Source organism: Typopeltis vanoorti, chromosome 7 (assembly GCF_054136105.1).
Source record: "Typopeltis vanoorti isolate ZY-2024b chromosome 7, IOZ_Tvanoo_1.0, whole genome shotgun sequence".
NCBI lineage: Eukaryota > Metazoa > Arthropoda > Arachnida > Uropygi > Thelyphonidae > Typopeltis > Typopeltis vanoorti.
Window position 1 is genome coordinate 58,136,887 of NC_143555.1, and position 144,179 is coordinate 58,281,065.

A 144,179-nucleotide genomic window follows, 5' to 3' on the forward strand; every position below is an offset into this window, starting at 1 on the left:
GGCAAAAAGAAATAAAATACCTGGGAATCAAACTAGATAACCGACTCAACTTCAACTCCCACATCTCTCATGCCTGCAACAAAGCTAACTCAGCAATAGCTCAACTCTACCCTCTACTCAACCGAAAAAGCAAAGTCAGTCCAGAAAACAAACTAAGAATATATAAAGCAATCATCAGACCCACACTAACTTACGGTTCACCAGCGTGGAGCCACACCTCCCCTAGCAACATCAAAAGATTACAAGTAATCCAAACCAAATGCCTCTGAATGATCTTCGATGCCTCATGGTTTGTAAAGAACACTATCCTCCATTAAGACGGAAACCTGCCAGACATACCTACGTTTCTTCTCCAGATAGCAGCCAAGTACTTTGCTCAGGCATCACTCCATCCCAACCAACTCATTCGGGAATCATCAGATTACGATGAAAGAGACAGATGGAAACATAAACGCCCAAAGGCAGCTCTGATCACAGATTGAAATAATTCTACACAGCCCTAATTAGAGCGAGCCAGGTGCTCAGAACTTTCTTTCACTAAATAATTAAAACGTACCGTTTACGGGAAAAAAAATTCCAAGGGATTGATGTCCATCTAACCATAGAAGTTAACAGTTAACACAGCATCCACTGCCTACATCCCATACATAAACAGTAACAACAACATAAATCGTGAAGGCTAATCCCACTCTCTTCATAAAAGCTAACTCAAGCTTCGAAGTAGGTGGGATTAATCCGCCTCACTCATTTACACGTATTCCTTGTAATCAAAGAATGCAGATTATGTAATAAAACAGTCAGTGAAAAAATTGTGTATATGTAAATAGGCTGTATAATAATAAGCTATGATATTGATATTGAAAAAAAAAGTATGTATATTTATATTTAAAAAAATCACTGTACTCTACATTTGTACTGAACATAAAATGTAATAGTATACTTTATTGTATATATGTAAATACCCTGTATGATGACAAATAAATGTTATTACAGTTAAAAAAACATTATGTACGTGCAAGTATCTGTTATGCACAATTGTGTTCATGTAATGTATGTAATTTATCTGAGAAATAATAAAATGTTTAAAAAAAAATTATTATTATATTGTATATTATTTACATAATATATTACAATATAATAATAATAATATTGTATATTATTATTATACACAATAATAATAATATACAATACCTATCACACTTCTCCTTAAATTCAGTAACAGACGAAGCATTCGCAACCAACTCTGGCAACGCATTCCGCACATTCACCACCCTCCAAGCCAAAAATCGAATCCTAACACCCTTGTTAACCACACTCTTGCACATTTGTGCCTGTGCAGCTCAATGGAAGTGGCGTGTGTCGGCCATGGTACTAAATCAACCGAAGAAAGAGCGTAGTAAGTTCAATCCTAGTCGCCGACTAGAAGAACTTTTTTATATGGGCTTTTTCAATTGAAGGTCAGTTAGCCGATCTCATACGGAGGTATCACGGTTTTTTTCTCTCGGAAACTCCCGCGTACAGACAAATCGGCCTTCAGAACGCACGCAATTTACAGAAAAAACTGTTGTTGGTGATGATGGGTGGTACCACTACCATCAAAGCATGGTAGTAGTGTCGTAGTAGGAGAATTCTATTAGCTAGTTTTTGGAGTCCACAGACGAAAACTTTTTCCGCATAGGAAACATTCCACAGACTTGCAACAATCTTAGTAACTCGCATCTGGATTCTCTCAACCGTTTCTTCATCACCAAGAAATCCTAGCAACTGACCAGATCTGTAAGCAGTAGTCCAGGTATGGTCTTATTAATGCCTTATAAAGTGTAACAATCATTTCCCTATCCCTGCTTATCAGTATGATCTTCAACAACCATGTAAGTCGAGGTGATGTTTGGGAAACATTTGCAATATGCCCTCTAAACTTAAGTTTTCTGTCTACAGAACCCCCCCCCCCAAGTCCCTTGTCTCGTCAACTTCTTGCAATTCAGTTCCATTAATATATTACATAGCGTCTGCGCGGTTAGCCTAGTGGCTATGCACTTTGCAACCATATGCCTAGGAAAGGAGTGTCCTAGGTTCGATTCCCGTCGACGACGTGAGGAGGTTATGGGTCTTTCTCAGCCATAACCTCCTCACGTCGCTTAGACGTGGATAGCAGGGTTTTTCATCCCGCAAGCAGGTAAACCGGCCCCGTGTGCACACACAGGCTACAGTCATAGGATACAGTACTTAATCCCTCATTAGGTGGCCTCAACCAAGGGGGCAGTCGAGGAACGGGGGAACCCCACACGAATAAAATTAAAAGTAAAAAGCATGTGATCTCATCCTTCCGAAGTGCATCACCGCCAGCCTATTTAAGTCACCCTGCAAAATATCTACATCATTTTCATGCACTATCGCTCTTCCAAATTTTGCATCATCAGCAAACAAGTGGATGTTTCCTTTCAAATTATTTTCAATATCATTAATGTACAAATTAAACAACAGAGGACCAACTACCGTGCCCTAAGGTACACCACTAGTCACCTGCCTTCTAATAAACTCAGCTCCTCCATAAATTACTCGTTATCATCAGCCACGCTTTAAATGATCAGAATTAACTTACAGTTTATGGTACAGGAGTCTAAAACTTTGTTTGGTCCAAAACTATGCTAAAAAGGTATTAAAATACCCTTAATTTATAACCAAAATAAATGGTACAATATTTTAATGCTCCAGAACAGCCAAGTGAAAAGTACCTGTCTAGCCCGTTATTTATTTATTTATTATTTTATTTATTTTTATTTATGTATTTATTATTTTATTTATTTTTATTTATGTATTTATTATTTTATTTTATTTACATTTATATTTATATTTTTTCCCATATTGTTACATAGTCACTTGATGAGCCTACGTAGCTCAGTCAGTATCGACAATACCCTTTGATTGGCAAGGACCTGAGTTCGAATCTTGTCCGGGAGATGCGAAGAATGGAAGGATTTTTCATTTTTCAGAACACAAAACGGCCAGAACACACGCAATTTAAGACTTAGTAGAGATCGCAGATATGATTAACCTCCCTATAATAAGCAGTAATTAAGTTTCAAATAAGCCAAGTTACTTGACTGTGCAGGCTTTCGATTCTAACACGAAAATGATAGAATGGACTGGTAATAATAAGTTATTAATATTGTTAATAATAATAAGCTATTATTGTATTGTTAGGGAAGAACAAGAAACTCTATAAGTCACAAGTGCGGGGTTTCAAATTAAGTGGACTAAGGACTTTGATGTGACAGGAGATTATAAGATCTATATAAAATGCTTTTTATGTTGAATAAAACGTTTTTAATAGTATCTTGTCTCAATGCCACGTAGTTAAATTTTATTCAGGTAAAAAATAAAGTCAATCTTAAGATTTATTGAAATAAAAAAAAAACCATAAGGGAAGACTCATACAAAATATGCGTAGTTACTACTTGTTATTCGTTTTTCAGAATTTCAACATACTGTTAAATATAAAAAATGCTGGAATATTAAGAATCGGTTTTTTTTTCTTTTTTTTTGGGGGGGGGGGTAAAAATAGTTGATTCTAATAACTGAATCATTACAAATAGGGTGTGTAGACTTCATTTTAATTCCCATTTTTTTAAATGCAAATGAACGGAAATGTTAAATTTTGATACGCTTTTTAATTATATAAATTGATTTATTATAACCACATACAGAATATGCTACAAGGTATATTATTGTAACATTTATTGCAACATTTACTGTAACATGACAATCATTTAAAAATAAAAATAATAAATAATAAGACTTTATTAATTAAGAACACGGTCCCACAAAATCCTCAAAAAGCTGACGAAGGCACGATGCGCAGCAGTGAACAAATTTCCACGTATATTTATATTTCAACTTTTCAATTATCAGAGTGGTAACGACAAAAGATATATGAAATTGGCCGTAATTTAGGAGCGGTACATCCCCGGAAATTCTCTGTGTGCTTGTTTCTCATGGTTGGCTACGAACATTTTCTCAAGTGAGTTATTTGTCAATGCGATATCACATATGGTCAGTACAATACATTCAGAGTTAGTTGTTATTGTGGGGATGTTTAATGGCGTGTGACATCACTTCCGTCAGTATACAGCTCAATGGTTTGTTTCCAACGCTTCATTTTCCACAGCACAGCCCAACCATATCTGTAACCCTTTGTACTCCTCAGAACAACTCGGTTATTTGATGTGGTGTGACGACCTGCCATCTAGCGGTTCGATGAGAAAATGTGGTCACCTTCGCTCCTTTCTCTCTCATTATCCCACTCTCTATTCACCTCCAACTACATGTGTATGTTGTCACGTGAATACAAGTTACCAGTTTTGTTCATGCGGTGACGTAGTTTCAACTCACCTGTTTGTGGTTACACCTACCGCCATTTTCCTTAAACGATAGAGGGAACCAAGCAAAGCATAATTTGTTCTGATCAGCACTGCTGACCATGGTGTCAGTATCATCTGATCGACGTCGTCAGAAATGGTACAGAAGACGACCGCTGCTTCGAAATGCATTCCTAACAGACTTACAGAACGGCAGCTATGTTGCATCAATCTATTCCCTGGTGAGTAATAGAGTCTAGGTACTGCTATATGATATCTAGGCCAACTTTCCGTAGCGGTATAAAATGCGCAAAATGTGTGTGTTGTACACTAAACTGTTGCCTAGGCGACTGGGAAAGAAAACAACAACTCGGGCAGTGGCCAAAATCATTCCGCATTTAGTAGTCTTTGAGGCCAAATATGCAAACTGCTCTGCAGAAAATCTAAATGACTAACTAATACTTCGAAATAATTCAATGTTGTCATAATGTCTACATGTATTATTTAATTATTAATTTATTATGATCAGTACTCCTTTATGCGTTTTAATATAAACAACATCCTCATTAGCTGACGCTGACGTCAAAAATAGTTTATCTTATAGTCCGAACTTAAAACTGAGAGATGAGAGTTACCCGTAGAAAAATAATAACAAACTTCATTATTATTATTATTATTATTATTATTATTATTATTATTATTATTATTATTATTATTATTATTATTATTTAAAGTGATTGAGAATGGAAATGAAACTGGGGAGTTTCGTTGAACACTCATGCTTACTCAACTGCGACCCATAACACAGTTTTAGTTTTATTTGTGTTTAAATCCCAATAATCTTTTGCGGTTTACATTTCTTGACTGTACCTTTCATAGCGGTCGCGTGAACCAAACGGTTAGTGACCTTGCCCCAACATCGTGCATAAATCCGGTTTTAATCTTAAGACAGCAGGTGAAGACGAAAGACGAGTATCCTGTTGCCCTAAGTTTTATTAGCCTTCTGCTAAACAATTAATAATCAAAATCTGCAATCTCGCACTAGTATGTAGTGCGAGATTGCAGATATTTTTAATGGCAGCTAGTGACGGAATTCCAGGTATAAATAAAATGATATCTTTATACAGTTTCCTCGGTTTTTCCTCTGTTATAATTTCCAGATTCACACACACACACACACACACACACACACACACACACACACACACACACACACATATATATATATATATATATATTCATGTATATATATACTGTATATATATATATATATATATATGTATATACATGATATATATATATATATATATATATACATGAATATTTTTTTCACAAATATTATTTTTAATACTGCAACAATCATAATATTCAAAAATTACTTTTGATACGTAAAATATAATATGTATTTAAGTACACAATTCTCTAATGCATACTGGAGTAAAACAGAACAGAACTATAATACTGGGTGCGTCCGTGCTAGCTTTTATAATAATAGCAGTTCTGTGGAGAATATACTTTCAACAAGACTTTTATTATATAGAATCTACATTGTAGATAGATACGAATGAACGAACAATCTGTTGCGTTACTCCAGCTTCAAAGCAGTCGTTTAACTAGTGGATATGGTCGTCTTATGCTGGATTAATTCGCAGCTCCAAAGCATCCAAATGTTCAATGTGAGGTTCACAGACCTCGTCATTGCTCTCATATCACTCTGTTGTGGGCCGAACAAAAACACCAGGAACCGTTTCGCTCAGTTATATAACACCACTCTTCGCTCTAAATTGTTCTCTGCTTCCAATCTTTAGAACGTCGCCATAGTATAACTATCTTGTGATCCATTTTTCTGAAAGTCACAGATTCAATAAATCTTCCTGTTCAATCGACTGTCTTTATTGGAAGTGCAAGAATGAACCAGCACGATGTTGTCAGTATGAGTCAATAAGCAACAGACTCTACTTGTCAGTAATATGGACCATGTTTTGTGTGTGAAGGCCCACATTATTCTCTGTTATCTTCTGAGTTACAATTACTACATAATATTTCCAGAAACTAATTATGAGTTTCAGATCTCATTGTAGTCTGCTAACAGGCATACCCGTAAAGTGGCATCCATAATAAATACAACGAATGTATCCAAATCTTATATAAGATTGCCTTCTTTCAATGCTCTGATCCTATATCTCAGGCCACTTTAATATGCTTCGTTCCTTATGTTCCACTTCATATCGCATGACCTCTAGTTTGCTTCATTACCGCGAGGATGGTGCCATCATATCACGCATATAGAAGGAACACATCCAAACAATGCTCTGGGTTGGAAAGATCCGGGTTCGAATCCCTTTTAGGAGAAAGCTTTGTAAATAACGGTAAGCAATCTGATTATTGGATGAGTGGAAATGGAAAGAACAGAGATGATATTCAAGAAATAAATAAATTAATACCAGTCATTATTAATTTGAAATTACTTGCCAAAGATATTGGCAGCAGTCAGCATGGTCCAAAGTAAGGACCGTACGCGATTCGAATCGAAGGCCATAATCAGTAATTTATCGTTATATAAATTCAAAGTGTACCTAGACACACTCTGAACTTTCCAAAGTTAACATCAGCCAATGGAAGCCCGCAAAGAAGGGGGGGGAGATAGAAATGATCGGGTAAGTGAAGGAAATTGACAGGGGTCACGAACCTAACACGGATTTTCATACTGTCGGGGCTTCAGATACAACATAGCTTTTAAGTGTGTCTGTTCATATGGGACTTCGTCTTCTATGTAGGAGTCGGCATTCCCCTCCCTACATGTCACCTGCAGGTACCCCATATGAAGCTCGAAAACACCGACAACATCGAAAAGGTGCTTTGTTCATTTCTGAACTCTGTAACCGAAACCAGGGAGCCCGTTCATTCATTGATTTTATGAAAGCAACGAGTCTTGTTGAGTTTTCGTTCTGAAGAATGAAAGGGGAAATTCTAAGTCTCTGTATTCTAATACTTCTATCAGTGATTCTAGCTCACTGCAGAAAAATACTTGCATCCGATAGAACTAGGCCTTTAAAACAGTTGTCGCAAAGTACGGTTACCTAGTTGCAAATGGAAGTTAAAACATTTCCTGGCAATTGACTTCAGTCTATCCATTATGCTAATCCTGTGTATTATGGAACACTGAGATCAAAGAAATCAGCTGGCGACTAACATTCTCAAACTGCTTCTTCCCCTACTTTTCAGCAAGTGATTGAAAAAAAAAAAAATAGTATGGAAGCGGCCTAGCTCATTGGAATGCCAAATTGGATTATGTACAGCTTTCCTTCAGTAGAAAATTAAACTATGTAACTATTTACGTAGTATCCAACTATTAACCTGAACCAATGTAGACGCTTTGAACTACAGATAATCGTTTCTGATTCTGCACAAGATAGCAAAGATTTCCATACCACCCTTCAGAGCATCATTTGGCACCTTGCATCTTGAGTGTTTCTGTGAGTTCCTTAGATGACATGGAACCTTACCATTTCAATCGACTTTTAATGCTGTCAAAGGTTGATTTTCAGTGCAACATCTTTTATAAATATCACAAACGGAGAGATCACTGATGTGGTACTTATGATAACACCTTTTTCTAAGTTCGTAAGTTCTTTATAACTTTGACAGTATACAGATATACAATCGCCTCTAGGATTATATCTGTTTGTCTTATATACATCTTAATTCACAGTCCATGTATAGCAGCCCACGTATGACAACAGGAAAAACTCATGATTTTCCTTCTAAAACAGGAAATGTTATGGTACTCATTCAGAACAGTATATATGAAATATATATTATACTGTATTATATTATATTATATTATATTATATTATATTATATTATATTATATTATATTATATTATATTATATTATATTATATTATATATATTATAATTATTATGGAAATATGGTCCTTTGGGAAAGAAATGGAAAAAGACTTGTGCCTCTGGGATGTAGTTCTAATAAGTTTTTCTTAACATGCTCTTAGAGAAGAATTGACTAATGTGATATCATAACAGGAAAACCAGAGAAGAAGACGATGAGGCTGACCAAGTAGGAAGGACACAGAACACCTGGATAGACAAACGTAACATCCAGACGCACAAGATAAGAATAAGTAGGAAACCACGACCACCACCTTCCGGGTCGCAGAGTGCATTTAAGAGGTTTTTATAATAATTTATTCCTGGATGAATTTTTGCAAAATCCTTTTGCAAAGTGTATTAAAATATTCCAGAAATGTTTATATCACCAAATTGTTATTGGTATTAGCCGCAGAAACTATAGCACTGAGGCCGTTGTTGTAATATATTTTCCGATTCATACGAAAAATAAAGAAAAGAAAGGATCTCGTTTAAGTATCTAATATTTTTTCAATCAAGGCTTGTGTGAAGATGGAGAAAGAATGTCAGATTCTAATGAGAATTTTTACACCTCTATTTACATTTAATGTGCAATGAAGATACTAACCCACCTGTGGTTTGCTTCGTTACAACAGTTAGGAAGCGTTTTCATTACTCAGCAGTAAAGATAACGACTAAGATTGTGAATGAGCTATGCCTTAGTGAAACACAGCAAGAACTGATTTGTAAGAATACTGAACGTCTTATTCAATGAAAAATATTTTTCAATGAAAGCCGGATTTCATCCATTAAATAACATTCTCTTCATCGCTAATTTTCGGTTAGCAGCAATGAAGGCACATTTATTTTTGGAAAGAAATCTCTACTATAAATACCAGATCAGTTCATCTGTTTCTTATATAGGCCTTCTTTAATTAATATAAAGGTTTTATGTGCTATTCTATTTATCTTTTGAGTACGTACAGATTTCATAGCTCCGATACTAAAACAATTAATATGATTAAATTAGTGATGGTTCTTGTTTGGATCTATTTGCTCTCAGAGAATAGAAAACAAGCAGAACATATCGTTATATACTACTTATTCAGTATATTACTTATTACTAAAATACTTCGATAGAGTTCTATCAACATTAAATATATTCGGTTCATTTCTGATAGGACTGATTTATTCCATAAAAATGATAAAATTGTTATTGGAAAGCTCTATTTCTTACATGTGTTTCATTACACATGTCGCCATATTTGTTTCTGAGAAAGTATTTCAAAATAAGGGTTATATCTATTTCAAAACTTGGATCAGATTTTCGTCCAGAATTTATTTTTCCAACAATGCAGAAACAAATAATGTAGCTTATACTTTATATATATATATATAGCAATCATATGCAGTGTTCATAGTTAATTCTTTGACTTCTCTCTACTTTTTTTATTATATATAGATTTTTTATTAGACGTCAACATGGTTGATTGGTTTCATCTCGTTTCATATGCATGAAAAAAATGTGTCAAACTTGTTTGTGCGACTGAAGAAACTTATTTCATTAAGATTTGGTTGCACGTCGGTGATATTCAACATCCTGAGCTATGAATATCTGAGGATTAATATCTTTATTAATGAGCTTTTAAACATTGAAGGGAAGAATTGAAACCATGTCCCTGTTTTAACCCGATATTTCTTTAAATTCATAATATAATATTTTCCTATATATATATGTTTCATTTGCTAATTTTAACTAATTATTATGTGATACGTGTTTTTCCATAGGTTGAAAGCATCTTCATGATGATATTGGTAATATTTGATATCTACTGTCTAGCGGAAGCACAACCTGCAACTACCCACTATCGTTATTATGGCATTAGCTTCCTGTTTGTGTATAGTGGAAACAAACACGGTAAGATATGTGTCCTGAAATTTTTAGAATGCTAAAAAGTATCCATTTAATTTTAGAAGACTTTCTTCATAACGCGCGCGCGTGTGTGTGTGTGTGTGTGTGTGTGTGTGTGTGTGTGTGTGTGTGTGTGTGTGTGTGTGTGTGTGTGTGTGTGTGTGTGTGTGTGTGTGTGTGTGTGTGTGTGTGTGTTACACGTACGTCGTTGGGTTCAAGATCAAAACACTTGAGACAAGGAGCTCTAGCAGGGAGAAGGATGCAGAGAAGGACTACAAAAAAATTAAGTACATAGCACTTACAATAGGAAATTCAGTTATTGGTTTCTGATTGGAAAAACTTATTTAAAAACTTAGTAATTAAATTAAAACTTTAATTAAAAATATCAGCTAATATTAAGAAGCCCTAAATGGACAGATGCAGACGAAGGTGAGCTCAAGAAAAATAGATGTTTGGGTTGCCTACATTATAAGATTTTGTTATAGGCAAATACGGGGATAAATTTCCACGGGGGGGGGGGGGAATTAGGAACGAGAACAATTGAAACACAAGTGCCTAAACCATAAAGATCTATTATAAACATCGTTATGATGAGTGTGTGTGTGGGGGGGGGGAATAGGTCACGCACCAGAATTCCTGCATGAAAAAGATATATTGTTGGGGAGAGAGAGAGAGAGAGAGAGAGAAAAGAAGTTCTTCAAATGAAAGGGGTAAGTGAAAACAATTAAGCCAATTGTGAGTAGAGGGAATTTTATTACTGACAAATGTGAGCGGATAAAGGGGAAAGAATATCCTAGAAAAATTCTGTTATGAATATAGGCAACTGTTTTGGGGCCGGTGGAATTAAATCCTTGAAGGCAATGATTTTTTCTGTTATATCATCAGGTCATATATCGCTTGGTTATTAACTGGTATGTAAGCAGCCTTCCGAATTGATGAAATATAGATATTAATGAAACTTTTCATTACGCACATTGCTCCAGCTTTTCATATATTTATATATGTGTTTCATTTAGTCACGTGAACTTAACAGAAATGAGTTTTGAACATGAGAATCTTAACTGAAACCAATTCTATCACTTCGAGCAAATTTTCCTAATAGTTTCTGAAAGAAATTTTTCATTTGGATTGAACAGAAAGTCAATATTTTCTGAGAACTTGTGAGCATGAAACACTCCTGTTTTTTCTCATTTCGTTAACCTAATCCGTTCAGAACAAGTATTTCAGGTCATTTGAAATAGATCAGACCTGAAATTTGAGCATCTGTTCAAATTTCTACGCTATGCAATTTCTACCAAAATCTAAAACTATCACAATCACAGAATATCCATATGAAACTCGTTGTCTGGTTGGTGTATATGTCACTAAAAGTGGTCTGGATTTGATTTTTTTTTTACAGACAAAGACATCAAACCTAAATGTATTCAAACCGGTTATGTTGGTATTTATTTTGAGAGTTTTAAGGAAAACGACTTTAATAACCTCGGTTGACATAATTGAAGAAACACATTTCCATTTAAATGGCGCGTTCAAAAAAAAACCTGGATTAAGAAAAACCGAAGGGCGGCACCACGAAATGATTCCATGCATCTCCATTATCTTTTTATGTTATTTGGCCTTGTTCTTAGAAACCTGTTAAACGTTTCAGTGACTTCGCAGCACTAACGCGTGCTGCAGCTAGTTTTTTATGATGGATGAAGAGCGTATTTACCGTGGACCTTATAATATTGCGTACTTCCAATACAAGATCTCCTAACAATCACCTTAAAAAATCTCCTTTTGGTACTTTTAAATTTTTGATAAACTGCTTTTGTAATAATATTTTAAAGGACAATGCAATATACTTTTGTCATTAAAATTTTTTTTAAAAAATGTTATTTCTGTTATTTTTTAATTTTTATGCTCAGAATGGGAAAAAGAAAGGAAGATTAATTTAATAAAGTTAATTATTTCAGATTCAGAAGAAGTAGTAGTCCTTTAGCTGTTTTTTTAGTCTTAACTCTCTTTTAAAAAGAGCTTATGTGATTATTGGTAAAGAAAGGGTATTTGCGAGGATTAGACATTTTTCTTTATGCTATTGATTAGACAGCTTTATTCAGTTGATAATATAAATATATGTGAAAAGTGGCAAGTAAAAAAAAATACCTTTTTTTCCTCTTCGGTACAAAACGTTCATTGGGCGTTAGAATAAGAATATGGATATTTATCCTTCTAGGTTAAAATATTAGTCTTTTTAGATAAATTTCGACTGCCTTCTACAAAAAAGTAGCTTGCACTTACTTTTGTATTGCATTTTATGTTTTATTGTAAATGATCGAATTACAAGCGATTTATTCTAATTTTTCCGAGGGAATCGACAAATTTTCAAATAAGCAAGCAAAGGAACTACTTATACGTCTACGATAACCAAAGTATTGATCCCTTTAAAGGATTCATACAAAGAAAACCACTATAAAAAACTACTATTTACGAGGGGTGGTCTAAAAAGTTCTCGGCCTAACAATGAAAACACGAATTTATAGTTTCAAAATTATTTTTATTTTTCAACATATTCTCCCTTAAGACTAATTCATTTATTCCAGCGCCATTATCCCGTCCCTGTAGTGGTTCTCAGTAAGATCTGCAAAATACCCCCTCTACAGCTGTAATCACCTCTTGATTCGAAGAAAAACGCTGACCAGCGAGGAAGAGTTTTAGTTTGGGGAAGAGATAGAAGTCAGAGGGAGCTATATCTTGGGAATAGGGTGGATGTTCGAACAATTCATATTGGACATCCCTTAAATTTCTCATTGCCAAAACACCTTTGTGGGCATGTGCATTGTCCTGATGAAAGATGACTTTTTTTCTTCTGCAAACCGGGTCTTTTCTCACGAATTTTTTTCATCTAGTCTGGTTAAAAGATCGAAATAATGTTCCCCGGTTATTTTTTACCCTTTTCAAGATAATTAATAAACAAAATGCCTTTAGCATCCCAAAACACCGATGTCATGACCTTTCCTACTGATGGAACCAACTTTGCCTTCTTTGGCGCTGACCAACCAGCTTCTGTCCACTGTTTTGACTGCTGTTTTGATTCTGGTATGTAATAATGAATCCAAGTCTCATCCATAGTAATAAATCGACGCAGAAAATCAGTTTATTCTTGTTAAAACGCGCCAAGCACTGTTCAGAGATTTTCATATGAGAGTGCGTTTTTGATCTGCTGTGAGCAAGCGCGGCACTCATCTCGCGCAAAGCTTTTTCATTTGCAATTCTTCATGCAAAATATATCCTACACGTTCTTTTGAAATGCCTATAGTCTCAGAAATTTCACGCACTTTGACTCGTCGGTCATCCAATACCATATCGTGCACTTGATCAATGATTTCTGGCGTTGTACACTTTTTGGACGTCCTTCACGTGGATTATCTTCAAGGCTAGTACGGCCACGTTTAAACTCGGCAGCCGATTTCTTAATTGTCGAAAACGAAGGAGAAGAGAGCCCGTAAACCTTTTATGAACTTTGAATGAATTTAGTTTGGCGTTAAACCTTCTTTTACAAATAATTTTATAACTACACGATACTCAATTTTATCCATTTCAACGGATACGGACAATAGTTTTGCTTCAGACAACTGTATATAACAAACTACTTGATAGAATCACCTGGAATTTCACATGGATGCTTATGACAGATGTACCAACTTAGAAAAAAAAATATTGCCGATAGTGTTGAAATCTATGGTCTAAGCCTAGAACCTTTCAGACCACCCTCGTATAAGAATCTTCACGAGATTTAGATAAACGTGTAATTAGTGATAATCAGAGATGGAATTTTAATTATTAGAGAAATATTCATCGAAACAGGTGGATTATATTTATACAGACGTAGTGACAGCTTCGTTTTACAGGAGGGAATAAATCGAGATCAAATAACGTGCTGGGGTGTAACTACCTGTGAAATCGAGGAAGTGACTGTGCAGTTGGAAGAGTGCCAGCAGGTTCGTGAACTGTAAAATGCTGGGTGACAGTTTTTGACCTTTACATGATACAACGATAAAAAAACTACCGTTCACTGATGCAGCAATACTGTAAACTGGAAACAAACTGCCAATTACAGTTCTAATAATTCAAAAAACTTGAACGCTCTTGTTAAATACGAGTATTTCCAGCTTACTAACTGTTCGAGAATTTTTTTCTGAACCATCTGATTAACCATCTTATTTAATCATAATATAATAACTACCCAGATAACGAACATTGCATTGATAAGATTACGGACACTAAAATAAGCTACAGTTGTACTCTCTCTCTCTCTCGCTGTATTTCACTCACTCTGTTTTGGTTCAACATTGGACTCTAACGGTAACATTTTCTTTCTCATGCAATTGGGATTTGCATAAACCCCCCTTAACACTACGTCAGTTTAAATGTTGGTACATTGGTCCTGGTTATTGTGTAAGCGTGAACGCCTGTCACGGTTATAGAAGAGGTAACGCACCTGCGCCATCAGCAATATTTAGCACCGTTCAGTTTCTAGTTTAACTTTCGTATCTAGGGACATTGCAGTGTTGAAAGTTTTAGCATCCATAGTTGTTATAAATAACTGTAGAAAATATCGAAGCGACGGTAAACATATTAATCGACAGAGTGTGCCAACGACCTCACCCCCCTCCAAAAAGCATGTTTATGGATGATGGATAAGTTGGATTCGAAAGCCGAACGTTTGGAAGGATACATCACTACTAAAAGCAAAACCTGCTGTTTTCATAAAAACATTAGGTGACGACTCGTCTTCTCAAACGAAACTATTAGAAACACAATTGAGAATAATTACACTGCTGGCTGATGTTTACAGATACACTGCATTCTTCGGATGTTTATTCCATACGTTAAGACCACACTGGAAAAGATAGCGTGTGGGCTCACTAGATCCGAGTTTCCGGATTATGTTATCCATTAGACCAGCGCTTCACAAACTGTGGGCCGCGGTCCCCTTGGGGGCCGTAGGTTTTGTTGAGGGGGGAGGAATGAAATAATGAAAACAAATTTAAAATGTTTTAACACTAAGTAGATTTTTTTATCTTAAAAGAAACGTATTTAATTTGTATTATTTATTATTTCTTTTTTATTATTTTTTATATTTTACTGGAAAAAAATCACACATTGGTGCGGGTTCACAAATTTTGCTTCCTGCGTATTTCGGCGCTTAACGAATATTAGTAAATATATGTTTATTTATATAAGTTTCATTTCAAAGCAGAAATCTAAAAATTGCAGTTTCAAATATTTCACCTGATATTGACTTTTTGTGCAGCAGTATTGAAACACATCCATCACGTTAAATTGTTATTAAACTTCTTTTATGTTTTTAATTCTTTCTTTATTACTTTTACGTTTTACGTTTCATGTGCTTGTACTGCAAATGTACAATAACAATATATCTATCTACATAAAAATATGAGATAATGTGCATGTCAAATGTGTATGTAAGATGCTAAAAATATAATATTTGCATTTGATTTTTGCAATATTCTCTGTGTATGTTTTGAATTTAATATAAATACAATAAATATTATAATAATATATGTCTATATTACGATTTTTTTTCGAGGGGGGGGAGCGTGAAATATTTTAATTTTTCCAAAGGGGGCCACTGATATCCTGAAGTTTGTGAAGCACAAACTTCGTGTGCTTGCATTAGAAGACCCACGGTACTAATACGAGATCTATAGGAGAGCTATAGGTTTACACTTTTAATGGGAAGAACTGTCACAGGAAGGGAAGACTCACATGTAGAAGCTGACAATTTTAGCACAGCGATTAGTATGAGGAGAGGAAGATAAGTGGAAACTTTCCGACGTCCGTGTTTCCGACTTCTCTCATAATATTACCGCTATATTATGATTATGTTAGAAACTGCACTGCAGCATAAGAGCTATTAACGATTTATTTCACTAGTTCAAATCGTTATAGGAAACATAGTGAATGAATAATATTTACTATATCTTATCACAATTAACAACACAACTTAAATATCTAAGTTTTATTTGCTTTCCAAGCTATGCTGTTCCTCATTACAAATAACCACAAAGCAGGTGAACTATTAGAAAATAATCTGACAATGATTTGAATTATATGTTGAAAGTGAATTATAACAAACAAAAATATGGTATAATAAACTATAACACTTTTTATGAATGTTAGTCAAGTGAGTTTTAATTTTACGTCCTACTAGTTTCACCGATTTTTGCTATCGGCATTTTCAGGGATAGATACAATTGGTAAGCGATATGAAGGTAACAGACTAGGTTTTAACTGACAGTTCTAATTCACACAAAATTAGTACAGTGCGAGCCAATACGCGTGTCTCGGGAACATGATTTATTTGTTACGAGACATAATGTAATTGGCGTGAAAGTTCATTTCTTTGATGTTTAGTGATCTAATTAAAGTTTTCCAAATTACCGGTAGGAAATTTGGAAAACTTTAATTAGATCACTAATCATTTAATTAGATCATCTTGATCATTTAATCATTTAGTCATTTAATTAGATCACCTTGATAATTTAATCATTTAGTCATTTAATTAGATCACCTTGATTCTTATTTAGGTTTCCTGTTGAACGGGCGACCATAGCAGTCTCCTTGAAAGTTCTGGAATGGTAGTTCTCCTCTATATAGGGCATATGACTCTTATCCCACTCAATAAGATGGTTGGTAGAGGCAAAGTGGGAAGAAAGGCCTGAAATATCTTGTCTTTTGTTTCTAACATAGCCTATGTGCTCCTTCTGTTTCGTTTCGAAGCTTTTAGAGGTCTGACCAACGTAACTAACACCACAGGAGCAAGGTATATTATATACTCCAGAGTACTTGTAGAAAGGATGAGGGTCTTTCGGTGATCTTAAAAATTTCCGAATAGTATTGACTGGCTTGAATGCTACCCTAATATTGTGTGGTTTTAGGAGGATAGCCATTTTTTTGGAAATGCTGCTGACAAATGGAATAATTATAGTACTGATGTATTTGGTGTCATCACGTTGTCTTTGTGGTATATCCGAAAAGAGAACCTTGTTGCAGAGTCTTTTAGGATCACCATTTAAGGATAGCTCTCTCTGGATATTGTAGTTAATTCTTTTTTGTAAGTTATCCTGGTCTGTGGTGTATTGTATAGCTCTTTTCTTAAGCATATGGATAATGTCTAGGATATATGATGTGACGAGTTGAAATGGAGGTAACGTCTAGCATTCGTATGTTTTCTATACACAGACAGGTTGATACTGTTATTGGTTTGTTTCTTTATTAGGATATCTAGGAATGGAAGTTTTTCATCTTTTTTAATTTCTAATGTGAATTTGATGGTATGGTGGAAACTATTGATTTGGTTGAGATAATCCATTAGTTCTTCTTTCGTATGATTCCAAATGATAAAGATGTCATCTACATATCTGTACCAAGTTGTAGGTTGTGGGATAATTTGAGATAAGATTTTATCCTCTAGGTCTTCCATGAATAAGTCAGCACAAGAAGGAGAGAGGGGACTACCCATGGCTAATCCAGTAAGTTGTTTGTAGACTGTTTTTTGCCAAACGAAATAGTCCGAAGTTAAACAATGATTGAACAAAGTAGTGATGTTTCTTGGGAACAAGTTGTCTAAGATGTTGATGACTTCCACAACTGAAATGTTTGTAAACAGAGATGTGACGTCAAGGCTTGCTAGTATATCATCTTCAGAGATAGGGATGTTTTTTTAATTTTTCAATAAAATGTTGTGAGTTTTTGATATAAGTATCCGAGTTGTGAATGTGTTGTTGTAAAATCTTGGCTAGATAGTTAGACAGTTGGTAAGTTGGAGAATAGATTCCATCAACTATTGGACGTAATGGTATACCCTCTTTATGTATTTTAGGAACGCCATACAATCTTGGCGTCAACGGGGGCATGGATTTTAGCTTTCTTATTAAGTCTATAGGCCAGTTAGTCATTCCACGTAATAGTTCATTGGTGTCGTTATGGTTTTTTTGCGTAGGATCTGTACTGAGAACGTCATAGACAGACGTGTCTGATAATAGATTTTTAATTTTCTCTTCATAATCTTTTGTATTTAAGATAACAGTATTATTGCCTTTGTCAGCTTTAAGTATGATGATGTCTTTATTATTCTTTAATTTGAGTTGTGCTCTTCTTTCCATTTGGTTAGAGTTGGTGTTAGGAGATCTTGACGGAGCGGAGAGGATTATGCTGCTTTTTAATCGTAACTCATTAGCTATTGGGTGTGATAGCAATGAGATGGCTTTTTCTAAGTTGCAGATGAACTCTATTTTAGGAATAGCAGTAGGTTTTAAGGCAAAATTGAATCCTTTTTTTGAGAATTGAAATTTCAGGTTTTGTTAAAATGTGTTTAGATAGGTTTATTATCACTTGGTTATCTGGTAGAGACGGTTTAGGATTAATGTAATTATCATATACCAAGTCGAATTTATCAATTTGCGTCTTTTTGCTGTAACTGAAGGTTTTGGCATAACTGTTGCTAATCATATTATCTAAAAGTTGCCAGGTATCTACGTCAAGGTTATTAGAGATGTCTGTGAACAAATCATAGCATTGAGAGTCTATTTGGCTGAGCAAGGCTGTCGTATGGCTAATTCTTTCTCTGAGAAGGGCAAATGAAGTTTGGTGGTAAAGAATATTAGCTTTTTTTTGTTTTAAAATGTTGTTTGAGACGAAGAAATTTTGGGATAACGTTATTGTCTCGACACCTTTTTAAAAATGTCAAATGAGTTTAAAAATATGGTATATTCAGTTTTCGTTCTTTCGAATTTGATACTTAAGACAAGTGCACATGTTAATAGTATGAGACAAAGTATGAGTTTTAATCTCTATTTATGATTTTTTTTATTCGTATTAAGTACTATATCCTATGACTGTAGTCTGTATGTTCACGGAGCCGGTTTGCCTACTCGCGGGATGAAAAATCCCAGATAAACTGGGGAAAAAACCCTGTTGTCCATGCCGAAGACCGGCTAACTTGGATGTGGCAGATCCTTAAGCTCCTCACGTCGTCGACGGGAATCAAGCCTAGGACACTCCTACCCAGGCATATGGTTGCGAAGCGCATAGCAACTAGGCTAAACGCGCGGACTGTATTTATGATGAAAACATATCAACAGAAATATATATACCACAAGGAAAGAATTTGTCAAAACAATTAACAGCTATGAGACGTTCGCTTCATGATTATAATTGCCTCCTGGTTCACTCTAAGTAATGCAGCCAACTCTGCTTTATGCCTTTACTGGGAAGTTATATATACTGGGTGATTATAAAATAACGTCAAGTGTTCAGAGCCCTCTAACTTCCCAATATTTTCTATACTCCTAATCCCCGGAACACTATTAAAATATGGTGTATGTTGTGCAATCGTTTGTGTGCGACACACACACACACACACACACACACACACACACACACACACACACACACACACACACACACACACACACACACACACACACACACACACACACACAGAGAGAGAGAGAGAGAGAGAGAGAGAGAGAATATTTTTGAAAGAATGAAAGATGTAGCTTCGCAACCTTATACATGTATCATGTTATCACGTCATACATGTATATTATACATGTATTTGTGCAGATAATTGTTCCATTTCATTTCCTTCTTTTCATTTCCACTATCAACATACATTTAAATATTACCACTATTAATCATTCATTTATTACTCTGCCACACCCAGTATTAGACGACTGAATCTATTATTTGTGCTAAAATAAAAACGCTTACCATTAATTTAATAACAACTCGCTCACGAACTCATTAAAGTAATGGTTATCGACTTATGATTCTTTTAAATCCAAATTAAAATTTAAAACATGTATAAGGCATGTTCAGGACAACACAGTGAGAAGCAAAAATCGGTAGGCCAAAGCAGCGAAGCGTTTAATTTCATAGTAATAAATGGGTCAGTTAATTTTTGTTTTTTTTCTAAAGTGATGAATTTTTAGAAGTCTTCAAGAAAAGTAGGCTGACTGAAGAAGTGACAAGTTTCAACATTCTAAAGAGGCACGCATAGTTTATTCAAGTATTCTTTCTGCTTGAACGCAGTGTCGCAATCTGTGGAGCGTGAAGCTGTGAGATAATAGTTGGAATAAACAAGCATTTTCTCCCCAACGCTTTTCATAAGTAGTTTCTTCTGCTCTCTCTCTCTCTCTCTCTCTCTCTCTCTCTCTCTCTCTCACACACACACACACACACACACACACACACACACACACACACACACACACACACACACACACACACACACACACACACACACACACACACACACACACACACACACACACACACACACACACACACACAATACTTTTTCTGAACTTTTCTATGTTCAAGTTGCTCCTATTTCCGTATGCGATCTACAAGTATAGGATATGTGATTAGTGGGAAAGCATTTATATACGTGATGAGGAGGATATGTGAAAGTATAGTCCTTACGCAATAGTGAGGAAATCAGAACAGAAGAAACCATTATCGCGACAAATGATGAACGAATAGAGAGAAAAACGGGAAACAAAATTACAAAAAGTGGAAGCAGACCATAAAATGGTACTTTGGTAAGAGCGGTTACAAGAATTTCTGTAAAACATGTCTATAGCTTGTATCCCAAGGTAAGTGATGTTTTCTGCAAGAAGCACTGTAAATTGAAAGTGGCAGAATCCAGTGGTCACTGATTAACTGTTCGTCCAGCAGATAATGAGAAGTTGACTGCTGATTACTTCCATTGTTTTTGAGAGAAATGAAGGGACAGAAATGAGGAAATAGTTTGAGGACCGAATTTTATAATCCGTGTTTGGGATAAAAGTGATGCAAGGTTTATAGTTTTATTTATCTCTGGGCCATGTCACGGTGGTGGCAAATGGATATGCAGAAAGAGAGCCCAATGGCCTTAGCGAGGTACTAAAGAGCTCAATTGACATTTGAATTGGAAGCAAGTGTTCTGCACTTTGGCCTTTTAACTTTTTAAAATTTATTTGGATCTGCTGATAGTTTTCTTGCAGCTTTTGTGAGTTGCAGTATAGAATCAGTTTCAAGTTCCAGTTTCTGTTGGAATCACTTTTGGTAAATATGCTGAATAATGTGCTTGGAATGCTTTATCACACGTCTTGGAACACGGCTTGCGTACGCAGGAGTCTGAGTGTTAGAATATATCACCGAACGCATTTTCGACATCACTTTAGTAAAGGATACGAGGGGGGAGGGGGAGGGAGAGAGAGAGAGAGAGATCCACTGTATACTTAAAGAAGAACATGTTAGGAAAAGGTCGAATGTTGGGAAGATTGTCTGGTAATCTGGTGAGCAGAATACCTGATAATCATTCTAGCAAATTCTTCAACTTTCCATTCAACCTAGTACGTAAAAATGGAAAAAGGCATTAGCTGGTTTAAGTTGTGTACACTAAACTCCTGAAGGAAGACCTCTTTGGACTGCATGAAAAAAAAAAAAACTTCACAGATAAATATTGAAAAAGGTCTTGGTGATTACTATAATAGAATTTGGAGAATGATAAAATAGCAATGAAATCTGAGAATTTTGAGCTAGAGAAGATCAAAAAGAGATCTAAGCTGAAGAATGCACAAGTACCACTCTTTTGATGGAAGGAATAATGCAGTGCGTATTATCCACCAGTTGAATCTGTTAGAGCTAGCAAGTTATTGTGCAGGTGGTGCACACAGTTTACATCTGTGCTAAGGTTACGAATGTTGCTAAAGTGGATATGAAAGCAATTTTTTCTATGGAACCAGATATTTTTTAATGATCTTTGCGAGTATGTACTCTTTTTTATTGTTTTTTCCTATAAGTTTTTTTTTTTTTTTAATTTTGAGTAGTACTTTAATCACTACGGATTCGTTTTATGGTTGGCGATGAACTGAGAATAGTTCATTGAAAAGTAGGAACATATTATACGACATGCATGTAGTGTAGTTGATCGACTCGCGAGCATGTATCCCACACAGACAACATTCTTGGCCTTACCTTTCTTCCACACACCACTATAATCAGACTTCTGTTGACACAATCTGGCTTAGTAATAGGCAAATAACTGAATTTGATGGTGATCAGAGTTCTGTGTACCATCTTAGCGCCGGCCTGAGGGACTTCTTTTCTATTATACTTTCAAATGGTGGAAGGATCTGCATTCCTACAGTGTGCTTGGAATGGAGGATTAAAGTGGACTGTATTCATACATAAGGTATGAAGGCACGTACCATGAGGTCTGTGCACGTCAGATGCTGAGACAACTGCTCATAAAGAGAATGTACAGTACTGGTTTTTCCTTACAGCACCTATTCAGATTCCTCGTAGAAGGCATTCACTTGATCATCACACTTGCAGCAGGTCACCACTTGATCTAAATTTAAAAGTAGGCCAGTAACGGAGAAGAGCAGTGTATCCTTCTCTCTCTCTCTCTCTCTCTCTCTCTTTCTCTTTCACCAATTCAAGGTCTCCTTACTCTGTTGATGTAACAGTTGCGTGGTACTATCACAAATTATTGTGGGGGGAAAATATTCTGCTCTGTGATAAAATGAAAAACTATTCACAGCATGAATTTTATCGCATGTGTCGTGCGCACTATCGTGCACTCCATTCTATACGATATGGTGTATTTTTATTATATTGGTATTTCTGTGGTAACAACAAACATGAACCATGTTTGTTGTTATATCAAGATGATCAACTTTTTTATTGTAGATGAGACATTCTGTACTTACGAGTCCACGACCCCCCCCCCCTCTCTCAGATGTAGGTCACTGTTTATTAACAAATATTCACTACTCATTGTGTTAGTTCCTTTTTTTTCTCCCCATCCACATTTCAACGTAGGAAAATCATGAAAAGCATCGTTAAAGTGAATAGTTTCTAAGTTATGTCCCTACTCATGCAACCCAAATGATTTATATTATTATATTATGGTTCAGTTCATATGAGGTTATATCTAGATCTGTAAGAAGACGAGGTTCCTCAGAAGTTGTGGCTTCTACTTTTAAAATAACCTCAAAAACATTAAAAAAAATTTAATTCTCTACTATTTTGGACATTTAGTGCAACAAGTACAACCATGCTATATGTGCTCATTAAAGAAAAAAAAAATCGAATATCCAAAAATTGCTTTTATTAATTAAGAAATTAGGTTTTTAAACATGCACTTGAAACAAAAATAATAATTTTAACAATTTGAGGGAAAGAAAAGTATTTTTTGAAACATAAGTTTTCAGCAGTAATTTTAATGGGTGTTTAAGAACTTGGTATTCATTATATTCCATACATTATATCGGTATTCTAGAATTGGAAAAAAAATGAAAAACAGGAAAGGCAGTTCAGTTAACAGTTCATTTCTGTAGAGAGGGATGAACTTGCCTGGTGAGCTACCGGGAATTTTCCTGCGTCGTCATCCAAATAGACTGAAATATTGACTGTCCCACCACCTTTTTTTTTTTTTTCTTAAAAAACAACAACAACAACAATATATTCAAGCGTCATTATTTACGCAGAAAATACGATCGTAAACACGCCCGACAAATTCAGCGAAATACACATAAGATAATACAATACACGTTTTGGGTAGCAGTCCTGAGAGTGACGTCATATCTCTCACTATTCAGACTTGTGCTGTGCACAGTTATGCAACTACATATCGGTTGCTCGACTATTTCAGCATTAATTAGTTTACATTATGAGTAACTAAATGTATCTGTGGCTGATAAATAAATAAATAACACGATTTTCATATACAGTGTTATAGCGTGTTGTATATTATTACTTGGGTGTTGGTAATTAGTTTACGGAATTAACAATGCATATAAAATATATTAATTGAAGATAACTTTAATAAATAACTTCTATATTTCGGCAACGTCACGCTGCTATCTTCAGGAACATAAAGATATGGTATGTGCACGCAGGCACTAACAAAAGCAAATGAGGAAGAAAGCAAGAAACTAATATTGTTCCTAAAGTCCTAATGGCCCTCTGGCGGGCTAAGTTGGTTGTCTTGGCAGTTGGGCTGAAGTTCTCAAAATGTAGGTCTCCCAAATTTGGGGTAGTTTCATGCACCCAAATTTGTTGAGGTTAGGAACGTTTTTTAGAGCTGCAGAAGATTCCTTGAATAATCTTTCGTATTTAAACTTGCTGCGGTGTATTATTTTTGTTTTCTTCCAACGAATTCTATGGTGGGTATCTAAGGCATGGTCTGCCAGCCCAGAGCGGCTGTACTGGTGAAACCGGATGTAGTCTTTGTGTTCTGAAATCCTGATATTTGTTGTTCTGCCTGTTTGGCCAAAGTAGGACAATTTGCAGCTGCAAGGGACCTGGTATACACCAGGTAGGTATAGGGGAAGTGGTTGGTCTTTGGTAGAGCGGATAAGGGATGCCAACATTTTATATGGTCTGTAACAAGAAGTAAGGTCATATTTTCTGAGGATATTGGTTATTTTCTCAGAGGTGCCCTGGATGTAGGGGATGGTGATAGATTTGGTGTAATCTTTATTGTGGAGGGGGGGGGGGTTGTGGTTTACTGGTTTTAGTATTTTTTGGATTTTTTTGGGATTATAGCCATTGGCTAAGAAAGTGTTGTGGATGTGGTTTAGTTCGGTAGTTAGGGCCTTGTCATCTGAGCAGATTAATTTTGCCCTGTTATATAGTGTTTTTATAACCCTATATTGTTGTGAGGGGGGGATGGTGGGATTGCTGGTGAATGTATCTGCCAGTATGGGTGGGTTTTCTGTAAACAGAGAAAAACCAAAGATCCATCAAGCTAGCGGGTGATTAAAGTGTCTAGGAAGGGGAGAGTGTTGTTTTCCTCTTTTTCTAAGGTGAACTGGACTCTGGGGTGTTGGTTGTTTAAGTGTGTTAGGAAGGAGTGAAGTGAGTCTGAGCCATGTGGCCAAATAGCGAACACATCATCCACGAAACGAAGCCAAATAGTGGGGTTTTGTGGGGCGGAGTTTAAGGCTTTCTCTTCAAAGGGCTCCATAAAGAAATTGGTCAAGGGTGGGGAAAGTGGTGAACCCATGGCTGTCCCCTCTATCTGTTTGTAGAACTTTCCTTGCCAAACGAAAGCGTGACGTTGCCGAAATATAGACGTTATTTATTAAAGTTATCTTTAATTAATATACTTTATATGCGTTGTTAATTCCGTAAACTAATTACCAGTTATGTATGACCAACGTATAAGCCTTGCTACTAGAATTACTTGGGTATTATTATTTAATAATATATAAATAAGTCAACAAGGAAAGTGCACGAGAGGTGTGGTCGGGAGAAGCTACAAAAAGTCAAATAACAACATGTAATAATAAATTAACAAATATATTTTCATGAACCACTTATTTCGCAATCATACAGATATATCTGTATCACGAAGTGCTGAGTTCGCATTATTAGCATGAATGATAAATAGAAATGCAGAGTATACTCCCAATGTTAATCAGGCCATTCCATCAACTTCACAATGTTTGTTATGATATTTCCATGTACAAACCGAAAGAGCTGTTCAATTTAGATTTTTTTTTTTTTTTTTTTTGCCAGTACACCAATCCCTCGATTAATGCATTCTTTAAAACAGGCGCATTAATCGAAAACGCACTAATCGAATATAATAGCCTATGGGAAAAAAGTATAATTCGTTCCTCAAATTTCTTTTTTGATCCTTAATTTTTTTACAAAAAAATTAGGGTATGTCTCAGGGCCTAGTTAAAGGAAAACCATGAAGCTGAAAGACAATAAAACATATTCAGAATATAAATTTATTATTCTACTTCTTAACAAAGAATTGAGCTAATGTAGTTTGGCGGGCATTTTGTTTCTTTTTTTCATACAACTGACGGTATGGCCCTATTGCCTCTTCTGCAAATTTTACTGGTTCTCTCTTCACCAGCGTCAGTCTCTAAGCATTGCTGCTTAAAAACTTCGATTGTACAAAAAATATTTTCAAATTGTTTCTGAAACCTCTTTGGGCTTGTCAGTGATTAAATTTTCTTCATATTCTTCAGGATCTTCCCGCTGTGTATCTAAATTTAGCAGGTCGGAATCACTCAACTTCTCAGAATGAGATTTAATTAACTTTGATTCATTTGAAAAGCCTTTAAAATCATTTGCACAATGTGGAAGAATGTGCTTCCAAATGGTTCGCATATTGCTAGCAGTAATTTCATTCGACTTTGTGACTTTATAACTTGGCTGAGATTTCTCTGATTTGGTTAGAAAAGTCTTGGAAGGCATTTTGTGAAAATGCCTTCCAAGTTACAAGGAGACAACGCTTTTGATTTAATAAGGCCAGTGTTTAGCGGGATCCGTTTTTGGTTACAATTTTTGATCCATGTAAAAAGACGTCTCTCTAATTCAATCATTATAATACTTTGATTTCGAGTGCATGTATGATGAACTTGAAGCAGCCTTACCTTTCTCTTTGTATTCAGCAGTTGATTCACCCAGTTTTGTGTTCTTGTCCTATCTTTGCTCTGGACTCGCCTTGTTAATTTTTCTTTATTATTTCAAGTTTTTCTTCCAATCAGATTACTTTTCGAATCATTTTCACACTTCTATTCTTTGCTCACTAATTCTTTTACTCATAATTAAAGGTTAGGAAAATAGGCGCACTAAGAGGAAAACAATTGCACGAGAACATAGTGGAACATATAGTGTACATGGAAATAGTGTAGTATGCCATTAAAAATTACTTTGTAAAATGTTTCAAATCGGTAACTAATTTATTTCATCCTGGTGAGTGATTTTTTAAAATAGTTAGTCATAAAAAATGTATAGATCGAAAATTTTTTAAATCTGTAACATTTATTTTTAAGATGTATATAGGCGCACTAATCGAATTTGAGTATCGGAAAAAAATGACGCATTGATCGGGGACATTAATCGAGGGATTGCTGTAATCCCAATGATAGCATTTGGCAGAGAAGCATTATGGTTAATTATTAAAAGTTATGGAATTCCCAACAAATACGTGGGAATAATCAAAAAAATATATAAGGGAAGTAAAAAGTTCTGTTATTACACAGCAAACAACATCCGATGAGATAAGATCTAGACGGCAGGGTTGTGTAATTCGGGGTTATTGTTTAATATTGATTGGATTATGGGGATAGTTACAGGCGCAAGAAAAGGAATTAAATGGAATGCTAAGTTACAGTTAGAAGATCTAGATTATGCTGATGACATAGTTTTTATATAATCAAAATACAACCATAGATATACAAACAAAATCGGAAGGCTTCTATAACATAGCTGAAATGGTTGGACTTAAAAAAGTGCTCAAACAATAGCAAATCTACAAAGAGATCAAAATCAATCAGCATGCTATAGAAGAAGTTAAGAATTTTACATACTTGGGAGCAAATGTAGATACTGAAGGTGGAACTGACAGTTCCACCTTCAGTATATAATGCAAAGACTGACAAAAGCTAATACTGCTTTCAGAAAATTAAATAATATATGGAATTCTTCAAAATACTATAATAAAACAAAAAAAAGATCTTCAATAATAATTGTTAAGCCGTATTATTATATGGATCAGAGATATGAAAGCTGACTTAGCTAACAGGACGCAAAGTTAAATAGTTTTAAAACAAAATTTCCGCGTAAAATATTAAAAATATTTTGACCCCAACGTTCGACAAATGATGACTTAAATAAGCTGATTGTGCAAAAGCATCACCGATGAAAGAGAAAAATGCAGATGGAAACAGATTGGACGCATACTGACAATGGATAGCACAGAGATTCCTAGAGTGGCTTTGATATGGATCCCAGAAGTAAAACGAAAAAGCGGAAGACCTAAATTAACCTGCTAGAGAATGACAGAAAAGAAAGAAAAGAAGACTGACTGGCTAGCTGGAGAGAAGCCGACCTGGCGGCTCAGGACAGAAGTATCAGGAAAAAACGGATTTCGGCTTTATGTGCAATGAGGCACGAAGAGGATAAGTAAGTAATCCCCGATGATTTTGTTTCTGTCGCATCGTTATCCCCATCGGATGAATGGTAGTTCTCTTCTATATAATGGTAGTTCTCTTCTTCAAGCCAGTCAATACTATACAGCCTCCTTGAAGGTTCTGGAATGGTAGTTCTCTTCTATATAGGGCATATGACTCTTATCCCACTCAATAAGATGGTTGGTGGAGGCAAAGTGGGAAGAAAAGCCTGAAATATCTTGTCGTTTGTTTCTAACATAGCCTATGTGCTCCTTCTGTCTCGTTTCGAAGCTTCTACAGGTCTGACCAATGTAATTAACACCACAGGAACAAGGTATATTATATACTCCAGAGTACTTGTAGAATGAATGAGGGTCTTTCGGTGATCTTAAAAATTTCCGAATAGTATTGACTGGCTTGAAGAAGAGAACTACCATTCCAGAACCTTCAAGGAGGCTGCTATGGTCGCCCGTTCAACAGGAAACCTAAATAAGAATCAAGGTCTAATCCTACCGGAAATTTGGAAAACTTTAATTAGATCACTAAACATCAAAGAAATGAACTTTCACGCCAATTACATTATGTCTCGTAACAAATAAATCATGTTCCCGAGACACGCACATTGTCTCGCACTGTACTAATTTTGTATGAATTAGAACTGTCAGTTAAAACCTAGTCTGTTACCTTCGTATCGCTTACCAATTGTATCCCTGAAGATGCCAATAGTAAAAATCGGTGAAACTAGTAGGATAATAAATATTACCCACTTGACTAACATTCCTAAAATGTGTTATAGTTTCTTATACAAATAGTCAAGAAAGAAAATCACACACACACACACACAAAAAAAAAAAAGTTTCTTAACAGACTAGAATTTTTTTTTTTTTTCTTTAAAGGTTTTCCTGGAAAAACTGATCCTGGTAGTATACAGCGAATATTCCAAAATCAACTTATATTTTAAATGTGTATAATGTAACAATGGATAGAGAGAGTACTTCATCGTTTTAATGAAGGATATTTAAACCACCATAATACGATAAGAATTTTCATATTTGGATCGAAATAATTCTGAAAATATTCAAAATCGTCTTCCAGAAAATGCCCTTCTAAAACTAAGTGAGTTATTAAAAATTTAGCGACGATATCACAGAACAAATATCACAAGCACGCCTGATTTTCCAAGAAAATGGAGCAAATTCAACTCTTGTGATGAAACTATTACTGATACTGAAAATTGTAAATTCTACAAAAGCTACATGCCTTGCTGTTATCATATTTTAACTAAATTTAATTTGCACAAGTTGGAATACAACTGCATTGTCTATAAAATGTATTAACCTTGTATACAATCCAGGATATCAGGAGAGGTTTTTCTCACAACTAAAAACCAAAAATACATTCTAAACAGACTGAGACTAAAGAATCTTACACAGTTAGATCTTGAATATTTATGTTAATGGCATACAAAAAAGATACTCAATAAAATAAATCACGAGGATATTCTTAATGAATTAATGTCAAATCAATTTAAAAATTATATACATGTAATTATAATATGTATTACTATTCAAAATAATGTATAAACATCCTGTATAATACATGCTAATCATGTTAATCTCTTGAAATAAATAAGTAAAATATGTAAACATCTGAATAATAAAATAAATAATAAGAATATTTTAGTGAAATATCGTCAAAATTTTTGTAAAAAAATATTATATAATAAAAAATATTGGATTCATGGGCAGTTCTCAAGTAATTTCCCGGGCCTAATTTAGTCGCCAGTTCTCCATGCAAAGTAAGAGTGAAATATGCATACTGTGTACTATTATTTTAGAATTTTCTGAGAATTTAATAATATTTCTTATTTCTTTGTATTTTTCTAGTACGAAATCTTCTTATCACATGTTCGGTCATATCATTTGCATTGGCTGTCTTACTTCTCACTGCTTCCATAATGCTAATGTCAGCACTACGAAAGGTAGGCATAGAAAAATGATGTACTAATGAAAAACAAGCCCTGAAGTAAATCTATACTAGTAAACATATGAGCTATTTTGTATAGTAAAAAAATATGAGAAATTTTGTATAATTTGAAAACTTTCTATTACAAGAGAGAGAGAGTTAAAAAATCTATTTTTTTCCGCATAAATTATTGCATTAATTTATTTTGAATAAAGTAGAATGTTTTATGTGCTATGAATGCGGTATTTGCAATTTTATGACTAATAATTACTTCAGTTTTATAATAGTGGAAGAAATAATGATGGATCAATAATATCCTCCATAACTTCATTTTTATTTTACAGGAACATGAAAAAAAATTCCGCTTGTGGCTTATTTCAATGCTTATTTTCACTCTATGGAGGTTTATAGCTATATTCTTTCGCTCCATAGCAAATGTAAGTATTTTAAGAACACAAATTTGTAGTTATTAGTAACTGCTTAATTTGTTTATTATTATTATTTTTTTTAAAAAAACACCTTCGCATTGGAACTATACAACATGTTCTTTTGACAGTGGTGTTAAGCACTTTGACATTTGGAGTTGATACTACAATTCAGGGGCGAATGCTGGTCTTGAAATTCACGCTTGATCTTGTTATCATTCAGGGAATGAGAGGTGTGATTGAAGTCTGATTAGCAGAATAATGAATTACTGACCATTTAAAACTATGTACTGTATTTAGAAATTTATGTACATTTAATCATACAAATACAACATTTATTTTACAAATGATATTCTATCTTTTTCAATTTAGCTACTTGAATGCAAATTCTACCCTACAGTTCTTCTTTATGAACTGGTCAATAACATCGTCATAAAAAGTTGGTTGTAACTTAATTTTTCCAAGCAACACGCACACTTGTAAAGGCTGGCTGAAGCTCACTGGCTAGAGCTACTTTGACTGCGTATGGCCCGTGTTTAAGCAACAGGGTGAGATGACGTGGAGGGAGCGGAAATGGCTATGCGCGCGCATGAAATCACAGTGCTGAAGCGCGGACCTGGATGCTCCCACAACCGAGCAAGCCAAGATAGCTTGACTAGAGTCGGCCTTCGATACACAACGCAAAGCTCAATTATTGCAAACGTCTTCCATCCACAAAATAAAAGCCTAAATGGAATGCTTATAAATGCATGCATTTATTAACAAATTCTCTGCTACTGTCAAATGAAAGTTAATTCAATTTTACTCGAAATGATCTACAAATCTCCTTTCATCCTTCAGGGATTTCATGTCACGTTTTTTTCCAACCTAGCGTGCCTATTTTGGCATTATACTCGTAAAGCACACACATAGAAGATGTTGCGTAAAACAAACAAAAAACATCTTTCACTGCACATAATTCGATTTATTTCTTTGCATGAAATTTGTATCTCTATTTTTGATCACAATTTCTTCAAATGTATCAGTTCTACATTTAAAAAAATAATGAATTAATGTTGATTACGAGCAACTATCCACATAAATTGAATAACTTCACTGCTCTTCTTCCTTCTTCATCTTTTCCATTCCATGTTAGGATCGACGAATTAGTTAAGCTTTCGTACTTCCGTTAATATTATTCACACGCTCTCCTGACTGACTGTAGGTGTGGAGTTTCGTTGGTCTATTTTGTTGTTTGACTCTGGATACCGAAGGGAGTCAAAAAGAACGTTCACCTCTGTATGAGGGCTTACTCACCTGGAGCTGAAAAGAACTTCGTCAAGTACTGTGGGTGGGATCCAACTCAGTTCTTTCCAACCCAAAGGCATCGTCATTCTAGGCACCCTAGTTCTGGGAGGTATTATTCAGTAACTCCCTTCTTGATATTAATATCATTATTTTGTCCATAAATGTTTATAATTTATGGGCCTATTATTTATACTTTAAAATATGGTGCGTGCAGAAATCTAGGGAAATTTATGAAATCTAGGGATATTTATGAAATATGGTGAAGGAATATACAGTATGCAGACTGTAAATAATATCTTAGATATATCGCTGCTGGTCCTACAGAGACACCATTTAGGACAAATGCATAATACCATTCATAACTTGTAATAAAAACTGAAGTAATTATAAACAAAGGAGAAAGTTTATTGGACAACGAGTTTTTCTTGAATGAATCAATAACCTCGGGAGTCCTGAATGACATATCAGTATAACTGCGTGATTATTTTTATTATATTAATAGCACTAGTTTATACCTTATCAAAAATGTCAGCCAAAATAGCCAAATGATAGAAATCCTAACTAAATATAATTGTTTCGCTACTAGTGAAAACCTGACATGAACATATATTCGTGCATGTCGTCTGCCATAAACTCGACGTAATAACAGAATGCGGTTCATAAATACTATATTTCTACATTTCGTTATTAGTCAAAGCTTATTGCACGAACGACTTTTTAAAGCGTGAAGGGCACTCAGATATCATATTTGTCATGGCAAAGCAAGAACGAGCTTGCGCCACCTTCGTAACGGTGCAATTTATTTGCGTGGCTAACCGTGACCAAAAAATAAAAAATAAAATAAAAATAAAAATAAAAATAAATAAATCGCATGTATGCATGGCAAGTGTGTTATAAAATGATGACCCAATTTAGCATTTTTCATAGATTTTCTCTTTCTGGTAGCACTACCACGAGAGCCATATTATTAAAGTAAAGGTGTACACGCAATGCTATTTATTCTCAATTTTTAATCAATTTAATTTTCTTCATATCCGCATTATGAAATAAATAATGTTATACAGTGAATTTTCCTCAAACTACTCTATAAACGAGGGGGAAAATGAATCTGATTTAATTCTAGCTGTATTTACATTTTCATATACAAATATAGAACTGAAAATTTTGAAAATGAAAACAGAATTGAACATATAAGCTATTCACGAACATAATGAGGATGCTAATTTAATGTCACTTAGTGTAAGATTTTGAACTTTGTAATCTGCAAATGGAAGATTATATGTCGAAGTATACCGGAGAAAGCGTGGGATCATGGGGATGACTGTAGATCGAAATTTGAAATTTAAGAGACATGTTGCAAACGTTGTAAAAAAACAACTCCGAGTACTGCTGCAATATTAAGAACGTTAGTTAGCAGAGATAAAATGGTAGTGTTCCATTGTACAAGACCAAGATCAGACCACACTTTGGGGAGGGTGCAGAGGTGGTTGACAAAAATAATTTCAGAACTGTGTAATGTTAACTATGAAGACAGATTGGATGTATGTAATCAGCAGAGTTTGGCAGGTAGAAGATGAAGGGGTGAATTAAGAAATAAGTTGTTGATATTTACCGGAAGGATACGAGAGAGATTTTCCTTATGGTGTAACAAAAGGAAAAAACAAACACACACACAAAAAAAAGAACTTTATCCTTAGAATTGAGGAAAAGAGTGAAGGGTTTTTTTTTTTTTGCTTTTTTTTTCTTTCTCTTTTTTAACATGGATTGTAGCGGGCGAGTGAAATGCATTGCTTGAATGTGTTATAAATGATAAGAATATGAGTTTATGGTTCAATATGATAGCTGTGCTGCAGCAATGGAGACATTCCGTGATGTCTATGAACTCTGTGGATGCTTGTAATAACTATATAATTCATAAACAATGTACAGTGTATAATTGTATAATGGTATAAATCTCTCAATCGATAAGTCTTTCGGATCAAGGACAGAGTATAATAATTCACAAACTTCACGGCTTTAGCTGCATCAACAACATTAGTTCGCTATCATCTGGTTAAGTGTGTATAACCTCCTCAGTGCCTAATGATATTAAGAGGATTTTGATAAGAATCAAGTTAGGATGACTGAAGACTTAATGTTTGTTTGTTTGTTCTATAACAATATCTAATCTGCTGAAGAGCTAATGATCACTTTTTGGACTATATTTCCTTTGGAATACCTCTCAGTTGGTTCTAAGGACCTTTTACTCATATAGAAGGGGAAATGTGCTTCAGCATCGAAATGACATCTGAGAAACAGTGATTGTCTGTTCTTTAGTGCGTCTGTTGCAAAAACGAAATGTTCTATCAAATGTTTTCTCTCTCTCTCTCTCTCTCTCTCTCTCTCTATGTGTGTGTGTGTGTGTGTGTGTGTGTGTGTGTGTGGGAACAGCATCGTGTCTAAAAAGAGTTTGATTTAAAATACACACACAAAAAGCAATTAGCCTTCTTATTTTCAGTTTCGCGGAAGAGTCAACGTTCGGTAATGAGTTACACTTGCAATTAGAACTCCTTAAATAGAAGGAGCTAGTGATATATTTTCGGTGAGAAGATATATTTAGAACGAAGTGGTGTCACAAAAAAAAAATCCACTTTCTACTAGAAATTTTTCAGTTTTCTAGATTGCAAAATTGGAACCGCAAAACATTTTAAAATCGCTAAAATAACTTTAAAAATATGCATATAAACATATCCTGTGTTTAACTGATTGATCTCATTTCAAAATACGATCGTTTGAAGATGATTAAATACGAAATGCAATTTGATCCTTTCCACAAGTGGATGAATATTTCCGTATATTTGGTGATTTATAATTTTTAGATTAAGATTTTATTTTATCTCTTATGAATGCGTTAGTTATTTTGAATATGTTAATAGAAATAGCTATTATTATTTATTTGAATAATTACTATAATTCTTACAAAGCAATAATTATTTATCTAAAGTTTAAAAGGCAGTTTCATGAAACCACCACCCTCTGTCATCTATTATCTTCCTCAGATAAGCTCTGCTAAGCTTCGAGGAAGAAAATTACTAACTTGCAAGTATCTGTTATACACACTTTTAATGCGTTATAAATATTATATACATATAATTACTACAGCAACTATGTATGCAATTCATCTGAGACATAAAAAAAAAATTTTTTAAAAATAAAAAATAAAAAATAAAAATTCTGTATAATCCTTATTGTAAATACTGTAAATATTATTATTGTATGTAACTTATACTGAGACATAATAAAAAAAAAATAAAATAAAATAAAAATTATTATTATTATTATTATTATTATTATTATTATTATTATTATTATTATTATTATTATTATTCACACAATTGATACACAGTCAAAACAAGATATCCAAACCACAATTTGACTAGTGATGATACAGAGCAATTCGGATTCTACCCAAGAATCTAAGAATAGTCTGTCAGGTAGCATCATAAAATATGGACTGTTCCAAGTAATGTCGATTTTTGTAGATCAAATGTGGTAACTTCGTTGATGTTATTATTATTATTATTATTATTTCTTCATGAGAAATATTATTACACCAAGAGTAGAACCATAAGAAACTCCAAGAATCATTCAACTATGCTGTCACAAACAACATCACACAACTCAAAAAGGTTATGTTTCCAATTAGGCCCAACACAAAGCTATTAAATATCAGGCCTGTGTAGCTCAGTGGAAGTGGTGTTTGCGTCCTCTGCGCATGGCCACTCGAAGTTAGACCTAGGTTTAAATCTAGTCGCTGACTGGGGGAACTTTTTCTAAGCCTATCTTCGACCGGTTCCCGAGTTAGTTGATCTCTGGCACGGGCAAGCAGATTTTTCCTCCCGGAAACTCAAGAAAATCGACCGTAGTACCCACATTATTTCAGAACAATAATATACCCTGTTAGGGTTAGGAGCCAAGAGATGGCAGCACTTGTTTGCTGGTCTCTTCATCAGTAGCTGCCTATAATCAGTGATAGACATGGGCCCGCTATTTCTGATTGGCTACCGGTGGAGATTGAACTACCCACTCAGTCTCCAAAAGCTAGATACTGTATAAAGGCCTCGCCTACTCCCTATTAGGGAATAAAAGGCTTTAGCTGATTTATTTATATTTTAGAAAGCTATTAACCCAAAGTCAACAACAAATCATGTATTTCTACACCCCGTCTCCCCGCAAAAAACAAAGAAACTGGAAATAAAAGATGCTTTCTCACAAGTAAAGCAGAAGACCAGTCCAGGAATTAAACAAATCAGACTAACAGACCACTTTACATATTTTGAACAACTAAATTCTTTAGATTAAATCCTATAAACTCTTCAGTGCCTAATGTATATTAAGAGAATTTTGATAAGAATAAAGTTAGGATGACTGAAGACTTAATATTTGTTTGTTTGTTCAACAACTATAACAATAAAGTCAGGAACACGAGATGACAGCAATTTTCTGGAGTGTTCTGGCTACCCAAAGTTCATTTCTCTTGACTATTTATAACTTTGGATAACCAGAACACTGGTGTGTTTTAAAAATTTTCTATCTATACATTTTTATGGCTAACTATTTTAAAAAACCACTCACCAGAATGAAATAATTTAGTTACCGATTTAAAACATTTCACAAAGTTATTTTTAATGGCATACTACACTATTTCCATGTACACTATGTTCCAAATTTTTACCGCCAAAATTGATGTCGTCTGCTATAGTACGCCCACAGATTCGAGACCCTTCGACACTTCTGCGCATGTCACAAAAAGGATAATCCATTGCTGTAATAAGGTAATCAATCCGTCTTCTGGGATGAGTTGTTTATTACTACACGTCGAAAAATTAACTTCTCTTTTATGATCATTGTAGTTTTTAAAGCGGTAACTATTTTGTTTGTATAATAGATGGGAAATTTTATCTATAAAGCACGTGATTTCGCGTGTTGGCGACCAATTCGTACGTCCTTCATTTCTTTCTCCCCTTCAATGATAACGTTCTAGTATTAATTAAATCTCATTCTGAAGAATTGAGTGAATCCGACCTGCTAAATTTAGATGCACAGCGGGAAGATCCCGAAGAAAATGAAGAAAATTTAATCACTGATAGTCAGCCAAAAGAGATTTCACAGAAATAATTTGAAAATAATTTTCGTACAATCGAAGTTTTTAAGCAGCAAAGCATAAAATGTATGAAAAAAAAAGAAACAAAATGCATGCCAGACTACGTTAGCTCAATTCTTTGTTAAGAAGTAGAATAATAAATTTATATTCTGAATATGTTTTATTGTCTTTCAGCTTCATGGTTTTCCTTTAACTAGGCCCTGAGACATACCTTAATTCTTTTATATAAAAAATTAAGGTTCTAAAAAGAAATTTGAGGAACGAATTATACTTTTTCCCATAGGTTATTATATTCGATTAGTGCGTTTTCGATTAATGCGCCTGTTTTAAAGAACGCATTAGGCGCACTAATCGAAGGATTGCTGTAGTATTATTATCAATTAGAGCCTATAATAAATTACTTATGAATAAATCGTATTTTATTTATGATAAATATTCTGAAGAAAGTTATTTATCACTAACTAACTTTCGAAAAACTTATTACTATTTTTATATTTAAAATAATAAAAGGCAAGATATAACTTCATACAGATGGACCGATTTTGACCTAGGCAAACCTTGTAAGCAGTAACACCATGTGACAAATGTAAAATATTACGCAATTTTACTTTTTTTTAAACATATAAAAATAAAATTGATATTTGAAAGATAATGTTGATAATATATATATATATATATATATATGTGTGTGTGTGTGTGTGTGTGTGTAAATAAGTGTTGCACCACCTTTAGACTTGAACTACGTTTCAGGCGCAAACTTAACTGGCTTGCTTACTTGGGATTAGGAGTAAAATAACCAGGTTTATAAAATTACTTGGTAACCCTAATATATATATATATATATATATATATATATATACTGTTGGTAATAATATATTTATTTATTTATTTATTTATTTATTTATTTTATCAAGGACATATATTTTAGCTACCATCAGGCCATGCTAGTTATCTGGATAATGATAATCACAGTTAATGTGAGTATTTAAATAATGCTGATCTATTTCGTACTTTATTTTGAAAATTTCCAATTTAGCTATTACGATTGTGTTGACTCACACAGTTTCTCAAAGTGTGGCACACACGCGACAGGTCTTTACGAGGTATAAGGAAATTTTCAAAAATTGTGATTAATTTTTTTTTTCTTTTATATTTTACTGTGACAATATGTCACCATATTGTCACAGTAAGTGCAGTTCTATTATAAAATAAATTTTATAATAGACCTGCATTTACTTAATTATATATATTTACAATATTATATTTATATAATGTATACTTATAATAGACCTGCACTTACTTAAAAGCCCTTAATAAATAACTAAAAAGATCTAAAGGAAATTTTAAATAAATGTATCACTTGGTACATATCGGTGACTTCCATTAGGGCCACGTCTGGTTAACGGAAAAATCGCTTTCCAACTGCGTTTTGAAAATGTTTCGAGGTGTTTGCATTAAAAGTTAAATTCAAATAGTTTGAACCAAGCAGTCTCTCCGCTAAATTTTATTCGACTCATTAAGCTTTTTTTTTTATTACTGAAAATTTAAATTTCATAATTTTTGTTCCTGTTATATGTATACTGGATTCATATAACTAAAATGTATTTAGTAATTTATTTTTCAAAAAAAAAAATGTTGCTCTTGTTTATAATTTATTATAACGCAAACGATAAAAAATAAATACCTTTTTAATCATTCGCGTTTGAATGAAATATGATAATAGTTCATTCAAATATTTATAAAGGGGCTACGCGGGTATCGAAAGTTTGGGAAACACTGCCATAGTAACATCATGTTCAAGGAAATTCAAACAGAAAACGTTCGTGAATAACAATCCCCCATGTGATTCTGATCAATAGAAATTTGAAATTTTTAAGGGCTAAAATGAAACCGAGTCAACATTATATAATAATCAAAAGTATCAGGTCCATTATTTACAAGACAGATAAAGATTATCTGTCTTGAAATTGCATATATTCAATGTTATCTGCTTGCTTCTACAGAAACATCATAGCGAAGTCTTCTAGATTCGTTTACCTCTTTACAATGTATACTAATTATACTATTTGTTATTTGACTCCTATTCAAAAAAGATATAAACATATATCAGTACAACAGTACTGACAGAATAATTGTTATTTTCCACGAATAATTATAGAATAATTTATTTATTTATATATATATATAAGTGGTCTCATACTAGACGATGAAATTCATCTCCTAAAGGCATTCGCAAAAACTCATGCAGATGGCATGGTTCGGATATGCAGCCTCTAATTTGGGTAGCAGGTACGCTATCCACCAGACCAATGTTTCTTAACGTGGGGAGTATCCCCACAGGGGACAATTTGAATATTTTTGGGGCAATTAGAAAATATGTTGCATTCGTCACCTCATCACTGATATACTCAACTATCAACTATCAGCGTTGAGGTGGGACATCAAAATCTTTGAGATGTTGAGGTGGGGCATGATCCAAAAAACGTTGGGAAACACTGCACTAGACCAACTAAGCCAATCAAGTGGTACCGAACGAGATATTTTTATCAGTTTAAAATTTTGTCTATTCTTTTGATGCATGTTCCAAATCTCTTTCCAACATTATTCTCAAATATAATTAATTTTAATATATCTTTTGTTTTAAAAACTTAAATGCTTTGTTTGAACTCCCTAAACAAATATTTCCAATACGGAATGAAAACATCGATATTGCAAAATATGGATACTGCAAAATATAGATATTGAGCATATTACTTGCTCACCGAGAGGAAGATGAACATATGAGAAATGAGACGTCGGATTAATCTTAAGAGTTTCAGATGTCTCTAACATATCGAAAATTTTATTTTATAATGCATATTCAAATTGTACACGTGCATACACTTTTATGCGCGTGTTATTTGCATTTACCCGTATTTCTGGCATTTCAGTGATGAGAATATGGGGCTCCACGGGTGCATACGACATTCTTATGCAGATCTCAGTAGTGACCAGGATTGTGAAGAAATGACTGATTTGAGAATCATATTCTTCAAAACGTACAGAATAATTAATAGGTGCATCATTATTATATTATTATCCACTTTCAGGAGAGGAACATTTCTACCCGGTCTCCAGAAGATGTACAATTATGAGTTTATGCAGCTGAAGTGCAATACAAAGGGTCCCTGCTTCTATTACCACGACTTAACCATCCGGATTAATCTGACCGAGAATTTCCGAAATTATCTGATGTACATTTTTTTATTTTTATTTTTAGATTGGAATATGCAAGGTTTTCAGATTAAAACCTTGCATATTCCAGGTTTTCAGGTTTTCATCTGAAAGGAAACGTTCATGAATGGGGCAGCGATTGCAGCTAACACTTCATTTTATGTCCGTGTACTATATACAGTTTGAACTGATATGAGTTAACTTCTGTCTAGGTTGAAGGCATCCATCAGTGGTCGAATAACAGAACGAGATTCAACCTTTAATTTTGAGTTTGCTAACCAAATAATCATATTAAAATCAATATTCGTTAAGAATGAGTGGGGGACAAATTTAATAAATACAACTTTCAAATAATAAATTAACTAGATAATTTCAAGCTCTACATTACCAAGTTGACAAAAGAATTTCTAACATTATATATATATATATATATATATATATATAAACGTTGCTTTTTATATGACCTCTTGGAAATGTCAAGAATTCTTTGCAAATATTTATAAAAATATATACTCAAGAAGATCGTGAGAAGGAAGGTACATGAAGGATTTTAGTGCTATGGCATGCTACAAATTCTTAACAGTTGAAATCAATTATTAGACTGAGCACTTTCTCTTTCTCTTGAAAAAAGTAACTAAAATATGCAGTACATAGTTGAGTTCAAAATTTCACCTTTCTTTTTAATTATCTTCCTCGTGGAATACGAATTGCTAATACATATATTCTGGTACAGAATTAGATTTTTTTTATTTTATTTTAACAGCTATAGAAAAGATTTTATAAATTAATTTTAATGCATAAATAATAATATTAGGTAATATTATACTCCGTCCATGAGCAGTTTTTCTGGGCCATTCCATGAGCTCCTGAAACAACTGACAATTTTTTTTTTTTTATCCTAACCACAAATTGGAAACATCGTTTAACACTTTCATTGCCAAGCTGAAAATTGAATTTCGTGTGGTGGCCAAATTTTTTTTATTTTTTTATTTAGTTAGCGACGTCCACGCGATAACGCGTGATCGGCCGTTTGGTGAGAACTCGCACCGCGCGATATCGGGTGATTAGCAATGAACGTGTTAAAAAACATTAAAATTGATTATTTGCATTGTAATGTATGTAACACCATCTTTCTGAATTTTTATGAATATGATGTATATCATCATTTATTTAGTATTTAATTTTTTTGCCATTTAATACCATGTATACGTAGGTATTTTTCTGGCTGGTGGTTCTGTCTAATTATCAAGAACTTGCAGACATCACTAGACTCGAAGATATGGTCAAGCTTAAGGTAAGTAGATCTTAGCACTTTCTTATATTCTGAATATAATAATAATTGCTTAACATTACATGCTATAAACCCAATAACGCTGTAAGAGTCTTTTAATACTATTTTAATAGCATTTCCACCTGTGAAACGTTGGTGAAAGCTTAGATTATAGTGATAAAGGGATAGCAAAATATCTGAGGTGTGAATTTACAGAAGAAATCTGTTCGTATTTGATTGAAGTAATTGTAGGATGTAATTCACAAAATTATTGACAAAGGCTAATTGTTTTGTGAGTGAGTGAGTGAGAGAGAGAGAGAGAGAGAGAGAGAGATCATAAACAGAGAAAGTAATTAATACTGCGAGCTTAAATTTGGGCAGCTAATCGATAATAGTTTTTTGCTTGTTTGTTTGCAATGTGCAGAAATATTTTATCAAAAAATTCTGTCATGTTGAGGCACACACACACACACACACACACACACACACACACACACACACACACACACACACACACACACACACACACACACACACACACACAATTATGCTAAAAAACTACTTCAATCATAATTTCAGATGAATCAGAACAGAATATTAGATAACAAGACCGCAGTCAACAAACTACAACTACACCATATATAAACAGAACAACAATCACTACGGTGATTGCTGTTCTATTGTGTGTGTGTGTGTGTGTGTGTGTGTGTGCGTGCGTGCGTGCTTTTGTGGAGTATATTAGCGGGTTTGGATGCTAGATTTTTTTTGAGGGAAGGGGGATTTACAGTTGTTTTTTAGCTTCTGTTTCTTATTTAACAAAAATTAACAGATATAGTTTTTTTTTTTTAATGCAACAGGCTATGAAAACGCATTTTTCACACGAATCCGAACAACAAACCTTTTGTACGAGAGTACAAGTCATTACCAGTTTCATTATGAAAGTTACGTAAAAATAATTTTCAATACTGCTTTTTTATTTTTTTTATTGGGGAGGGAGAGATTTGCGTGTTTTTTTTTTTTTTTAGATTTTTATTCCTTACATGACAAAAGTCAACAAAGAAATGCCGATTTTTTTCCCTTTTAGTCATAAGCCTAAAGAAAAAAAAATTAATCCCCACATATGATGCTATAAATAATAACCATTATTTAATCGCGCTTTATAGATTTAAATGGATTTTAAAGTATTTTATAATATTATAGTATTTATAATATCATATATAACAGTGTTTTATAATAGTATTTTATAATATCATATATTACATTTTGGCAGGGGAGAGAAAGAAATGGCGAAGCATCATCAGGAAGATCACGAGTCCTTAAACATGAGGACTCGTGACCCTCTCTCACTCTCGTGATTCCAGAGAGAGAGAGAGAGAGAGAGAGAGAGAGAGATTACATTTAACATTTCTGACTTAATTTTTTTGAAGGGGGGGGGGATAATGAGAATGCAATTTGTATTCTCATTATTTTTAAAAAAGTTAATTTTAGTGGTAAGGTTTTCTGTGCCCTGATTTTTTTAGCAGAAAAATAATGTTACAGAGTTGCTACACAGACCTATTTATATCTTACACATAATTTTTTTTTTTACTTTGTAGTACATTTTTTATATAAAATATTTGTTCTAATAATTTCTCTATTTGTTCTAATAATTTCTATGTATGTTCCAATAGTCACAGCCAATGTTTAGTTTTACATCCTTACAAGTAAATGTGAATTTTATTTGTTTCAGATGGGAACAGTTAGCAGCCTAAATGCCTCACACATTTCTCATTCCTCTCGGCATTCTGTGGATTCAGTGAAAAACTCTCATAACAATTCTTCTACAACTCGAGGATCGGCGTCTACATATTCAGCTTGAGCTTATTATTATTATTATTATTATTATTATTATTATTATTATTATTATTATTATTACTTTTAAATGCCATGATTTGGAGCTCCCGTCCGTGGGATTTTTTTAAATTTCCTCGCCATTATAAAAGTAAATAACTGGTGCCTTAAAAATACGTAGCTTTGTTATATATAAAAGTATTTTTGGTGGTAGAAGAAATCCTAACTGATAATAACGAACAAGTGAGTCAAGCCACAGAGATCATTACTGAAGCAAACTGGATACATGTACGGACAAAATACTGCCAATTATCCATTAACACTTCCATAACCACAAAATTTTCAAATCTTTAATTCAGCTGATAGACGCGGCTATAGCATATTTTTGCAAATATTAGCAATCTTGTGGTACAGTGGTGAATGTCTCAACCTAAAATTTGGGTTTAAATTTTTAAAGAATCCTCTCTTGGCTTTATGAAATTTCAGATCTGATAACAATTTTTCTAAATATTATTTTAGCAGATAAAAAATCTGCGATTTTTTATGATACAATCCCACTCACAGCATATTATTAGTACTATCAGTGGACTAAATCCTGAAAATATACTTTAGAGACAAAATGCAATACTTTTCCAAACCACTTCACGCCTCCAATAAGTATATCTGTGATCTCAAACTGGATTATGAAATCACCTGCCACTCATAAACATCATCCTTGCGATACGAATCCGAATCCGCAGGGAAAAGATGATGACTGGAGACACTATCTGCTTTCCTAATCAGGCCGGCCATTTTTATAATTTGCATACTTCTGTTTTCACCAACCTTGCTTACTGATTTGAAGAAATTACCGTTAAACGCGGGATTATTCCATTTTTTTTTTAAATAATTGGTATGCGATTCACAATTTGGATTCTTTCTCTTAAAATCAGAAGAGTCAGTGCTATACTGAAGAATTATCCCTAAAATTTCTGGAAAAAATACATTATTTAAAAATATAAGAATTTTAAAATTGGTCATGCAGGCATACTTAGAAAGGACTGTAATTTGCAAGAATTCTTCTCCTCATCACTAGCTCTGCTTTAGAAAAAGCCATCCTGCAAATAATGCACAAGCAATTACAGAAATGTGGATGCTAACTGAATTAAGTACAGCAATCCCTCGATTAGTGCGCCTAATGCGTTCTTTAAAACAGGCGCATTAATCGAAAACGCACTAATCGAATATAATAACCTATGGGAAAAAGTATAATTCGTTCCTCAAATTTCTTTTTTGAACGTTAATTTTTTATATAAAAGAATTAAGGTATGTCTCAGGGCCTAGTTAAAGGGAAACCATGAAGCTGAAAGACAATAACACATATTAGGAATATAAATTTATTATTCTACTTCTTAACAAAGAATTGAACTAATGTAGTTTGGCGGGCATTTTGTTTTTTTTTCATACAATTGACAGTATGGCCCTATTGCCTCTCTACTCTTCTGCAAATTTTACTGCTTCTCTCATCAGGGTCGGCCTCTAAGCATTGCTGCTTAAAAATTTCGATTGCACAAAAAATATTTTTAATTGTTTCTGCGAAATCTCTTTGGGCTTGTTAGTGATTAAATTTTCTTCATATTCTTCAGGATCTTCCCGCTGTGCATCTAAATTTAGCAGGATGGAATCACTCACTTTCTCAAAATGAGATTTAATTAACTTAGATTCATTTGAAAAGCCTCTAAAATCATCTGCACGATGTGGAAGAATGTGCTTCCAAACGGCTCACATATTGCTAGCAGTAATTTCATTCGACTTTGCCACTTTATAACAAGGCTGAGATTTCTCTGATTTGGTCAGAAAACTCTTGGAAGGCATTGGCTTCCAAAAAGGCCGGTTTCATTGACATTAAATATTTATTGGTCATATTAGCTCCCTTCTTTCACAGTTTTCTTCAAAATCTCTGGATAATTTGCGGCTACCTCCTTATCTGCACTTGCAACTTCGCCGTGTTTAGAACATTATGTACGTTATTTCTCTTTTTGAAACGCTCAAACCACCCAACACTAGCGTGGAATTCTTCTTTTCCATCATTGATAGCTCTTTCTTTCAAGGTTACAAAGAAACAATGGTTTAGATTTAATAAGGTTATGCTTAGCGGGATCTGTTTTTGGTTACAAACATGTAGAAAGTCTCTCTAATTCAATCATTATAATACTTTGATTTCGAGTGCATTGCATGATGAATTTCAAGCTGCCTTACCGTTCGCTTTGTATTCAGCAGCTTTGCTTCAAATTGCTCTTATAGTTGATTCACTCATTTTTGTGATCTTGTCCTATATTTACTCTGGACTTCCCTTGTTCATTTTTCTTTATTGTTTCAAGTTTTTCTTCCAACGAGATTACTTATCGAATCTTTTGCACATTTCCACTTTTTTTGCTCACTAATTCTTTTATTCATGATTAAATGCTGGGAAAATACTTTAAAATAAAAAAAAAGTAAGGAAAACAATTGCAAAGGAGGCACGAGAAAAGATCAGCAAAATGCTATGTAATTAGCAGACGACATAAATGTTGGCGGTAAATTTGGAACATGGTGTATATGGAAACAGTGTAGTATGCCATTAAAAATAACTTTTTAAAATGTTTTAAATCGGTAACTAATTTATTTCATCCTGGTGAATAATCTTTAAAAATAGTTAGCCAGAAAAAAAATTTATAGATCGAAACTTTAAAATCTGCAACATTTCTTTTTAAGATATATATATAGGCGCACTAATCGAGGGATAGCTGTATATGGTTGTAGATTGAATAGAAGGGAAATATAACGTGACGTAAAAGGAACTTCTCAGGAACGCATAGAGCAGATTCTCAAACACTGCATCTTTTGTGTGTGCATTGTATGTTTATATGTTCGATTTTGTTATTGTTATATCTTGAAAATCAATCAAACTGAAGATTTTATGGCACGCTGAGCTATGAATTAAAAAATTCTATGAGTCAAAAAATATTTTTACATTAAGTAATCTGAGCTTTCATAACTATATGGTCGTAAGTATAAGGCTAAGTTAGCAAAAGAAAGACTACTGAAACATTTTTATAGGTCTATTTTCCAGTCGTCTGGTGTATTTCAAGTGATTTTTGAGTAGGTCGTGGTTGAGCAAACATTCATGTTTATGCTTTCTTTGGATGAGATATTTATTAAATTTCCTGTCATTTAATAAGCAATAATAAAGAATCAGAATAAACCATCAATAATGATATAATTATTCATCAATATTTAATAAAGCATCAGAAGATCCATTTCTTCATTAAGAGAGAGAGAGAGAGAGTCAATAATTTTCTTACCAATATTTGTTTTTCATCACTTTACATGATAGGTATATATAGTTTGGCATTTTGGGCTGGTAATTCCCAAATAAAATTTATTTCATGCCAATAATATCATACTTTGCATATATAAATAAAGAAAAGAATGCAAATAAATAAAAAATCCTGTAACATATTTTCATTCCCAGGGGGAATTACATAGTACTCTTTTATCCCTACTTTTTTTAATGAAATAGAGGTCGCTAAGGTTGAGTTCATTTCCACTGCGCGATGTGATGTTTCATAATAATCCCGACTAGTTTCTTCCGTTTTTTCCACTCATCTCTTTTTTAATGCACACTTGTTCGTTCTTTGCTGAGTTACGGAATTAAAAACTCAATTTTCTTCTGAAAGGAGGGGAAACTATTAACATGTCAAGATCAAGTAACTATGGGGGGAAAAAGACCTAGAAAAGGTTCCTGTAGTCAGTGACTAGAATCGAATCAATAACAGTAATTTTCTTCAGACCTACCATCAATGAAGTTAGCCTGAATACCAAAGGATTTTTCAATTGTTAAGGAACGAATAAAGACTGCAAATATGTGTTTATATTCTACTTTCATCTGTGCACTATTTGTACAGTTAGTGTATACTCCAAGTAAAAGATATAATCAGGTGAGATTCTCGTATATTCAGAAATAATGGAGAATTTCTCCTTCATTTATCTAACGAAAATAACACTGCATTAATCTCATTTTCATTTCCGTTAAAAGTGATCAACATTCTTTAATAAATAATCAAAATAAAGAGATATTATTAGTCATATCAAAATCTTATAGAGAAAATAACTGAGTTATAATAAGTTACACTTCAAATAATGTTTAAACGATTTGTTTTTTAATCCACAAATATATTATCAGCTCCATACTGTATGTATATATGTAAGCTGATGTTGTAATCAAGATGAAATAGTTGTATAGGTTGTAGTTTATTTTTAGATTTGTTAATGTATTTTAATAGTTTATGCAACCGATGTTTTTCTGCTTTGTTGATGGTGAATTGTGATATATCGCGGTGCTATCATGCATATTTAATGTTGTAAAGTAATATTGCATGAAATTTTGATACATATGAAAAAAAAGTTTTCAGATATATAAGGTTCATGCTGCAGTTTTTGTTTCATCACTGTATAACAGCTTCATTGAATAATAAAGAGTTTTATATACAATACTCTCATTATTTATATTATGCACTGAGTATATCGATGATCCTTCCAATATGATCTATCTTCATATTTTAATTATAATTATTAGTTTAGTAACTGATGTTTAATTTAACATGTATTTAAAAATATTAATATAACATATTATTTCAAAGAATAATCGATATGTCGTATCCTATTATCCATAACAATGTCATAAATGAATTAAAAACGGTTAGTTATTTATCATCTTCATTTATTTTTCCTATAGGATAGGATGGGATTTATTTTTTGTTTTATTATTTTTCTCTCTCTCTCTTTTAATGTAAATCCTACCACGAAAGATTGTAAACAAATTAGTACCTTAGAATAAGGGCTAAATCCCGTTCCAATCTGTGATATCACAAACTACTAAATCTGTGATATCAGGAGGAAAAACTTTTTTTTTTTTTAAATAAATGATAAGTCGTCATTTAAGGGAATATCAATGAACAAAAGTTATTCCTCCTGATATCGCAGATCTCTTTTCCTTTGCTATCCATTCCGGATATTCTTTTGGAAGCACAAAATTTATTTATGGGTTCACCCATCTCGTTTCCCCCCCCCCCCCCCTTTGCCAATTTTTTATGGAATATTTTGAAAAACAAACTCTTGACTCAGTCCTTCTCAAATCTTTTATCTGGTTAAGATATGTGGATGAAGTGTTCTTTATTTGACCTCATGGCCCAGATACTCCTCTCTCACCTCAATAGTCTTTACCTTAGAATCCAGTTTACTATGGAAAAGGGAACTGATAATACTTTAGCTTTTCTAGACACCTTGGTAACACGCCTACCTAATGGCAACCGGTCCTTTTCAGTATATAGGGAACTCACTCACACATGTAGATATATTCACAAACTTTCAATCACCCCCCCCCCCTTCTCAACAATATCGTATCATTAAAACACTAACCAATAGTACCTATAACATTTGATCCAATGCGTCCTCTCTTGCAGCAGAACTTATTCATATTCACCACACCTTCTTATCTAATGGTAACAGTTCCCACAGTATCAAAAAAATAATCAATCCTTCCCCCAATCCTCGGCCATCTCTTCAGTAATTCTACAGAAAGATTTCAGTAATGTTCTCATCGTCTCCTATGGCCAAGGCACTTCAGAAAAAAATAGACAGAATCTTAAACTCTGCATAGTTTTTAAGCCCTGCTTGAAACTAGCTACCTTTATCGACTCCTATAAAGACCAAATCCATCCTCTCTCTCAGTTACTGGAGTATATAGAATTCCTGGTCCTGCAAGTTGGCATATTATGGACAGACAGGGAGATCAGCCAACATCCACATGGAAGAACATAAAAAATACATCTGCGGTCATGACTATGGTCACTTGGGCCTTGCAGACCATGCTTTGGAAACGGCTCATAAAATAAATTGGAAAAAGACCACCATTCTGCACTGTCGTAAATTTAGAAGAGAAAGGCTGTTTTTAGAATCCGCAGCTGCTCTTAGAAATCAGCCTAATTTGAATAAATATGGTTGCATTAAACTTCCCAAAATATGGGAAACAGAAATACTTTGAGATCCCAGTTTACATCCTAGGCAGTCAACAGGTGCCCACATGGGTAGCTCCACCTAGTTAAGACTAGTCTTTCGTCCCCGTGTTTCACTTAGTTTTGTGTTGCCTGTGTGCGTGTGTTACAAGTCTCAGATTTTACTCCCTAACGCAAAACAGTATTTTATTAGCAACGTAGACAAAAAAGAAGTCAAAACTTTATATGTAGATTCAATTTTTCAATATTAAAAATCTGTTTGTTTTCAAGAACGTTGAATTATATAGGATATCACTATAGCAGTTAACGGGAAAAAAATATCTTTGTCGATTAGAATATTGGTTCTCGAGCTTTTTAAGGCAGCAATCACCTTGCAGAGAAAACGATCCCACAGACTACCACGCTTTCCTTGCCTGAGCGAAAATTCATAGAAAGATATTTCAAGTGAGCTATTCCATAAGAATCAGTCAAGATGATCAATTTGCACAACGTTTTTGCTATCAACGCTTCGAACATATATAGGAAAGTGCACATAACACCACAGAATAGAAACGGCAAGGCCATGGGCATGCCCCAACTCATTGAACAACCAGTAACCGTATTCAAAATTAAGTGGATATTGAATACCACATTATTTCTTAGCCGAATAAGAAACTCAAAGATAGGAAATCTAATCTAAGAGTTTCATGCCGAATATAGAAAACTATATAAAGTTCAGCGAGACCAAGCGTAAGCCAACACCTGGTAGTGCAATGCCGGGAAACTCGTAGTAAAGGTGGAGTAAGCTTCAATCACTGTATTTAGTATTTTCCCATAATGTAATTAGATTAGATTTACTATCTTTGAGTTTCTTATTCGGCTAGGAAATAATGTGGTATTCAATATCCATTTAATTTTGAATATTTTACTTCGCCGAAGTGAAGCCTGTTGGTTCTTATTTCAGTAACCAGTAACCGTTTTGCTCAGTGACGAACTTATATGAACAAAAAAAAAAAAAAAAAAAAAGATTCAATCTCCCCTCCCTTCCTTTACAATAGTGTGCATGCTTTTAAAAATTATAATTCACTGTACTTAAAATAAAAGCGCCGGAAAAGTTTCATTTGAAATCAGAAAGTATTAAAACAGAGAATGTTTGCGTTTGGGCATTTCTTTTTGAAAATTCGTATTTTTTTTATCTTGCAAAAATGACAAGCAGATCAGAGAATACACACTTTGACATACGTAATAATATATACAGGATTAACTGCCTTATTATGAAATGTTTTAATAATTTCTGATGCCAAATGAAACGTTTCCAGCACTTTTATGTTAAGCACAGTGAATTATATATAATTTTCAAATGAGGGTACTCTCTTGTCAAGGGGAGAGAATCTTTGACTTTTCTAACAGCTTCCTCCATAAAATATTCCACTTTTGCTCTTGACTCCAGCCCATCAATACATTCTCTCGTGTGTGGGAGTGATATTAAGTAAATACGTAAAATAAACTCTCTAGTACGGAAATGTAGAACATACTATATTCCATTTTGATAAGCGTAGTCGCATTATTATTGCTGTTGTTAAATGGATATCTCCACAAATTCCAAAAACTTATCGCGGGAGACAAAAACTAGCCATTATTCACGCGACACCTATTACACTGCTCCTTAAACCGATTACCGACGAACTATTAACATCAGCTCAGGCGACTCATTTCACTCATTCAAGCCTCGTAGCAAATAAATAAATAAATAAAATAAAATAAATAAAAAAAAATCTAAATCTCACATCCTTGTTAATTACTTTTACAATTGTACTCAACTTCCATTGATGATATCCCCCCCCGTCATATACTGAAAAATTTCGCCATTTCCATTATATAAAACCCTTTTAGCAACTTGTATGTCTCTATATCTTTTCTCCTCCTCCTTCTATCTGTCAATTTTTGTAACCCACAAATCTTCAATCTCTCCTCATACAGAACATTCCACAATCCCGAAACCATCTTGGTATCTAACCGCCTCTAAATCCTCTCAACCACTTCCACGGCTCCAAGAAACCAAGGCGAGGGTTTCTTGGAGATGTGGAGTACAATAGTCTAGATATGGGCGTATCAGATCCTTATAAAGAGGAATAATAACTTTGTTGTCACAGATCAACATCTTTTTGAGCATCCAAATTTTCTGTATCATTTTACCAATTTTTGCTGTATGGTCTCTGAACTTTAGTTCTCTATCAACCATAACTCCTAAATTCCTGGTCCCATCAATTTCCAGGAGCGAATTCCATCAACACAATATACAGATTGAAACTTTTTTCAATCCAAAGTGATGACTTTACATTTTGCCACATTAAAAGAAACACCAATTGTCCCTTGCCCACAATATTAAATTCGAAGTCATCTTGCAGAATCGCTACATCGTTTTTATTTCCTGTTGCTCTTCCCAACTTAGCATCATCAGCAAACAACTGGATATCACTCTTCAAATTGTCTCTAATTTATGAATGAATGAATCGTATGTATTAAAATTATGTTCAAAAGTTTATATATCACTGTTTATGACAATGATATAACATAAATTAATGAGAGCTTAATAAAATGTGAACGATACAAATATTTATAAATGAAAATGTTCATTCGATTATTATTAACAACCGTAAGAATTAAACCAAGCAAGCATTAAGCATTTGACAATTAGTTAAAACAGCTTGACTCATATTTATTGCCTTTCTTATATGTTGACAGAAACAGCTTGTATATAATGGCTTTGAATGGCTAGCCGAAAATTATTTGAATTCCGTGCAAACAGTACTTTCCGTTGTTCAAAGTTTTTAATAGTCTGATCGACGGTTCAGGAGATTATCTCAACCTAAGAAAATACAAATACAGTACTGCAATTTGCAATTTGTAAAAAAACGAAATTGCAGTACTGCAATACTGCAACTTCGTTTAAAATCAGAAATATGCCTATAACATCATAAACAAATAGACGATCAGTTTAGCCACATCGCCACGTTGTAATAGGGTAACAATATCGTTTGTCTTAAACTTTTAAGTAAGCAAAACTGTATATAAATTCACAGTACCTGTGCTTTTCTTATAAAAACCTAAATAATTAACATATTCACAAACTAATACAGTCCGCTAAATTTTAAAATTATCTAACTGATCTTAAGAAGTAAACTTTTATCAAAACAGAAATTCCACTGCCGATGCATTTGCCCCCTGGCGGACCCATTTCTTTCATATATTATTGGAAATATTCAAAAAGAAAAATTTAAAAAAAAAATGAAAATAAAAAAATGAAATACGAAATTAAAAGCAAAACATATCTATAAATATATATTTTTAAAGACTGCAAACATGGAAAATTTAAGTAGTTGCCTATAAATTTATTGAAAATTAAACAATGTCAAATGCTATTACACTTCCTTCATAAATTGTGCACTGAGGAGTCTACGTTGGCAAATTTTATCAAAAGGATATGTGTAATAAGATAAAAAAAAAAAACTTTTGGATCCTAAAAGTTTCCTAAAACAAATACAAACTACAGCTGTTCACATGTCATTGTGCAAAGAACTGGTTTGCCTTTTGATGTTAACTAGCAGCTTTAGGGAGGAAAAAAATAAAGAAAAAACATATTTGCGAACGAGAGTTTCATGTTTTAGAAGGGCACCAAATTTCCAATGCAATAATTAATAAATAATTTCTAAATTGACAATACTAAGTTTTTTGACTTCTTAGATAATTTACGTAAAATTTAAGTAATTTACTGTTTAAACTATGCACGGTTAACTGATGAATAGAAATCTCAGGATGCAAACAATTTAGAAAAAAAGAATGTGTTTGCTACCATATGCAAGAAGGGATTGAATCATTAAGCAATAATGAACCAATCATTACTGCTTAATGATTGAATGAGGAGGAGGTGGAATTGTAATAATTACCACCCGTATTTTGATAAAAACTTAAAGGAATTTGGAACCGATTGTATTCTTCCCATTAGGCACGATTTTACAAAATAAATAAATAAATAAATAATGGAAATAAATACACTTAAATTTAGACTGTCATTCTGTTTGTATATTATAATGCTTATATTTGGATTATCTCGTGTTTTGACAAGCCTGTTTATTCAACATTTGTTTATTTAGATATCTTTTTTGCCAATTAATTTTACAACCTAAAATTGTTGTAGTTATTAAGAATATAACACTATTTGACATTCTCAATAAAAATTTGGTTTTATTGAGAACATTGGATTTTTAATTAATAATCCGATGTTCTCAAAAAAAATCAATTTCCCAAACGATTAGTTGTCATTAAGAGATTCATATATATACACCTTAAATAATGCATTATTACCAAAAAGAATGTTAATGAATATTTGTATCATGGAACTAGTCTACCTTACAAACTGCCGTGCTAGTTTCTTTTGTAAACGAGTACTTACTATGTTCGTAAAAAGAAAATGCCTTTAACAGCATTTAAATCCAATAATGACTGCATTTGAATGCGCCAAAGTGTGCCATTAATATATATAAATAGTTCTTTGAGTATTTTTGTGAAGGTTGAACAGATATTTATCATTCAGTTTGTTTTTAATAGGCAGTGAAATCTTTATCTGAGTTGACTTTGTGGTGAGAGGTACCAGATGACGGACTACCGACTGTTGAACTAGGATGGCTCTGGCACATTCCTGAAGAAACAGGAGAAGGAAATTCCACGGACCATTCAGTAAAATCACGTTCATTCATTTTGTTCATTGAAGAACACGGAGATGGTGATGATAACTGATATGGTGGTATAGCAGGATAATCAGGTTTCCCATAAGGAGATTGTTTTTGAATATGCTCGACGTTGATATGCTGGTTATCAATCAAATACTGGAGATAGGATGTTGCCTGCAATTAAAATAGCAGTTATTAATTATACATAGCCTTGTCGTGTTTTTTTTTTTTAAACAATAAAACTCTTTACTATTTTTGAAATACAGCTTCGAAGGAAAGTGAATTACATAAAAAGAGAACAATGTCCACAGAGATCCACCGGATGATTCTGAAAATAATCATTCCGAATAAATGGAGTTCCATCTATCCTGATTACAGATAATTAAATTTTACATTACCGATTCAGACAATACAGTTTCAAAAAGAAATGGGAAAGCTTTCTCGAGCAGACGATTCCTCCCCTCCCTTCCCAATAAAACCATTTATTCTTGGAGCTATAAATTCACAGAGCTCTCTCTCCCCACTTCCAATAATTTAAATTCCCCACTCCCAGAGGCCAGAGAACTAGAGAACAAAATCATTGTCGCTAACCTCTGAGGGAAAAAATTCATTGTTTTTGAGGAAGAAAAAGGCTCCGCAGTTATAAAATAACATTTCTTAACTTAAAAAAAGTTCTTAATTGTGTGCATAAGAACTGTATCCATACATAGCGTTTCGTGATATCAGAAAATGGGAAACACCATGCAGTAGGTTTTGAATGCTACCGATAAAATGGTAACTAAAACTCATATATGAATGAAAATGCATTTCTGAATATAAAAGTTTTCGAATGGTTTTGCAGTTTATCCATCAAGTGACGAGTATTCTGGACACGCTACAACTGAATCTGTGGCTAAGGTGTATGCATAGTTAAATCATAGAAGGTGTCAACGCTCCTTCACGCGTAATTCCAAAATGCAAAATATATGGCAATATTTTCACTCAAAAAATGCAGAAGGGAACTTTTCGAGATATGAAATTTGAAAACTGTTTCCAGTAGAATAAATGTTTTTATATAGAGTTTTTTTTGTTTTTATCGTTCTGTAGTCCAACGAGTTTTGCCGTTGGTTTACAGAACTTCGATCTGGGTACTCTTTTCTTGATAATATTTCTGGCAATCGTTTAGAACCATGCGACAAAATAAATCCATTTTATAGGATTTTATATGGGAGGCAATTTGGAATCCAATATATTTCATTGGATTTTCTAACAGATATTCCCATTTTAAATGTTTACCCTCAATATAGCTTAAAATAAAACGCATATATGCAACAGCAGCATTATGAATTCGACAGGACATTCTGGAGGTGAAAGGAAATCATCACCGAACCACTTACATCTATACAGGATAGTGTTAGCATATTTATATAATTAAAACGATCATAAATAATTCAAAAACCTCTGTCTCCATTCCTCATACTTATTCACAGCTTGCTCACATAACAGTGAGCACTATAACCTCTATCATGACAGATTTCTTGATATATGCATTTATTGGTTTCTATCGTTTATATAAAAAACTGTTGTAATACTACTAGAGGTATCAGAGAAACGAGAAAGTTTCATGTCCCTTTTCTAGCAGTCACGTTTATGAATCAGTGAACTCAAAAATTCTCATTTGTTATAATCCGATAGAAGTTAAGGCATGGAAAAGATATATGTTCAGTGAATTGGCTAAAACGTTTTAATAACGTTTTAGCCAATGGAAAGGAACGTAACAATGAAATAAATGGAAAGGAACGTAACCATAATTTCAAACAAACAATTAAAAGGGAAAAAAATAACTGATTATATGTAACTAAGAGATTTAATAGGGATCTAACATATTATTATTATTATTATTATTATTATTATTATTATTATTATTATTACGGGCAACTCCAAGGAGTCCTTAGACTCATCGAAGGAGGCCCTAACATCATGTCAAGAACAACTATTCAACATTCACACAGTAACTATCATACTTCGCCTTGAACTCATTCACAGTCATGGCACCCACAACAGACTCTCACAGCTTATTCAACTCATTCACCACTCTCCAAGTAAAAAAACTAGCTCTGAAACCCTTGCTAACCACACTCTTGCCCAGTTTCCATGGATGGCCCCTAGTCCTCCCACCGCCAGTCCTATTCTCAAAAATATCTTCTGTATTAATCCTATAGAAACCCTTCAGTAATTTGAATGTCTCAATCATATCATAACAAATTTCTGCAACCCACAAATCTTCAACCTGTTCTCATAAGGTTCATTCCATAGACCTGCTATCATCTTGGTCACTCGTCTCTAGATCTTTTCCACCTCCTCTCCGTCAAGAAGAACCTTGGCGCCCAAATCTGGGCATAATAATCTAGATGGGGTCTTATCAAGGCTCAATACAGAGGAACAATAACTTGCTTGTCTCAGCTCGTCAAAGTATTCTTCAGTAACCAAGTGATTTGATGAGCTGATTTAGCCACTTTTGCAATGTACTCCCTAAACTTCAACCCCTTATCCACCAACACTCCAAAATCCCAGGCCTCGTCAATCTCTGAAATACAGTTCCACCATGTGGCATACTGCTGCTAATCTTTCACCCCAAAATGCATAACCTTACATTTTGCCACATTAAATTGACATCCATTCTCCTTAGCCCAGTCCTCCAAACTATTCAAATCATCCTGCAAAATTTTGACATCTTGTGATTCATTATTGCTCTACCCAACTTTCCATCATCAGCAAACAAATGAACAGTTCCTCTCAGATCCTTTCCTATATCGTTAATGAACAAACTAAACAGTAGTGGTCCATGAACAGAACCCTGCAGCACATCACTAGTCACAGGCCGTCTTTTGGACTCTACTCCTGAATAAACTACTCTCTAATATCTCTCCATCAGCCACCCTCCTATCCATCCCCATATGCTGCAGTTTACTGATTAGAATTCGGTGTGGTATCCTGCCACAGGCCTTAGCAAGGTCCAGCGGAATCACTGTAAACCATTACTCATATCCAGTTCAGTCGTCACTGTGTTATAAAATGTGAGCAAGTTACTGAGGCATGATCTACCCTTCACAAAATATTGCTGTCCCCCATACACTATCCCATTTTCATCTATCCATTCCTGTATTTTCCTCATGACTACTTTCTCCAAAACCTTGACAACGATTCCTGATATGCTGATCGGTCGGTAATTTTTAACAGCAGTCTTTGAACCTCCTTTATGCAGTGGAACTATTTTCCCTCTCAGTTCTTTAGTTCTTTAGCCGCTTCACGTACAATTCTTTAGCCGCTTCACGTACAACACGAGCTGGTATACCATTCAATCCCACAGAAGTATTGACATCGAGGTTTTGTAATAGACTATTCACCTCCACTTCATTCACCATAATTCCTGTATAATCTATTGGTTCATTCATTCCTGCAATGTCACCACCTGAATGATATACTCTTGCAAAGTGCTCACTCAGTAATTCCACTATATCAACTGATTCGGTTACCTCCCTCCCATCAGCATTCTTTAAAATCATTCTGCCGTATAAATTTTTTCTTTTACTTGCAATATATCGAAAAAACTGTTTGGGATTCTCTCTAGCCTGCGTGGCTAATTTTCTTTCATAATCCGCTTTTGCTTTACTTACCACACTCGTTACCCTTCTGGCCTGCGTTTTATACCATTCTGCCTGCAGGTCACCTTTCTCATTAAATTCTCTCCACAGTTTTGTTTCTTTTTTTTTTTTTTTTGCAGCTCAAGCTTAATGGTGTTATTCATCCATTTAATCCCTACTTGATTTACTATCCGGACTCTAGGTATACAGTCAGCCATTGCCTCTTGCAAACACTCCTTAACCACCTCCCATGCACTATCAACATCCAGCTCTTGCAGTTTTACATGACATGGTACTGAACCAAGCAATCTCCTAAGCTTGTTATACTTACCAGCTCAGTAATTTCACATGTACCCTGTCTTAATTGAAAATTCCACACATTTAGCCACCTTCCAGGCCAAGACCCTATGATCACTCTCACCAATTGGTGGCAATGTGGTCATATTCATTTCAGCCAAATTCTCAGATGCAATTACTAGGTCAAGCACTCTCTGACCCCTAGTATTTTCTATTACATGGTGTCGCAGATAGTTATCCCTTAATAACTGCATAAAATCCAATTCCTTCCTCCCATGTGTCCTCTCCTCCTTCCAATCAATGTTACCATAGTTGAAATCCCCTATAATAATTACTCTCCTTCCACTCATTGCTTCTATTCGCTAATGCATACTATCTCCACCATCTATTCCATCACCTTTGTCTATAGCAGCACCCCACTGTATATTTTGTTCTGCTAGTCACAATCTCACACCAAATAGCCTCAAATGTGCTCTTTTCTCTATCCTGTAGTTCTACTTATATTCTCCTTGGCTGCAGTTCATCAGCTATCATCAATAACACTCCTCCTCCCATTTTATTCTCTCTGTCCCATCCTGAACACACTATACCCCTCACATTCTATCCTACTAGCTATATCATCTTCTGTCAGCCATGTTTCACTAATGCCAATAACCTGTGGCCTGGAAGAGCAAACCAAGGTAAAAAATTCTTCCTTTTTGTTTCCTAATACTCCTGGCATTTGTACACATGAGATGCAGAAGCCAGTTAGTCCCACCCATATTCTGATGCCTTATACTAACTATCCCATTCTGATTTTGCCCTTCGTACTTGCTCGGGTATATTATACACATTCATAAACTCAACTGCCTCCTTAAAGTCTGCATATCCACTCCCCCCTCCCCTTAATAAATCTAGTTTCCCTGATTCTGCACATCCACTTCCACTTCATTCAACAACACTTTTTCCAGTCTGCACACACCAAATCCATTCAGATGCAAACCATCCATCTATATAAATCCTTTCAGTCATCAAACTCACTCCACACGTCCACAAACTCCACACCACTCCTCCTGCATAACCTGCGCATAGAGTCATTTGCAATTATGGCCCTCCTTCTCAACTATTCTCTGTCATACCATGGCAACAGACTCACTACCTTAACTATCTCACTCTTTTCTTTTGCTACCTCTAGTAATTCTTTCAGGTCCTCTCTCATAGCAAATTTATCACCTTTTAAATCATTTGTTCCTGCGACTACTATCATTTCTTTCACCTTCTGCTTTCGCGCTCTGATAGACTCGCTTACATCCTTAATTTTCGCATCTTGTAAGTACGATTTTAACAAACTCTCGTCTATTACACCTCTTACTAAAGAATCACCGTACAACATGCGCTCCTTCATTTTTCTTACACTCCGATCATACTCTTGTTTTTCTTATCATATATTTGCCTTTTATTAGGTGATGCGCTCGGTAAACAATTTTCCAAACGCTCGAGCTGCCGCTTCGCAGTATGTATCACTCCACGCAAGTGAGATTACGACACCGTGTGATCTCACTCATTGAAACTCACTCTTCATTTTTTTCATCCGTTAAACCATTCTCTCGCTCTGTATTTTTACCTTCACTCTCACTTTCAACACCACTCTCAAAGCTATCTGGTACTACATCGCAAATTCCTATCATATCACTATTTTCTACATTCTGACTTTCAACATCGACATCAATCTTGCGACCTGAGACACACTTCAAATCCTCACTTTTCTTACACTTTCGGCACACATTCACCCCACTATCATGATCGAACCAAACTCCAAACGTTCTCCGCAAAGCGTACATCTCGCAGACATTACGCTGAACAAACTCCTTTAGGGTAAAATTTTTGAACAAAGATGGCGATTTGGACACCGTTGTTTTTCTTCTCATCGGTGCCATATGCACGCTATCTATCGCATCTTATCAAAATACTAATTAAATAATGCAGAAAACACACATAAATCACACAGACACACTAAGTTACCAAAAGTAAACAATACTACATAAGATTCAAGCAATATTGCCAATTTTTACTCAAAATAACACTTATCTTTTCAGGAGCTCTCTACAAACACTACACGCCATGTAGCCTCTATGTTTTAGCTGACATATTTATATATGTCAGTGAATGTTGGCTTCTTTTTCAATATCGCAGAATCAAAACAGTATGCAAACCTCTACACAGAGTATCTACTCAGGAAGGTAGATACTCTACACAGAGTATCTACCTTCCTGAGATAAGTCAAGGATCGCCAGGATCCTCTCTCTGTCAGTATGGGCAGGGCCGGATTTAGACTTGCTGAGGTCCTAAGCTATACAAAACCCAGAGGCCCCAACTGTTTTAAATTACATCAGCTGGTCTTTTTGTTTTTTTATTTGAGGCCCTGGCAGATTGCGAGGCCATAAGCTGTAGCTTTTTTGGCTTATACGTAAATCCGGCATTGAGTGTGGGACTCGTTATTTCAGAAAGATAGGACGGACTTGTCTGAAAATAGAACATAAAGGTACATTAGGAACGGACAATCAAAAACGGGCTATCACAACATGCCTTGGAGAAAGACCCCACTTCATGGTGGAAGAAAGCCAGGCTACATCACAAATCTTAGTTTAAATCAGAGAGGTTGTTCTGGAAGCGGTACAAGTTCTACAACTGTAACAGAACCGACAGTATGATCTTGCATAGATTTTGGCCCTGCCCATGATAATTAATAACAAGAATCACCGCAAAGAGCGCCACTGTCGCCCTCCGTTCACGTGATCGTCCAGGTTAACCAGGCCATTTTGTTCTGCGTCTTCGGAACGTATGAACAGTTAATGTGCTCCTCATAATGCTAGCTTGAGCTTGCGAAACGTCGGCTAGTAAATAATGTTTAGAATTTATTTATTTGTATTTCAGTGTCTAAGTAGTTTTCTGTTCCGGAAGCTTCGACTTGAACACAAGAATGTAGATTATCGGTAACACGTTTTGTGTTACTATGAAAATCTACATTCCTATGAAATTATCCTGAAATAAAATATATATATATATATTTTAAAATAAATAGTCTAGTGATACTATACAAGTTTTAATACATCAAGGTTCACATCGTATAGAAATTCTTATGTTATTAATTTTTTTTAAAAATCATGCTACTAACACTTTTTTTCCCTTAAACATGCCAAACAAGTGTTAGATTACTTAGAAGATAAATACATCTCGGTCACTGATATTGATTCACAAAGAGCATATTCTATGCCATAAATATACTACTCTGAAATATAGCTCAAGATCAACTATGTTTCATACACACCTTATCACTCTTAAAGGGATTACCATGATGATACAGCAGCATTATGGAATAGAATAGTTGAAGCGAAAATTTCGGATGCATTTCAAGATAATACTCATTGAGCTCTCATCACTCCGAAGTGATAAACAATATTGAACTGAACATCCTTTTCACTTACCTTCAATTCCAGTCAATTCAGATCAATCTGCAAGTGCTGCATGTCGATTGCATTCGTGATTATCCTGCCTATCTATGCATTACCATCATCATCAAACTGCTATATGTCAAATCCTTCTCAATGTTATTAATGTAAAGACTGAATAAGAGTGGATAGTTTTTTTGGGGGGAGGGGGCAAATTCGAGTTTCTTGGGGAAAACATTGACATATCTGTGTGAGATCGCCTAAATCATTCATCTTGAAAGCAAATATAAAGATTATTTGTGACCCGAATGAGGTTCGAATTTAGGTCATTCTAACCGAAAGGCAGATATAGTTTGATCGTCTTGGGGACTAAAATAAAACTGCAAGGGAGAAAAGTTATCGTATTCAAATTAATTGACAATAAACTATAAAAATTTGATTTGTTAACATCATAAAGTAACACTGGATTACATGCAGCTAAATATTCAAGTGATCTCTTTAATTTTTGACCTAACAGAATCGCAGTCTTGATAATTTTTCAATTGCTAGAAATACATAATAACATTTTGTTGTAATGATAACGCAAACATCCAAAATAATAACTTTACAAGTACCCAACCTTAAATGCAGCAATAATATCGTATTTCAAATAAGTGCTTGATAGTTCTTTACCAATCGCTAACATTATTTTAATTAACTCGAAATGCTACTACTCTGCAAGCTAAACCGTTACTACAATATTTACATTCCTTCTACAAAGGAATGTAAATATTTCATTTTGTATTCTTGCTTCTGAAATAATTCAATAAAAATTTTAAAAAATAATAATTCAATTTGTATTTTTGCTTCTGAAAGTACTTTGTCATTTCCTCCGTCCCCCCTCATTTTTATTTTCTTCACTAGTACCTCACTCCTTACGAACAGTCGGATGTGTTGAGGGGACGCTTGAAAACTTTGTTATGATACATTATGCAAATAGTAAAATAAAATATCCAAAGATGGAGTGTGAAACACATCATCTACCATATATAACTTAAGTGTCTATATTGAGAATCCTAAAAATAATATAATTATGAAATTTGATTAATTTATAACTAATACAAAAATAAATACAAAATCAATACATTTCTAGAAAGTATCTTTCTGTAACTGAGGGACAAGTCAATTACAGAAATGCTTGCTTTCGTTTTTGTATGGTATTTTTCACTTGTCAACAGTTGCTTGCTGTTCTGAGTTTCGATTCCCGATGATTTTCCGATCTTCACCCTAAGCCTCTTAGATCCATGGTCAATGGTTCTTCTCCATGTAGTTCTTGGTCTTCCTCTTTTCCGTCTTCTGCTGGGTGACTAATTCATAATTCTCAATGGTCATCGCTCTTATCTCATTCTCTGGACGTGCCCATACCGTTTTAAGACATGTGCCTCTATCCTCCACATCTATCCTTCACAGCTCTTCAACTTTCATCTATTCACTACTTCTGCTTATTTATTCTGTCTAATTTACAGAAATAAACTCTCTAAAATAGAACATATACAACTGTACACTATCGTTTTTGCACAAATAATTGTCAAAAAAAAAAAAAAAAACAGCTAACGCCTTTTTATTCCCGTATACGGGGAGTAGGCGAGGCCATTTAGCCCTATCTGTATATTCTAGTAATCTGTACTGCATTATCCACAATGATCCTGTGAGTGTATTATGACTGATCGGGAAAAAAATCTTAGGAAAACGACATCTCATTGCCTCAACATGACAAAGAAGAGATTGAGTTATATGAAGCCGCAGAAGTGAAAACAATTTCTTGATTTTATTTTCTAGTCAACTACTACGATAACTTGAAACCTATCTATTTGTTGAAGTTATTTAAGTTGAAAGCAGCCAAGGTTTTAAGCTATGAAAAATGTTAACATAATGCTTGGATGACATAATAATAATGTTAAACAATTCTTATGTTTTCTTATATCAATAATTCTTAAATAAACAATTCTTATATTCTAATGAACAATATCACAGTCATGAATATTTCTTGCTTATAAAGGAATGAGTCAACAGGAAATAAATTTCTGATGAACTATGTATAGATTAATTTCTTATATTGTTTATGTATTTCATCAAGTTATTTTATTTATTCGGCGAGCAAGTTCTAGGTGTCATAATTTTAAGATTATTAATCTTATTATCATCATCAGACCTCCATGGAGTCAAATGACACATCGTGGGAGGTTCCACAAATGTTGCTAAACTGTTTTCCAGTTTATATTAATTAATATTAATTCAAATTAATATTTATAAAAATTAATAATTTAATTAATAATTTATATTAATTCACATTAATATTAATAATTCATTTTACTGTATTTGTGAAATATTCTTCTCACGTCTCCATAATTTTATGTTATTTACACTTACGCCTGCAGTTTGTTATTTGTTATGTGCTATTACGATATGTGAAAACACTAGAATGCAAATATGACATCACTCTTCCTGTTTCAGTTATTATTAGCACTACCTTGGTTTAATTTATTTTGGGGGAAAAAAAATGTTATTACATTGGATAGCAGAGTCGAGAATACATTTCAAGATGAACACTCGATAGAAGTGCTTGTTTATCGTTTATATATATATATATATATATATATATATATATATATATATATATATATATATATATATATATATATATATATATATATATATATATATATATATATATATATATATATATTATCATTATTATTAAAAAAAAAAAATAAGCTAACGCCTTTTTATTCCCGTATATACGGGAGTAGGCGAGGCCATTTAGCCCTATCTAACTTTTGGAGACTGAGTGGGCAGTTCAATCTCCACTGGTACCCAATCAGAGACAGATGGCCCAAGGCTATCACTTTATTATTATTATTATTATTATTATTATTATATACAGCAGGCGCTGTGTAGGCAAACGATGCACGTACGCTGTATCGCTGCTCCTAGTTTTATAGGTTTAAAGTGTTATTTAACTCATGTTTCTAACTTGAAAGTGCTACTATTTAATTCTACTAGTCACGCTGAAGACAGGGACGTTCAAATTACAAAAATCAGATAAGTAAGATTCAAATTTTCAGTGTTGGAAGTTCATAGAGTGTACTGCAGTCACCAGTCAACGAAGAACAAAGGACGTCGCCATTTTAAAATTCGCACTATAGTCGCTAACGGGAAGAAAGGCTAAAGGTCACCAAGACAGCGAAGTTCAAGCAAAATGAGCTGTAACAAATGCAATAAGCCATTAAGCGATGAAGGGGACGGGCCGCATTCTTCCGGATGTAACAAAAACAACACTTCCATTGTTCAGGGATCTCAGAAAGCACGTGGAAAGCAAAAGGAGCCGTGAAACGGACCGAATGGCGATGTCAACAGTGCCGTGAGAAAACGAAAAACAAAGACCAGACACCAAAGAAAAGTAACGACACACATTAAGGAGCCGCTTCCAGATCCTAAAATTACAGATAACTTTGATTCATTTAAACTCATGGTGAAAGACTTATATTAAATGCACACATAGAACATATTAACAAAAATTTTAGGAGTATGAACATTACATACAGTTCAATAACGAGACCTCTGAAAAAATGTTAGGAACCGTGCGAGAAATAAAGACGTAATTAACGGTAGCGATAGAAACGCAAGAAACACTCTAATGCGAAAATCAAGAATTGCTGAAAGAAGTAAACACATTCAAGTGTCAAATGGAACACATGCTACAAAAATAAAGAAAAAAAAGAACTTTAAATTGAGGGAATAACGAAAGAAAATACTGAAGACTTAAGCAACATAATGCAACCGATCGGCAGCAAAATTGGAATTCAGATCGCAACCACAGATATCACCTATATCAACCGAGGCCCACAAAAAAATAAAGAGAGACCGCCACAAATCATCGCTCGTTTTACCAACAGAAATCTGAGAGACTCCATTCTTACAGAAAGCAAGAAAACAAGGCCAACAACAACGATACTAACTGATAAGAAACTCCCAACACCAATCTATATAATGGAACACTGCACTCCATACTTCAAAAATCTTCTATACCAAGCAAGGAAGACAAAAACAGAGAAAAACTACAAGTTCCTGTGGACAAAGAATTCCCAGATATTTTTGAGAAAGAATGAAAACACTCGAGTATATACATAATTACAAGTGAATACGACTTACACAGCCTACCAATATAAAACACTAACTTTTCACATTCTTAAGAATAAGATTAGAACTCATTTAAAAACTATATAATGGAGATCTCAAACATAGGCGAGCATATCCAGTCAGACAACATAAACTTCAAGGTCTTTGACTTTTTGAAGAAATGGTCAGACAACATTTCCACCAACACCAACTTCACTATCATACACACAAACATAAGAAGTATAAAAAAACACTGGCTTACATTGATAACACAGCTCAATTATACCATGATAAACATAGATGCGCTAATATTGACCGAAGTTGCAATAAACGACAACAGAAATTTACGCATACAACATAAATAATTATCAAACCTACAACTTATGTAGACCAACCAAAAGAGGAGGTGGCATTGTGGCATTTATCAAAGAAAAATACAATGTGACAGAAAAACAAACTCACTTCGAACATGCGGAAACACTAATTTTGGAAATCAAAAATAGCCACAATAGTATCAAATACACAATAAACAAAAAATACAGACCCCCCAGATAATAATCCACTCAGTTTTCTTCACGAGTTAGAAACATGGCTAAGCGGCATCGAACCAAGTACAACACACAGGCTCATCCTAATAGGAGACATTAACATAAATACTCTTGACAACGCTTCTTCAACCACTAACACATATCTTGATATACTAAGTCAGTACAACATAAACCCTACCATTAACTCCCGAAAAAGAGAAGAAATACTCAATAACTCACTAACGCAATCATGCATTGATCATATCAACATACAGGCTCCCATCCATACATCATCAGTAATTAACATAAAAATCGCCGATCACTACTTTGTCTTAACTTCGTTTTATTACGTTTCCTACCCCCCCCCCCTCCCACCACTACAAAAGTCGATAAAACTCGATCATACTAAAGAGCATTGTCGATAACCAAGTAAAAAATACAGACTGGAATTCCCTATTTAAAATAAACGATCCTGTAACATTATACGAGAATTTTCAACTAAAGTTCACAGAAATATACAAAAAAGCAACAAAACCTACACAAACGAGGCGACAAACAGACAACAATCCATGGATAAATGGCGACATACTAAATACAATTACTGTAAAAGAAAATCTATGGAAAAAACTTAAAAAGTCACCCAGTAATACACATTTACAAACCTTATACAAAAACACAAGAAATAAACTAACAACAAAAATTCGTAGGGCAAAAAGACGCTACTACTTCCAAAAAATTCATGAAATATAACGACAACATTAAGCAAACATGGGCTACACTCAACGAATTAGTAACCCGAAAAAAAAAAAAAAACTTCAGCACAAGATTTTATTGCAAAAAGCTTCGGTCAGGACACAAACCATGAGGAACTAGCATACTCATTCAACCATGTTTTCACAAACAACATCACACAACTCAAAAAAGACAAACTACCAACGATCAACAAAAAATTACCAACACAAAGTCAACAACAAACGGTGTATTTTCCACACATAACAAAACAGGAACTGAAAGAAGCAATCTTACAACTAAAACCAAAGACCACTTCAGGAATAGACAAAATAAGACTTACAGACCTTATAACACACTTTGAACAAATAAATGCAATACTTTTGAAACTCATGAACATAATATTCGCAGAACTACAGACCAAAAACTACACTACCAGTCATTTCAAAAATTGTACAAAAAATAACACATACCAGACTACAGAACTATTTACAGAAGTACAACATCATCTCACAAAACCAATACCGCTTTCAGAAAACAAAAAGCACCATTATTTTATTAGAAGACATCGCCGACAATAAACAAAGCTCTCGACAAAAACAAGTACGCCGTCCTTACACTGTTTGCCATAACCAAAGCATTTGACACACTTGAACATGACATACTACTCACTAAACTATACTCAGTAGGTATAAGAGGAACACTGCATACATGGTTCAAGAACTACCTCTCAAACAGAACACAAGTAACAAAAATAGGTACATATCACAGTCGGAGTTTACAAGTAAAACACGGTGTACCTCAAGATGCCATATTATCACCCACTCTATTCAACATATACATTAACGATGTTCATAACATGTCCATAAGAAGTCAAATATTTCAGTACGCAGATGACACTGCACTACTAGCAATCCACACAGACATTAACACAGCTCTCTGCAAAGCACAACAAGACCTAAACGAAATCACAACATACTTCCACCAAAACGTAATTCTAATCAACGGCACCAAAACACAGATGTTGATAATACACAACCCAAGAATCATACGTCCCGCATTACTATCGATACATTGTCACACATACCGCTGCATTAACAACAAAAATACCTGCCAATGTTCCGAAATCAAACCTGTAACACACGCAAAATACTTCGGTCTCTATATAGATTTCCAGCTTAAATGGACAAAACATATAGAATACCTATAGAATACCTACACACCAAACTCCGGATCATCGCAGCAAAACTCTTCCAAGTTAAAGACATTATTCCACCCAACATAAAAAAACTCCTATATCACGGTATCTGCGAATCCCTACTCAGATACGGAATAAAGTCTATGCAAATACATCAAACAGCCACCTAACAAAATTAGAAACACTACACGAGAAAATCGTGTCAACAGTGATCTGGACACCTTACACGCAACAACCAATATCCGACAAGCACATGGCGATACACAGAATTCTGAACATTAAAAACCTGAAACACTACATGACATTAACAAGGAATTACTTCAACATCACCTATCGAAACAACAGAGATACATATCATATAACACGACCTACAACAACTCTCTACATACCCACACCCTTCAACAACTCATACGGTTCTTTTGTGAGATTACATTAGATACCCACGCAATTCAACAACCTACTAAGAAAGTTAAAACACGTAGATAACTACAGAACATTAAAACACGAACTCTGGAAAATATACCAACAAAGTTAAGAAACCATTAACACTAATATACACATCACAAATCACTAGCATCCAATGCCTTCATCCCATACATAAACAGTAGCAACAACACATATAATGAAGGCTAAATCCCACTCTCTTCATAAAAGCTAACCCAAGCTTCGAAGTAGGTGGGATTAACTTGCCTCACTCATCTACAAGTAATCCTTATAAGCAAATACAGAAATTTGCATGTATAATCACTCTTTCTCAAACTTTAAAAAAAAAAAAATAAAATAAATAAATAAATAAAAAATCAGCTAAAGCCTTTTTATTCTCGTATACGGGAGTAAGCGAGGCCATTTAGCCCTATCTAACTTTTGGAGACTGAGTGGGCAGTTCAATCTCCACTGGTACCCAATCAGAGAGAGATGGCCCAAGGCTATCACTAATTAAGCGGTACGCAGTGAAGAGAGACGGCTCAAATGTGCCGCCATCTCGTGGTCCCTAACCCTAACACAATATATTTAATGTCTGAAATAATGTGGGTTCTACGGTCGATTTTCTTGAGTTTCCAGGACGAAAAACCCGAGTTTCAGGGAGGAAAAACCTGCTTGCCCGTGCCAGAGATCGAGTAACTCGGGAACCGGTCGAAAAAAGGTTTAGAAAAATTTCCTCTAGTCGCCGACTAAACTCGAAACCAAATCTTCCTTCGTACGGCCAAGCGCGGCGGTGTGCAAACGCCACATCCGCTGAGTTACACAGGCTCATAAAAATAAAATAAAATAAAAAATAAAAAATTATACAAAAAATTCTGTATAATCTTCATTGTTAATATTAGAAGAACATGTGTTGTAAATACATAATATAAAGGCAAAAAAGTATTATAAAAAAAATTTTAATTGAAATCCAATGTAGGAATTGCAGCACTTAGTGCTGAACTCTGTAAAATTATAAGGTGCAATGTCACACAAGATGTTCATTGTAAATATAAATATTTTAGCAATCAATAAATATTTTAGCATAAAAAAGTATTATTATTATTATTATTATTATTATTATTATTATTATTATTATTATTATTATTATTATTATTATTATTTCACAATCAAAGAAATTAATATTGTTATGTTTTGAAAATCAAGCTAGAGGTAAATGCGAGTACCATAAAAATTTCGGATGCATTTTTGTTGTGTTGGGTTAAACCTGTAATTAAAGTTTTAAAGATTTAATCGATCATTATTTGTTCAATATTCGACTTGCACTGTTATTAAGTTAAATATTGAGTATTTGCAAAATCATTATATCTACCGTAATTTTCGCGAGGCAATTCTGGAAAGCTTGCCTAGCAAGGAGCAGGGTTATCATCCAAGTTTTTTGAATGCCAAATAATGTAAACAGCAAAATGTTATGTATATAAAAGTATAAATAAAAACACGCTGTATTTACTTATATATGTATATATATATATTTAAAGTTGTTAAGAGATAACCACTCGAGACAGCATGTAATCGAAGGGACAAGAGGTTCGAGAGTATTGGATCTGGTCAATAACATCGGAACATATCAATAACCAATTTAATTACACTGTCTTCACTTGGGAAAAGCGATCATGTTGTCTTGACCTGGGAGATTGTAAGAAGTGCTGAATATTACGTTAAGAATGGGTATGTGTGGAATTAGAAGGGCTGGTGATTATGACAAACTGAGAAGTCAGCTTTCAGCAATGCTATAGCATGAGAATTTGAAGGGTAGAGATGTTGATGATGCGTGGTGGTCAAAGAGTGTTCAATGAAAGCAATATCAGGACTGTATTCTCAGAGTCAGGAGGAGAAATTAAGAAATCTTTTTGGGAAGTTTATGATTTTATTTGTCTTAGTGGTTGAAGAACCACGGTCTGGGATATTTATATTAATGTCACCTATTAGGATAAGCCTACCAATACTGTCGTGTGATTGTTGATGTCATTTAGCTATGTTTTAATTCTTGAAGGACGCCGAGTGGGTTTGTATTTGGGGTATTTAGACATGGCCAAGGGAGATAGATGATTCTTTATGATATTAAATGATTCAATAATGATTTTTTAAATTCATATTTGAAAACATATAAGCAGATTATGCTTACAGACACGTTTCCCCGTGATATACAAATAATATTCATTTGCAGCTGTGCAATTAATAGCATATTAGACTTTTTATGTGAGTCTCATCCATGAAATATTGAAAACATATTGCACATTTCGGTACCTCAGTGAGCTCAGACTTAGATAATATACAAATTCTGCTAGAAAAAGAAAAAAGAAAAAAACACCGATTTTTTCAAGCCACTTCGGTCTCTTCCAACAAACACAACACAGTTGGCGGCAAAACTGCCTACCATCTAAAGATATTCACAAATACAGTAACTATGTTGTCTACAGTGGTGATTCGAACTCAGCGCCTCTTATTGGTTAGAGAGCGGCAACATTATTCACTCAGCCAACCAGGCTGACACTGTTCAGATAATTCAATTGCATACAATGAAAAATGCTTAATCCTAAAGCAATTCTATTTCAAAATGGTTTCCTTTATTAATGTTCTTAAATTTGAACCTCAGGAAAAGCCTACTATCTTAGATTAGTTTTCATAGTTTAGGGGGGGAAATAATAAAAGCTTAAAGATTAAATAAAAATGTAATCTGTAGAAACAGAGTAATTCTTTGACATGCAAAGTACAAAGAAGCGTTTAATATTTTTTTATATAATGTTGTACAAATCTGGAGTTCCTTTCACTTTCTCTCTTTCTCTCTCTCTCGGGTCGATCCACATTGCTGGTTCCTCCATTACATCACTGCGCGCAAATTTGTAAAGAAAATAAGATAAAGCTTCGATACCATTGTCAGTCAATTACTCAATTTGTTATTTATCAGTGAACTGTGGTGAAAATGGAAATCGAAAAGACAGACATGAAAATGCCGAAGTGGCATTACGAAATACAAAACACGTATTTCGTGTAGGAAGGAAAAGGAAGTATAATTTAGGGGTGCAATATTCTTCAAGAGAATTCATGTCATATAAAAGATTACGACCTCCTTTTTGTAATTTTTGTTTTAATAATAACCCAGTCAATATACTATATAAACATGTAATATTAATTTTCAAATTATTGGTGTAATTTAAGATTTTATGTTTCTAAATATCAAATGTTAGACAATAACTTCAAGCTTTAAAAAACTTACATCCATTCTTTCTGTATGGATCTCTTTTGCTCGTCGGATGACATAAATCATCAGCGGTAACTAGAAGTCATAAAGTAAATAATAAACATTCCATAAAGAAATGAATTCCTGCACAAAAACGAAATATAATTCTTCATAATATGTTATATCCTTTTAATTTATCGGTCATACACACGTTAATCAATAATTATACTATTATTCTCCAAAAGTAGTATGTTTAATAGATAAAATGCCAGTATTCCAGAACAATTCTAAGAGAGCACAACTCATGATTTCCACACATTCTTCAAACAATCCTTTCCTCATACCTGAATAAATAAATAACAATCCTAGATACATTCACTTGTAACACACCAGTTCATCTTTTTAAATATATATATATATATATATATATATTACTGCTGATCTAGAAAATAATAACTCCTTACCTTTCTTGGATGTTATGCTTACACGATGCTCTGAAAGATTAAAAATCTCTATGTACAGAAAACCTAATGCATACCAATAGATATCTGCATAATCTTTCTCATCATTTTCCACCACAAAAACTTGGAACTATATCTACCTTAGGACACAGAGCACGTTCTCTCTTAAATGATCAAGATGAACTACAAAAAGAAATAAATCACCTCACTCTTATTTTTAAACAAAATGGATACTCTGAAAAAACAATTAAGAAATTTCTTTTGGATCCTCCTAGGCAGTGCACAACAGAGACTATTAATTTTAAAGGTAGCATCTCCATTCCATACATTAGCACAGTCTCTAGGAAAATAGCTAAAGTCCTTAAAAAATATAATATCCGGACCTTCTTCACCACACTTCCAAAAATCCGTTCTCTAATCAGCCATCCAAAACCTACTCATCACAACCTTAAATACCCTGGAGTATATAAATTGTGGTGCGATTACAATATCCCATACTTTGGTCAAACTAACAAATCTATTGAACAACGAATAGAAGAGCATAAGAGAGACATCTCTTACAAAAGATCTCATGCAACTGCGTTATCCAGTCATGTTCTCTTTTCAAATAATCCTAATGATGACCAACAAAGCCACTCTGTCTGCTGGAATAGATCAGAAAATATCTTTCGCTGTGATGATGAGTTTGAAAGGAAAATCGTAGAATCAAGGGAAATCCTACTGAACCCGGTCCACTTAAACAACAATTTAAGTTATAACATCCCAGATAGCCATGCTGCAGTTATTCAATATTGGCGTTCACGTGAACCTGCACGCACAATTGCAACAAACAATGGCACGCCAGTTGGAACAACTTGAAAAAAATACAACGTTTTTTATGTATCGATTATGTGAGGCAATTTATACCTGTAATTTCCAGTTTGTTTAGATAATTCAATGTTTATTAGTATTCCTTTATAAATACCTGAAGAAGGCTGCTATATGCCGAAACTAGTAGTATTTATCATTAAAATCTTTATATGTTATCTCGGTTTTATAGTCATTAAATCTATATTTTTTTCAAATATATATATATATATATATAAATGAAACCAAGTCAGATGGCATTATCTTAAGGTGGTGGAAGAGCTTCATTCCTGGAAACCAGAGTTTTTCTCCGTAACACACACACACACACACACACACACACACACACACACACACACACACACACACACACACACACACACACACACACACACACACACACACACACACACACACACACACACACACACACACACACACACACACACACACACACACACACACACACACACACACACACACACAAAGCACGCGTGCCAGAGAACATATGGAATTAATACACATAATTTCTGGGACATAATAGTCTCTGATTGCTTTGGCTAATTCCGACCAATACTTTACTTTTTCTAATACCATTTCTTTTGTTGCGAATAAAACAACAGTTTACGAATTAGTGATCTTTTCGACAACAACGTCTTTTTTTTTTTTTAATTCAGAAGTTAATTTATAATGCAAGATAATGCAATGTATAAATAAAATATATTTAAAATTATAAGATAAATGCGTGGCTTCATAGTAATTTCCATGACACTAGATCGACAACAGTCCGGTGTGTTCTTGGGCATGGCCAAAGCATTCGAAAAGATCTAGCACTACGGTCTTATTTACAAATTATTCCAAGTAATATTCCCAATACTCTCCTCTTACTCATCAAGTTCTATTTCAAGTACCACAAATTCAGAATAAAAGGATATCAAATCTACAGTAAGAAGAATTAAATTATTCAGATGATACAATCATTACAGCAGGATCACTTCGTCCTGAACTAGTCAACAAGAAACTCCAAATTGCAACTGACGAACTCAAAAAGTAGTTAATCAAGTGGAGAATTTACATCAATCCGGAAAAAAAGCTCTGCAGTACTCTCACCAGAAGACGAGCAAATTCGATAGAAACTGTACACATGTTTGGAAAACCTATAAATTTGCAAACCTCCGCCAAATACTTGGGAGTACAATTAAATAAAGGCCCACACTTCAGGATGCACACAGATTACATTACACAAAAGCCAATCAGACTATTGCCCAACTCTACTCCCCCCCCCCCTTGAACAGAAATAGCCTAAATATGAACAACAAGGTTCTGATTTACAAAACAGTGATACGATCTCTCCTAACCTACGCCTCACCACTGAAAGCAATAGCAAGAAGCTACAAATTATCCAAAATAAATGCCTATGGATGGCACTGAATGCTCCCTGGTTCGTCAGGGATAGCCAGCTGCATTGCGATGACAAAATACCAGACATACAATCTTCCCTAAAATCTACTGTTGAAAAGTTTTTTACATCCACCAGAACCAACTAATCCGTCAAGCTGTCAATTATAGCCATGGAGACTACGCTAAATAGAGAAAACCGAAATCCATTCTAGCAGACACCATTAGCAACCGCTAGCTCACAAGGAGTGCCCACCCAACTCACAACCGCCAATACAAATGCAGGGATTAAGAGTCAAAAACTCAGTCCATCCATCAATGAAATTAACAGCTAACAATGCTGTTAAAAATTATGGGGCGAAAGAACTGTTTTGGTATGACCGTCTTCAGAAATATAGAGTTTAGTGGTGTGTCCTATATAGGACACACCACTATATCGGTAAGCTTGTGGTGTTCTGGTTGGTTTGGGAGCTTACTGTGCATATTTACATAGTGATATTCTGAACCTATGGTTCAGAATACCAACAAGATTAGATGCCTTCTTTAAAACTGTAGAATGGGATAATACAATCTGTCATGGGATCAGATAGCATGTGATTGGGGACCATGCAAAAGAAAGAAAGAAAATCGTACCCAGCTTACTAGTATGATGAAATCTTATATGGTTGATCGAGACATCCAACTGAGCGTAGTATGAAAGACAATACAAAGAAACCAAACAATCGGTCGCTATAGGTAAACTGGAACATGGTTAAGGTGACCTCTGCTTTATCATTATTTCAGTAAGAATTGCAACAATGAGGAAATCGACGAATTTATCAAATTAATTTATCAAACGAGTTGCAGCAGTTCCCTCAATATAAAATGAGTAAGGAAATGATATCATAAATATCATAAACAAACAAGGAAATGACAGGCTGTCATAAAAAAGGTGTTTTCGTAATGTAATCCTTGTATATGATACCATTGGTTATCATATCGCTGAATGTGGAGCTTTTTTTGGCATATATGCGTAGACAATTTTGGATTGATAAAATTTTCACTCTAAATGATCCAACTGAAACATCTACGCTTATCGCTCAGAATCATTTTGCCAATAACAACTTCTAAGTATAGCGAATAATTGTAATTATAATTATAGCGCGATGAAGATTTTTTTGTTGTTGTTATGATTGTGCTTTATTGACAAAACTATATATCATTTTATATAGTTTTCTCACAAAGCACACACATTAAGAAATCTTATTAAGTGATGATAATTTTATAAATATCAGACCACTATGTAAAAAAATTTTAGCTCGTTTATGGCTTAATGGTCTCTAGGCAATTTGTTTTGTCTATGTTGCCAATTGCAACCTAAAACTGAAATCATCTTACACATTTTGATATAATCCTAATCAGCAGATTTCATTAAATTCCATCCGGCTTGTGCAGAATTATGAATATTATTTCGAATAGCTATGCAAAATTTTATTAATAAAAATGATCCTTTTGAAACCAAAATAGAACCACATAGTTATCTTGCTTACATTCTAAATACCGAAGTTAATCAAATTCCATCAGCCTAAGCGGCGTTATTGTAATATAAACACGGTTTGTTCCTTTGTATCCATGCAAATGGTCTGATTCAAACAAAAACCGAATGACTTTCGATAAATTTTTGTAAAGATTCCAAAACAGCAGATATCAGCAAAATCCGTCCTGCCAGAAGAGTCCCGAAATAATATTCGTCGTCTGTACGGACAGAAGGACGAACATATAACATATATATATAACTTGCAGACTGACACATGCACAAAAACGAGCTAACAGATGTTTGCGTATTGTAAGGAATACATGTATAAGACATGCATGCATATTAGCTATAATTTGAATACAAAATTTTATGTCTGTTGAGTTTTAAGTAGCATGCTAATTATATATCATTATTTAAATTAAGGGGATATTAAATCCCACATTGTTTTAAAACCGAATAAGAAACTCAAAGATTGGAATCAGAGTTTCATGCCGAATATAGAAAACTGTAATATCGGCGATTACTAGCGTGAGCTAATGCAAATAGTCCTAGCACGTAGTACAAACTCGAGCAACTCGCAGCAAAGGTGGTAAAGTTCTGATCACTATTCTTGATATTTTCTATAATGTAAAAACACATTTCCTAAGAAATGTATGCTGTTATTACATTATAGTGGGAGGTCACTACCCAGACCGGTTTCAGCCTTATGAATATGTAAAGCCGTCTCTAAAAATTCGGACGATCCCTAGGCCACTCAATTGTGGGCGAAAGACCGTCCATCTCAGCGTTGGCTCCACTCAGTGATGGCCTTCCACCCACCACCACCAAGCAGAACCGCTCATTCACCGGCATTCACGAGTTGCCTTACCGCGGACTACTTAGAAAACATAGGCGCCGCCTAAGCGTCTATATATTCGCTTTCTATTAGTCAATTTTGATAAGGTTTCAATGACCTGACAGCCGTTTAGAACTAGTTGGTTCTCCTCAGAGACCAGGCAAAAACTCTTGTTCAGTACTAAGGAACTTGAAATGTCGGAGAGGTGTATTTTTCGTAAGCGAACTCTCGTCGGTGCCTAAAAGTATTTACTAAATTAAAGAGCCACAAGGCTTCAGTTGGACAATAAAAAAATTATTACTTATTTTTGCATCGCCGAACTGAAGTCCCGAACTGAAGCCATTTGGCTCTTTATTTTAGCAGCTACACCTAATACCAGATTACTGATTTTTTTGTAAATTTTAAAAATCTGAGATCAAGAAGTATTTTGAAAAATATCCTTCTGTTTTGATAAAATAATGCCATTAAAACGAACAAGTAGTTTAAAACGAAGCATTTATTTTAAAGGGGAAAAAAAAGATGAAGACCATAGGAGATCCATAATGCGATACCATAATGTGGATTTTTCAAACCTCTCTTGTGTGGGGATGTATTTTATATCATCCCCACACAAAAGAGGTTTGAAAAACCCACAGTATTGGTACTGTTTATGCAGGGGTTGAAAAAAACACTGTATGGTGTTCTTTTTCAATACCTGGAGGTTATAGTACTGTACTTAGGAAAACAATTGTGAGAAGGCTATTCTTACTCAGAATAAGAATAGATTGAATGAAAGAGGTGATGGAAGAAGAGGAGGAGGAGGAGGAGAAGCAGGTTAGGTGACTTTGTAGGGACCATGAATGGATGCCGAACAGCTGCAGTTCGTGTTGTTATAGGCTTAGGAGAAATTGTGTGCTAGGTGGAATTTAGTGAACAACGTCGATGTTTGGTGAAGTATCTGCAGAAAAGATATAAGTTAGAAACAAATCATATATCACACACCGATTGAAGTAAGTCTGTGAGGCGGAAAATTGACCCACAAATGTTTGTGGGTCAATTTTCGTGTTATCTATTTGTATTAATACCATGGGTGTGTTAAGGATTAAATAATCTGGAAGGCGTTCTCTAGAAACCAAAAATGGAACTTAGAATTTTTTCAAGCCATTTCAAGCAGCTCATAAGCAGAAGCATCCACACTCCAACCAACGAGGCTTTGAATTCAAGTGCCACCGTGGGTTGGAGTGCGGATGCGTTAATAACTCAGCCAACCAGGCCTGCATTGGCGTGAACTAACATCTTCTGGAGCATCAAGGATTTTAGGGAAGCTTGGAGTGCATCATTCCAAATGATAGAACAGTATTCTAAGATATATAATCCGAGGATACTGTAGCTATTATATGTTTTGCCATGAAAGGCATAAGATAAATATCAGCCGAAGAAGAAGAGGGACTTGATCTTCATACCTAAGGATCAGGATTTATTGAAAATGACTGAAGTCAGTTTTTTTGAAAAAACAAAAAACACTGTTTGGGTGGTGGTTAGATTGTCTTCGCCCTGTTGAAGGAGTGGGTGGGGATCAATGTTTATTAGAAAGTAGTGAGAGAATATCTTGAAGCATAGAGTGTTTGAGCACTGAAAGATTTGCAAAAATATATATATCATTTTATTTCAGTGAAAGAAGGTTATTTATATATATGAGAGGAAGAGGACAGTTGAAAGTAAAGAGTGAGTCACGGTTACATGTATTGAGACTTAAGTGCTATGAAGAATTCATGTTGGAGGTTTAACAGAATGAGAAAGGATTAAAACTAATTTTAATGCTTCCAATATTTCGTTTCAGTCACAGAGACATCTTCACGGATTACAAATAACTTTTTGTAACAAAGGCGTTAAGACGTTAAGAATAACTGTTGCATACTCTTATCAGCTCTGGTGATGACGATACTTTTTTCTTTCCGTAATTTTCTGAGGGCAGAGAGTTGTCTGGAAGATAAATTACTTTTTGGAGGTGACGACTGGCAGGGGATGTTAGCTAAGTCAAGTTTGGTGTTATTGGCTGTTTCCGGAACTAAGTGACAGATTCTGCGTTCGATGTTGTACATAATATCTAGTACCGGAACTTCTTTAGTTGCGACGGTAAAATTGTGGCCGAGGCTTAGGGCACTGACGGCATCTTCGCTGAGTCTTTTTTTGAGGATAGATCGTCCTTAACGCCTCAGAATATAATTGGAAAATGGATATTATTCTCCGGGATCGCGCTACCTACATACCACTTGAACATGATCCCACAAAAACTCAAGTTAAAAAATTAAAAAACTTACTTAAAAAGTGTCCTCCTGACATTACAAAAAAACTCAAACTTTTCAGTTCTCGTCCCCCCCCACCGGATATACGGTATAACCTAAAATTTACAAACTTAATTCTCCCCTAAGACCTATAGTAGATGCCACTTAATGCACCTTGCTACAAATTGTCAAAGCTGCTAGCTAACTCTCTGTTAACTTAGCTGCTATCTCATTGTTTACCAATAATCCACTAAATGACACCTTAATACTCTTAAAAAAATGTTTTTCCTTCTGATATTTTAGAGCTCTTTTCCTTTGCCATCATTTCTGGTTGTTTTTCTTGGAAGAACAAAATCTACAAACAGATAGAAGGAATTGCCAGGGGTTCCCCCCTATCACCCCCTCTTGCCAATTTTTACATGGAAAATTGTGAAAAACGAGCCATAGACTCTTCGCCTCTAAAACCTGATATCTGGCTAAGATATGTATATGATGTATTCTCTATTTGGTCTCATGGCCCAGACACATTAGACTCCTTCCTCAGCCACCTCAATAGCCTACATCTAAGAATCCAGTTTACGAAGTTTATCCTTCCTAGACACCTTAGTAACACGCCTTCCTAATGGTAACCTTTCTTTCTCTGTATATAGAAAACCTACTCATACTGGCAGATACATTCACAAACGTTCCCACCACCACCATTCTCAACAATATGGCATTATTAAAAACTCTAACCAATACAGTCCACAATCTTTGTTCCAGTGAAACCGCCCTTTTAACTGAACTCAAACACATACACAACACCTTCCTTTCCAATGGCCACAGTGATTACAGAATTATAAAATAATCAATTCCTTCCCCATGACCATCTCTTCAGGAGAACTTCAAAAATGCCATCACCATACCTTACGTCCGTAGGACATCAAAGTCGTTAAAAAAGTACAACCTCCATACAGCTTTTAAGCCCCACCGTAAACTTACTACCCTTATCCACCAAAGTTCAGCTCCCTCCTCTCTCAGTGCCTGGAGTATATAGAGTACCTTGTTCCTGTAAGCTGGCTTACTTCGGACAGACAGGCAGAACAGCAACCATCCAGTAGAAGAGCACAAGGAATACATCTGCGATCACGATTATGGTCAGCTGGCTTTGCAGACCATGTTTTGAATACAACCTACAGGATCTCCTAGAAGAAACCCACCATGCTCCATCATAGTAAGTTCAAAAAAGAAAGACTTTTTTTTGAATCTGCATCTACACTCAGGAATCAACCTAATTTAAATAAATAGTTGCATAAAACTTCCCAAAATTTGGGAAACATTAATTATCAGAGATCCCTCTTTACATCCTAGGCCACCTGCAAACGCCCATAGAGGGTGCACCACCAAGATAGGACTTTAGTTTCAGTCACTTGTTTTACTTATCATTGTTTTGTATTTGTGTGTTGTTACAAAAAGTTATTTGTAATCCCTGAAGATGTCTTTGTGACTGATACGAAATATTGGAAGCATAAAATTAGTTTTAATCCTTTCTCAGTGCTGATAATATTCCATGAAACCTCCAACATGAGTCCTGGTTACTTATGCATTTGTAAGGAAATTTGAAGAGAGGAAGTCACCCACCATGACATGCAGTGAACAGCTAAAGAAGAAACTCACTGAAGTACAGAAGGTGGGAAGGATGCAGTGGTTTTTAGCAGCCTTTATGATATATCCTACAAATGTCCTGAAAAAGGTTGGATTTTATAGAATTCTAAATTTTCAAAGAAGAAGAAGAAAACAAAAACTTCAGAGAACTGCAGAGTAAAAATGCACTTTCACTACTTCGCTTAGTTTACTAAGCGAGGTATTGAAAGGGCATTTTTAAACTCGCTGTAAAGCTGTAAGCTTTACAAGTTGTAAAGCTGTAAAGTTGTTTTTCTCAGAAATTATGAGTAAGACGTTTCTTTCCAAGAGCTGCTAGGTTTCAAAGTTATAATAGTGTTCAAATATTGATCATGATACAAAATGATCACTTATAAAATTGTAATTTGCATGTAGATATTTCATTCCATTATAGGAGTAAATAAAGCATGATTACAATATAAACATTATTTTTTATAGCACAGTACTTTTTTTTTGGATTTTATTTATTTTTTTATTTTTTATTTCGCAGATGTACAAATAGTAAATGCAACTAAATTACTTGCAGATATTTGTAACTTTTAGATGATAGTGTGTTTCGGTATTCATTGGCATATATCTGCTGTAATATATTTAAAAATGGTTTATTTGTTTTCGTTTAAGGTTGTAAGCTTGAAAATCTGCAAAATGCATTCTAATTTTAAGATTATTAAAAAAAAAGGAAATTAATAATAATATGCAAGTATGATTTGAGATATTTAAATATTACTTGCCATAATCATCCAGAATAGCACACCACGTAAAAAAAGACCTGCTAAGAATCCATATGTAAATTTGTATTCAGAATCCTGCAAAACAAATAGTATATAGAGAGACATTAGACAAGCAAAGCATATATAGATATAGATAGATTGTTACTTACCTTAATGTTTCAATAATGAAATACTCTCAGTCGGCGTAACGAAAGAATTCTAAAAAACGGAGGAAAACTCACGTAAAAAACTTTATTAGTGTAGAATTTTCGCTTACGTACCATAGGCATCGTCAGTACCAGATCACAGAACCAGAATTAAACAATAACAGACAATTCTAAAAAGCGCCACCTGAGTAGCTAAAATAAGAAAACTGTTTTTTTTTGTTTTGTTTTTTTAAATATATATATATATATATATTTTTTTTTTTATTGATTGTTAAAATATTTATGCATACAATAAACATCTTGTGTGACATTGCACCTTATAATTTTACAGAGTTCAGCACTAAGTGCTGCAATTCCTACATTGGATTTCAATTAAAATTTTTTTTATAATACTTTTTTGCCTTTATATTATGTATTTACAACACATGTTCTTCTAATATTAACAATGAAGATTATACAGAATTTTTTGCACAATTTTTTATTTTATTTTATTTTTTTTAAGTTTGAGAAAGAGTGATTATACATGCAAATTTCTGCATTTGCTTATAAGGATTACTTGTAGATGAGTGAGGCAAGTTAATCCCACCTACTTCGAAGCTTGGGTTAGCTTTTATGAAGAGAGTGGGATTTAGCCTTCACTATTTGTGTTGTTGCTACTGTTTATGTATGGGATGTAGGCATTGGATGCTAGTGATTTGTGATGCTTATATTAGTATTAATGGTTTCTTAACTTTGTTGGTATATTTTCCAGAGTTCGTGTTTTAATGTTCTGTAGTTATCTACGTGTTTTAACTTTCTTGTTAGGTTGTTGAGTTGCGTGGGTATCTAATGTGATCTCATCAGATACCCACAAAAGAACCGTATGAGTTGTTGAAGGGTGTGGGTATGTAGAGAGTTGTTGTAGGTCGTGTTATACGTATGTGTCTCTGTTGTTTCGACAGGTGATGTTGAAGTAATTCCTTGTTAATGTCATGTAGTGTTTCAGGTTTTTAATGCTCAGAATTCTGTGTATCGCCATGTGCTTGTCAGATATTGGTTGTTGCGTGAAAGGTGTCCAGATCACTGTTGACACGATTTTCCTGTGTAGTGTTTCTAATTTTGTTAGGTGACTGTTTGATGTATTTGCATAGACTGTTATTCGCAGATACCGTGATATAGGAGTTTTTTTATGTTGGGCGGAATAATGTCTTTAACTTGGAAGAGTTTTGCTGCTGTGATCCGGAGTTTGCTGTGTAGGTATTCTATATGTTTTGTCCATTTAAGGTGGGAATCTATATAGAGACCGAGGTATTTTGCTTGTGTTACAGGTTTGATTTCGGACAATTGGCAGGTATTTTTGTTTATGCAGCGGTATGTGTGACATTGTATCGATAGTGATGCAGGGCGTATGATTCTTTGGTTGTGTATTATCAACATCTGTGTTTTGGTGCCGTTGATTAGAATTACGTTTTGGTGGAGGTATGTTGTGATTTCGTTTAGGTCTTGTTGTGCTTTGCAGAGAGCTGTGTTAATGTCTGTGTGGATTGCTAGTAGTGCAGTGTCATCTGCGTATTGAAATATTTGACTTCTTATGGACATGTTATGAGCATCGTTAAATGTATATGTTGAATAGAGTGGGTGATAATATGGCACCTTGAGGTACACCGTGTTTTACTTGCATACTCCGACTGTGACATGTACGTATTTTTATTACTTGTGTTCTGTTTGAGAGGTAGTTCTTGAACCATGTTTCCTCTTATACCTACTGAGTATAGTTTGGTGAGTAGTATGTCATGTTCAAGTGTGTCAAATGCTTTGGTTAGGTCCAGCAGTATAAGGACGGCGTACCTGTTTTTGTCGAGAGCTTTGTTTATTGTGTCGGCGATGTCTTCTAATAAAGAAATGGTGCTTTTTGTTTTCGAAGAGCCGTACTGGTTTTGTGAGATGATGTTGTACTTCTGTAAATAATTCTGTAGTCTGGTATGTGTTATTTTTTGTAGAATTTTTGAAATTACTGGTAGTGTAGTTTTTGGTCTGTAGTTCTGAGTATCGTTTCTTTTGCCGTGTTTGTATATTGGCGTAATTACTGCCGTTTTTAGTTGTTGTGGAATAATGCCTGTGTCGAATATTATGTTCACGAGTTTCAAAAGTATTGCATTTATTTGTTCAAAGTGTGTTATAAGGTCTGTGAGTATTATTTTGTCTATTTCTGGAGTGGTGTTTGGTTTATTTGTAGGATTGCTTCTTTCAGTTCCTGTTTTGTTATGGGTAGAAAATACATCGTTTGTTGTTGACTTTGTGTCGGTAATTTTTTGTTGATCGTTGGTAGTTTGTCATTTTTGAATTGTGTGATGTTGTTTGTGAAAACATGGTTGAATGAGTCTGCTAGTTCCTCTTGGTTTGTGTCCTGACCGAATCTTTTTGCAATAAAATCTTGTGCTGAAGTTTTCTTTTCTAAGTTATATATATATATATATATATATATATATATATATATATATATATATATATATATATATATATATATATATATATATATATATAACTGTAAAATATAGTAAAATATATATTTTATATAAAATATATAAAATATATTTTATATAAAATATATATTTTATATAAAATATAAAATATATATATATATAAAACACAGTAATATATATATAATATTTTACTGTGTATATATACAGTATATATATATATATATATATATATACACACAGTAAAACCCCGTTTTTACGTTTCCGCAATTTACGTTTTCCTGCCATTTACATCATTTGTCGTTCGTCTTTTCTTAAGGCATATCCTTACGATATATTGTTTTTCTGCCATTAAGAACTTGATGTGGACGTTATTTCATGTGATTTGGGTTTTTTTCTCGGGTGGTAATACTGAATTTCGAATCGATTTCTGCGGAAATCTGCGCATTTCTGTTCCCATATGGCGTTGCCGTCGGCTGTACTTTCGTTTCCGCCATCACGGTGATTCGCACGCTTGCAGTAGTAATGTAGTGATGAGCGATACCGTGATTTTTCAATCACAGTACAAATTGATATTGCAGAATTTCTGCTACGTAATTTAGCATGTGATAATTGCTTTCAAGTTGCGGTGGTGGATTATCCATGTTAGTAATATGGAGAAAAAAGACAGAAAATATGTATTTCGGTAGAAGAAAAGATGGCAATTCTGCGACGTGTAGATTGGCATGTGGGGACAGTGTGCATTTTGCAAAAGATCTTGAACTCACCGTGTCCACTTTGAACATGATAGTAAAAAACAGGTGAAGCATTGAACTCAATGCTAAGCAATCTGGCACTATAAAAAAAAACGAAAAGCAAAAACAATCAACAATTAAAGATTTTTTTAAATACATCAAAATCAACTAATGCCTTTTATTCCCTCATAGGGAGTAAGCGAGGCTTTTATAACCTATCTAGCTTTTGGAGACTGAGTGGGCAGTTCAATCTCCACTGGTAGCCAATCAGAGATTGCTGGCCCATGTCTATCACTAAATATAGCAACCACCGATGAAGCGGCTGGCAATCAAGTGCTGCCATCTCTTGGTACCTAACCCTAACAAGATATGTCACTGTCTGAAATAATGTGGGTACTACGGTCGATGTTCTTGAATTTACAGGACGATAAACCCAAGTTTCCGGGAGGAAAAACCCACTTGCCTGTGCCAGAGATTGACTAACTCGGGAACCGGTCGAAGATAGGCTTAGAAAAAGTTCCTCCAGTCAGCGACTAGACTAGAACCTAGGTCTAACTTCAAGTGGCCAAGTGCAGAGGACGCAAGTGCCACTTCCGCTGAGCTACACAGGCCCTATTTTAAATAGATAAATGTAAGTAATTGTAAATTCATTTATTTTCAGTTATTAAACTTTGTAATCTAGTATGTAGACTCACATACTAGCCGTAAGTTATCTTTTAGCCTTTTTTTAATGTTTTTTTTTTTTTTTACATTTCCTGTTATTTACACTTTTTTCCATCAGTCCCATGAAAAGTGTAAAAAAGGGGGTTTTACTGTATATAGTTAGGCAAATCATTGACCTTGTTTAGTTATCTGATATTAGCTTCTCAAATGGAGCTTTTTAGAATTGTCTGTTAATGTTTAATTGCCATTCTGTGATCTTGTACTGACGATGCCTATGATACTTGGAGAAAATTCTATAGTAATACAACTTTTCACGTGATTTTTTCGTTTTCCTTCGTTTTTAGAATTTTGATTACCCAAATTTTTTTTTTTTTAATTTTATTTCATACGCAGTTTCTTCTGCGAAGAAAATCAAGTTGGCCGTGCATTTTAAACAGCAATTAATTATATCGAAGAATATAAAGGTATTTAAAAGTTTAATTCGCCGATAAATAGATTTTTGATAGGAACTTGGAATATTAGATCATTATATCAAAGTGGCCAAATCCAGATATGGCAACAGAAACCTTGTTATGAATGTCTCTTTAACATATGCGAGAATGGCCAGAATCTGGAGAACTGACAACAGGTGAAGGGAGTCTTTCTTTACTCAGGTTTCCTGAAGAAGGACAAGAAGGGATTGGTTTCTTGGTGCTAAAGAATATTAAGAGCTGAGTGATAGACTTTAAACCTGTAAATAACTAACTTGCAGTATCAAGATTAAATAGTAAATCACTAAATATATCTATAGTACAGTTCTATGTAATCTCATATAATGATTAGGAAGTGAATTTGTTTTATTATCAAATAATCACTGATAGAGCAAGAAGACCTGGAATGCAAAAACTGGGACAGATATAGAAAAATTTTTTTTCTTCCTTTTGTTGTTGGCCTCATAATAACCTTGACAATTAGTTCTCATAAAAAGAACAAAAATAGACTTGGGTCTTCCTAGACAGAATCTGTTTGTCTTGGTTTGCTGAGTTTTGCGCTGAGGTCTCTCATTATCACTTCTATTTCTGGTGTTTTGTCACTTTCACAGTTCTTTAGCCGAACTATTAAAATACATTTATTTCAGCGTTATTGCTATTCATAAGTGAAACAAATACCGATTACTTTTAGGTTAACCGATCGAGCTTTTTTTAATGCACTCTTACTATGAATTATAATGAAAAACAAAATATGATTTCTGAGAATCGTTTTTTTTTTTAAATTTTATTTATTTATTTTCTTTACCCGCTTTGGTTGAGCAGGGTTTGTCATAATTATGGTTGAGTATGCTATTATAGGCGCTATCCGAAACTTTGTTTTCGTGATGCAGACATTTGTATTTTGTTTTCATGCCACGAAAGGTTTTTATAAACGTGTAGTATATTCGTACCATGGGTGGGTTGAGGATTTCTTCCATTTTTCTAGAGATCAAGCATGGAATTTTTTCAAGCTACTTCAGGCCTCCAATAAGTATGCTTTCGCCTGTTTTTAAAAATTCGATATATTATGGAATTAACTTAACATATAGTAAACAATAATATGTAATAAATAAGAAATCTTCATGACTTTAGATATCACTCATTTAATTTTAATATCACTCAATTCCATCTCTTTTGAAGGAATAGTTAAGTAACGATATGGAGTTGTCAAATACATATACTAAAATTAATGATTAATATGATCAAGTAACAAAGCTAACCAAATAAAAAAATTAAAACAAGGAAAAAGAAAGTTAAAATCATCACTTAAAGATCGATTTCTTCAAAGTAATTAATTAAACTTAGTATATGAATAATTTTGCTTTGCTTAACTTTACTACGATATTATTACTAAATCCAATTGTGATCCAGTTCTAAATTGAGTAAATGCACAGAAACTTAAAAGCGTACTTACTACAAACAACACTGCACAGTATACACCTGAAACTAGACCAGCACCGAACTCCAAAAAGGAGGTAATAATCCATAATAGAAATTTTCTGCTTGAATGGCGCTGTAAATAAATAAACAACAGTGATTATCTTATTAGCATAGCAACTGTTTTTATTATTTTAAATTTTATACTGAAAATACATACCGCAAGAGTATACAAAAATACATGTATAAGTAGTTATAAGTAAATTTTCTGTTTTGTTTGCTTATGGGTACCTGTTCTGAACTGTAACAGTTATTAATTGATGGAAATATTATGTTTATTGTGTAAAAATAATAGCTAATTCATTCGTGAAGGTATGTGCAAAACACTCATGTATGGCAAGTGAACGGGCTACTTTTCTTTCGTAATGTGGGTATGGGCTGCAGGATGTGGCGCCCACTGTGCTCAGTGGCTACAGTGACAGGTATGATGGAATGTGGACGGAGAGCCACACAGAGTATCATCAGCTATTATGCCTGCAGAATGTTTCGTTTGTAAATTGCTAGGTAATGCTTTATGCATGATGCATGCATAAAGTACCACTTTATGCATGCATCATGCTGTACATTGCTGACCGAATATCTTAAGCACAGAGCCGGATATTAGAAAATGGAAAAATGTCGCGATTAGTCCAGTGGAGATTTGAGATCTCGAAGACCACTACGCTTCAATGAGATCCGCGAGTTGCGCCTGTTGAGAATTTTTAACGCACTCTTATGCTTTAAGAGTCCATTATTTGTTTGGTTTAGTCATATGAGTTACTTCACTGATCATTTAAACTCCCAGAGAGTGAACTTCCACGTTCTTAAGTGGTGTAGTGATTACGTTCAGCCAATAATATAATGTTATTAGATTAAATGAACGCAAAATCAGCTACATAGTTTTTAGCATCTTCTTATATGATAAATAAAAGGTAATATCAATATTCACCTATGGATGGTCATTACGCCATAATGATCCCAGAATTATACCAAAATATCATGATAGCCAAATTACAAAATGATGTACAAGCTTAAATGTTCCGTAACAGGTGTGCATTTTAGATTTCGTAAAAAGCGTAAGTGTTATACTCCCTCCACCCCAGAAAATCATTTTATTTTCATTTAATTTTTTCGCCATCATTTATCACCCATTTTCCTACTTTCAAATCAGTAGTCTAATTTTCAAATAAGTAGTCTAACTTTCACTCATTGCTGCTATCATTGCGTTTTCGTATATTTTAAGAAAAAAATAAGTGTCTTGACCATTTGTATATGGAATCCTTGGTCAGCACGCACACACGCACGCACGCACACACACATACAAACAAGTGCGCGCGCGGTAGTGATGGATGATTGCTATATAAAAGTAATATAGTGCTATTTGTAGTATAAAATTAAGTAACACTATTTCCAGATAAATAGATTGAAGCGAATCACTTATAACCTAGTTCGTTTGCATTACCAAAACATGGTGAGGCTCTTCGAAAGATCTGAATTCTACAGGTTAATATTTAGTTGGATCATCCTTAGTCATTAAATCTGCAACCAGCGTGGAGCAGAGTCATAAATGGTCGTCTGTCATCGAGATGGATTCCTCCAGCCTGGTTGGGTGAGTGTTTAACGTATTCGTTCTCTATTAGGCTATTGGTTCGTATTCCACCATGGGCATGAATGTTTGTGAATGATTTTAAGTGGGAGAAATTAATTTCGAGGTGTGAGGTAACTACTTGCTTATTGTAAATCTCAAGTAGCTTGAAAAGTTCCATATTTGGTTTCTAGAGAAAGGTTTCTGGATTATGTAATAACATTATTATTATATTATATGATGATAATCAGGATGATCTAAAACTAGCGTACTATAACTAGTCTAAGAATCTTTCATGAGTGAATTCACAGAAAAATAAAGATACCATATGCAAATTATGCAGTCACAGTATGCTGAATTAAGAGAGTACTAGATTTTTACAAGATTGCTAGTTGTTTTTTTTTTTTTTACTATCTAGGTACTGATTGTCGAAACGTAACACGGTAAAATTTCTTCAACCAATTTATAATTCTTGAGAAAATTTAAACAAAGTCATATTTTTTTTATATAATTAATTTAACTTTTGACTTAACTATGCTATTCTTTTCTAAACAAAAAAAAAAAAAAAGGAGAACAATGAGTGATAGAGAATAAATGGGAAAAGAAAACTATTCATACCTTGTTTCCCTTCAACATGATCATTGCTGATATGAACCATATTATATCAAGTACAAGAATGGAGTACGCAGCAGCATGAATATCTTAAAGCAAAACAGAAAATATATTATTTAGTTAACAGTTGTACAAAATATTAATGAACTTTGAGTAAATAAATTTAAAATTGGGTAATTTATGCATGCATTCTAAATATTTTAACTAGAGTTGCCAAAACCTTCTTTGACTAAAAAGGGGAAAGTGGGAATCACTTTTTCTTAGGAAAGGTCATCGTGGACGATGATCAAGTAACTCACGATCGCTCCTCATGTAGTGGAGATATAAATTATCTACTATTAGCTTTATATATATATATATATATATATATCATCCTTTGCGTACATTTATTTGATAAGCACTGTAAGATTACAACAACCTTTATAGGAAATATTTTGAAAAGAAAACGAACACTCTCAGTTATGTACATATTTATCATATGGGTCAATCTTCACTTTTCACATTTTCTTTTGGCAATAATTATTTTGTATTGTATACTGTTCTATAAAATTAATAATTTAATAAAATAAAAAATATTCGGTATAAGAAATAAAAACAATGAATATCCTATAGAACGAAAAGGCGAAAAAAAACAGACACACGGAGAGAAGACAGTGATCAGAAATGAAGAAAAGATTCCATACATCAAAAAAGATTGATAACATCAAGGATCTACTTTACATTCTCATCTCAGAACTGTAAGATTGCTGTAAGAATATTTTTTAAGTTTTATCTCTTTCATCCGTGATATACACTATTACATATATAATTCATTGCTTTAATTTAGTAAAATTGTAAAAGTCAGGAAATTTTTATATATATTTAACAGAGGAAAACGGTTGGCGCAAGCAGAGATTACTTGGTAATAACTCTAACCGAACTCACAAGAATCGTTATGCACTGGATGATCTAGAAATTATTAACACAGATTAGTGTCTAACACTACTGATATTTAACAAATGATAATTATATCCCATCCAACAATCCTTTTATATATTAGATCCACTGATCTGTTATACAGAAAGGTAAATAACACAAAGTTAAGTGATATGCTGGTAACAGTTAGCAATCTGTTACTACCATGTATTTATTGCTAAAAAGTAGTGTTATTGTGGAATGTGCAGAATTATTGTTCCGAAGTCTCGTTTTGGTCAGCTCAGTTTCTTCACTAACTGCTGTGGTTCATATACCACATCTGAATGTGGACGTATCGTGTTTTGAAGATATATGTTTTTCTTTAATATTTTATGGTAATACATTTGTAAATACTGGATTTTGCAAGGTAAAACACTTTTTGTATCATATAATGTAAGTAATGGGAGAGTGTAGTTATATTCAAAATATAGACTAGTGTGTTTAAGATTTGCTACTTACTGAATTGTCGAACAGTCATCATTACTCATCAAAAATCGAAATCTTCAAGGACAGTGTACAAGAGATACTAATAGTACTATATAGTTACGGTTACGTTATTTATTAGCTTTTCATTGATAATTTTCCTCCAAATTCATCTGTTATTTTTCAAGTTTCCATGTCCTTAGCATGGAAATCATTTCCCTCCCATTATGATTACTTGACCATATCATCTTAGATTAGCTCTGCCCACACATTCTTGAGTGCTAATATTGTCACATTCCCTCCTAATAACTTTACGTTTCATATCATTTCGCCATTTGATGCAATCTGTTCATCACTAATTTTTCTGAGATATCTGGAATCTGAGATTAATCTCTCATATCTGGGGGATTTAATCTTTGATCAACTCTGACCCAACCAACTACCACATCCATAAATTGAAAATTATTTGAACGCTCACTTGTAAAGCTATTTTAGTATTTTGGCTAATTTCTCTCTTATTTCAGATAAATTTATTCAGCTGCTCCACACCATACTAGTTTTTACTTGTTCCGTTATCTGTTACCATATCTAATTCGCTATCTTCACTAAAATTTCACCTTAAAAGCTGAAATATTTTTATTGATTCGATTTAGGTGTTTCACCTAATTGATGTTTTCTGTACCTTTCCTATATTCACACTTTTTTCCCCCTCTTTTTAATGCAAGCTACTGCAGACTTTCAATGAACAGGGAGGTGGTGGCCACCTAACTACCACTATCATCTGCCACCTGGGACGAGGAATTCATCTTCCACCTAAAACATTCACGAACACCTATGCCAATGGTGGTATTGCATTCGAACTCCCATTCTGTTGGTTGGAGAGTGGAACGCTATTTTCTGGGTCAATCTTGTTCGAATCGCGTCTGGGACGTAAGGGACTATCATTAGGCCTTTTCTTCCAAAGACGAGTTAGCCGGTCTCATAGGATAAAAAGAGTTTTTCACCCGGAAACTAAAAGTTTGTCTTCCTGCAAAATACTGACACCGGCCGGAGAACACATTCAATTAAGAAATAGGATGCTGAACATAATATGCTGTCTCATAGCTCTAGTTGCTTTGGCCGTAATTAGAAACCTAAGGATTAGATAATCCGGCCTGCTGTACAAATCAAACATGGAGCTTTTGCAAGCAGAGACGGCTCCAGGTTTGTTTTTTTGCCGCCCGAAGCATTTTTACTCTGTCTCTTTTTTAATTTTTAATTTTTTTTTAAAATTTAAACGGCTTTCGTAAGCCGTTTTGAAATAAGCAGGTTATTGATGGTCTTCAGGTGCGGTGGATTTGAGAAAGATAAACAAATGTAACGTTTCTTAGTACAAGGAAGCTAATACACTTCCTGTTCTAGCTTTATTTGTAATATTTGTTTTATTTTGCGAAATATGAAGGCGGAAAAACATAACAAATCTAATAATGCAAAACATTTATTACATATCATTTATGCAGTTCTTTTTTGTGAATCCAGCACTGTCCCTATCTTAATACAGATAAAATATAATATAGATAAAATAAACTATACAGATAAAATATACTTAATGAAAAAAAAATGATAAAATATCTTTACGTTGATAATTGAACATGAGTTTTTATTCGGGAAAAAATCATTTAAACAATACGCTTTTAGCGTTTTTTTTTTTTTCTTCATTTTCTTCACATGCATATCTTAGTAATATCGAACAGCATTCTGAATGCCTGCCGAACTTTAATGTTTCGTTCAATGTTAGGATTGGCTTCAATAAGAAACATCGTCTATTTTTCAGATAAAAGTCGAAAGCTCATTTAATGAGAATTCTTTTGTAGGAGCTTATAATTGCGTATAATTGAGTACTCGTATTTAATAATTAAAAAAAAAGTGTTGAGTGACCACAACTTTCCTGCACCGAAGCTGAAATAATACTAAATCGTGCATCGATACAGCTGTTACTGTAGTATGCTTAATCACTACTGTACTGTTTTAGTAGAATCGGAATGCTGGTAATGTATTATATTACCGTACTACTGTTAAAAAAATGTTGAAATGGCTAAAACTTATTATAACTTTTATTGTATTATAGCGAAACCGCATTATGCAAGGTATTGTTGTACTCGCATAAGAAACTTAATAATCGCGAAGGAATAACCGATATATAAAACTAGAAAAATAACTTATTGGATGTTTCGTATTTAAATGTTCATTGAAAAATATTGAAATAAGAGCATTTCTGATTAGTGAGGGGATGAGTAACCCAAAACTCAAGGATCGTTATTTAAAATGATTCATGATCGCTTCTCGATCTCCTAACGTTCACGGTTCCGCACGTATTGGGAACATTATATTGGACTTTGAAGCAATAGCCACAGAACATTGTTAGGAGATAATTTCCCGGTCAGCTATCTAATCTTTAAACGGTTCCGTATTCGTGAAAAGAAACTCAAGTTATTGCTAAACACTGAAACCAGCTAAAGAAAAAAATCTGTTCAATAAAAATGTAATATTTTTTCGTTCAGTTTCTATTTCCTAATCCCTCGTGTGAAAACTAGACTCACCATCCTTCTCATTTCACTGCATCAAAAGATAGCTCTATTCTCTGCGTGGAGTTGCCCTATTTCGATTTGTTGATGGATCTTAACTGAAATAATAAAAGGAAGAAGCTTCTCCCCCCCCCCCTACCGTAATGAAATAAATATGCCATTCCTTTCTTCGTTTCTTTTTTTGGGAGGAGTTTTTCTCCTTGAAAGTTTAAGTATATATATCGTGGATGACTTGACAGTTCGAAACGCTACAATTATCGCATGGAAATTTTCTTCATTCATAATACTATCAATAAGTAGTTATCGGATCTCAGATTTAAATTATTATAAATGAGAATTGAAGAAATTTCATAAAGGACTAAAATACGAGAGTAATTCTTTTTTTTTTTTTTAAACGGGTGCTTATAAATATCTATTACTTTAATTTTAAACACTAAAGTTTGACCTACTGTCATGGTCTTTAATAACTTCTATATCCAACATGTCTTTCAAGAAATACACCGATTTCTTTTCCTTTAAACCTATCACCAGAGGAACAGTCCAGAAGGATTCCAGCAGGCATATTACCTAAAAATAGACCTAATAGTTTATTGGTATATTATGTAATCACAATTCAGTTAAAATGTATATACATATATAATTAAGTATTTAAGAATATTAATCCAGCATGCAATTTGTAATAGGAACGAAGAACATTCCTGTATATCCATATTAAAATTTAAAAAAAAAAAAAATGTCTATCTATAATCGCGTGTTAATCCTAGCAGCTGGTTGGACAGATTTTTTATTGAAATTCGGTATTTAGAATCCTTACAAAACAGAACTTTATTCGAACCGCCTCACTTTTCATTCGAATTAGACCATTTGCGACTGCAAACTTATCAAAACGTTTCGAAAGTATACATAGCAACATCTTCACTCAGGTTTTAATAAATTCAATTAATTTGTTATTTAGGATGTTTCTCGTGGTTCAGTTTTGATTTCAGTCGGATAACATTTTTATTAACAAAAATTAGCATAAGGACTGGAGCTGGTAGTAATAATTGTTTACTTTCTGGATGGAATTTAATCAAATGTGGCATTCGGATCTCAATAATATAGTACTGTATATCGAATCGTTTCGATTCGACCAGACGATTCATTGCGTTAAAATTAGACCAAACGATATTTTATATTTAAAGTAAATGAAAAAGAGAAAAAAAAAAAGTTCGATATTTCAATAAACTGCACTGCTATAACGTTTGATGGATCGGTTGAATTTTTACAAGAGTACCCTTTCGATACAGCTCTTTTAATACAGTATGGCGGGAAAAAAAAACAAAAAAAAAACGAATAACTAGAACGGCTTATGTTATATTATGGGTTTCAAAGTTCAGTACTGTTATTATTTATTTTATTTTATTTTTTGCGCCATACCGTACAATAAACATAACTTACGTCGGTAATTTTCGCGAAAATGATGGAAATATCGACAATCGAGTATTCAGCTTCAGAGAATTTCAGTGTATTTCCTTATAAGCATTTATAAAAGCCTGCTCATTGGCTGCATTAAATGGTTTTAGGTTCTAGTTTCTTATAGAACAGAAATAGCTTTCACTTTTAGGTTCTGGAGTGGTTGATAAAAATTATTACATTTTCCTCCCGCCACAGTTGGCCTTTTTTGGGGGAGGGGGGGGGGGAAGACGGAATAAGCCTGTTAGACACGCAGACCTAATTATTTATAAGCAGTTAATCATCGCCCGACGTTGCGATTGTAGCTACCTTTTGTCCATTGCAACCTCCATTTTAAGAAGGATGTATTTTCGTTACCGAAATATCAGCGCGCTGAAATGACGATTCTGTCACTGCCATTTTGATCAATTTCACCATTTTATTTGATTTTTGTAACCACTTATACAGCATACTCATGGATAAGGGTAGAAAATTTAAAGAAAGCAATACCTATTTTTAAGAAAATTAAAGCTTAGATTCCACTTCGGAAAACCATACCTTATTGTTTATAAGGAGTTCTAGACCAGAGTTTATTATTATTACTTGACACCTCCAGGGAGTCCAAAGACTCATCGAGGGAGAGTGTGCCAACAGCATCGAACGATTGATCTTTCCCCTCCTAACTACTAACCGCGCTCAAACTTGTTTAACTTTTTTGTGAGCCATTAGTAGTCTCTACCAATCGACAAACATTGTAAAACTGGTGCTCTGAGGCTACAGAAAGCTAAAGGTTATCTATATTTTATATGAATACATAACTGGAACCGCCTTCATGCAGAACACTAATTCGTAATTTGTTGTTGAAAGAATATAACTAAATTGTATAAATGCAAGATTACCTGGTGAGTACTTAATGTTTTTTATGCGAATCCCTAACCTACGAAATGTTGCAAAACCTAGCACCCTGTACACTAGAACCATGGGTGAGCATTAAGGGTTAGATAACGACTCATCTAAGGACATCTAAAGGCATAAAACATCTATGCCTCTACAACTGAATTGAAACCATGGCTTAGGAGAGTATTTTTGATATTAGAATCCGTTAGTTAATCTTTTGATATGCTGGCACTCTATCAAGAATGCAATGTTTATAAAATTAGCTCTTACTTCCGTTTCATCATAAATTGTATCGCTTGAGTTTATTTTAGCAGTATCTAGTACATAAATAGCATTCCCACTGAACATGCTCAACATTTGAATCCTAGGAAAGTCATGATTTTATCCTATCACCAATGCTCTGAATGAACCGATATTTTCCTAAGGAGAAAAGCATTTCCAAGATGCTTTTCACCTGGGGGAAAAGCATCTCCAAGCGACACTCTTCTAGCCACTAGGCGAGAAGAACCTCGTATGGTTAGCCTAGATTCTTTTACGTTTTTACGTTTTACGTTTTTACGCGGATAATAAATTACGTTTATTATCCGCGGGTAATACTTTTCAACTCTGGCATGTATTATGATAGGATAAAGCACTATTCTCCAGGTAACCGCCTGACCTTAAATCTGGCAGTGATATCTACAAACCGTATTAATAAATTCCTATCAGAGAGACATGTCAGTGTAATATTTTCTTTCGGTTTCGAAGTTAATTTGAGTTTTTTTTTTTTTCAAGTGTTTCTTCGTTGAAACTTTTAGTCTGCACCGTTCCTTTTGATGAGCTTTCTGTTGTTGTCATGAACTCACATCGAAGTTCGTTGAATATTATGGTATAACTTTTGGAACATCATACACGAAATCTAATTCCAAGAGAAATTCGGGGAAATTATTTTAATATCCCATTTTTAATGCATATCCCACCCGTATTTAACAGCTGCGTTGTCTTTTAATGAACTTTTGTAGTCCATCATTAGAAGAATTTCAAATGATACCACAGATATCCTGATATTACTGGAAGCTACAGAATGGTACAGCTTGTTCATAATCACTTCGTGGTGCATTCATGACTTATTTTTCATGGTATTAACAACACCACACAATTTTATGAAATAGATGTTTTATTAGCTGCGCTTATATTTCGCTGATTTTCAACTTAGCATCATCAGAGCACAACACACTTGTACACGCAATAGTGAGCGTGTTAGACTCACTCACTGTCGTGTGTACAAATGTGTTGTGCTCTGATGATGCTGAGTTGAAAATCAGCGATGAAAAATAAGTCATGAATAACCGTCAACACCTAAGCTTATCTGTTAGATTAACACTAAGTGGTGCTTTAAATCACGAATTTCGAAGTGATTATTAACAGATTACTATGTAAAAAGTGTCAGATATCTTTTTAGTAAGCAGATATTGAAAACATTGCTACTGATGGAGCCAGTAAACACAATCGTAGTCCAATGTTTTTGAACGTATTTCTCTTATAAACCACACATTTTTAAGCAATGCGAAACAAAAGAAATCCAGGACCACTTAAATCAGTTAAATATTTAGGTAGACTTTATAGAGTATACCAGACACTAAGAACAATTTATCTTGTGACCATGTTTGTGGGTGGTGCACAGTTTTAAAAATTATTAAAATGTTTATGGATCTGAAATATACCTAAAAATATTGCAACCCATACATGCATACCGTTCCTAATACACAAGGTACTTTCCTCTCGTTTTCTTTAAATCGCATTTTTCCATTGAATATACTCCCACAGTTTGGTCGATGTAAATCAGAGCATGCATCGATATTCTACTTATGAATGGCACATTAATACAGCGATAATACAAATAAATTGTTAGTAATATTTCAGAAGTAACATTTCACTGTTTAAACCTTCCTCCTGTGCACACATAATTAAATTACCTTTCTACCGATTTCATATACTCTTCTCCGGCATTATAGTATTCATAGTATTCAAGGCTGCATTCAACCAAGAATAAATTCAGTAGCAAAAATGTCTAAAAATCAATATCAAAAAGATTTTTTTCGTTAAAAGTGGCTATCAAAGCATAATAATAATAATCATCAGCATCATCAGTGGTTCTAACAGGCACTAATGATGGTTCTTCCTTCTTCGACCTTCTTTCTTCTTAACAATTCCAGGTTATTCTAGAATGCGTAGATACCTTATCCACATTATACCTTATACCTCATATCTAAGCACGGGACTGGCTAGTTCATCTTCAGTTTAAAAAAAAAAAAAAAAAAAACCTAATACAGGTTCTTCGCGTCCTAGACGGGATTCGAACCCAAGGTCTTTCCAATTAAGGGGCATCGTCGAAATCGACCAAGCTATGGAGGGAGGGTCTTAATCAAGCTTACAGACAAATATAAAAACGCCATAACTTGCCAGTGTTAGTAGCAAAAACCTGCCTTAAACTTACAAATTTGATCAGCAAAATAAAATTCGGGAAGATGTTTTCAGTGTTATTTACAAATACCTCTCCTTTCAAAAAAATTTAAAATACATATTTTTCTTACATACGCTTGGATTTACCGCATTTATACTCGACATCCTGATTAGTCAAAGAATGTTTCAAATCCCGCCATGAAAGCAAGGGACATTTTAAGTCCTTTTCAATTATCTCGTCTCTCAGACGGAGGTGGGTTCGGTAGTACAAAGCAACCCGTTGGGGAATACACGCAATTCTCAGATGTATTGCTGTTTCCATGACCTTAGTTGCCTTTGTTAATTCTAAATTATTAATGGTAAGAGTAATAATATAACCTAGTCGATAAATTGATGTAACATTTTCGCTTTTTGCTGGAAATACGTGAGTTCGAATCCCATCTAGATCGCAAGGAGCCTTTATACAGGCTTCTGAAATGAAATCACTTATGTCGCGCAGTGATCAGAAAATTAACTTCAGTTTTATCTTTATTTGAATTTGGCTTAAGGTCCCACGTTTCAATTCAACGACCTGTCACTCACTGCCAAGAAACTTCATATAAATCTCATTACTCTCGTGATTGGAGGAGGAGGGGGTGATAATCCTATCTACAAAGTTAATTATAACAATATCTACAGGTCTATCCTGGCCAAGGGCATAATCGACACAAACTGATATACGAGACTATCTGTAGAATCATTAGAACTAAACTACTACTACTACTACCCTACTGTAACTCGGTTCTAAGTTCAATGTTATCGATTCGTCAATTTTAGTCGTAGAGATATTCAACAGGACACAGTTTGCTACATTATGTAGCAAGCTGTGTCCTACTTGATGAAGCGTTATGTCGCTTTGAAAATAGCAAACAAATTGTCAAAAAAAAGTGTAATCTTCCCCTTCAGATAACTTCTACAGTTTTGCATCGTTCAGCCGATTTCGACCAAATGCGATTTTTTTTAAAGTATAAGAATGCAGTCCACGAAATGTTAGCCTATAGTAACATTACTATTAGTGCCTTGGACAGTCTAAGGATTAGATGATCCAGTTTCCTCCTCTAGAGGTCAAACGTTTCTGAGCCCACTTCAGGCCTCCTCCAATAAGCAATCTGGTGATTTCACAATGTGCGATGAAATTCCTCTCTCACCTAATGACACTCCATAAAACATCCATGCCTGCAGGATTCAAATCCACAGCCTGCTGTCCATTGGGCTAACAAACAGGAGTATGGTCATTTCTTACCGTTATTTATACTCCTCTAAGAATTTAGGCTCAAATGGATAAAAGAGTGGAGATATCAAGGACATATACCTCTGTAGGTCGGACGGTTCAACCGATTTCGACCAAATTTCAAAGGTAGTTTGTTTCCAATGTTTCTTTGAAAGGTTTCTGAAACATGAGATAGGTAGTTTTACCCCGCTTCTATAGGGGGGGGGTATCGCTCAACAGTTTTCGTTCTGACCCCTCTCTCTCTCTCTCTCTCTTAGAGAGAGAGAGAGAGAGAGAGAGAGAGACTAAAAATGAAAGGGATTGCAGTCGGAAAGACTTATTTCAACAAACATATCTACAGGCACATAGCTACACATGTACAACTGTGCCTACCAAATTTATAATAGAGGTTTTTATGTGGCTTAGAACTCCCCTGAGAAATTCAACTCGGTCGGACTAAAATAAAGAGGTATTGGGGGGAGAGGGTGCTTTCCTCCGGCAGACACTTCTACTGGTCGCATCGTTCAGTCATTTTTGGACAGATTTAGAATATATATAGCTGTTTAAGGTCCCCTGATAGTTTTATCACACCGAAGCAATCGGTAAAAAAGACGATAAAATAAATTTTTATTTCATAAAACTAATAAATTGATATCGCATTAAAAACATATAATATGTAAGCTAAGTCAAATACTGAAAAGGGAGGAGATTTGTTGCAGTTTAAGAGGTCTTGGCTGATATTCTTTTAATTGTTGAAATGTAAAATTCCCCTCTGAAATCCAGTGCATTATGTTCATTAATCGCATGTGTTCTAATACAATGTTGGACATGAGAAAAAAAAACCTTCTAGCCGAGACCGGATAACTCACAATGTTGTCAATAAAATAACTCCTGAATTGCAGTAACCTTCGCAGTACTTGGATCACTTTACGTATGACATGGTAGACATCACAGCTACACTCAATATCAAATAGTCTAAACTGAAATAAATAAAAATATTATTTACTTTTACTTGAACATTTATCATATAAAATTTAACCCAATAGTTATAACGGCAATAAACCTCCTCATTTTCAGATACAGACTGTGCTTCATTAACAAATATAGGAAATAAAAGACAAATTTTCAGTTTATCTTCTGAGTTAAGACAATTTTGATTTCTAAGAAACAGTGGCGAATATCATGAAAAAGTTTTAAAGAATTGTATATTCGCATTAAGTAGCAGGAAAGAGAAAAACTATAGCCACGTACGAGTAGCTGACTCATAAAAATGCGTCATATTCAGTATTCAGTATTAATTCAGTAAATAAAAAGTTGGCATTAACTTTTTAACGAAACACGAGAATTTTGATAAATATGATAAACCGAAATGTTATTATGAATAACAGTAAGAGAATAGTTATCAGACTGCAAATTTTCTAGATTCAAAGAGCTACCTTCTCCCTTTGCCCAGTAGATTATCTAAAGATGAAATGAATTTCAGACATATGTGATATGAACGAGGAAACTAAAAACTCTGATTTTTGCAGAGGTCACGTTACAGATAATTACAAAAGAAACCATTACACTGATTAATTGATTTTTCTCACACATACGCAATGCGAATCCAATCCTCGAGAGTTAGTAAACCTATCGTATACTACTATACAATACTGTGGTTGAACCAACCAAAAATTCACTTGAAACAACTGTAAGTTTAATTAATAAATCTCTTTGTCACTCATAGGAATGAATTCACGTTTGCACGGATTAATTCCAAAACATATTATGACAAACATAAATGTGATTTGAAGGAGCAAGTTGACATAATCCAGAGCCAACATTAAAAAAAAAAAAAAAAAAAAAAGAGCTCTGGCGTTTTTTATTTATTTTTGAGTATGTATCAAGGAAGTTCGGCGTCACTGTGACTGATTTTTTTTTTTTTTTTTGCTCTAGATGTTGAAAAGAATATTACGTTTTAAATTACAAAATAGTAATAAGAAAAATTAAGGATTAATGGCAAAATTCAACACGCATTATTTAATATTTAATGATTTTTATAAGCGCTACAAATATTTGTACAATAACTCGAATAAATTGCTTTAAATAGAATATATTAAATATCCACATCCAAAACCATCCCCAGTATCACTAACATATACTTTAAACAGCATAGGCTGTTTAAAGTATATGTTAGAGTAAGCAGAATTGTCTGCTGACAAATCTTTATTCACATCCACTCTGTAATACTCTGCTAATAATAAAAATTATTATTAGCAGAGTATTATTATTATAATTTTGTCATTATTATTATTATTATTTCAATTATCCGTAATGAAACATAAGACCGTGTAAGGTGGTAAAGGCATTAAGACTATAGATTATTGAAGAAATGTATTCGAAGCTAGTTTTATGTTTTTTGGAGACAACTGGAGAAATATTAAAAAAAAAAAAATGATATCATCATGTGAAACAAACTCAGTGTCGGAAATAAAAACCGATCATTCTCAGCAAATAGACACCAGCTGATTATCAGCTATGATTCAACAAAATCGGTACACCTGTCACGAGTTTATATTCTTCCACCTCAAAAAAGTTGATATTTGTTTATTCTTTCATTCGTAAATACCTTTATTTTTCCTTTACTAATCTATTTTTAATTATTTTTATCATTTCCACCAGCTTATTTTCCATTGCCGTATGGTCTGATTTATACAATGAAGTCCCGTGTTATATTGCGTAAATTGTATAAAATTTGTCATAAATATATTATATTGAATTGAATATAATGGCATACAACATATTGTATTGCATACATCGGTATGCAATACAATATGTACAGTAGGTACAATATGTGTACAGTAGTAGGCATAACTAAGATTACAATGTTTCTAAGTAGAAATACATAATAGTTATCAGAACATATATTCTCAGAAAGAATCGTACCAGACAGACATGATATAAAATGATCGCGTTTTTTTATTATTATTATTAGCCAGAATGGTAATTACTAAAATTGCCAGATTTTAGTATGTACTATGTTGCTTTGAAATGTAACAAACAAAAATTGTAATTATAAATACTTAAAAAAATACGGATCCATAGTTTTTTTTACGTTGCTCCGGCATTGCATTGAACCACTCGAGAAAGCTGCTGCATAAGAGGCAATCGTACAACCAAAGCAATTTATTCGGTTTAATTTTTTGAAGATAAATTAGGAAAACAGCTGCTGTTAATGAAGCTGCTTTTTTTTTAAAAAAAATTTTAATAACCAAGTTGATGATACGATATGGAATCGATTTCCCAACATGTTCGAGTTTTATTTTATAAGTTACGGATCGCTTTTAAATTACCATGCTTATCTAAAATTACTATGTATTAGTGTTTTATTATTATTATTATTATTCCGTGCTAAAACCGTGGTTATGCCTCTAGAGATGTCAAGTTCTTTAGGAAGTTATTGGATTTTAGGAACAAGGTAGATGGACTAGAAAAACAACAGAGTGGAGACCAATGGATGGAGCAAGAAAAGGAAGACCAAGAATATCGAGGTGCCTTCAATCGTTTTCTAAATCTTAAAAATCCCTCAGAAAATGAACGGAATATCCATATTACTAATTTATTGAAGATTTCAAAATGATGTGGAACATTATTATTATTACGTGCGTATTTATGTTTATTATATAATTACTGAAGTTATGAAAGTGTAAATACATTTATTTAGCAAAATTTAAAGGCGCTTATATAAAATTATTTTCCTTCCCCTCTTTTTGTCATTGCGGCACATTCTTTTTATTATTATTATTATTATTTTCATTATGACATTTAGAAGTGGGATGTAGAAGTCTGAAGTTCTGTTTCTTTACAAAGGGACAATTTAATCATGCAGTTTTGTTAGTGTACTTTTCAGGTAAAGCAGTTTTGAGTACTTGCATTTCCTTCATCATATTTTAACTGTGTTTATTATTATTATTATTATTATTATTATTATTATTATATGTTTGTTTCCAGATATAGATATGACTCTTACTTATCTGTTAAAATTCCGCCAATCTCCAAGTATCAGTATTCAAAAGATATATTTCGGCGATTACACCACATTTTTTTATTCAGTTATTCAGTTATATAAAACACTGAAATATAAAATTATATAAAAGTTATATAAAACACGAAACTTGTTGGGAACTATTATTTCAGTGTTTTATATTTCCCGACAAGTTTCGTGTTTTATATAACTTTTATATAATTTTATATTTCAGTGTTTTATATAACTGAATAACTGAATAAAAAAATGTGGTGTAATCGCCGAAATATATCTTTTGAAACAATTAGCCACAGAAGTCTACGCCTGTAAGTATCAGTATGTCATATAATACAGTAAGCAGATGGATGTGTCACGTATTAATAATAAGCAGAAGAATCAGAAGTTTTACAGTGCTGAAAAGCAAAGCACATTACATGTTTCATAGTAAATTTATATTAGTCTCGATTATAACTATTTACTACTAAAAGTAAAATCAACTCACTAGTGTAAGAAGTCCAGCGATGATAGCTGAAGTATACAAATCATATCCACAACAACCCATGAGTTCTGGAGAATCCGTAGCACTTCATGAAATGCCTATTTGACAGTTCAAAAGGAAACTAATGCAGTTTAGCCTCCTCATTCGCACTGAACGAATAAAGTAGACTTAGATTTCCAGTGAAATTCGGATAAGATAAATCCACAATAGATTCAAAGTGACTGCAGCTTGCACTCTGATAAGAGATATGTATGACAATATCTCTGACGCGATCTGTGTGTGTGTGTCTGCAAACACACATAGACTGTCAAAACAGACACTTTTTATTTGGCTTGAATTAGAATTCAGTTCTTAAACCTCAAACGAAAAAATATATATACATATCGAGTTATCATTAGTTGTTTATTAAGAGGTTAAAGAAGGATAGTCAGATTTTTAAATCTGGAAATCGGGACGCTCGACTGAACTCAAAACATGCGGAATATATGATGTCATCAGTGACGTCTTTCAGTGTCACACGTGACGATAAACCAGTGAGTGCACATAGTATAGGGAAGTACACTTCCATTGCTTTGACTAAACTGTTCTCAACTTACGATGATAGAATTGAAGAGCTAATTGATTAAATAAAAACGGCAAGCCAATAGTTTCTATGTATGTACACTGGCAATACAAACAATTAGATGTATGTACCAGTGGCGCACCCAAAGGGCCCGGGCAGCCCCAAAGAAAAGGAAAAAACACTAGAAAATTTTCCGAAAAATCTTTTCCTAATTAAAATTCATTTTTTTTAAAATTTATGTTGTGTCGTGTCTTCTATTTCTATACTACTTATGAATTAGCGATCACTGCAGATGCTCAGTCACAGGTCATATGCGATGCATAGTGTGTGTTCGCAAATCGTCTACTCAACCCCCCCCCCCTAAGGTTAAATCCTGAGCGCTCGGCCCCCTCCAAGATTAAATCCTGAGTGCCCCACTGGTATGTACAATACAGAATTTAATCATGACGCTGTTTGGTTACTGTGAACACATGAGCGAGAAATAAGATTAAAACTGAGGTCTATTTTTATTGTGTGCGGCATTGCCACAGTGTTAGATTACTGAATATTTAATTAACGTTCCGAGAAAAGATCTAATAAATAGTCAGTCAGTAAGATTGACTGCATTCCAGGATGGAATATCGTAAAATTACATTTTATTATATCTTTACCATTTTAATACAATACTATCACTGCTAATGACTAATACGAAAGTAAAGTATTGGCCATGGCAGTAATATTTTACCAAATTTTGAAACAAGTTCTTTCCTTAAAAAAGTTTTATTTCTCTGTTGTTGCTGTATAAATTAGAAAATCATCGATCCCCTAAACATTTTCTCGATTTCCGAATATAGAGGGATTTATTTTGTTATTTTATAGTTTTGATCATTAATGTCAACTTCCCTTATACCCAATAACAAATATGCGAAAAACTGGAAAAATATTTGACGGAATGCATTCCAAATGTAATTTGTTTTCACTTGAATTGTTCAGAATCATTGCTGAGGATCGTGTTTAATGGGAGAAAATTAAACCGAATTTCTGCAGAGGCAAAATATCAGTAACAGATCGACTGAAATCTAACATTAACCAGTTTAAAACCGAACATGATTAAATCAAATTCCTTACTTGAAACCTCAAGGTTTTGCATAAGGGGAAAAATTATAGACCGTTTGAATCTTTTCGGAGCACTGATTAATGTTATGAAAAAGTTCCTTCCTGATTTAAGCTCACGCACACTTTACCGTGCAGGTTCGAAACCAAATTCGACGGAATAGGGTGCTCCTTATTTTCCAAGTTTATTTATTTATTATTATTATTTTTTTGTCGTTGTTATTGTTGTTGTATGACTGCCCTTTCATTTTTTCCCTATATAATATAATATAATAAATAAAACATTCAATAAAAAAATTAACAGATTTGTTGAAGATTTAGGTCGCAACGGCCTGTCAAAGTTTGCGTGCTGAAATAGCACAATTTTGAAACATTGAATATTTCAATATTCAATTAAATTGAATTAGCACAATAAAAATTACGACGTGCATATTTGCAACCCAAACGTGTTTTAACAAAGTTTGGTTTATTTAGATTTACGGCCGAAGCAACTCAGGCTATGAGGCCAGTGTATTATGTACGTTAATTGGGTCTGTTCTAATGGCCAGTTTTCCTGATCTGGATGAAAAACTCGAGTTTCCGGGAGAAAAACCCTGTACTTCTGTATGAGAGGTAGAGGATTTTTCTGTTCAAATTAGCTGTATGAGACCAGCTAACTCATCTTCAGTTGAAAAGCCTTGATAAATGTCCTTCGCAGCCTAGACGGGATGCGAACTCGTCTTTCGAACTACAGGGCATCGTCGAAACCGACTGAGCTACAAAAACTCTTGTTTTAAAGAATCTCATCAGTTACCTTATAGAAATGGCAAGCGTATATCAGCAAACTCTACTCTGAATCTAAACTTAGATATTTCCAATAAACTGGCAGTGTTTTTTTGGAAAGATCTAAGTTTATATTTAGTATCTGTGCTGCATCATGTGAGATTTAGGGCTATTAATAGCATTTTATGGCTGAGGAGGTTGAATTTGTACATTTCTTATGTGACACCTACCCGCGAAATGTGGTAAACCTATAGTATATTAGTACTGTGAGTATAGCAGGAATTTCTGTAGTTTATTAACCTTTAATACATTTTTTGTATTTTTTAAAATTTAATTTTTACATAATATGAAAACCATTCTCTAGAGACCAAACATGGAAGTTTTTGAAGCTACTTCAGGCCTCCAATAAGTGAGGTGGTGGTCTCACAATGAGCAAGGAAATTCATCTCCCACCCAAAAATAGAGATAATTAGGGAAGTTAAAGAGAGAACGTTCTACACAGAAAGGTTGATTTCAGGCTTTATAACAATAATAATCCACAGTACTTATAGGTCTTGACCCACAACCTGCACAGATGATTTTATAATCATAATTTAAGGATAAGGCGGCTCGACATATGACTAAACATATATTTTGGTGTGTGAATTTAATGTGTGTTCCCATAACAAGTTTTGCTTGGTTGCAGGATGAAAAGGCCAAGTTGTCAGAAGGAAAAGCCCTGTCACCACCATATGAGATTGTATAACGCATTTCCAGTTGAAAAACCTTGAATAATGGTGGGGTTCTTCACATCACCAGATGGATTTGAACCCAGATATTTCCTAACAAATGCTTTTTTTTGAAACTGCCTGTACTATGGAGGCTCTTTTACAGGATTTGTACTTAATGGAAAATCATTTACACATACAACAAAAAGAGAAATTGAAAGAACAATTGAAGTATAAGATACTGTTATATTAGATCAGAAGTTTTTAGGATTGAAAATCCATCTAAAATTGAGAATAAGCAATGCAAACTCATATATCCTAGATAAGTAATTTTCAATTATTTCAGGTATTTTCAAATATTTTCTTGCATTGTAAATTACTTACTTTTGTATTTTATAAATATCTTCAAAAAGAGAGAGAGAATTGATTTTTTAAAGTGAATGGTAAAAAATAAAATAAAAAAACTTAAACAACAAATTGCAAAAGTCTGAACAAAGGCTATGTGTTTTTTCTAAATTTATGGCTTAAAACTATGTAATCCCTACTTCTACAATGACTTAATTCGTTTAAGCTTTGTTGATAATACTAATTTGACTAATTTTGAATCTTAAACAGCAGTATGTTATTCTTGCATTCATGAAACAGTACATATCTGGTGATGTCATTAAAGTTTTCAATTGCCATTAAAATTAATCAGTGCAGCTTTCTGCTAGTCAACTGAGTACTTCATAATTATGGCGTTATCTTTTACTATTAAGAAAATATGAAAACTAAAACACACAGTTTAAATAAATCCATACCATTCGAAATACAATGGTAAAATTAAATTCAAACCAGCTTTGGAGTTCAATTTAGAAAGCTTTTAATCTTAGATGGATTTATCAAATATTCTTAGTAGCGAATAGTTTATGCTTGAATTTTGGGTTTTATTGCAACGTACAGTAAAGTGCCTATTGCAAAGGAATAATCATCCACTTTTGGATGGTTGCAACAAATATCTTAAGTATAGCCAAATGTTTTAAAATATATTTCATATTTAAGTACAGTGCGCCTACAGATACGAGACCCTTCGACACTTCTGCGCAGGGCCGCCGAGAAAAAATTTTGGGCCCGTGAAAAGTCTGTGGTCCGGGCCCCACTTAAAAAAGTGCATCACTTTTGTTTAATAAAAGTTAATAAAACATTCACAAAACTTTCGTCTATCAAAATACTAACAAGAACGAAGCGTTCTGGCAGGGATACTGTGAATACAATTACTAGCTAGCGCTAGCGCAGCCGACTGCAACAACCTTGCACAAACGACTATTGACGTCATCACCCGCTATAACTACAGCGATCCGCGCCGAGAGAATCAAGGGGGGGATAGTGGAAGATTGACCGCAATTTTGATGAGAACGGATGTGTTATTTTAGACTGAGCATGATTACATTGCATACAAGGTTTCTCAGTAATCTCACATTGCACTGGTGCTAACAATGTGATTCCTACTGTCTCCCCTCTGCACAAAACGTGCAAGAGGTCAAACGGCCGGCAGGCCCCACCCGCAATGAGGACCAATGGTGGATTTAAGGTTTTATAGGAAGGTAGGTTTCTAAACTGGCCAAGTGAGATATTGATACTCCTTTTCCCCAGTTAGTAGGTTGCAACAAGACTTAATTTGCTAGTAGACCAACTCAATCTACAGGACACTTGCTGGCAGGCCCCCCTAGTCCTGCGGGATTATTTATTCTGCTATCAACCAATTTCTGCTGGCAGGAAATTGCCACTTTGACATGGAAAACATCAAAGAACAGATCCAGATCCATAATAAGGAGCAGTCCCTAGAGGTAATGAAACTCATAATAGGCAAGCTAGAATCTGACTGGCCAGGATTTATAAAACAATACATTCACTCCAACGATCAGGATGGAGAGGAGGAGAATGAGATTTCACAAGATGAACTCATCGCTGCTCTGTCACCAAAATCCCTCTGTCAAAACAACTGTCAGGGAGAGCGCTCTAACAAAAGAACTATAGAAGACCAGATGGATGAAGACATACCAACATCAGATGTCCCGAGGAACACCGTAAAGGTTCCACCTGTTATACTAAGGGAAAAGGATAAATGGACCACTGTCACACATCAGCTCTTAGAGAACATAAAATCTCATATTCCTGGGCTAAAAACCAAGATGGAGTCAAAATCCAGCCAGCCTCAGTCACTGACTACAGACAGCTGACAAGATTAATGGATAACAAGTCTTCCATATCACACTTTTGCTTTACCCAGTGAAAAGAATCTCAAAGTAGTACTTCGTGGGGTAACCGAAGGTGTCACCTGTGAAGAAATCACTGCTGACCTTATGAGTCAGAGCCTAACACCAGTGAAAGTGAGCAGGATGCTCAGGGAAGATAAACGGCCAATGCCACTGTTACTCATAGAAATTGATAAGACACAGAGATATATGAACTGGCAACGATCTTGGACTCTACTGAACCACTAAGGAAACAGTCATCAGCTGGACAGTTCCATAGGTTTGGCTATGCCCAAAAACTTGCAAAGCAAATTACAGGTGTTTAAAATGCGGCAAGGGCCACTAGACCGTCATGTGTACAAAGCCAAGATCCACACCAGCTAAATGCGCCAACTGTGGAGGACCTCACCCTGTCAACTACAAGGGATGCATTACACACCCAAATAACCGAGGGTCAGCAAAAACTACCCTTCCAACACATTTCAGCGATGCTCAAGACAGCCGTGCAAGTCGCAGCCCGGTCCAAATTATCTCCAGCTTGACAACTCAGGAAAAGAAACAAATGCCCAAAACTTATGCAGCGGCAACATGAACAAAGGCTGCTCCATATCATGATCAAATAAGCTCAAATCTAACATCAGTGCTAACTGCCTCACTAGCTACCATGTTACAAGAATTCAGTATGACAAATCCTTCGCCATCCTCCACGAAAAGATTCCTACAAGGTACTCACTCAATTCTGACAGCCCTCAATAATGAATAAAAGAAAATTCCATCCCAACTCTCTCATGATCACTGCATGGAACGCCAATGGACTGAATAACAAAATCCTAGAACTACAAAGTTGACTCACAGACACAATCCTGACATAATACTGGTAAACGAGACACATCTCTCAGGCCAGCTAATAATCCCAAATTATGGAACTATATTATTATGTACAAAACAGATAGACTCACCAGCAGCGGAGGAGGAACAGCTATATACATTAAAAACTACCTAAGTCACAATGTTCTGACCAATCCACAAACCAAGAACCTAGAGATAACAGGCATTGAAGTTCATACCAACAATGCTGGCAGCATCAAAATCTATGCTATATATAATTCACCAAGCATTCCATTACTGGTATTTGACTTGGACACCATTCTCAGCTACACAGACTCCATTGTCATGGCTGGTGACTTTAACGCCAAACATACAGTCTGGCATAGCTCCACAATCAACAACAAAGGTCGAACTCTAAACCATTACTCAATGCAACATTCTATTGTTGTAACCAGACCCACCCATCACAGCTTAGCTGGAAGTTCAGATGTACTTGACATAGTCTTTCTCAAAAACATCAGATACCAATATCAGCTGGAAACAATAAATGAACTTTCGTCCAATCACAACCCTATTCTGCTTCAACTAGGTACACAAGAACAATTCTCCTCTCCTCACTCTTTCATATCTCGAGACAAACAATCCAGAATCCTACCTGATCACATTGGTCCAGTCCCTGCTATTCACACTAAAGAGGAGATAGAATTGGCTGCAAACAACCTTACCAGTCAAATCACAAATGCAATAAAGTCAATTACCCAAACTACAGTCTTTCACCCAAATGGTTGGATCCCCCGAGGAAATCATGGATTTAATCAGACTGAAAAACAAAACCAGAAAGAGGTATCATAACACAAGAGCCCCTCAAGATAAAACAAATTTGAATAAATTAAACAGACAAGTCCAAGAAGCCCTCGAAAAACATCGAAACCAAGAATGGGAATCTAAGCTAGTGAAATTAAACCCAGAAGATAACTCCATTTGGATGTTTCTGAGAACCTTCCACAATAAAAGGCAACTTTTACCCCCAATTCAGACCACGAAGGGAATAGCCCATACTGACAAGGAAAAGGCAGAGGCTCTGGCTGACAGCTTGGAAACTCAATGCAACCCCTCTTATGAAAATTTGAACATCAATCTCATCTACAAGATTCACTGCCAAGACAGGCAGGCCATAACACAACAAAAAGATTACCTTGAACCTCTCACACCCACTTCTCCAACAGAAGTTATAAATATTATAACCCACCTGAACAACAATAAAGCTCCAGATTCAGATGGAATTACAAAATAATCAAACTACACCCCAGAAAAGCCATTGTACATCTAGTTAACATAATTAATGCCATTCTCAGACTGAAGTATTTCCCCTTAACATGGAAGATAGCAGATGTCACACCAATCAAAAAGATTGGAAAAAACACCCAACTCCCTGAAAGCTATAGACCTATCAGTCTTCTGTCTAACCTTGGAAAGATTGCAGAAAAATTAATCCTCACAAGACTTCAATCACAAACGGATAAACTAGGTATAATCCCAAATGAGCAATTTGGATTTAGAAAAAACCACTCCACCATTCAGCAGATCCACAGGCTGATCGAATACATCTCCAGAGGCTTCAACCAGAACCTTCATACAGCTGCAGTCTTTAGATGCTGCAAAGGCTTTTGATAAGGTGTGGCATCGGGGTCTTCTCTACAAGCTCATCACATTCAATATGCCTACTAATCTAGTTAAAATAATTCACTCTTACCTCAGAGACAGATATATGCAAGTCAAAATAAATGAAACTGTGTCAACCAGATGCAAGGTTCTGGTAGGAGTGCCGCAGGGCTCACTCTTGGCCCTCCTTGCTGTTTTCTATCTATATAGCTGATATCCATCAAAACCCAAGCTCAACAATCACTGCATTATTAGCAAGATCTCTCAGCCCCAAACTAGCTATCAAAAGACTCCAAAACAGTATTCACACACTACAGAAATGGTTGATGAACTGGAGAATCCAAGCCAACCCACAGAAGAGTTCAGCCATACTGTTCACTAGAAAAAAGCCTCAAATCAAGGAAGATATACATTTACCACACCATCAGAAGAATGTTGAAAATACCATGGACAGAGAAAATGAAAAACGAAGATGTTTTAAAGAAAGCAAAAATGAAAAGAACATTAATGAAAATAAAGAGCGAAAACTTAAATATTTTGGACATTTAACCAGACAAGAAGGCATTCAGAAATTAATATTAGAAGGGAAATTGGATGGAAAAAAGAGAGAGAGGTAGACCCAGGAGAATATGGTTCGAAGACATTAAGGACTGGATTGGCTTGCATTACCAAAAATGTTCCAGAGCAGCAAAAGAAAGAAAAAGGTTCGTGACATGGTTGCCAACCTCCTTCTAGGAGATGACACTTGAAGAAAATCCCATGGCCGAATACAGTCAAATATCTTGGCGTAATTCTCGATAAAAAACTACAATTCACCAATCATATAGACACATAAGTTCAAATACATCGAAAGTAATAGCACAGCTCTACCCCATGATCAACAGAAAAAGTAAATTCGATACTCAGAACAAACTATTCATACATGAGATGGTAATACACCCAGTCATCACTTACGCATCTCCTGCATGGAGTCATACCTCGAACACAAATATTCAAAAGCTGCAGAGAATAGAGAACAAATGTCTGAGAATGAGTTTGGATGCTCCATGGTTTATCAGAAACTCCCAAATTCACAGAGAAGTCAACATTCCCTACATCACATCTCTCCTTCACAACCTAGCTGAAAAGTTCATCAAGACAATTAATCATCTGAACCCACTGATCAAGCAAGCTTCAGACTATAATGAAGCAGATTTCTGCAAATACAAGAGACCCAAATCAATTCTATGCTCAGCTGAACACAGTTAATCTCACTGCCCTTTCAGGGTGAGCTTAAAGCTCAATAATTCTCCACCCAAAGAACTTTACTTTTCAGATGGAAGGGAATATGAAAAGCATTTATGCTAAACCCATCAAGTCAGTATCGTTCTGCGAGAGAATCAGTGTATTCTGGACACTCATGGCGAGCTAAAGAACGTAGTTGTCTGTCTAAAACAAAACACAGTATCATTCTCGATATGCCATTATCCTTTATCATTGTTGTATTATTATGAGAATTAAAACCATGCATTATAAACACAGTTATGTGACATGTCGGATCCCGATGGTCGGGCCCATGACAAAAGTCTCAGATGTCACCCCTGCTCTCGGAGGCCCTGTTTCTGCGCATTTCAAAAGAAGGAGAATCCATTCCCATAATAAGGTAATCAATCCATATTGGGGAATTAGTGTTTATTATTACACGTTGGAAAATTAACTTATCTTTTATGATCATTGTAGTTTTTAAAGTGGTAACTATTTTGCTTGAATAACAGTTGGAAAATTTTACGTATAAAGCACGTGATTTCGCGTGTTGGTGACCAATTCGTTCATAGCCTTATTTCTTTCTCCCCTTCAACATGAATTGACTATTCTTGGCAGTCTGCCAACGACAGCTCTCGATTCTGTGGTCGGACTATACTAGAATTATATGGGCATGATTATTTAAGAATCACGACCAAACTGCACACAGAATACAATCTCAAAATAGCAAAAGAATTAAGGTATGTTGAGTGATCATATGCTAATGATGCATATATTCTGACAGTATCATTTTTGTGAAAGTATACAAGCATGAGTGATTTTAGTGCTTAAAAAAAAAAGGATCTTTAAGAAACAGCATCCTCACTCATTATTTCAGTCCCCCATACCTAGATAATTCACTTATTTATTACCCAATCATTCTAGATTTAAAAGCAACACTAGTACAAAAAAGCTAATATATTATATTGTAAACTGCATGATAGGGTGGTGAATGCATGGAATATGTTGCTAGATTTGATCCAAATATGAACAAGAATGATGGATTAATTATTCCAAGCATTTGAAAACCCATCTTCAACCCATATAGCATCCAGAACAACCCCAAACAGATCACAATACGAAAGGACTTTAGAAATTGTTTACTGTATTTTTTTTTTTTTTTTCACCAGAGGTCAGGCTAGGGTAAATGATTAACCAACATTTAGATTCATCTTACTTTTGTCAAGTCTAATGTCACATAGCTTGTATCCTGTACATATGTATGTTTTCTGATGATGGCCTCAATACAGAGGTCGAAATGTCGAATGTTACTTTCATAATGATAAGTAGTCATTATTCTAACACGTGTGTTGTGTCTCCATATATTCTTCACTATGAAATAACAGACTAATTTGGAGGAAAATTGTTGATTAATAATAATGTAAGCTTAATCATATAGTAGGCTCATAGTATCCTGTACATCCCTTGAGAGTATGTATCAGAAAATTGATGATGAGATCTATGTATAAAAACAGGCCATCCTTGTTGACTAAGCAAATAGTGTCTTTGCTCTCCAACCAATAGGTCTTAGGTTCACATCCCACTGTAGGCTTGGATGTTTGTGAATATCTTTAGTTAGGAAATTGTTTCTGTCACAGATGTGAGATCATCAATCTCCTTACTGGAAGTCTGAAGCAGTTTATAAAATTCCATATTTGGTGTCTGTTATCTAATAACTAATACAAAGCACTGGCATATGATAAGCTTAATACCTTTTTTTTTTAGTGGATTTACCTTAAAAAAAATAGCAAAATCCATTATTATTATTATTATTAGTCCTCAGAAGGAGAAAAGAGTTGTTTGTATGAAAAGCAGAATTAACACTTCTCATAAATAGGAAAGATGGAAGTAGTTATTCCAATTGTAATTTGGTTTAGACATAAGGGCCTGACAACTCTTCTAGTTTCTACAAACCGAAAATAAGCATTATGGATACATGATGTTTCTTCCACACACACACACACACACCCTGTGATCGGTAAACAAAATGCTCTGCAAAACCAGCTGAAGACCACATAATGAAGCGTGGGATGGAGGAATCTGGTATGTATCCTTATGAGAACTGAAAAAAATTGCTTTTGGAGTGGGAGAGAGTGCAGTTTAAAAGTCAGTTGAACAAGAATGAGAGGCCATCCAGGGATGGCCTCTCATTCTTCCCATCTTAACATTCACTCCTTTTATAATTCCTTCTGTATTAATCTGATAAAATCCCTTAACTTGAAGCTGTCATCATATCTCCTCTTTTCCTCCTATCCACCAACCTCTATAATCCACATTCCTTCAAACACTCTTCATAACAAAGTGATATCAGGAAACTCTAGAGTCCTGATGTCACTTTGGTCATTCATCTTTGGACCCCTCTCTTGTATTCCCACATCACAATGAAAACTAGTTAACCAAATGCCTTATACAAAGGCACCACATCCTCATCCTACATCTCACTGTACTTTTTTATCAAAGCAGCAATATGATGTGGACTTTGCAATACTTGCAATGCACCCTTGGGACTATAATCCACTGTCTACCACCACCCCAAGATTCTAAATCTCATCCACTATCAATACAGTAAGTAATCTTTGTATTGCAAAGTATAACATCTTGCATTTATTAATATTAAAACTCCAACTCACAAGCTGGAAGGAAGTTCATATTCTACTGTCAGCATGGATCTGTATGTAAATATTTTTTAGGTGACATGAATTTCATCACCCAGGATGAGACCACATACAGCTTGCGGTAGCTTGAAAAAGGTCATTTGATGACTAGAGTAAAATATCCAGATTATCTTGTCCGTTAATATGAATCTTATGCATTGTATATTTAAAACCTTTGAATGAATGGGTTTAACAATTTTTTTTTCTTTATTCTTTTGCTGAGTGGCAGCTTGTGAGCTTATACTTTAAGTAGGGCTAGGAACAATATACGCTGCTTGGAATGGACACCCCCATTATTGAGTGCACAGGCAAGGTGCATCGTGCCATGTAACAAGTCACGTGTTTGTAGCTAGTATAAATTGGAGGAATATGATGCTCCCAAGTCAGTGCAACTAGGTCCCAGTGAAATGACTGTGAGAAGGTAATGAATTGAGTTGAAAGAAGCATTGTGATAGGATACCATGTTGAAGGCCTATTTGTTCAGCAAATTGTTGACAAATTAGCCCATCTTAGCTCAACAATCAGTGATACCATGCTGAGATGGAAGCATAGTGAGTCAACTGCAAGTGATACCCACTGTAAAAAAAAAAACCCATTACACTCACCAAAACACAACTGTAGGATGCTACGAAGGATATGTAAAAACTGCCATTCGTCAGCTGACACATTGAATGTGGAGTTCCAGGCATGGACTGGAAGATGAATCTGCACAAAAACATTGAGAACCGAGGCTCACAACATGGGTTTCCATGGAAGAACCACAATATATAAACTCCATGTTAACCGAACCAACATGCAGTGTTGTTTTCAGTGGTGCATGTACAGTAGAAGCTTGGAAAGTTGTGCTATGGAGTGAAGAATCAGGCTAAACACTCTACCAAGCAGATGCCAGGTGAATGTTTCTTACTAGGGTGTATAACCCCAACTATGAAATTCAGAAGTGGCAGTGTGATGTTATGGTCCTGTTTTTCCTGGTTTGGCCTTGGACCTCTGTTTGTGGTGCCATGAACATTGAACTTTGAGAAGTATCTAAACATTCTGCAGATCAGGGCTGTGTGGAGGGCAGTTAAGTGTAGGGACATTCATGTCATCCAGAAATCATGCAGTTACAGCAGCCCTGATCTCAACCCTATTGAACATTTGAGGGATGAAGAGGAGTGTCAAGTGAGATCAAAATGAATAAAACACTAAAAATGACAACTTGTTTACAATATTAAAACTGCAACACTATTAACAAACATCATAGAGACAGTTAAAACATGCAGCACTCAGATTAATAGCTTGTTTGGATTAATTTGTTTGCTACTGTATATTTATCCCCCAGCAGTATGAGAAAGGTCCTTCTTCAGCAGGTGAGGAACTTTTCTTAAAAAGTTTTGATACTTTAATTTTATTTGAGGCTACATATTGTTGCAGATAAATATAATTCATTTTCCAATAACTAAAAAAACCTCAGGGAAGTTTTAAACAAAATGTCTCTTGGTACATATTAACTGACAGTTAGGGCAGAGTCTGGTCAACAGCTTGATTGCATTACAACTGTGTGGGTTGAACTATTTGTATTAAAAGTTTAATACAGACAGTTCGACAGCTAAAAATGACAAATATAAATCTGGATTTCAACAGACTAACTTATTTTCTAAAGAAACAATTTCTAATTTAACTTTGTTTAATGAAAATTTCAATTTCATAATTTTGTTTGTTGTATGTATACTAGATTCATATAACTAAAAATGTATTTATTAATTTAAAACAAACTGATTCATGTTTGTAATTTATTATAACAAAAATGTTAAAAAAATAAATACCTTTATAACTATTCATATCTGAATGAAATATAATTTCATCCAACTTGCCTTTGCTCAAGAGGGGTACTGCTGAAGTTACTAAAATTTTCAAAAATGATAACAAGTACTGAAAGTTTAGGAAACACTCTCACACATACAAAAAGAGAACTATCTTAATCACATCATGTCTAATGATGGACAATTAACATGAAATATAATATTACAAAATATTTCTGCATTAAGATGAAACTCATGAAATTACACTGCACAGTTTCAAACAATTAACATCTGAACTGGAACTATTACATGAACACCATGCTGGTTATCAAAAGATATAACTGTACATAACCACACAAATGAGTTAACTATAATGAATTTGGTAAACAGTGTCATAACTAGGGGAGGAGCACAAAGCTTTGTCATAAGTGATACGTCTGTCATAGGGGTGATTTTGCTACTCAGTACTGTGCAAATTGTTTTCTGTAGTGCATGTGATTGCAAAGCTGACAAATAACATTTAAGAATCCAAGTGAAAATTTCTCTACATAAGAACACAGAAGCAAAAATGTACCTTACTTTTCATTATAAGCATATTAATTAAGTGCCAATAAATTACATCCCACAAATATTTCTTTGGATAGTTTTTATATAACAAAATAAATGTAAATCACGATTTAAATCACTTTTTTTAAATGAGAATCCTACTTCACAAAAAAATAAAAATAAATAAAATAAACCTATATTAGTACTATGCACACATAAGGGGAAGAAAATCGCAAATCCTTGTTCTAGTGAAAACATGTATCTTTTTTCAATCAACTATTATTTTCAGATGGTTGTTGGAAGTTTTTCCACTTAGTTATACTTGGTTTAATCCTTTATTCAAGTGTAAGCAAACAAAGTTTGTGCTCGACGTATTTTCAGGATTGGGACAACTTGCATATAGAAGCTAATGACTTCACATCACTTGCCTTAGTATCCCATAATGGAAAACACATATCCTTACGGGTATGTATAATGCTATGCATTGTGGGAAGGATCACTACCCAGACCGGTTTTGACGGTCTGGCTCCCACTGATGAAACCTCAATAAAGATCGAAACTAGTCTGGTAGTGACCCTTCCCATAATGCATAGCATTATACATACCCATAAGGATATGTGTTTTGCATTATGGGATACTAAGGCAAGTGATGTGAAGTCATTAGCTTCCATATATATATATCTTCTTCTTCTTGAGTATTCTGCAACTGAGCAAGTTCTTCTTTCAGTAGCAGAAACATTCCTTCCACTCTCTTCTGTTCTGAGCCTACTCTTTTAAGGTTGTGTACCTTTCTCCATTCAGCATGTCATCTAGCATTGTTTTCCTTACTCTTCCTCTGGGTCTTTTTCCATCTATTTTTCCTTCGATGGCATCTCTGATGATTCCGTTCCCTCTTAGAATATGTCCAATCCAGTTTCCCTTTCTTCTTCTACTCTTTTTAAGACCTCTTCATTAGTAATTTTATCTGTCCATTTGATTTTTTCCATTCTTTTCCAAATCCACATCTCAAAGTTTCCAAAATCTTAATTTCTTCTTTCTTCAATGTCCAAGTTTCAGCTGCATAGAGGGCAACACTCCACACATAACATTTTATTAGTCTTTTCTTTAGGTTTCAATCCATTTTACTTCTGAATAAATTCAATTTTCTATTAAAGGCATCTCTTCCCATTGCTATTCTTATTTTTATGTCACTTTTACATCTTCCATCACTGCTAATAATACTTCCCCAGATATTTAAATGTCTTTACTTGATTCAATTTTTCCCCATTTATTCTGATATCCATATTTGCCTCTTTCCTTGCTATTTTCATTACCTTTGTTTTTCTGATGTTAATTTTCATTCAATAATTGATACAGGATTCCAGTAATCTGTTCAACAGATGTTGTAGTCCTGTTTCAGTATCTGTGATTGATGTCACACAACTTACTTGGCGATGGTAATAATACGCACACTTAGAATCCTATCTAGTACAGTCGGTATCGTGTTGGTCTCACATGTGTGAAGTCCCCGGATCGAGTCCTGATGAAGGCTTGTGAATTGTGATTTCCGACTGTTTACTGGGGAGGCTACTGCCAAGTGTGGGAACACGGTGGGGAGTTGGGGTGATCTGGCTGATGTCCCATTGACACCAGAAGGTAAAGAGTGAACTAAAATCTTTTAACTTTTTTGCTTAAATGATCAGTATGGTAACTCATATGGGTGCGCACATACTTTTCAAAAGAAGGCAAATTTCTGCGCACACTCACAGCCAAAAATCAGAGGGAACTGATGCATGCCATTGGCATGCATCAGTAAATTAGCAAAAGGATCAACATAATTATAGGAGATTAACTGAGATCATAGGCTGAAAAGGGGGAAGAAAATGGAATTTCTTAGCTTCTATGAGATAATTACCAAATATAACATGTAATAGGAGCAACTCTAGGAATGAGAATGCTGGATCTTACACTGTCTCTGACCGAGGAGTGTGATCATGCAAGCTTGACTTGAAAGTTGCCAGTTTATAATTTTCAGTTAACAGTGATGTGTGAAACTACAGAACAGGAGATTATGACGTTTCATAATAGCATCATGTTGAAGTTGAATGGAGAAAACACTTGTCAAGAAATAATTATTACCTAATTTAACTAATAAATTCATACATTAATATTTTGCCTTTGTCATGGGCACAAAGAATTACAACTAAGCATGTGCACTAGCAAAAAGGCAAACATACAGTGTGAAATTCAGGATGCTACAGTCCTAACTAGCATAGTGATGGAACACGTTGAATGTCTCAAATAATGGTCTTCCATATTTTAGATTAATCTCTCTACTGGCCGAGGTGGATGAAATAGTGAGACCAACTTGCACTTTTAATCCATGTTATTCAATAGGTGTTACAGAATCGTATTCATATTTATCTGGATGTATATATACTTTCTGGCCAGTTGGGGGGCTAAGTAAGGCTGCCAGATTAGTTCAGATTTCATGAATGTTTCAAATGCTGTAGGAGATTCTAGAAATAATCTCTCCAATTTATATCCTCTCCTATATAAAGAAAGCTCCTCCCCCCATTAGACTGGTGATTTGTATCCATGGTATGGCCTGCTAGAACAGCTGTGCAGGTAATGGACAGTATGTGTTCCTCCAGAGAGATACTGGCAGTTCCTCCCTTTTGTCCAAAGTAATAAAGTTTGCATTTGCAATAAATGCTGTAGATCCCAAGATGGTCTAGATAATGAAGAGAATCTTTTGATGAGTGAACAAGGATAGCTAATTTTTAGTATGGCTATATATATATATATATATATATAGCATCATCATTTTGCAAGGGTGTAACCCCATCCAAATGGAGATATTGTAGTGCAAGATACATTTGGAGAACATGGGTAAATGGAGATTCTTCCAATATTATAGTGTCTTATTGCAAATACAGCCATGAGATCAGATGGGATATCACCCATATATATATATATATATATATATATATATATATATATATATCACCATACATATCAGCAATATGATGTTGTCAAAACCTTAACTAATTGTGCTAGAACTAATTGTTTGGACGATATCAATTTATCCATAGAAATCAATAACATCCACAACTCTTTTTTAGCCAATGGCTTTCTCGTTCACAAAATCAAAAGAACACTTCAAACCCCCCCCCCCCAAAAAAAAAAAATCAATTGAAATTCCTTACATTCTGGGAACCTCAGAAAAAAATATCAAATTTCAAGAAGCTACAACCAAAAATTAGCTACCTTAATCCACTTATTGAAAGATTCTCCCAATCATCTAGATCAGTGTTTTCCACAGTGTGGATAGTTCCAGAGATACATGAAAGATCACTGGGCAGGAGATTTATCTAAGATGCCATACTGTCACACATAAGTGTAGCTCTATTTTGTAATTTATTTTCTAAGAACAACAACAACAAAAAATCTAAAGAAAGTTTTTAACAAAAGGTTTTTCTTGGCTTTATCTGCTTGAGGAACAATCACATTCCAACCGAGAAGTTTGCATCAAACATTTAAATTCAAATAGTCTGAACAACGAGGTGAAAATTCTCTGCTAAATTTCATTCATCTCATTAAACTTTATTGAATATTTAAATTTCATTTTTGTTTTTACTTTTCGATTATATAACTAATATACACACACATATCCATAATAGTTTCACATGGCTGTAATATATTATAATGAAAATAATTAAAAAAAATATACTTTTATAATTATTCATATCTGAATGCAATATTACTATAACTTCTCCCAAGTTGCCTTTGGCTGAGTATGCTGATATTGCTAAAATATTTTAAACAGTTATACCACAGGTACTGTAAGTTTGGGAAACACTGACCTAGACCATCTTGGAATCTATAGTATCTCTTGCTCCTCTGCTTCGCTCTGGACAAATTGAAAGAATTACCAATATATGTCTGGAGGAACAAAAACTATTACCTGTGCTACAGCTGTTCTCGAGTAAAAGACTGCCACAGACATGAATCACCAGATCCAATGAGGGGGCTCCCTTTTATACTGGAAGAGATAAATTTAAGATTACTTCTAGAATCTGTCATTATAATGTTCAAACCTGAACTAATTTGGCTACCTCACTCTCTACCTAAAATATGGGAGACTGTTTCCTCCATTCAACTACAATATCAGTAATAATCAACATCTTAGTATCCATACCAGAGTAGTGCCATAGTATAAGAATCAAAGATGGTCACGAGGAAGATTATTTGAAGAAAGCAGCATCACACCACATATTGAGAATCAAGAGTTACATGGATAAGCAGAATCTATAAGCAGGAGATGCTGAAAAAAAAAAAGCCCTGAAGAGCATATAAATAAAGATGATCAGCAATCCCACAAGCAGTACAAAGCACAGGCAAGGTGACCGAAAAGTAAAAACTAATTAAGAAAACTAGATGATAAACTTCAAGAAAAACATTTAGAATTCTAATAAATGTGGTAATTAAAAAGAAGAATAAGTTTGATGAGTGCTGATGATAGAGAGATAAAAGAGGCAGACAAAATCGTAAAGTTACTGCATCATCATTTTGCAAGGGTGTAACCCCATCCAAATGGAGATATTGTAGTGCAAGATACATTTGGAGAACATAGGTAAATGGAGATTCTTCCAATATTATAGTGTCTTATTGCAAATACAGCCATGAGATCAGATGGGATATCACCCATGTATTTTATAAAAATGTGCAAGAGAATGAGCAGCTTCTCAGGCTGTGCTGTTTAACTAAAGCTTCAGTTCTGGGAGGGTGGCTGGGCAATTTAGTTCCATTTCATAAAGAAAGCTCCAAGACAGAATTCAGGACTTGGACAGGAATACGATTCTCTATAAAGGACAGTTTGGCTTCGATAGATAGATTTGTATTAGTAATTTGCTCACTTTTTTTTTTGTAATGAAGTGATAATTCACTTAAAGGAAATTACTATACACAGAAATATTGCTGATTAATTTAATAAATGGAACCTATGAAAACCGAGGCAAAAGGATAGATACGAAGCTGATTTGGCTAAGAGGGTAGCTGATGGATAGATGAAAGATCATCATATGGGGGGGGTAAGCCTAGGAGAAGGCAGACACCTAATAGCATATCACAAGTCTCAGTACTTGGTCCACTGTTTAATTTGTATATTAATGATACAAGAAATGATTTAAGAGATAAGCTGTGCACTGTATTCATGGAACTCAACAGCAGGAAATTGATAAGGCCAGGGAGTTGAAGTTTAGAGATATTGCAAAGGTGGCACCAAAACAGTACACGAGATTACTTCAGTGGTGAGGTGCACCCCAACAAACAAGGGTGGGGAAGTTATTCTCCTTTATAAAGCTTTAATAAGGCTACCTTTTAGTACTGTGCAATCTGCTTGCATGGTTTTCATAGGATAAGAAAGAAAGAGGTAAAGAAAAGCCAGAAGCAAGTGACCATTATCATGGCAGGTTTATGAGCAATGTAGCCTCCATCAATGAGTCACTCAGTCCCTGGTAATTAAATCAAAAGAATTCAAGATAGGCACCAACAGCATAAAAAGTATCAAAGAAAAATAACTGAAACTGGCAGAAGAAATTCAAGAAGTACCACATTGAAACAAAAGATAAAAACAGGGACAAAATTCTTCTGCATTTAACAAGCATTTATAAGACAGCCAAATATGAAGAATAATTAATGAAATAAATAAAAAAATAAGACTCAAAACAAAACTATCGGGAAGATTATTCTAAACAACTGGAATATGACTTTCAAGAAACACAAAAACAAGAATGTCGAATGATCCGAAATCAAAGAAGAGATATTTGTGAATATATAAATATACCAAAGAAGAAAGAAAATATCATAGATATTTGTACAATTACTACTTCCTCTTTGTACAATTACAATTGTACAAAGAGGAAGTAGAAATAAAAATGTCTGAAATACAGACATTTTTATAGAAATTGAAATAAATAATTTTTTTTTTTTTTTTTTTTCTGCCAAAGAGCTCACACACTATACTGGCAACACACCATCACACACAAAAAACTCAGCCCACTTCAAAGCCAGCATAGAAAACCTTACACTCCAACATACTGACATAATGGTCAGCTTCGACGTCTCTTCCTTATTCACAAATGTCCCACTCAAGGAAACTTTAGAGCTTATCCAAGCTAAATTTTCCCCCGATATCTCAGCCCTATTTCAGTTCACAATGAACTCAGGCTATTTCGTTTGGCAGGGAAAATTCTACAAACAAATAGAGGGGACAGCCATGGGCTCACCACTCTCACCACCCTTGGCCAATTTCTTTATGGAGACCTTTGAGGAAAAAGCCTTAGCCTCTGCCCCACAAAAACCAACCATATGGCTTCGCTATGTTGATGATGTGTTCGCTATTTGGCCACATGGCTCTGAAACACTCCTCTCCTTCCTTACACACTTAAACAACCAACACGCCAGAATCAAGTTCACCCTGTAAAAAGAGGAAAACAACTGCCTCCCTTTCCTAGACACACTAGTCACCCGCCAACCTGATGGAACTTTGGTTTTCTCAGTTTACAGAAAACCCACCCATACAGGCAGATACATCCACCAACAATCCCCCCCCCCCCCACAACAATATGGAGTGGTAAAAACACTACACAACAGGGCTAAACTAATCTGTTCTAACGACATAGCCCTTAACACTGAACTAAATCACATCCTCAACACTTTCTCAGCCAATGGCTACCCCCCCCCAAAAAAAAAATATTAAAACCTACAAACCACAGCCCCTCCACAAAAAAGATTACTCTAAATCCATCACCATTCCCTACATCCGAGGCACCTCAGAAAATATTACCAAAATTCTAAAAAAACATGACCTCACCTCCTGTTACAGGCCTTACAGAAAATTGGCATCCCTTATCTGCTCTACCAAAGACCAACCACTTCCCCTAGACCTACCTGGTGTATACCAGGTCCCTTGCAGTTGTAAACTGTTGTACTTTGGCCAAACAGGCAGGACAGCGAATATCAGAATTTCTGAACACAAGGACTACATCCGGTTTTACAAGTATAGCCATTCTGGTCTTGCAGACCATGCTCTGGATACTCGCCACAGAATACGGTGGAAGAAAGCAACAATATTACACCGGAGCAAATATAAATTCGAAAGATTATTTATGGAATCAGCCTCTGCCCTAAGAAACTCTCCAAACTTCAACAAATTTGGTTGTATGAGACTGCCCTAAATTTGGGAGGCATACATCAGCAGACCTTCAGCTCAACGGCCAAGAACGCCTACTTAGCCCTCCAGAGGGCACCACCAGGACTTCTAGGAGAACGATAGCTTCAAATCTTCATTCTTAGTTACTGTATTGTTATTGCCTTGTGTGCACCTGCCTTTTTGCAAGTTCCTTTAGAAAATGGCAATGTGACATTGCCGAAATATCGGAAATATCTATTAAAATATTATTTAATATATATTCGGATCTACGTTGTTTCAATTCCCTAAGTTATTTAGAAATGCATAACCAACGTATAAGCCTGTCTATGAGAAATAATATAACAATAATAATTTATCAGCGCAGTTAGCCAAGTGATTACGCACTCTGCAACCATATGCCTGGGTGTCCTGCGTTCGATTCTCGTCGCTGACGTGAGGAGCTAAGGATCTTTCTCAGACATAGCCAAGTTAGCTGGTCTTGGGTGCGGACTGCAGGGTTTTTCTCCACAGTTTATATGGGGTTTTTCTTTCTGCAAAGCAGGCAAACCGGTCTTAAGAACACAACACCTTAGAGACAATTACCCATGGTTGAGCGTAGGGGGGTAACGACCCCAACTCATAGCAAGTTATGAAACCCAGAAATGGGAGGCCAAGGCCCTACATGAAGCTGTAGTGCCAGAGAAGAATATAATAATTTAATAGAAACAGTCATCTCAAAATTGAGGCAGGAAATCATATGGAACTGATGAACTTTATAATGAAATGCTAAAATATGGAGGTAAAAAAATACTGAAAATTGAGAAAAACAGATTCCCACTAAATGTAGAATGAATTATATCAATATTTAAAAAGGTAACAAAATCTGAACCCAAAAACTATCAAGGAATAAACTCACTGTGCACCACCCTGAAAGTAAATATAAGAATTATCGAAGAATTAAAATCAAGACTAAATTATAATGAACAACAAGGATTCCATAAGGGAAGATCATGTACTGATGCAACATTTGTTATAGAGCATTATATCCCATTATTTATTATCTAAATAAAAATTTTTTCCTGTTATATATACCAATATTTATCTGTTTCAGAAGTTTGACAGAATCAGATTATTGGATGCCCTAAGAAGTACTAGCCCTTAAGAAAGATGCCACTGATAATCATAGAAATTATCAGATTGTACTTTCCAACCACAGACCCCTCGACACTTCTGTGCATAACAGAAGGAGGCAAATGTCTCATTTACATGTAAAATTTGGAAAATTTTTCATGTAAAGTATGTGATATCGTGTGTTGGTGATGAATTCATACATTGCCTTATTTCTTCTCTCAACATGAATTGACTCTTCTTGGCACAGTGCCAGCCAGGTTTTTTGCATCTGTGGTCGGACAGTGTATATATATATATATATATATATATATATATATATACACACACACACACACACACACACACACACGCGTGTATGCATACACAAATATATACACAAAAAAATGAATGTATAATATAATAAGATATCAGAACACAAATATATCCTTTTAGTGTTACACGGTGATCAGCATTCATTTTAGAAATTATGGACTTTACAATCATGTTATAAATAACTATTTTAATTTCCTGACGTTTCGACCTTCATATTAAGATCATCATCTGGAGTATGTACAAATATACAAGGACAAGCCGAGTTACATTTCACACAGCATGCTAAAGAAACAATGATTTGATCAACGATTATTCTACTGGCATGACCTCTAGTGAAAATATTAAAAAAAAAAAAGATAAAATTAAAAAATTAATTACAGGAATACCTCAATTATCGCAGTTTGTAATTTGATACCAAAATTCCAATTATTGCAGCCACGAGATGTAGCCCACTACATATGCAACCAGTTCAAGTTGCCACTCTCCAGATATCGCTCTCTTGTAGCGCTTCGTTTTGATCCAAAGGCGCCTGCTCACCACTCACCAGTAACTGTCTGCCTTTGCCTGAAGTACATGTGGATATTTATTTCTCTTCTTATTTACCCCTACAATGAATGCTAAAAGAAATGAGGATGATATCAAGTCTACAGTTATCAAGAAGAAACGTAGAGTGATCAGCTTAGAAGATAAGTTGCATATGATAAATAAGTATGAAGCAGGCATAACCAAAGCCAAAATTACCAGAGAGTACAGTCTAAATGAATCAACTGTTTGCCATATTTTAGACCATGCTGCAAACTATAAGCAACTAGGACAAAGTGCATCGACCTCGTCTGGGTCCCAAACTACGAGAAACAGAAGCCATCTTATGATTGAAATGGAAACGCTATTGTCAGTGTGGATAGAAGATTGTAACCAAAAGAGAATTCCTCTTAGTCAAATGATTATAAAAACAAAAGCATTGAATTTGTTCAAAACTTTAAAAAGAAAACAATTAGAAAGCGAAAATGATTCGGCGTCAGTAGTGGAAGAAACTGTCTCTGCAAGTTCAGGGTGGTTTGATCAGTTCAAAAAGTGATCGCGAATTCATTGTGTTCGTGTACAAGGTAAAATTGCAAGTACCGATGAAAAAGCAGCAGCTAGTTTTCCTGGTGAATTGCAACAGATCATTGAAGGAGGAAATTATACCAATGATCAGATATTTAATGCTGACGAAACAGGCTTATTATGGAAAAAAATACCCACTAAAACATTTTTAGCAAAAAATGAAAAATCACAGCCTGGTTATAAGGTTTCGAAGGAGCGTGTAAACTTTTACCATCTGGCAATGCTTCTGGAGTTTACAAGATGAAGCCTCTCTTTATCGTTCAGAAAATCCTTGCCCACTTAGAAGTTTAGATAAAAATTTTCTGCCTGTTCATTGGAGATTCAATAGAAAAGCTTGGACGACAAACTATTTTTGAGGATTGGTTTAAAAACTGTTTTTGTCCTGAAGCTGAAAGGTACAGCAAGTCATGAAATTATAATGATAATGATTTTAAAATCTTGCTGATATTAGATAATGCACCTAGTCATCCAACAGCACTGAATGATTTGTGCGAAAATGTAAAAGTTATTTATTTACCACCTAATACCACTTCCATCATCCAGCCAATAGATCAAGGTGTAATCGCATCCTTTAAGGCATATTACCTACAAAGAACTTTTTCCTACGCAATAGAAAAGACTACAGGAGATGAAGCTGACTTTGACAGAATTCTGAAAGGCATTCAACATCAAAAATTGCATTGAGAATGTCAATGAAGCATGGAGTGAAGTAACGTCTAGTAACCTGAGAGCGGCATGGCAAAAGATTATTCCTCGTTATGCAAATGATTTTAAAGGATTTGAAAATGAAGTAACCCGTGTTATCTAAGCTTGGCTTCGATCTAGAACTGAAAGAAATTGAAAAAGGTGATGTTCAGGACCTGCTTCAGTCACATGATAAGGAGCTGGATGAATTAACCTTGAGAGAGAACGTGCTTACGATGCTCAAATGGATGATAATGACGAACAAATTGACGTGGCACTGAAGGAATTTACCCTCAAAGAAATGGACAGAAAAATTTTAAAGAAAAAAAAATCTTGAACGGCGATCCTAATCTTGAGCAATCAATGAAAGTTCGTCAAGAAATTGAAAATTCCATCTGTTGCTATAGAGTTTCATACGTAGAAAAAAGAAAGAAAAAATTCCACCAGACAACTGTACACCAATTTTTATCCAAGAAAGAATAATCTTGTTTTTCTAAATGAACCTTCATTTTTTACTTAACACATTTCTTTTTTACTTCATATATAAAATTTAATTAATAGATTTGAAAACTCCTTGGCAATGATCACCCATTATTTATCCCGGATTCGATTATTTATCGTGGCAACAATAATCGAGGTATTCTTGTATTTAGAAACTACATCAAAGGTAAATTCTATTTAAGATAACATAAGAAAAACGTTCTTTCATATAGATAGTTTTCTTACAGTAACAATGATGTCCCATTTTTAACATGACAAATGTTATATTAGATTTAAGATTCTGGATTATGTAGTCCTGTTTATAGTTAATTCTTAGGGAGAAAGGTTCCAGGGGAAGAATATGTGCCTTCCATATGCTTGGGATTTTTAGACCATCATTATTGTTCAGATTAGGGTGGTTGATAAGAATCTCACAGGCTTCCTTAAATTTATGTTCATACCATGTTTTGGTGTGATGTAAACAACTAGTGCTTTTCCAGTCAATTCTATGTAAAGTGTTCAGGGCATGATCAGAAAGGCCAGCTTCACCATAGTTATATTTAACGTGTGGTTTATGTTCCTTTTGTCTGATAGGAATTGTGCGTCCCGTTTCCCCTATATATGGTAGATTACAGGTGCAATAAATATGGTATACTCCAGGGTGGGCCAGCAGAGGGAGTGGGTCTTTGGATGAGTTGGGTAAGCTTTTTAATATTGCAGAAGGTTTAAAGGTGGCTTTGAGGTTGTATTTCTATAGTATTCTGTTTATTTTATCTGATGTCCCATTAACGTAAGGAATGGTTATAGTTTTATTGTAGTTTGGTTTATCTTTGTTTTTTTATTGAGGTCTTGTAAAGAATAATTTTGTTAATAGTGTTTTGGCTATAACCATTTTTTAAAAAAGTATTGCCGATAACTTTAAATTCATCTTTAAGTGCTTGTTCATTGGAGCAAATCTTCAAAGCCCTGTTTTTCAGAGTATTAATGACATCTGGTTTTTGTGTTGGGTGGTGGTAGGAGTTTATGTGTATATATACTGGCCAGTATGTGTTGATTTCCGGTAAACAGTGAAGGAAAGATTGCCAGAAGGAAGATATGTGACTAGTGTATCTAGAAACGGAAGTGTGTTCTGCTTTTCAATTTCAACTGTGAACTGTATGTGTTGTTTGTTTAGGTGGCTAAGGAAGTGTCTAGCAACGATGGGGCCAGATCGCAAAAACATCGTCAATGTATCTAAGCCAGATGTCGCTACAAATCTGAACATTTATTTAAAGAAAGTGTGGAGGCCTTACTGCAACGTCCTAACTTGAATTGTAATGACTGTATATCTATATCAAACATTTGGGAAAGTTTAATCAAGATAACACATTAATTTTTTTTTTTTTTTTGTAAATTTCCTATGTTAGTCTAATGTTATTTAAGATATGAATTTCTTAATTTATCTTTAATTATGACTTTAAAAATGTTTACTCTTCTAATACTTAGCGATATGACATCATGCGGTTCGTTTTATGTGTGAATGATCAATTGTTTGTATTCCACTTTGTTTTTTAAACTATTCCTATGTAGCCACTGAAGATGGTCTGTAATATTCAGACCGAAATATTTGGCAAATTAAACATTATTCTTGTGCAAACGTGTATATTTCTAAGCCACACTTTGGGTTTTAAAGGAGATATTGCTCAAAATGCTCCATATAAAAGTTGGCAATAGGGTGGGATAATGGCAAGCCCATGGCTCGCCATTATCCCCCAAATATCATCATCATCATACATATCAAGGATTTAGGACTAGTACCTGTTCCGGCCTTAGAAGTCATCGTTGAATCGTTTAAGAGGACGTCCTGGTTTTCTTTTTCCTAATGGCTTGTACTTTAAGTACAAATATATATATATATATATATATATATATATACACACACACACACACACATATATATACATACACATACATAATATATATGCAAAAAATTAACATATATCAGAACACAAATACACAAAAAATTTCTGACAGCGATTCTTTAAGTCCACATTTATTTAACAATCATTTAACTAAATTTAAAAGAGAAATTAAATGCAATAAAAATTAAAAAGGAAAATTTAAATTTGGTTGGATATGCATATGATATAGTATTACTTGATGAAAATTATAATTTCCAAAAGCAATTACTCAAACTCCAACAGATATGCAGCAGTTTTAACATGCAAATATCAACAGAACTAATCACATGTAAATTAGAACTGTGAATGTAATGAAAAAATACTAGGACAAGCGATGAAATATAAATATCTAAGGAATAATTCCCTTGATGAGTCACTGACTTCCTGGAGGTCTCTGTTAATAACTGAACAGTGAAAATATAACACAGGATGAAGTAAAAGAATAATCCCTGAATGCTAATAAAATCAGGATGTCTAAATTCAACTATATATGGAACAATAAAGATCTAACAAAAGAAAAGTAAGAATATCGTGCATCATATACTGTTTAAGGAAATTAACGTATTTACTAATAAATAAAATTATTTACTTACTATCCTATAATTTTCCAAAGTCAAATGTGCATCGTCTGGGATTAATACACCTGCATTAGACACTGCAAGCAGGCACAGTTCATTAACAAAAATTAAAAAATTGGAGTGATACAGGAAGACCTAAAGTGCTACAATTACGCCACCGATTGGCTTCAATCAGGTGTTCTTGGTTGTTGAGCTGACTGTCTGCAGATGAGGGTTTCTCCCATATAAGGGGAGTCTGATACAACTATATTTGTTTAGGTTGGGATGGTGACAGCTGCAGTTGATTTCAGGAAAAACCTCTCAAACTAGAATTTGCTTTGGTGGATTAAGGTGGCTTTTTCCAATGGATCCTGTGCTCAGGCATGATCTGCCAATCCTAAGTGGCAGAATCAGATGTAGCCCTGGTGCTCTGATATATGGATGTTGGCTGTCTTACCTGTTTGTCTCTAGTAAGAAAGGTTGTAGCTTCAGGGTACCTGGTAAACTCCAGAGGTTGCAGTTGGTCTTTGGGAGAGCGGATAAGGGCTGCTAGCTTCTTGTGGTTTATAGGTGGTCACAAGACTGCTTTAATATCTTGGTCACCTGTTCTGAGATGCCATGAATATAGTTGATGGTGATAGATTTACTGTAATCTATGTTTGAGGAGTGGGAGGAGGGTCGATGTGGGTACGTGGTGTTAAAATTCTTGTATTTGGTGGGAGGCGTAGCCATTGGCCAAAAAAGTGTTTTTTTTATGCAAGTCAATTCTGAGTTGAGTGCATTGTTATCTGAGCAAATTAATTTTGCCCAGTGGACTAAGTGTGTTTTATAGTACCAAATTGTTGGATGGGGTAATATGATTTAACGGATGTATCTACCTGTGTGTGTCTTTTCTGTAGACTTTGAAGGTAAGGGATCCATTTGGTTGTCTACAAATGGCAGACTATTGTTACTTTCTCTTTCTGTCATGAACTGGATATTTGGATGTAGGCAGTTCAAATGGGAAATAAAAGTAGTGTTCCAGCCATGTGGCCATTTTAGGGCATTCTTTTTCAAATGTCCGCATGAAAAAGTTAGCCCGAGGGAGAGGGAAGCCCATGGCTGTACCCTCATTTTTTTTGTACAATTTTCCTTCCAAACAAAATAGCCAGAGTTCATAGTGAACCGAATAAAGGACTTGCATATCGGGAGAAAATTCGGCTTGAATAAGTGCCAAGATGTCTTTAAAGTGGGACATTTGTGAATATGGAGGAGACGTTAAAACTGACGATTAAGTCAGTGTAGCAGAGTGTGAGGTCTTGTATACTGGACTTAAAATGGGCTGTTTTTTTTTTTTTTTTTTTTTTTTTTTTTTTTTTTTTTTTTTTTTTAATGTGACAAGGTATTACCAGTATTACAGGAAAGTACTCTGGCAAAATGGTTAGCTATTTTGTAGACAGGCAAGTCCATACCATCTACAAATGGGATAGAGATATATCCTCTTTATGGATTTTTGAAAGTCCAAAAACTAAATAACACACACACATATATATATTTAGTCTGACCAATACTGATATATGCATGTGAAACAAGGATAAATATAACATGCAACATAAAAACATTAAGAAAAATAGTTAAAACAAAATTTGATAGAGTAAAAAACAAAAAGGATTTATGAATCCATTTACCCATAAATTGATAAAAAGAGAAAATTGGAATGGATCCAAAAAGAATAGTTAAACTATCCAGAGACCGGAAACCAAATATGAAAAAGACCAGTGGGTAGACAAAATGACTACTGCATACATTAAAGTATTGAAGATGCAATAAGCTGAAGCAAGAAGAAATTCTTCTACATAATGACATCTTAAGATGTTGTATTCTGGTAATAGCAATGAGGATAAGATAATGCAGCTAACACAGAGATAATAATCTTGAATAGCAGGCAACATTAAGTAGAAGCAAGGTGGGAAAACATCAAAATATGGAACTGGACAATGAGACAAATATGCTATGGCTCCACAGTGGCTCCTATTAAGAAGAAGACAGCGAAGAATTTGAATAATGAGAGAAGGCAGCTGACAAAAAGTTGATTAGCACTGATCTAAACAAGAGAGTAGGAATTGAATAGCAAACCTACAGAAATATTTTGGGAATATTTGGAGAAAATGATGAAAGTTATTAATAATTGCAAGTACCTACTGGATTTCTGTTTTGGATATAGATTAGTCATCACTATATTCCAATATAAATATGCACAAATTCACATGGAAAAGACAAAAAAAAAATAAAATAATAAAATAAATATTATTTTCATCATGATGGTTTGAGATAACGGTATACAGAGAATTTGAAATAGATGATCACAATTTAGTTTGAGCAAGATAAAAATGAATGTCACATTGAAAAGAAAAATAAGATTTAAAAAGAATCCATGTCAAGCTGTTGGTGAATTCAAGGTGAACTGCAGACACAAACATTATCCACCAGCCAAAGCAGTATGTGGTAATGTCTGAAGGTTAGAGACATTGGTCCATAGCATATGGACTGATATCTCTATCCTTGGAAAGATATTTTCCATAGTACTTCCATACATAAGCATTTTGTAACATTTTTGATTCCATGCAAAAGAAAAAAAAAAAAATAATAATAATGGCAAATAAAGGATGGTCTCTTATTAAATACTGGTTTTCTATGCATATCATACCTTTTCATATTTAAGTGACATTCTGATCTATTGTTTCGTAGAAATTTGCAAAATTTCTACAAAAGTAATGTTGCTATTGCAATAGCGCCCCAAGATTACTGAAGAAAACAGTATTTTTGTGCACTATTTCTAACAATCTCTCCCTTTCAATACCTTTTCTTTGCGTAACACAAGATTTTTAAAAGCCATTGTAGCCAAACTTTTCAGCCTGTTTTTTCGAGAACCATTTTCTTATCTCTGCTTTCACATCTTTACCATTTTCAAAATGGATATCCATAAGATGTATCTTTAATTTAGGAAATAACTAGAAGTACAAAACTGAAGTCAAAAACAGGCTGCTAGATGTTCCACAACTTCATGCACTTCTACAACTATCAAAGATTTGAAGTTATGGAACATCTTTCCTACAGCTCGAAGATTTAGCTTCACTGGACATCTAATTATTTCCAACATTGAAGACACAGCTCAAGGATATCCATTTTGAAAATGAAGAATAGGTCAAAGCAGAGGTGAGATGATTCCAAAAGAAACATCAAGCCAGCAAAGGTTGATAGATTGGTAGAACCTCTACTATCTACTACTAATGGCTCACGCAAAAAGTTAAGCAATGAGCGTGGTTAGTAGTTGGAAGGGATTCAATCGTTCGATGCTGTTGGCACACTCTCCCTCGATGAGTCTTTGGACTCCCTGGAGGTGTCAAATAATAATAATAAACACGCACACTGTCCAACAACAAACAGCTGTGAAGAACTTGTTTAGACAGTGGAGAAAAAGATGTTGAAAGTTTTGACTTGGTTATATTATAAGTTAAAGATTAATCCTTTATTCAAGTGTATTTACACGTGAAGTAACTTCACAACTGAGCAACTCATAGACTAATGACTTCACATCACTTGCCTTAGTATCGCATAATGGAAAGCACATATCCTTATGGACATGTATAATGCTATGCATTATGGGAAGGGTCACTACCCAGACCGGTTTCGACCTTTTCAAGGTCTCATCAGTGGGAATCAGATGCAGAAGGGATACCAAGGTTGAAGCAATGCAGAAGTCACATTTCCATATACAAGTAGCCAAAATGTGTTACACCTTATAACTGAAATACTCTGAATTAGAGATAGATGTTGCATTATAGGATACTAAGGCAAGTGATGCGAGGTCATCGGCCTCTACATACAAGTTGCCCAGTTGTAGTAAAGTTACTTCACACACAAACTTTGTTTCCACTTGGATAAAGAATTAAACCAAGAATATAAATGCTTGGCATCTTTAATTTAAAATGGAGAAAATGTGTCAGTATTCAAAGGAGTAATATGGAGTATGAAAATAAAGTAGAGACTTAAAATTATCTTTTGTTAAAAAACAGCCCAAAACATGCAGATGTGAAAATATCCATGGTGGAGTAATTTAACAGAATTTTCTATACTTTTTTTAAGAATTATCAGATTTGCCTAGTATTTTCTTCCGTAGGATTCAGCTGAAAATTTTCCATCTGCTAGTAAGCCAAAGAGTAAGAATTTCATCTTTCAGTAAGCTGATGCAAGAATTTCAGAAACACTAAATAAATAATGAAATAGTGATTAATAAAACAAGTTTCTGGAACAAAAGATGCCTGATAAAGAACCATGATGTATATAAATGGTTTTATACCCTTCTGTCAGGAATGAGCAAGCTGGAAAATCCTAATAAGGACATAGTTGTATTAAACCCTCATAACATTTTTTAAGCCAGGGAAGTATTCGGGAAATTATGTAGTAAGATTAAATTACAAGCACACATTTCAGGTGATTTTAATTCCTCATAATACTTATCCTGTACATATGACAGACATTTGACAATCTTATCACAAACAAATACTATGTTGTAGAAACAGACAAAAGCAACACATTTTTGATGTAACTGCCCAACACCATAATGTTAACTCTGGAATGACACAGAAAAAGTATTTTCATAAGTAGTCTTCCTTCTTTCTTCAAATGGTTAGTAATAATTCTCAGATATTAAACATTGTTTTCTGAGTAATTATTCTGATAGCTAATTGCACTAACTTCATTTCCCTATAGATAATATTTTCTATAACTGTAGCACCAAGTAAATGTTGCTAATACCAACAGCTCAACAACTAGCATATAACTAACTAGGATAGTATGTTGGTTATATGAAACTTGTTTAAATTAGTTTGTCACGACATAAAAAAGTTTAGTTTACATGTTACACTGTACTGGATACTAATCTTCTGTATGAAGATAACACATATTAAAAAACATTCAATTATTTATGACTAAAATTTCCATTTAAAAGTTAAAAAATTACATATGGATCAAATTGGAAGCCTAATTTCCAAGGAATTATAAACTAGAAAGTAATATCATTAGATACTTTTAGGATTTTGAAGAATACCAAATGTTATCCAATTTTGAGAAATCTCTTATATAGTAATTCCATAGATCAAATACTTTTTTCTCTCCCAAAAAAAATTTACTTTTCATATGAACAAAATCACTGATATATGGAAATTTAAAAACAAAATATTTTATACACATATCAGAAGACCAAATTTAACTTTATCAATACCAATTACTGTATGTCAGTAATATTTTTTTTTTAAAAAGTAAACAATGTTTACAGATACCGATTAAAAAACCAATTCTATAATTAAAGTGTTTAATTATAGACTACAGTACAAAAATGCTACCAAATTGGGTATACTGATATCATGTTTCCAATATCAGTTTCAATTTAGTAGATGCTAAAAAACAATATTGCATGCCCACAGTTCAATTATATCGTAGTGCCACATAATAGATGAAAGCATATATTATTAATAAGAAAGTTGAAATTATATAGATTGACATAAGTTATTAATCCACTTTTATTCCATTTTGATTTGAAATATACAATAAAGCATGCAGGACTAAATTCTGTTTAGTTCCATTCGCACTAATGTTATTTAACTTAAATGTTAAGAAATGGTAAATATTTGCTACTAATTAAGTTGTAACCAAGTTGACACTCATAAAAATGAATCAAAATGTAAATTCACTCTTCTTCCTGACAATCAGCCCACTAATGAATGAATCTTACATTAATACAGCAGTTATTTCTGCAATTACATTAAATTACAGTAGAAACAACCAAAACCAAGTGCATTTCATTATAAAGTTGTAATAAGCAACCCAATCTAGTGCTTCTTTTCATTTCAACACGCTTATTATTTTAGTTCATTTTCATCTGTCTTCTGTTTGTGTGCATTTTCTTAAGCAAAATTGGACACATGATACTGATTCCTAATGCAAAAGAGGTAATACAAATACAGTATGTAGAGGTGGGTCTAATTCAGCTCTCTTCCCTAAAATTCAGTCATAACACTGCAACAATTATAAAGTCTTTTCAGAGCATAATGAACACTGATGATTTTTAGGTGTCTAAATTATAATATCAACATTGGAATAAAACATATTTTAAACATTATTCAGAATCCATTTTCATAAATTGACTTGAGAAGTTCACACAAGTTAGATATAATTAAAATCATTAAGATTATTGGATGGAGAGGAGTTTTTAGTACTTTTAGCCTGAGAAACACAAAGCTAGTTAATATTACCTATTGGATATTCTATGTTCAAACATAATAAAGATTGTACTAATCCTATTCATAAAATGGAACAATAATTTGAATAATAAACTATCATGAAATTCTCCTAATTTAATGCATTTTACAGTTGCAAAAGAAACCCATAGTTCATTTCATTGATTTATAACTGGATATGATCTATAAATGCATGCTCTGGGAAAATATACACAAGTATATGGTTTAAAATTTGAACATGTTTCATTTCAAATGATCAGTTATATAAATATGCAATCTGACTTATGAAGACTAAGATTTAGGAAAGTGATTATCTGAAGTTTTTCCAATTTGTATGAACAAACAGATTATATGGAAATGAATCAATTTCAATAAAATGACATAGGATGAACTGCAGCCTTTGTTTTAACATTAACATCTCATATTCAATTAATTCCTCAATAATTTAGAAAGCAAAGAATATGATGATCTTTCCCAACCCCATAGAATAAAAGATGCCATTCCTTCTTCAGCTTATCCTCTGAAACCATGAAAATTTATTTGGCAGTATATTCTTTATTTGCATGACATTATATGGTTAACTGGTTAAGATACTATATTAATGAAGTCTGTCTACACTAAATGTAAAGATATGGATATATTCATATTTAAGCAAGAGCAATATGGATGGTGTGTAATAATGAAACTGCAGAAAGAAATCTCTCATTCTGAGAAGTTCAATCAACAGAGCTATGTCCCATAGCAACAAACACTTAAAAGTCTTAATATACTAAAATGAGTTATATACTTAATCTACAAGTATATAATATTCATAATGAATATTCTTTTTCATTATAAACAATAATAGTGATATAAATTTTACATCAATCATGCACATGTAGGCCAGTCTCAGTTGAACAGGTTCATAAATGAAGATCAATATATTCACCAAATTTTATCATATGATTATGTTTTAAATATTTATACTAATAACCATCCTCTTAAATATGAAAGATATTTATATCATTATATAATGGTATAGCCCCTTTTCATGTTCAAATATTTATCTTCTTTCACACATGCAAATATCTTTATTTGTGAGTAGACAGTATGTTATTTAACCAGGATTGATTAAGAATACGAGAGCAATTTAATGTAGGTGCTGTTTTGAACAGCAAATACTATAGAGCATCATGTATCTGAAACCCCTTTAACGAAAACGATCTAGTATTCAAACTAAATTAGTTTCCGATTCCGTCCTTTATTGGTCATGTCTTATTTTGTAAATGTTTCACCATATCTATAAAACAGTGCTCTTAACAAAAGTGCGATCAAAATTTCATACATATGGATTGGATGTATGCACTTTAGTTTGAGATTAGTAGACAAGGTTAGCATTTCCATAGGCTCATGCCACTCAATTTTAACCAAAGATGCGTGTAAATAACGCTTCACTAAACATTCTGTTTATACTAAAATGGAGAGATTATAGATTTTGTCATTAAACAAAAAAATTCATCAAGGATACAGAGAATTCTATATGACCAAATTCTATGAGTCCCTTATTCTGAGCAGTCATCACAATCCAGATACTTTCTTAACAGCCTGCTTATGCAGTAATTCCAGAAATGTCATCCCACTCTTTTGATATATCATGTGGCAAACAATCAATCAGTATCTTCCTCAAGATCTTTTAAAGAAATGCAATGCAAGAGAAATTTGGAGAGCAAGAACTACATGCTATCAGAAGCTTAAACTTTCTTAGTACAAGCATTAGTTTGCAGTTGCTTGGTTAAGGATTTTTTTTTTTTTTAAATCTTTAAAATGGTAATAATTACCTTTTTCATGTTCTTCATTCAAAATAAAAACAAAAGTGATTTCAAGCAATTTTAAGGTCAAATTGCTGTTTATTGAACCTTTATAACATACAGTGAAAAATAAATACTGCAGTGTCAAACAAAAGCAAAACAAAAAAAGAAGCAAATAATTAAATTAATTATTTTTTATATTCAAAAGTAGGTACCTGATACAGAAATTATACTTCCATTGGAATTTCTTGACACACATAATTTTAGATACAGGATGCTCTACTATGTTGAAAGTTCATTATGATTTTTCTACGAATAGTTTTAAGTAATTTCAGAATTCCAGTACCTAAACAATTACGGTAATGAGGGAATTAATGCTTTTAAGAATATAATATGCAACTACTTAGTGGTTTGGAAAAATAAATATTCCTTAGCTTCATTTTTTTTTAAAAAAAAAAGAAAATAAATGCATTGGTCATGATGCCAAAAGTGAAACTATATTAGAGAAATAAGTGATAATTTTAACGATCAATTTTTTTTTAAAGTTTTTAATTAAAAATGAATGCCTTGTCATTTTTCATTTCTAATACAGAACACTTCATAAATAACTTTCTGGTCTTAAATTTAAGCAGTTTACATTCAAAATACATTAAAGAACACACATTCAAAGCAAAACAATAATAATATACTAATAAAGTAATGAAATTAAAAAAAAAAAGTAGCAAACATTTCAAGTACATAATAAATATGTTGACAAGGTAAGGCAAGTAAATTATAACTTTACATACACTAAACAGTATGCATGAAAAAGTTTTATTAATATCAAACATTTATTATAAATAATCAGTAGAACTATTATTAAGTCTCTAAACATTTTAAGAGTTATCAAACTTTTGCAGTACTATTCCAAAATAACTTTTATATTTATAATTTGCAAATGCTTGCTACAAAAAACACTTTACAAAGCTAAACAATAAAACTACTCAGACTGAAATGTTACCCCATGGATCAAGTGCTCAAGTTTTATAAAATATTTGTAAAGATGTGGAAGTTTCAAACAAAATCTCCACTAAACTATAAAGTTATGCTGCTTATAACCACATGTGAGTGTAACAAGAGAAGAAAAGGGTTTACAATCAAATACTAAAAGCCATGTACTTGTTTTTTCAATAAGTAACCTAAAAGATCATTTTAAATACATATAAGAATATATGCAACATATTTTTCAGAAGTATTTATCAAGAGAAACCACGATTCAAGGGAAGTCTAATACAGATAATGTTCTAAAGCTGCTTTAAGAGAGAAAATATTATGCAGACAAAAAAAAACTCCATTAAATGCAGTTGAATATAAATGGCAGATAATAGTCCCAAATAATATTTCACCGCAAAATCCATAAGAAATCTTAATAAAATTAAATAAGTACTCCAAACTTAGGCAGCTAATATTATTACAAAACATTTAGTAAAAATAAAATTTCCCAATGAATATTTTTTAAACCTTTCAAAGCATACCAAATTACAGAGTTCAAAGGATGTAAAATTTTCTTTATACTCAATATCCAAGACTGAGAGCAGCTACACAGGCTGCAAATATGAAGATAATTAAATTGGTAGTTACATTACAAGACACCTCTTTTTCTTCTTTTTCTTAACTTGAAGTGCTGCTTTTGTAGCCATTTCAAACACTTCACGGACACCTTCTTTGGTTTTTGCAGAACATTCTAAATAACCAAAGGCATTGATTTTTTCTGCCATTGCCCGACCTTCTTCAGTTTTCACTGGTTCTTGCTTCATTTTGGCAAGCTCCTTGATAGTAGTAGGATCATTTCTCAAATCTTTTTTGTTTCCGACAAGAACAATAGGGACATTTGGACAAAAGTGTTTTACTTCTGGATTCCACTTCTCAAGAATATTTTCAAGACTATCAGGGCTATCAATACTGAAACACATCAAAATCACATCTGTGTCAGGATACGACAAAGGACGAAGACGGTCATAATCTTCTTGGCCAGCTGTATCCCAAAGAGCTAATTCTACCTATTTATGAAGTAAAAATAAATGTACTGTATTTTCAGTCTCTCAATGCTAGTAGCATAAATTATGCATTTTCTAATAAAATATTAAAAATTTTATATTAACTCAAACTACTACAACACATAATATAGTAAAAGGATAACAAAAAAAATTTAGTTACCAGGTTGCCAACTGCTACAGAACATTCGATATAGTTCTACAATTTATTATTATTATTTTTAATGGCAGTGTCATCCAAAATAGTTATCTACAGATTTAGAAATCCTGCTGTAAAGATCAAATATAGCATTTTTCAAACCACTTTAGGTCTCCAAGTATAGGATTAATCAGAAACAGTCATGAAATATCAATTTCAAAACCACAGCCTGTTTAGTTGAAGATTAGAGAAATCAGTTGGACAACTAGGTTGGCAATTAAAAACTAAAAAAATAAAATAAATAAATAAAAATCAGAAATCCAATTTGAATATGCTCACTATATATTTCCTCATCTATACAGATACATCCCAGAACATCTTCCAGCAACATCATGAACATTTAAATGTCCACTGGTAGCCGATATTTACCAAGTTAATTTACTCTCTCTTGGACTGTGGATATCAGCATTGGATTGCTTTAATTTTCCCACAATAGGAAGTCCAACTAGTAAATGTACCTCTTAATATTCAGACAACAGCTCCATCTCCACATGGCATATCCTCACAAATGGGTTCTGGCTTATCTGGCAAATACTGTTATTGCCAAAGGCATTTATCTTTCCTGGGTGATAAATGTTTCATCACTTGGAAACCTACTTTACTTAACGGAGGTCCAAAGCCACCAGCTGGCATGTTTAACCTTCGAAATAAGGGTTTCTCCAGATTCTCCAACACACTCATGTAGTTAGTGCAGGACAATATCAGCACGATATAAGGTGACACAATATCGTACTCTTGAATGTGCTCTCCCATTCATGGTCTAGCAGAATAAGTGGCAGGAGGATTTTTCACTAGCTCATTGGGGAAGCCTCCTCATTCATTACTATTAGGGTACAGCAGCAAAGCAGTCTTCTGCAGGTTGGCTACTGGTATTACACAAGACTATTCCTGACAGTAACGAATCAGGAGCTAGTGAAAAATCCTGCTGCCGCTTATTCTTTCAGATCATGAATGGAGGGAGTCTTTGTATGCAAGGTAAACACAGTTGAGGCTATATGCACACACACAGAGGAAAGTGGATTTCCTTGGTTTAGGTGGTATGTTCAAGTCTTTACCCCCAGTATGCCTTTCACTCTTTCTCCACACCCACAAAAAGAGTGTAACGAAAGTCTTACACTGCAGGTTACAAAAATTTCCTGCAATGAACAATTTTAAAAAAATCTAAAAAACCAAACCCAATAAAAGCAAAAATGAAATATTCTTACCAAAAAACTTCCACATTCACCTTATTAACACATGCAGCTTTCTCATCAATAGAGTGCACCACCACTTTAATATGTTCAGTTTTCCTGTCACAAGAGCTGTGCTTATGAATTCACCAGAAATGACATCCCATGCCAGCAAATGCAAACCCTGGAATCATCTCCGATTTGCCTTGGCTCAAAATTTCCTAACCAAACTATGGCACCATTTCTTTGTCACTATAGCTTTCCAAATTGTGATACCATTCTAACCATCTCTAAAACTCAATCTTCTACTGATGAATACCCAAACAATGAAATCATCTTGCTTGAGAACTTCAAATTCCTAACTCAAACTCAAACTGGCTTCCCCCTTCTCTAATTTCACCAATCAAGCAGGCAGAGATGCCAAAGTATTTGCCATTAGCAAATGACCTAACAGTATTTACCCACCAAAATACCAAACAATCCTCACAATTCTGGCAACACCTCAGACCTTTTTAACAAGCTTTCCTTCCAAATATAGTAGATAAGTTTCTTGTGACAACTCAGACCACAACCTTATCCAAGTTTCTTTCACTATAAAACAACTTTTTGCAGTATAGGCCGAGTGTAATGCATTCCCACTCTCATGTCTTCTGGCATTATAAAAGTGCTAAATGGGATGACCTTCATAACATCTCTCCTTGGTCTAACTACTGTTTTCATTTTTCCAAATGTATGCTCAGACAAAATAATTCTTATTAGAATGAAGACATTCACCCCTCCCCTATTCTGGCCAAATTATCCACTACTATTGCCCATTCAGTTTCCACTGCTCATTCAAGAATAATACTGTGGAGCATCACCCTTCTCTAACTCTTGCACAGATAACCAAAGCAAAACAATACTCTTCCCATTTTACCAAGACTACTCCCTGCCACCCAATGTCTTGTCAGAACACTCCTGAATAACTTGGACACCAAAAGTCATTTGGTCCTGCTGGTATTCTTCCTATTGTGCTTCAAAACTAATCACCCCCCCCCTTCAATCTTATCAACTCAAGAGACAACTAACCTACAGCATGGGAACAAACTTATACTCAGCCCATTTCACAAAAATGTGATGTCAGCCAACAAACTACTGTCCAATTACTCTTCAGTTCTCTTGAAAACTATAGATGAAGTCCTCAGCAGCTTTCACTACTCAGAGGCCCACCAGCTAATTAGCAACCAGCAGATTGGATTCAGCCACTCTTGATCCACAGCTGATGTAGCTTTCAACACTCAACTTTTAACACAAACCACAAAA

General features: G+C 34.2%; 3 protein-coding genes across 4 annotated transcripts in view; 1 reads left to right on the plus strand and 2 right to left on the minus strand.

Moving 5' to 3' along the window:
• Window positions 1-4,356: 4,356 nt before the first annotated feature.
• LOC150104700 (uncharacterized) lies at window positions 4,357-47,759 on the plus strand. Its single transcript, XM_090395885.1, has 7 exons — window positions 4,357-4,600; window positions 10,013-10,142; window positions 30,001-30,095; window positions 30,424-30,516; window positions 37,849-37,911; window positions 41,361-41,441; window positions 43,147-47,759. The coding sequence occupies exons 1-7, from the start codon at window positions 4,481-4,483 to the stop codon at window positions 43,273-43,275; spliced, it is 711 nt and encodes a 236-aa protein (XP_090252011.1). The 5' UTR covers window positions 4,357-4,480; the 3' UTR covers window positions 43,276-47,759.
• A 4,736-nt stretch (window positions 47,760-52,495) lies between these two features.
• LOC150104701 (uncharacterized) lies at window positions 52,496-104,146 on the minus strand. 2 transcript variants are annotated; one of them, XM_090395886.1, is made up of 7 exons: window positions 103,918-104,146; window positions 93,843-93,960; window positions 89,459-89,541; window positions 87,254-87,352; window positions 81,329-81,403; window positions 71,652-71,711; window positions 52,496-54,165 (listed from the first exon to the last, which is right to left on the minus strand). In XM_090395886.1, the coding sequence occupies exons 1-7, from the start codon at window positions 103,975-103,977 to the stop codon at window positions 53,863-53,865; spliced, it is 798 nt and encodes a 265-aa protein (XP_090252012.1). In that variant the 5' UTR covers window positions 103,978-104,146; the 3' UTR covers window positions 52,496-53,862. The 2 variants fall into 2 exon arrangements, with proteins under 2 accessions (XP_090252012.1, XP_090252013.1); XM_090395887.1 differs by having other exon boundaries at window positions 93,843-93,972.
• Window positions 104,147-135,874: 31,728 nt separating this feature from the next.
• The window catches only part of LOC150104702 (ras-like GTP-binding protein Rho1), a 22,929-nt gene continuing 14,624 nt past the window's right edge, over window positions 135,875-144,179 (minus strand). Inside the window, exon 2 of the mRNA XM_090395284.1 lies at window positions 135,875-141,515. Coding sequence (XP_090251410.1) covers window positions 141,093-141,515 — 423 coding nt within the window. The 3' untranslated portion in view covers window positions 135,875-141,092. The remainder of the gene's footprint in view (window positions 141,516-144,179) is intronic.

What these genes read in the sequence shown, in the direction of transcription:
- LOC150104700 (XM_090395885.1), top strand. Translation starts at nt 4,481, where the DNA reads ATGGTGTCAGTATCATCTGATCGACGTCGTCAGAAATGGTACAGAAGA. An exon ending in TTGCATCAATCTATTCCCTG is followed by an intron (nt 4,601 to 10,012) that starts GTGAGTAATAGA and finishes GTTTTTCCATAG; the next exon opens with GTTGAAAGCATCTTCATGAT. An exon ending in AAGATATGGTCAAGCTTAAG is followed by an intron (nt 41,442 to 43,146) that starts GTAAGTAGATCT and finishes TATTTGTTTCAG; the next exon opens with ATGGGAACAGTTAGCAGCCT.
- LOC150104701 (XM_090395886.1), bottom strand. Translation starts at nt 103,977, where the DNA reads ATGGGTTGTTGTGGATATGATTTGTATACTTCAGCTATCATCGCTGGA. An exon ending in TCGCTGGACTTCTTACACTA is followed by an intron (nt 93,961 to 103,917) that starts GTGAGTTGATTT and finishes GTCTATTTTTAG; the next exon opens with GTAATATGCCTGCTGGAATC. An exon ending in TCATGTTGAAGGGAAACAAG is followed by an intron (nt 87,353 to 89,458) that starts GTATGAATAGTT and finishes ATTTATTTACAG; the next exon opens with CGCCATTCAAGCAGAAAATT.